This window comes from Mercenaria mercenaria, chromosome 2 (genome assembly GCF_021730395.1).
Source record: "Mercenaria mercenaria strain notata chromosome 2, MADL_Memer_1, whole genome shotgun sequence".
Classification (NCBI taxonomy): domain Eukaryota; kingdom Metazoa; phylum Mollusca; class Bivalvia; order Venerida; family Veneridae; genus Mercenaria; species Mercenaria mercenaria.
Window position 1 is genome coordinate 14,071,612 of NC_069362.1, and position 117,467 is coordinate 14,189,078.

Below are 117,467 nucleotides of genomic sequence, written 5' to 3' on the forward strand. Positions count from 1 at the left end.
TGAGATATTGCTTTCATATTTTGCATACTTGTTAACCATCTTGACCCATGTCTGTAGAAAGGAGGCAACTCTGTCAAGCATTTTGACTGAATTATGGCCCCTTTTCGACTTAGAATAAATGTTAAAGTTTGCATACCATCCCAAATATTTTCAAAGTCCATTGAGATATTGCTTTCATATTTTGCATACTTGTTTACCATCATGACCCCAGTCTTTAAAAAGGAGGAGTCAACTCTATCGAGCATTTTGACTGAATTATGGCCCCTTTTTGACTTAGAATAAATGTTAAAGTTTGCGTACCACCCCAAATATTTTCAAAGTCCATTGAGATATTGCTTTCATATTTTGCATACTTGTTAACCATCTTGACCCCAGTCTGTAAAAAGGAGGCATTTCTATCAAGCATTTTGACTGAATTATGGCCCCTTTTCGACTTAGAATAAATGTTAAAGTTTGCGTACCACCCCAAATATTTTCAAAGTCCATTGAGATATTGCTTTCATGTTTTGCATACTTGTTTACCATCAAGACCCCAGTCTGTAAAAAGGAGGAGGCAACTCTATCAAGCATTTTGACTGAATAATGGCCCCATTTCGACTTAGAATAATTGTTAAAGTTTGCGTACCACCCCAAATATTTTCAAAGTCCATTGAGATATAGCTTTCATATTTTGCATACTTGTTTACCATCATGACCCCAGTCTGTAAAAAGGAGGAAGCAACTCTATCAATCATTTTGATTGAATTATGGCCCTTTTCAACTTAGAATATGCTTATTATATAAGTTTTACTCATAGCTTATATTATACTATCAAGCACTGAGAATAGTCGAGCGCGCTGTCCACTGACAGCTCTTGTTTTCTTTTTTTTTTTGCTATTGCCTCTTTGCCTCTTTTCTGTTGAGTGAAAACCAGAAATGTACATAATATAATAGGAGGGAAAAGATAAGTTGATCTCCTACCTGGATAACCTTGTCATTCTCTGCGTGGTAGGCAAGAATAACTGATCAATACTTCATTGCACTCCAGTAATTTGTGGTAGTATTCAACTGCATGCTCAGTTATTAGCAGAATAATACCTTTAGGTTGCAACGACATGGCAAATCTTAAACAACATAATTTACTTCCTAGATTGTATGGTGCTTAAATTAATGAGTCGAGCAAATGTTTGACCTGTCATGGATTTGTTTGATTCATCTTCTGAACATCTACAATCGAATCTGAATAATGTTAGATATCAACATGTAGTATCTTAATGCCTAGTAACCAGACAGAAATTTCAAAAAAGAATTAATGTAAAACAACAATCACTTAGGAACGCAAGGGGATGAAAAAAAATACTTCGGTTACCAGGATGTTTTAGTAACCTGAACGTAGATATTAAACAAGGGTAATTGCTAGGAACCACATTAATTGCTCAACTAAGCCGAGTGCCCAAGCCAGATGGTCAAGCTAGAGTTTTCAATGCACATATTTCTGTTTAAATATTTAAAAAATAAACTAGAAAAAGTCTTAAAAAATTTGAATGATAAATGAATTTAACAAAAATTCTAAGAGGACCAAGTAAGCCAATTCTGATGCTAGAAATAGTTTTTGAAAATTACCTGTCACAGCACATTATCCTGGAGTAGCCTAAATGCTGTGGAATGAAAGGTGTAGTAGAACATTTTGTTGAAACAAATGACATAAAGACCTTTAGGGTGGTCAGTAAGGTAGCGGACTCTGAATCACTTGCACCTCACTGATGTGGATTTGAAGCCTAGCTTCGGATGTAGTCTCCATGTGCCATCCAGCTGCCTTACAGAAGGTCAGTGGTTCTACCCAGATGCCTGTCCATGGTAATGTAATGCCCAGAGAGGTTCCCCATGTCCCTCTCCCATCAAAAACTGGGAAAATGCTATATGACTTGTGATGAAAGTAATGTAAAATCCCCACAATAAAGGTTGTCGATGTTAAATATTTGTTTGAAACTTTCATTACTACTTTTTCTTTTATTTATATTCACTGAATACTTTATGAATGCAAGAAAGTGGAGAAATTTTTAAAATTTGATTTTTCCAGCCACGCTCAATAATTTAAGATTAATAAGAAATATTGTAACCGTACATAGTGAAGGTAATTTTTAGAAATACAAGGTTAATTTAATAAAATTTGCCAAATATAATATGCATACACAATTCAACAGGAATTTATAGTTCTTAAAATTATGGTTATCTCCCTTCAATTCTAAAACTACCTTGCTTTTTGGAAATGAGTTGAAATGACATAGTAATTATGAGCGTCAAATTAAAAGAAATACAAAGATTTTTACATATATGATATTTCAGTTTGAAAGGAAGTTACTACAAAGTTCTGTAATATGCAATGAAACATATTTGATAGGGGTCTGGTTGTGTGTAGTGGATCTTTTTGCTACTTATATGATTTAAAACAAATGTATATACTCTTTGTTGAAATAATCAAATGAAGAAAATGTGCAAACATGTTGATGAGGTTCAATTGACCAACTTCAGTATATAACTGCCAGATGTCAGCAAGAGTTGACCCAGTCAGATGCCAATGGTGGACTGTTACAGGTTGTCCTCTACAAAAAAATAGTAAAATTGATAGAAGATCAAAAAATACCAGGAAATAAATATAACAACAAGGAATCCAAGAAAATGCAGCAAAGCGAAATAATAGCAAACTGTTTGAATGAGTCAGTTAAATTAAAGGTAATCAAATGTGCGTCTCCATTTATGCTCTCTGGCACCAGCTTAAGCAAAATTATTAGCATGGGTATTTCAACATGATCTACCAAGTTTAGTGTTTTCAGTCAGTGTATAAAGTACCAGTAAGCCAAATAAAGGCTTCCACAGTCTGTCACCAAACATATGAGCAATTGTTAGGCTTGTTACTGTCTCATCGTCACTGGACTGTATGGCAAGTCAACTAAGTTGGGAGAAGTCATTCACATCTAGAAGAGGAGTACATGATAGCCAAAACTAGAGATACTCCACTGATGTGAAAGTAAAACAAGAGGTCCAAATGGGACTCAGCCGCTCAACTGACCAAGACTGGTGAACATTCTTTAAGAAGTTCATTAAAATAAAAGTAATTTAAAGGGCTTTTCTGTTTTTGCTGTGACAATCTAAAATGCGTCGAGGACCTTATAATGGTACTGCAAATCAAGTTTGATGAAGATCAATCAAACAGTTCATGAGAAATAGTCACTTGAAGGCATTTCTATTTTTATATCTAGATGCCTATAAAAGGAGCCAAGTGCTCCTAATTGAGAAAAGTTTTGAGAGGACCTTATAAAAATAATGATGCTACAAATCAAGTTGATAAAGATCTATTAAGCAGTTAATGAAAGTCATTTGAAGGTATTTCTTTTTTTACCTCTAGTGGCCCCTAAAAGGGGCCAATTCCCACTGCTAGAATAAATTTGGGAGAGGACCTTAAAATGATGCTACAGACCAACTTTGATGAAGATCTATTCATCAGTTTATGAGAAGAAGTCTTTAAAAGGCATTTCTGTTCTTAGCTCCAGTGGTCACTAAAAGGAGCTTAGTGCCCCTATTTGAACAATTTTGGGTGATGCTTTAGACCAAGTTCGATGAAAGTCCATCAAGTGGTTCATGAGAAGAAGTCTTTCAAAGATTTGTTTTCTATTTTTAGCTCTTGTGGCCTACAACGGGACAAGCTAAACCTTTTGAACAACTCTGAAAGAGGCCATTGTCGATATTTTCTGACCAAATTTGGTGAACATGAATAAGAACAACAGAGATAGAAGTGAAGTTCTTACAGATGTACTTTCAGAAAAGATAGACGCAATGGATCTTGCCACAAAGGGCGTCTAGCTATTTGCACTAAATAAAAAAAAACGCCCCCTTTCATATAAGTAGAGTATTTGTGATATTCCGTTTATTTTAAATGGCATGCCTGATTTTCAGTGATTCTGAAAATGGCAATAAATGCTTTTACGTTAAACAACTGTGAGAAGTGGTAACACAACATTCACAGTCATGTCATCAGCAAATTACAACATGAAGAACGTGTCTACTTCATAGATATGTAACGTTTGTAACACTGAATCGCACTCAAATTCTGTAGATGGTAACTAACTTTGCAGCCCAGGTTCATAATAGGGAAGCGACGGCCACATTATCCCCAAGAAACCTTGGAAATATCCTGCATGGAAATCACACAAGTCACTTCGTGCCATAAGAATAAACTTTCAAGTTTTGAAAAGCATTGTCTCTGACAGGAAGGTGATATTTACAACGCGAATATGCGTCTTCTGTGAGGAGGACTAAGAAATTCGTTGTATGTATACCTGTCAAGACCAGCAAGAGGCTGCAACAATCTTTGTTAAACTTTGATGTCAACATTTTGAAATTCTTCATACTATCTGTCTTTTACTGACCACAGTTTTATGCCCCAAGCATTCCAAGCCAATGTGAAATTGGCCAAAATGTCCAAACAGCAACCCGAGGTCCAAAGATCCGAGGTCTCTTCCTCACAGAAACCCCTCGTTAGTACTCAGATGCAAGCTTAGCCTAGAAGTAGAGTATGAAACTACAAGGCGCTGTCCCCGTTGCCCTCCCATGCCAGAAAAGTGTAAAACCAACAAGAAGAACAATAAGGCTAATTTGTACACCAATTGCAGGATGTTAAATTATGTGAACTGTTTTCAGTGTATGCATCCTCTATATGATAGACAAACAAATTCCGTACCCGCTCAATGCATTCCAGTCTCTGGACGATGACGCCACAACATGGCGACTAATCAGGCGAAACAGCTCATTCAAAAAGACTACATGATCAGGCAGCATTAAGGACACAAAACTTTACAAGCAGCTTAAATCTTCATGTCAAAGAATCATTTACATAGCATCCAATATGTGTATAACATAATAAGTACAGATACTAAAGTTCCAGATATAGATGAAAGAGAAAAGGCAAGAAGCATTAGGTGTCTCCCCACAACAGATTAATGATCGTATTACAGCGATTCGCAGCAATGCTCGGGCGAAATGCAAGTCAATCTTCAATGAAGAAAATCTAAATACGTCACTAATAAGGGCCCTAGTACACACACTTCTACGTAAGACTTAGCCTGGTGTAGACAAACTTTCAAAGAACCTTCAACTCCACAAGGCCACTTGTACAGATTCCATCCCTGTGCGACTACTTGCTGAATTATCAAGATAGATCTTTCCTGCATTTACTTATATTTACCAGACCTCCTTTAAACTTTTTTGAAATCCCACTTTGTTGAAGACCAAAATTATTGGAGTGTGGTCAACGCCGTTCAACGAGACGACTGACGACAAGTCAAAATTTGGTAGAGATAAAAACAAATCAAAGCCTTGAAAGGACTGACAGCCAGTGCTTATTGAGTGATATTTCAACCGATACACCTGAAGAATCAACATTTCATTGTGCATAGACCGGTCATGACTTGAACAACGTTTGTAGAGGTCCACTAGACAATGCTACATGCCAGCTATCTAAGCTCTGTGCATTGTGGTTCAAGACAAGAAGATTCTAAAGGTTTTCCCTATACAACTCTATAGGGTGGGGCCACTTTCAACCCTAACCATAAACCCTAACCCTAAACCCTAACCATAGAGCGGAGTGATTCCGAATATAAAGAATAAATATGGGACTATTTTTTACACGTCCAGAACATTTGTGTGATACGGTCACATAGAAATAGAAGGAAAACTCAAACGACTGGTAGTTGATTTAGAGCTATAGTCAGTTGCTAAAGCACTAGTTAAAAACAGGAGTGGAGTTAGAAAAGTTGTCATGTATAGTTCTTATCCGGTGTTCAACAAACTTGGTCACAATGTTTATGGGCAGAATATCTTTGATATATTCGGTAACAAACCAGTCGTATATTCCCAGTTACTTTTGAGATATGGTGTTAAATTACTCAAAATTGCGAAAACTGACAGTGTCCACTCGAGCAGTTCTTATGGTCAGAGACCACCAATTCAAAAAAGTACAGGGAACTTACTGGGAATGAGGTAAGTGTATACCTGGGAATAAGGTAACGTCTGTGCGTTCTGATTGGTCAGTCGTGTAAACAAACCCAGGAAGTGATTATTTTTTCAAAATTGATATTTTTTCACTGCATTTACAGTATTTTATCATACATTTTGACAAAATTTGCTACATTTTATGTGTATTGAAAAAAAGTTTTATCAAACGAATTTCTCCCGCCATGTCAATAATGTAAACCGGGGGTCATCTCATTCACACGAAAATTGCTTAAATAAAGTATCTCTATTCATATGTTTTCCGTCCGATATTTTGGTAGAACTAAGATAGTTCTTGAAAAACTTGTAATTAGATATACATGTTTCGATGTATGGAAGGCCGTACACGCCATAATGTTACAATGTAAGTCTATGGGAAAACAATTGGTGGTCTCTAACCTTATCCAGTGTTTAACAAATTCAGTGAAAAAGAGAATGGAACTTTAATAACTTAAGCAATTCTTACCCGATGTCCACCAAAGTCATTCAAAAATTAATGGACATATCAACTTGGTCAAGTTCGAAAACGATATGGTTTGCCCTTGTTGCTTTGGAATTATACTCCTTGAATGAGTAAAAATGACAACTAGTCTGCTTGATAAGTAAAGTATTTTGAAAGTCAAAACTGATCCGCCGTGACGGATGTTTATTGTGACAGTTTGCCGCTCCTGTTTAAATAGCTTTCTATTTCATTTTGATACTACTATAAAATCCTTTTTGTCCTACATACTTCAGGTGACACTTTTTTCCGGTTTGTTGAGATCAAATCTAAGTTCGACTATCTTCCATCAATAAAGGTTAATGAGAGAGTTGAAACGTGACTTAAGGTCTATGATCCTCCGCTGAGTGGGTTAGACTTGTCGAGAAGTTTTAAGCCAAAGGCTGTGAGTAGCTGAAACATATTTCGATCTTCTCAGATCGTTCAGCACGACTTTAATGTTATGCTGTTGGTACTGTTTAGTTTTTCAGCTTTAATATTTCGTTTTCGGTAGTTCCGATACTCCCGCGTTCATGGCTTTGGGTATTGTTTAATCACCATTTGGATATGATGCCTGTTTTTTTTTTAATTTTGTCTTTTGACAGATTCTGTGATATGCAGATTCGGTAACCTCAGATCCCCTTTCTAAATTTCCAATTTGTTTAGTTCTGCCCATTGTTTTCTCGTTCAGGGCAAATACGAATACACATTAATGTATCATTGAAGGTTTAGGTTCCATGTGCACCGCCGTATGAACACATCTGCGTATGTTTCTAAATTGTTTTTGGTACTTGTAAAATGTATAAATGTACCCGAGGCGTGGACGGTAGCATGCATTTCTTCTAGCATGCATTCGCAAAGTTACTGAATACTTCCTAATGTACAGTAGTAATATATATGTCTTGTATAATGATAGTTTGCTGTTGTATATATATTTACATATGTATCTGTATAATATTGTCTTGATGTACATTACCATAATGTCTTGTGTGATGATTACAATAAAATATGATTAAACTAAATTTCTTCTACCGTCCGTGAACAGGCTCATTCTTCTACCGTCCGTGAACAGGCTCAATCAATAAAATCTGTAAAAAAAATCCTTTGGAAGCATAGGATGCAAACAAACAGAGTAATAGCAGACTCGGTTTGATTGAGTCTGTTCATGAGAGGTAATGAAATGTGCAACACCTCTCACGCCCCTAGCACCGTCTTAAGCGGAACTCTATTACACATATATTGAATGGACTCCATGATCCCAGAAAATATAGCAACACTGAATCCAAGTACGGAAATACTTCATTACACCCGTAATGAAGTATTTCGACCCCCATAGAATAATGACCCCCGGTCATTATTCTATAGAAAAAGTGACCCCCCGGTCATAGTATTATGACCTCCAGATCATAGTACTTTGACTCCCCCACGTGAAGTAAACTGAACCTCACGAAGAATATATTGACTCCCATAAAAAAACGAGCCCCAGTCATTTGGTCAAATTTAGTGATAACTCATGTATCTAAGGCCTAATTGCTGCATTTTATGCCCCCACTCGGGGGAGGGGGGCATATAGATTTGCCCTTGTCCGTCCGTCCGTCCGTCCTTCCGTTTGACCATTAGCCCCAGATACCATCACTTGACACAGAAATCAGAGCATTCCGCAACGGGAAAAGGGATTCTATTTCTAGACGCTGTATCTTGGTGTATACATTTTTTTCAGGAAAATAACAATTCACAATACGTTCACAAAACACACCAGTGTCAATAATCCCTGCAAACTTCGGTATGAAGTAATTCATCAGAAGAAAACTGCACAAGAAACTGCTAGCATAGAACTTAGTATTAATAGAAGTTGCAATACTTAGCAGTGACAGTAAAGTACGGTAGCGGCAACAATAGAAAGTAGTAGTAGTAGTAGTAGTGGCAGTGGCAGTGGCAGTGGCAGCAGCAGCAGCAGCAGCAGCAGCAGCAGAGAAATAAGTGACAGCAACAACAGCAGCAGGAGAAGAAGAGGTAGATGTACAAGACGTATTAGTGGAAGCAGGTATAGTAGTATCAGTAGTAGCAGTGGTAGTAGTAGTAGTAGAAGTAGTTGTAGTAGTAGTAGAAGAAGAAGAAGAAGTACATGTAGTAATAGCAATAGAAGTAGCGGCACAGTAGTAGTAGTACAATCAAAATGTTAACCATTGGCAATGGAGGGTATTAGAGTTGTAGATCTAGTAAAATTGTCCGTTAGGTTTGGTGGGGGACACTTTTTAATAGATATTATCGTCGAAAGTCTTTTTAGGAGCCAGTGTTTTACACGGAAAGAGTAACTTTTTTAAATAGAATAATGTCCGGGAATCGATATTGTATGAGAGTTCGAATGTAGTAATTTCGGCAGTGAGTATTTTACATGGAAGGAGTCACTTTTTCTATAGAATAATAACCGGGGTGGTTATTCTATGAGATTCGAAGGGAGTCATCTTTAGGGAGTCAGTATTTTACTTGGAGGGGTCAGTTTTTCTATAGAATAATGACCGGGGGGTCGTTATTCTATAGAGTTTTCAAAGGGAGTAAGTTTTTTTATAAGGGAGTCAATATTTTACAGGAAAGGAGTCACATTTTCCATAGAATAATGACCGGGGGTCGTTATTCAATGGGGGTCGAAATACTTCATTACACCGGCACACGGCACTTAAACCCAGCTTGCAACGTTTCATTTTTGTCGTGTTGAGCGACCTGTGAAGTCTCCACTTTTTTCTATTTTACCACCTTTTCATTGTTTTTCAACTACTACACATATTTTCAATCTTATTTAGTGTACAAACGCCAGCCTTGTAAAAGTAAAATACAGTATAGTGGTTCCAATGATTACACCGTTTAAATAGAGTTCACTTCCCTTACTAAAGAAAATAAAGCGGGAAAATTCAAAGGCATGTTTATATTTTAATTTTAGTTTTTAAACTGCAGTATGTCGCGCGGTACAAATTGGTAGGAACACTGTTTGTAAGGCAGCCACTTAGCTTAGCCAGAAGAGCACCCATCCTGTGCTAGGGTCTCTGGTTCGAGCCCCAGCAGGGTTTTTTTTTCAGAATTTTTTTTTAATCATACAGTTTTCACCAAAAATTGACTTTACATCAGGTTTTTATTCCACTTTACCCAAATAACAAGCTATTTTTCCCAAACCACAGGCCTGGGCCCCTTCTCCTGGTAAACAAAAACCCTGCCCATAACTGAGTGACACATATAGTTACCTATATGCCGACAGATTTTTTGGCATTGCTGGGTCGAATATCCTGCCATTTTTTCCAGCTTTCCTGAAGTCTGTTAATTAATCAAGATTTTTAAAAAATCTATTTCAGACAACTAACTGAGTCCTGTGCTTGTGTTTCGTGTATAAAATGAGACATATATTCTATGAAAACTTGTGTATTTCTTTCTTAAATACATGTACCCCACTTCAGAATATTTTAATATTGGGTATATGAATTGGGTCACCCTTAATCAAATCTAAATACGCAGAAACTAACATGAAATTTCCTAGTTATTTCAAAGGAATGCATGTTACTAATCTGTATCAGTTGCATCACTTAACATGAATTTATGGTGAATTAAGAAAAAAAAATATAAAAAGACAGTTAAACATGTTGTTAATATAAAGTTTTAAATCATAGGATTACATCCTCATTGAAATTAATCTCATCAGACAAATTAAAAGCTTAACTGAAAGAAATTTTAGTGTTGAAAATAACTGAATAACTAATTTGAAACGTCAGAAATACTTATGTCAAAATTGAAGATAAAAGCTAATAGAATACCCAGTCACAAAACTTTCTGATGTTTAGGTTTGGTTGACTTAACGACATTAAGTCATGGTGATTGACCTTTTTATTAAAAATAATAACTTTAAAAAAGTATTGTGCATTTAGTAATTTTCTTTTTAGGGTTTATGCATTTCTGACAATAGTAGGAAAGGTCATAAACAGGCATATCCTCTTTTTGTATTCCCTCGCATTCCAGGTTGTCACAAAGGACATACATACCATTTTCAAGTATTCTACATGTACAAAATAGCTTTAGGTACAAGGTGTATGTAACAGCACTTGTATGCTCAAGCCTGTGGGATCCCCTATGTTTTGGAGTTCTGTTGACAATCTGAATGAAATTACCATTATGCCGATTGACAACATTTAAAAACTCCAAATCCCGTATGTGTGGAAATCTCTTTAGAAGAATCATTATCTATTATCCTATCATTCATTCACTCAGTTGGCAAATAAAGATTTTTATGCCCCCGAAGGGAGGCATAAAGTTTTTGAACCGTCTGTCGGTCCGTCGGTCTGTCAGTCTGTAGGTCTGTCAGTCTGTCCGCAATTTTCGTGTCCGGTCCATATCTTTGTCATCAATGGATGGATTTTCAAATAACTTGGCATGAATGTGTACCACAGTAAGACGACGTGTCGCGCCCAAGACCCAGGTCCGTAGCTCAAAGGTCAAGGTCACACTTAGACATTAAAGGATAGTGCATTGATGGGCGTGTCCGGTCCATATCTTTGTCATCCAAGGATGGATTTTCAAATAACTTGGCATGAATTTGTACCACAGTAAGACGATGTGTCGCGCGCAAGACCCAGGTCCGTAGCTCAAAGGTCAAGGTCACACTTAGACGTTAAAGGATAGTGCATTGATGGGCGTGTCCGGTCCATATCTTTGTCATCCATGGATGGATTTTCAAATAACTTGGCATGAATGTTTACCACAATAAGACGACGTGTCGTGCGCAAGACCCAGGTCCGTAGTTCAAAGGTCAAGGTCACACTTAGACGTTAAAGGTCATTTTTCATGATAGTGCATTGATGGGCGTGTCCGGTCCATATCTTTGTCATTCATGCATGGATTTTAAAATAACTACGCATGAATGTGTGACACAGTAAGACGACGTGTCGCGCGCAAGACCCAGCTCCGTAGGTCAAAGGTCCTAAACTCTAACATCGGCCATAACTATTCATTCAAAGTGCCATTGGGGGCATGTGTCATCCTATGGAGACAGCTCTTGTTTTCTTTATATTTATTCCTTAAGTTTTCTAGCCAGTCTGGTCCACTGTCACAGAGGTGTATGTTTCACTGTGAGTTGAAAAGTATTTGTTAAAATGCTCTGAAATTTAATTTCAGGTTCTTTTTAAAACATCTTGAATGAATTTTCTCCAAACACTTCAAAATACTGCTGTACTTTTGTTGACCTTTAATTGTAAAAGTATCTGATGAATTTTAAACAGTAGCAAGTTATGCACACATGAACCCAAGATAAGTAGCAGATTTATTTTGACAGGTGTGACCATGTGAGACCTACACTGATTGCCAAACCATTCTCCCAACTAGATTATGACACAGAAAGCAGGTGTGTGAATATTGTGGAGATGAAAAGGACATCTTGTTTTGTTGTTTGTAGACATTTATTATATCCAATTCAAATTGTGTTGCAAAATAAACTAGAATCTCTTTGAACTGGTGTTTTCATTGGATTTATTTCTATTGCTTTTTAATGAGAAACATCAGTTCTGAATTGACGGTAGAGATATTTCATCACTGTAGATGTGGAGTGCTGTAACTGAAACAACCATTGTATTCAGTTTTCAGCTGGTGTACAGAGAGTACAATTTATACTGTGATATCATTTAATTTTTATTTTCACCAAAGCAGCTATTTAGTGGTGAAATTAATGAATGAGAATTTTTGTTTGGTTGTTGGGGATTTAATTTCACGGATTGATGCAACCACGAAATCTACAAAAATTAGTCCCCCACAGATATTAATGCTTTCACAGTATATCATTTTAAAGAATAATTCAGTCAGCCCCTTGATTATAAGTTTGTCTTACTGCTGGACAGTTTTAAACTTGTTTTCAGTAACTTTAACTAGGAACAAAACTCGGCACAGACATTTGAACAAATATAATGACAAACATAATCTGTTTGAGATTATCTCACTGAGTGCATCATACGATTTGTGGGCGGAGTTATGGAATCACCTGATTTAGATTAGGAGAGCGTTTTTACTAGCTCATTCAACATTTTGTTCCAATACACGCTAATCCCTCACTGTAGAATTCGGTTAAGGCCAATATTGCTAGGTACATGGTGACGCAATGTTTACTACAAACTATGAATGAAAAAAGTTAGGCTGATTGAACATAATTGAAATAATCAAATACTTGAAAATGTTATATAATGGTGCATGAGCTATGCTCAGCTGGCAGTTTAAAGCATAATAGCAGCTGTTTATTATTATGTAGATATGTCTATTTCTCATCAGAAGTGAAAATTTTAAGTTTTCTGAATTTAAATGTAATTTCCCTGATATAGATCTACCTTTTTATGTACTGGATTTGTTTTTCAAAAAGACATTTTTAATCTTTTTTTTTTTTTACATTGTAGTGTAACTGTGGAGGGCTAGTGCTAACAGTAAAACTATAAAGGTAAGGCTTTTACTATTTGCATTAGAATTATAAAAGTCAACAAGATTTTAATTGTTTTAATCATTGATTTCTCATTTTGTATGAAAGTGCATGCTGCAAATGAAGAGTGTTGAACTGTAGACATAGTGCAAACAAGTCTGTCTAAATAAATTAGAAATAAAGTGAGATTAGCCTGAAGTACTTCAAATGTTTAACTTTTTCTTTTAAATATTTATGGGTTTTATTCAGACGAAAAAATGTTTCTAAAATTAAATTCATAATAATTATTAATAATTATTCATTAATAATTCACAGAAAAGTCTGATTGCTTATACAGTGATCTATACAAACAGTTTTCAATACACAATATATTAATACAATTGACATTAATAATATTTTTCAAGTATCATGTTTGCATTTACCTTGTCAGAAAAGTTCAGTGCACATCAAACATGATTTTGACAATATCAAGCATTTCAATCATTACGAAAGTTTTAATTTTCAGTCCTGTCCATTTTTTTTTATGAAACTTAGTAATTTTTTATAAATTTGTGGATAGTAACGAATGTTAATATTGTAAGTAGTGATAATTGGTGTTTATATTCTGTTTCAAATATTTTAAAGAACTTGATCATAATTGATGTTCATTTTAACAAATTATTTGAACCTTAAATTTTGTGTATAGTTTTGTATCACACTAACTGTTAAGATCTTCAGGAATGATAAGACATTAAGGGTGTAATGCGTAATTAACTGTATTGAAAAATTAATGGCGAGTATCATATATCTATTGTAGTTTTTGGAAAGACGAACCAATATTGTAATTACATTTATAGTACTGATAAAATATTTTCTTACTGAATTTTGAGAACCTTGAAGAACTTCAATAGAAAACAATTTCATTTGATTTGCTTTCTGTGCTATATAACCTAAAATAATTATAAAACATTCTCATTTGATCACAGTATGTGGTATTTGTCCAAAGGTAATATTAAAGGTCCATTACTAAGGGAAAGTGAGTTGGCAATTTTTTTCATAGCCAGTGCATAGACTTCTGCAAGACACTAAATAATGAAGATTGGCATGTCAAAATTTACAGAAGGTCTTTGGAACTCAAAGAAATGTATGTGTATTATGTTGAAATTTCAATGAATCGACAGAATGACCCCCCAGGTCTTTTTAACTTTCTTCATACTTCATAGAAAAATAATTGTACATATACTGCGATTTATTTCGAATTTCTACATACCAACTTTCATTTTCCAATAAAATGAAATAGTTTCTGTGCTTTTTAAAAGAAATTAAAATGTTCACTTTTCTTAGTATTGGACCTTTAAGGAAACCAGTTAAAGAGTTTTGCAAGTTCTTTTAATATTTAGCAAAAGACGTGTTGGAAAAATGCCATGTTATTGTTTGGCTATGCATATGCTTAATTACATAAGTTATCAATTAAGACAAAATATGCCTTTAAGTTTTCTTAATTTTAACATACCACTCTCCCCCAATTTAGTCCAGTTATATGCTCAATAAAGGTTCTGTTTTGTCATCATTATTTTCTGCCTGAATGTTTACAACTATTGCTGCAAGTGAAATATTAAAATAGCATTGAATGACAAGACACCTTTACGCCATGTAGGTAGCCTCGGGTAGAAGATAAAGGACTAGGTGAGATAAATACTGCTTATAGATGTGAAAAACTTTGCTGACTGTCACCACATCATTTTGTTTGCTCTTTACAGTTGATGACAGTAGATTATAGCCTATGATAACAGGCTCGCCACTGGGTATCATCATTTGACACAGACAAGGAGTTTAGTGCTTACTGTTGCACCCGTGAAGATAATCATCTGATTGAAATACAAGTAGGTAATTGCTGGAGAATATTTATGTGTTTGAAATGCTTTTTTGATATTTTTGATTTATTTGTAGATACATGTGATGTATCTATAGATACAGTAGCTGATAAAGATGTATGAAGTGTTTAAAGTCGTGTGATGATGTGATAACAGGTTTGATTGGCGTTTTATTCAAAGTTTACAGACGGCAGGTTTATTTTTTGTTCTAATTGAAACAGAGCTGTTTTGTTTTCTGTTTGCTTGTAGAAATCTACAGTAAATAAACTGAGTGAATCCAAATTTAGAGCAGTAATGATATCTTACCTGCATGTTATCGTATTTGTTTATTTTCTTATATGCATTTTATTTCAATGGGTCCACTGTATCAAAGTGAAAAAGAATATGAATTATTAGCCTGGCTTGCTGGCTGCATGGCCATTTTTTTTAAGTACTGCAAACCTTTTATAAGTAAATTTTAAGCCTCTTAAATAGCACATTTTATCTGATGACAGAACAATACCTATGTTCGTAGCCAGAGGAAATTTAAAAAAAATGGCAATACCGAAACAACCTGCTGGATGTACTTCCACTGTTAAAGAAGAAATTTATGAGAAATATAACGGAATAAACATACGAATAAACATAGGGATGGGAGCCAGTTTAATGAATTATACTAATGCTTTATATATAAATATTAATGTGAAAATAGCATTTATATCAATTTCATAGAAATATTAAGTTGATTCCATCATAAACTTTGTGACAACAAAAGGATGCACATTGCATGTGACTCTCGTGTGAGTAAAATGTGTACAATATGGTTAAAACATTGAAAAGGCATGAACTAGAAATAATTGTTTTTTATTTCACAGATACAATCGATACAGCTTTTACTTTTGAGAACACATAATGAGAACACAAAATTTTAAACTTTTTATTAGCTCGGCCACAAATGAAAATATTGCATTTAATGTTCTTTCATCTTGCAATAAAACAAACAAAATATTGTCAATAGTCCAGTATGAGGAAAAGGCTAGTCATGATTTGATTTATTTGAAAATGAAAAACATATGTTTTGCATGATTTTTCAGATTTATTAATAGAACTATTCTGTAAAAAAACATGTGGAATTAATGCTAAGCTAATTATAGTTGATTTTCAAGATTCAGATAAAATAGAAAATCCAAAGCCATGCTCTATCAAGATTTCAGCAGAAGCCGCAAGATTCGCAATGACTGATTTATAAATATCTTACTAATCTTTTCTTCTCAATATTTTAAAAGTTGAATCCTGTATCTTTTCATTGAGTTTTCAGCATAACATGGGATTCTTTTTATCTCTTATTTCTCAAGAAGGTCTGGGTGTATTAACATTCAATTGCTATGTTGAACTTTCTCATGGACTTCAGATCTGTAATGTACAAAGCATCTTTCATCCCCAGTAGCTTGACCAAACATGACCCTTTGATAGTGAAATATAATCCAGTAGACATTATAACCCATTAGAGAGCCTGGTGTTTGGATAAAAGGCCAGTAAAGACCTCATTATTGATATAGCATGTGCTACTGGTATCAAAACACAAGATGCATTTTCAGTGTAAAATAGATTGGCAGGGGTTGTGATGAGTTTTCAAGGCATAACAAGGATCAGCTGTCTAGTTTAGGGCCTTTGTTGTTCCTGCCTAGAGTTGTTTGAGATATGGGGCATGAGGTGTCAATTGATCAGTGATACCTGATGCCCACATATCTTTTTGGAAAATTTGTCAATCATTTTTTTCTCATCCATTTACCACTGATATCTATCTTGATTTTCTACAGATTTGACTGACAGAATGAAAAACTAAGTAATGGGAAGTCATTATTTTATATTGAATTACCATTTTTCTGCTCTCACACCAGATGCTTTAATTTGTAGAATGGAAGACCTTTTTCTTTTTCAGCAAGGTGAAGAGTTTATGCTGAAGAGTTGACAGTGAAAAGTTGATATTGAAAAAGTTTGACCCTGTCCAAAACATGTACATTTTATACTGATCAGGTTGCACACCAGAATGTGAAAGAGATTTTTGACAAGACATTAAAAACTTTTAATATTGTAGTCCTAGAGAATCTTTTTTGTTTTTCAAAAATCATTTCACTTATACATTCTGACCGTCTTTCTTGGCTCTGATTAGCTATGTTTTGAGAAGAAAAGGGACAAACCAACTAGATAATCTTTCTTTTTTTTCAATCATATCTCTTACTGTATATATTCTGGCTATCTTAGCTCTGATTAGCTATGTTTTGAGAAGAAAAGGGACATAATAACACAAAATTTGAGTAGCCTCAGGAGTTATCTCCTATGAACAAATAATATGGTCTGAACACAGACTAAATACCTTGGTGTAAAAACAAAATGTTATTACATACGATAAATGAAATTAAAGTATCTTTTTCAAAGCAGACATTTTAAACAATAATAAAGAAAAAGGTTTAGTTCCTGTTCTTCTGCATCCTGGTACATTGTCGTAAACAAATCTCTGCAGATATAAAAATCAGCTGTTTTGTTTATCTCTGGATTATCCTTGAGGATTAAGCATGATCATAGCTGACAACTTCATAATTTCATCTCCAAGGTAGGCTTGAAAATAGGGATGTTGCAAAAACAATATCATTATGGAAGTTTATTTGGATTGAAAAATGAAGAAAGGATTGCAAATGATGGGTAGCTATTTCCAATAAGGGAATGTTGGGCAGAAAATATTCGGCCAGCGTCAAAAACCCAGTGTATTCATTTTTTACTAAAAGCCTTTTTCAGTCGTTTAGAAGTTTCAACTTTAAAAATGTGCAAAAAAAATAGTTTGGAGCCTTTAATTTCTTTATTCTGAAAAAAGGTTTTTTTCATCTCCTGAAAAATGATGAAATGAACACACAGGGTCTTTGAGGTATTCTGACGAAAATGTTCTTGTTGGCTGTTCATAATGACCCCTGTCTTACACAGCCATAAAACTACTTTCTTTTAATTTAAGTCTTTAAGCAACTTCCAGGATTATGCTGAAAGCACCCAATTTCAATATCCAAAACTCTTTCTGCATTTTTGTGACTTACTGCTACTGGTTGTTTGTTTGGAATTGTGAATTAAATACCAAAAGTGATAGAACAAGAACTTATCATATAAATAGTAACATTATGAAGATGTTAAAGTCTGTTTGCTAAGCAAGCGATCAAGACTATATAGCTTCTAATTAGAAAATTTACAAAGATGCAATTTTGCATATTTAACAAAGAACAGACATGGTTATACAGGGCCAGTATATTACAGGTTGTACTGTATGGGGTAACACACAATATACCATTGTTGTCATCATCTCACCTTTTGAACTTAATTGTAATTGTTGGTCACCATTGAGCTGTGGTGCTGAGGTGGATTTGATTACTCATTTTGATATACCTTTAACAATGGTGTGACCAGTCTGATATACATGTCAATACTATAGTTGATTGTTTATTCAGGTACAGTTTTTGCATGAGAAATTTCGTTATGGACAAGCTGCAAACATACAAAGTTGTTGTTACATGGGATGGGAAGTACCAGGATTGATCTTCTTTGTAGAAGATATATTATACCAGATCATATAGCGCATTTTTCACGATAAGCATGTTCAAAGGTGCTTTACATGGCGCCATAGTAGAAGATACATTTTGACGTGTCAGACATGTTGTATGTAACAAATAGACCGTCTAATATAAATCTATCAGTAATTGATTCAGGCAAATACTTAAATACTTTTTGATGCTTTTAGAATAAGGATTATTGAGGTTTTACTACTGGTGTTATTTGATAGATGTAATGTTGAGATATCTATTGAGATATAAATCATATCTTGATGTAAAACTGACATTAATTTTAAATTATTATCTCATTATGTGAAGTATTGGATGAAATTTTTTCCAATGAAGTTAAAAAGGTAATTGTGCATGAATTTTTGTATTTATTGCTTTGAAAAGAGATATAATGTAGAAATAATTTTATATATTTAGATAGTAAAGCTTCTGTATATCTCACTCAGGATCCAATTTGTCAGTTAGTCAGCAGGACATTCTTTCTGTCAAGTTGTCTATTGAACTGGACAGCTTATCTGACAGATATTCATTCTATCAACTCATCTTCTAAACTGGACAGCTTATCTTCTTGACATTCATTCTAAAAGGTTACTAGTGTCTGCTGAACTGGACGGCCTATCTTCTTGACATTCATATTAAAAGGTAACTAGTGTCTACTGAATTCTTGACATTCATTCTAAAAGGTTACTAGTGTCTACTGAACTGGACGGCTTATCTTCTTGACTTTCATTCTAAAAGGTTACTGGTGTCTACTGAACTGGACGGCTTATCTTCTTGACATTCATTCTAAAAGGTTACTGGTGTTTACTGAACTGGACGGCTTATCTTCTTGACATTCATTCTAAAAGGTTAAATAGTATCTACTGAACTGGACGGCTTATCTTCTGACATTCATTCTAAAAGGTTACTAGTATCTACTGAACTGGACAGCTTATCTTCTTGATATTCTTTCTAAAAGGTTACTTAGTGTCTACTGAACTGGACGCCTATCTTCTTGACATTCATTCTTGACATTCATTCTAAAAGGTTACTAGTGTCTACTGAACTGGATGGCCCATCTTCTTGACATTCTAAAAGGTTACTAGTGTCTACAGAACTGCATGGCCGATCTTCATGACATTCATTCTAAAAGGTTACTGGTGTCTACTGAACTGGATGGCCCATCTGCTTGACATTCATTCTAAAAGGTTACTGGTGTCTACTGAACTGGATGGCGTATCTCCTTGACATTCATTCTAAAAGGTTTCTGGTGTCTACTGAACTGGACGGCTTATCTTGACATTCATTCTAAAAGGTTACTGGTGTCTACTGAACTGGACGGCCCATCTTCTTTACATTCATTCTAAAAGGTTACTGGTGTCTACTGAACTGGACGGCCCATCTTCTTTACATTCATTCTAAAAGGTTACTGGTGTCTACTGAACTGGATGGCTTATCTTCTTGACATTCATTCTAAAAGGTAACTGGTGTCTACTGAACTGGACGGCCCATCTTCTTTACATTCATTCTAAAAGGTTACTGGTGTCTACTGAACTGGACGGCCCATCTTCTTGACATTCATTCTAAAAGGTTACTAGTGTCTACTGAACTGGACGGCCCACTTTCTTTACATTCATTCTAAAAGGTTACTATAGTGTCTACTGAACTGGACGGCTTATCTTCTTGACATTCATTCTAAAAGGTTACCAGTGTCTACTGAACTGACGGCTTATCTTCTTGACATTCATTCTAAAGGTTACTATAGTGTCTACTGAACTGGACGGCTTATCTTCTTGACATTCATTTTAACAGGTTACTGGTGTCTACTGAACTGGACGGCTTATCTTCTTGACATTCATTCTAAAAGGTTACTATAGTGTCTACTGAAAATGGACGGCTTTTCTTCTTGACATTCATTCTAAAAGGTTAATGGTGTCTACTGAACTGGACGGCCCATCTGCTTGACATTCATTCTAAAAGGTTACTGTGTCTACTGAACTGGACGGCCCATCTTCTTTACATTCATTCTAAAAGGTTACTGGTGTCTACTGAACTGGATGGCTTATCTTCTTGACATTCATTCTAAAGGTTACTGGTGTCTACTGAACTGGACGGCCCATCTTCTTTACATTCATTCTAAAGGTTACTGGTGTCTACTGAACTGGACGGCCCATCTTCTTGACATTCATTCTAAAAGGTTACTAGTGTCTACTGAAACTGGACGGCCCACTTTCTTTACATTCATCTAAAAGGTTACTATAGTGTCTACTGAACTGGACGGCTTATCTTCTTGACATTCATTCTAAAAGGTTACTAGTGTCTACTGAACTGACGGCTTATCTTCTTGACATTCATTCTGAAAGGTTACTATAGTGTCTACTGAACTGGACGGCTTATCTTCTTGACATTCATTCTAAAAGGTTACTAGTGTCTACTGAACTGACGGCTTATCTTCTTGACATTCATTCTGAAAGGTTACTATAGTGTCTACTGAACTGGACGGCTTATCTTCTTGACATTCATTTTAAAAGGTTACTGGTGTCTACTGAACTGGACGGCTTATCTTCTTGACATTTATTCTAAAAGGTTACTATAGTGTCTACTGAACTGGACGGCTTATCTTCTTGACATTCATTCTAAAAAGTTAATGGTGTCTACTGAACTGGACGGCCCATCTGCTTGACATTCATTGTAAAAGGCTACTAGTGTCTACTGAACTGGACGGCTTATCTTCTTGACATTCATTCTAAAAGGTTACTATAGTGTCTACTGAACTGGATGGCCTATCTTCTTGACATTCATTCTAAAAGGTTACTGGTGTCTACTGATCTGGACGGCTTATCTTCTTGACATTCATTCTAAAAGGTTACTAGTGTCTACTGAACTGGACAGCTTATCTTCTTGACATTCATTCTTAAAGGTTACTAGTTTCTACTGTACTGGACGGCCCATCTGCTTGACATTCATTCTAAAAGGTTACTAGTGTCTACTGAACTGGACGGCTTATCTTCTTGACATTCATTCTAAAAGGTTACTAGTATCTACTGAACTGGAAGGCCCGTCTTGACATTCATTCTAAAAGGTTACTAGTATCTACTGAACTGGACGGCCTATCTTCTTGACATTCATTCTAAAAGGTTACTAGTATTTACTGAACTGGACGGCTTATCTTCTTGACATTCATTCTAAAAGGTTACTAGTGTCTGCTGAACTGGACGGCTTATCTTCTTGACATTCATTCTAAAAGGTTACTAGTGTCTGCTGAACTGGACGGCTTATCTTCTTGACATTCATTCTAAAAGGTTACTAGTGTCTGCTGAACTGGACGGCTTATCTTCTTGACATTCATTCTAAAAGGTTACTAGTGTCTGCTGAACTGGACGGCCTATCTTCTTGACATTCATTCTAAATGTTACTAGTGTCTGCTGAACTGGACGGCCTATCTTCTTGACATTCATTCTTAAAAGGTTTACTAGTGTCTGCTGAACTGGACGGCCTATCTTCTTGACATTCATTCTAAAAGGTTACTAGTGTCTGCTGAACTGGACGGCCTATCTTCTTGACATTCATTCTAAAATGTTACTAGTGTCTGCTGAACTGGACGGCCTATCTTCTTGACATTCATTCTAAAATGTTACTAGTGTCTGCTGAACTGGACGGCTTATCTTCTTGACATTCATTCTAAAAGGTTACTAGTGTCTGCTGAACTGGACGGCTTATCTTCTTGACATTCATTCTAAAAGGTTACTTGTATCTGCTGAACTGACGGCTTATCTTCTTGACATTCATTCTAAAATGTTACTAGTGTCTGCTGAACTGGACGGCCTATCTTCTGACATCATTCTAAAAGGTTACTTGTATCTACTGAACTGGACGGCCTATATCTTTTTGACATTCATTCTAAAAGGTTACTAGTGTCTGCTGAACTGGACGGCTTATCTTCTTGACATTCATTTTAAAAGGTTACTGGTTTCTACTGAACTGGACAGCTTCTTGGCATTTCATTCTAGGAACTGGTATACTAATGGACAGCTTTGTTTATCTACTGAACTGGTCAATCTGTCTGTCTAGACATTCCTTGTTTTGACCTACATGGTCAATTCTTCATTGGCATTGTAGTTTGCTATATATACTTTGTGTGAGTATGAAAAACTGTTAATAATGATATAATGCTCTTCTATTGCTCTTAAAAATCTACTCACCCATAATTATGTTCGTGAAAAAATTGTTGTAGTTTTGCAACTTTGTTGAAGTTGATTTTGCTAGCATTACAGCAGTCTGACGTTTATACCAGTTAACCATCCTTTCATGCTAACACCTTACAGCTGTGTACACAAGATTATGGAATATAGTACTGAAAAATCAAAGGCAGATTCTTCTAACTAGAAAATATCATAATTAGCGAAATAACTTTTTATTTCCAGGTAATTGATACAAACTTCAGGAAGTAGAAGAGATATTGCAAGCAATTAATTATATGTATCTAACAAGTTTGTTAATCCTGTTTCATCATCTGGTATTTTTTGCTGAAGAAAATGTTTTTATACATTATACTGGATTATCCCAGTTACATGTACAGCATTTAATTTTCTGTGAAAAATCTCGGGCTTCCGTCGCAGAGTGGTTTAAAGGTCGCTTGACTTCAACATTTGCCCTTCATCGATGTGGGTTTGAGCCTGACACTCTAACTTCATGTGAGGCTTAAATGTGAAAAAATCTGCATACTGTATTTTACAGTTTCTCCCAGTTCCTCTTGTTTTTTTTCCTGACCATGCATTTTACTGACAATTTGTCTTTCTGTGGTTTTAAAACAAATTTGATATCGACCTTTTTCAGCAATTTAGTTCACAAAAACAAGAAGGATTTTTAATCATTAAAAATAGTGAAATATAAATGCCACTATGTGTGAACTTTAATTAATAACCTTGTCATCTGTATTGTCAGACATGTAAAAACTGAAATGACATTATTATTAGCTACCTTTATAGGCAACTATAGCATTACATCTGTTATATGATTTAATTATTGTAATGTTATCATTAAAAAGGTTATTGTGAAATACCAAGGTGAATTGCCCTAACAAAAGATTAGTTTTAATTTGTCTTACATCTTGAATTTCATAATTATGAAAGCTGTTTTTTATTATGGCAGTAATGCATGTTATAGGTTATGACATACCCCAGCACTTGTGACAGGAGATATGTCATATTTTATGGGTGCATTATATCAAGTAATTATATTTTTAAGGCAGTATTGGATGGGTTTTTAGCTCGACTATTCATAGAATAGTAGAGCTATTGGACTCGCCCATGCGTCGGCGTCCGCGTCCGTGTCGGCGTCTGCGTCCCGATTTGGTTAAGGTTTTGTATGTAAGCTGGTATCTCAGTAACCACTTGTGGGAATGGATTGAAACTTCACACACTTATTCACTGTGATAAACTGACTTACATTGCACAGGTTCCATAACTCTATTTTGCTTTTTTACAAAATTATGCCCCTTTTTCGACTTAGAAATTTTTGGTTAAGGTTTTGTATGTAAGCTGGTATCTCAGTACTTACTAATGGGAATGGTTTGAAACTTCACATACTTGTTCACTGTCATGATCTGACATGCACTGTGAAGGTCCCATAACTCTACTCTCTTTTTTCAAAATTATGCCCCTTTTTCGACTTAGCAGTTTTAAGTTAAATTTTTGTATACGTAATCTGATATCTCAGTATCCACTAATTGGAATGGATTGAAACTTCACACACTTGTTCACTGTCATGATCTAACATACACTGTGAAGGTCCCATAACTCTACTTTGCATTTTTACAAAATTATGCCCCTTTTTCGACTTAGCAGTTTTTGGTTAAGTTTTTGTATGTAAGCTGGTATCTCAGTATCCACAAACTGGAAAGGATTGAAACTTCACACACTTGTTCACTGTCATGATATGACATGCAGTACAGAGGTTCAATACCTCTACTTTGCATTTTTTCAAAATTATGCCCCTTTTTCAACTTTTGTATTCATTCAGTTGACAAGGCTGTTGAATAGTCGAGCGTTGCTGTCCTCCGACAGCTCTTGTTAATTAACCTGTAGCCTGCTAAATTTCTAAAAATGGACTGGTCTATCATTCAATTTGAGCAGTACTATTTATAATTCAAAGGAGTGTTTACTGACTGAATAGCATACAGTGCAGACCATGATAGCCGTGCAGGCTGATCTTGGTCTACACTGGTTGCAAAGGCAGAATTACTTGCTGGCGGCTAAAGGCTAATGTCAAGGTTTACAGAGATCATCAATAGTTATATTTTTAACCATACATTATAACTGCTTCTTGAGTTTTTGAAGTATATATTTCATTAATAATTTACATTAGAAATTTGCAGTTTTGAAAGTCGTTCTTTCTTCCTGCCAAGCAGATGGTTTTTTTTTTATCAAATGGTCATTTTGGTTATTACTTTTCAATAAAGATGCAAGAGTCTAATGTTCTCACAGAAATGAATGGTTTCAAAAAATGTTTACAGGAAGTGTATACCTATTTACATTTACTGCTGGAAACATTGATAATTTAATTTTTGATTTTTAGCTCATCTGATTTTTTGAAAAAAAAAGATGAGTTATTTTCATCACTTGATCGGCGTCGGCGTCAGCATCGGCGTTGCCTGGTTAAGTTTTATGTTTAGGTCAGCTTTTCTCCTAAACTATCAAAGCTATTGCTTTGAAACTTGCAACACTTGTTCACCATCAATAGCTGACCATGCACAGCAAGAAACACAACTCCATCCTGCTTTTTGCAAGAATTATGGCCCCTTTTGGACTTAGAAAATATCAGATTTATTGGTTAAGTTTTATGTTCAGGTAAACTTTTCTCATAAACTATCAAAGCTATTGCTTTCAAACTTGCAACACTTGTTCGCCATCATAAGCTTACCGTGTACATTTAAGAAACATAACTCTGTCCTGCTTTTTGCAAGAATTATTGCCCTTCTTGGACTTAGAATATCAGATTTCTTGGTTAAGTTTTATGTTTAGGTCAGGTTTTCTCATAAACTATCAAAGCTATTGAACTTGCAACACTTGTTCACCATCATAAGCTGACCCTGTACAGCAGAAAACATAACTCTGTCCTGCTTTTTGCAAGAATTATGGCCCCATTTGGACTTAGAAAATATCAGATTTATTGGTTAAGTTTTATGTTTAGGTAAACATTTCTCCTGAACTATCAAAGCTATTGCTTTGAAACTTGCAACTGTTGTTCACCATCATAAGCTGACTCTGTACATCAAGAAACATAACTCCATCCTGCTTTTTGCAAGAATTATGACCCTTTTTGGACTTAGAAAATCATGGGTAGGACAATTTTTCTATTATACAAAAAAATCAGATGAGCGTCAGCACCCGCAAGGCGGTGCTCTTGTTTAAAAGTCCTTTAACAGGCAGTCCTACAAAATTCTGCAAGCTTGCAAGCAAAAAATCTTATCTGTTTACATGACTCAGTTCCTACCACATGTTAAGTAAAATATATGTTTAGTTTCTAAATTTATGATTAGCTTTTTTACCCATTCTATGTATTTTGGACTGGTTAAAAGTGCCATAATTCAAACACAGTTTTCATTAGATTTAATGGATTACCGAAGTGTCAAACTTACAACTGGTGTGACTGCATACATTTTAATTTATCCCAGTTACCTAAATCCAGGTACCGATAAGGCACAACAATCTATTGTTGAAACAGATTTGTAACGTTTTGTGACAACGACAGAGCAGATTTTAATGTTCTTGAAAAAAGCATTACAACTGATACCGTAGCTCTATTCTGTTTATTCAGAGCTTGCCTATATAAAGGATTATTTGCATAAGCTTTTTCCTAATAAATTTATCTCTTTCTTAATTCACATCTGCTGTTTTATGAATGAAATGTTTGGAGCCGAGTTTTATCTCCTGCACAGTTCAGTTCTAGGTTTTAAGGCCAAGAGTGTCAGAGGGTTCAATTTTTTTTTTCCAGTTTACTATTTATCTTATTACTGTATCAGTTTGCTTCAAGGTAATGTCATGTCGCATTAATAAGCACTTTTACAAGGACTTTTTTATGTCTTTAGATAGGATAAATTCCCATTTTTCCATTTCTAAACATATATAGATAAAAAAAAGCACTAGAATGTATTACATATTTTCTGACAGGCTTAGTCCTAGAGTTGGGCATCAGAACTTGAAGGACAAAAAAAACACTTTAAGAGACTGGAAATATAGTTTTTAATGGATGTCTTACTGTCTTTCAAGATTTACATTTGTTGTACTTGACAAACTTTTCAACCTCTTCCATGCTCTTCATTAAGTAATCTGTGTAGTTATCTTGTAGAGGTTTAAAATATTCAGTCTTTCAGCTCTCTATCTGTTCTTCGAATAAAAATTCAAATCAGTGAAGATAAAAGATTAAAACTGAAGTAAACAAAATTAACATGGTTAGTTGAATTTAAATTCAAATCAGTGAAGATAAAAGATTAAAATTGATGTAAACAAAATTAACATAGTTTAATAGTTTACGCAGACTTTGACATTCAAATCTTCTTCAGTTTCAAATCAGAGAATTGACACTTCATTTTGTCGAAAATAGCCCATTTCTAGAAAATCTTAGTATAAAAATTTAACAATAACTGTTTATGATGAGAATGAAAATAATTCAGTTGTGTGTTTCCATTAAAATGAATAAAGCTTTTGGACCAGTGTCCTAAAACCTCTTAACTGATAAAATCAGTTTGGCCATTCATAAAAGGGGTCATGCTGTGAAGTCACTTAGATATAAAGCTATAAATTGGTCAGTCCAAATTGGCCGAACCTTGGTCAATAATCCTACACTTATCTAAATGGACATAAATAGGTAAATTACATACAAAGCTAGAGCCAAAACTTGATAATATTGCTAATAAACAGACTGGAGCAAACATGAAGATAGAAATATTCTTCAGATGAGTACAATGGTATACTATACAATTCTTTTTTATTCCATATGTTTTTTAGTTCTGTGTTGTTTTAATGAATGTTTGGATTTATTGTTGGATTATGGGTACAATGTGTCTCTCCTTAGAAGTTTAGTACTAAGGTTTAAAGGTGGAGAAGTGGTTGGAGTTCATTAATAGGTCAGTTTAGGAATTACAAGTGCTAGGGTATACAATATGTTCTAAATCTGGATGTATGATTTATATGAATTCATCAGTTATACAGATTGTGGATACATGGGTGATGTGTATAGTACATGAAATAAAACATCTGTTCAGGATGTAGGAGCTAGTAAACATACAGGAGGAATTCTTTAAATTTGTTCTTTAGTGATAAAATATAAGATTCTTCCATTGGTTGTAGGTGCAGGTAGGAATTTCCGGCCTTGAGAGTAACTGTATAGGTGGTAACAAGGCTCTGCCGAGTAACCGTGTAAACAGTTACCCGAGAGCCGGATATTCCCATCTGCAGCTACAGCCAGTGATAGAATCTTTTTCTTGCATACCATATTCAAGAAATAATGATAAAAATAAAATCAATCGAACGGCTTTCTTTTTAGAACTATTTCTTATAGCAGCATATTGCAACAAAGCGCTGGAAACCAACGTCTGTAAACAGGAAAGACGTCATGATGTTTCAAAGACATATAACAATGTTTAGTTCCAGTTTTGTTTTATCAGTTGCAGCGTAACATTAGGAATATTAATTTTGATAAAGTAATGTTTTTTGAATCGAGAAATATACTACCAAGAACAAAGAAGTGCAAGGTATTTGATTTTTATTCCGTTTTTAGCTCGACTATTCGAAGAATAGTCTAGCTATTCTACTCACCCTGGCGTCGGCGTCGGCGTCGGCGTCACACCTTGGTTAAGTTTTTGCATGCAAGTACATACAGCTATCATGTAAAGGCATATAGCTTTGAAACTTATTTATTCTTTTTCTAGGTCAATTACCAACCTCACTGGGTCAAGTTCCATAACTCTAACATGTATTTTGAGCAAATTATGCCCCCTTTTGGACTTAGAAAATTCTGGTTAAAGTTTTACATGCAAGTTACTATCTCCAAAACTAATGCAGATATTGAATTGAAACTTCACATGTGTCTTCGGGGTTATAAAACTAGTTGATAGCACCAAGTCCCATAACTCTGACCTTTATTTTGGCCAAATTATGCCCCCTTTTGGACTTAGAAAATTCTGGTTAAAGTTTTGCGTGCAAGTACATACAGCTATTACTAAAAGGCATATAGATTTGAAACTTATTTTTTTTTTCTAGATCAATTACCTACCTCACTGGGTCAAGTCCCATAACTCTGACATGTATTTTGGCCAAATTATGCCCCCTTTTGGACTTAGAAAATTCTGGTTAAAGTTTTGCGTGCAAGTACATACAGCTGTTACTAAAAGGCATATAGATTTGAAACTTATTTTTTCTTTTTCTAGATCAATTACCTACCTCACTGGGTCAAGTCCCATAACTCTGACATGTATTTTGGGCAAATTATGCCCCCTTTTGGACTTAGAAAATCCTGGTTAAAGTTTTACATGCAAGTTACTATCTCCAAAACTACTACAGATATTAAATTGAAACTTCACATGTGTCTTCGGGGTTATAAAACTAGTTGATAGAATCAAGTCCCATAACTCTGACATGTATTTTGGGCAAATTATTCCCCCTTTTGGACTTAGAAATCCTGGTTAAAGTTTTGCGTGCAAGTACATACAGCTATTACCAAAAGGCATATAGCTTTGAAACTTATTTATTCTTTTTCTAGGTCAATTACCAACCTCTCTGTTTCAAGTTCCATAACTCTTAACATGTATTTTGAGCAAATTATGCCCCCTTTTGGACTTAGAAAATTCTGATTAAAGTTTTGCATGCAAGTTACTATCCCAAAACTAATGCAGATATTGAATTGAAACTTAACATGTTTCTTCGGGGTTATAATACTAGTTGATAGCATCAAGTCCCATAACTCTGATATGCATTTTGGTCAAATTATGTCCCCTTTTGAACTTAAAACTCTTTAGATATTTAACATTTTGGGTAATAATTTCCTGCTTCTGTGACAATATTTCGAATAGTCGAGCTTGGCTGTCTTATGGACAGCTCTTGTTTGAAATAAAATATAAATTACTACATAAATCTTCAACATTATAAAAATTATGTAGTTTGTAATACGTCATTTACAGCATGAGAGTCCCAGGGTGTAAGATGAATTTTTTCCAGCACCGGTAAAAATACCGAAAATCCCAGTCTGGTATGCAAGTAAAGAATACCTTTTCAGTGTAAATAACATACAGCATACCATACCAGGCCAAATGCTCTCATTTGATTTTCAAAGATGGGGACAATGTTAAGGTTTCGCTGGAGGCCTTGAGAAACAAAAATCAAACAACACTAAATCATAGAAAGAAATAGTTGTTTGACATGAAAATTGAACAGCATGTAAAACATGTATATTACTTTACGAAACAAGTGTCAGTATACTGATATAAACATTGAATTCCGGAAAAGGGCTGCCTAAAGGGGCTTCACTTCCGGACAGTTAAACGCCTTTAAAAACTCACCATTTTCAAAGAATTGTTACACATGTTTGTTTTGATGCATTTGCAATAGCGTGCGAGTGGTGAAATTTCACGTAACAAGGTGGAACATAGTTTTCAGCAACTGTTTATCTTTTTTAGCTCGACTATTCGAAGAATAGTCTAGCTATTCTACTCACCCTGGCGTCGGCGTCGGCGTCGGCGTCGGCGTCACACCTTGGTTAAGTTTTTGCATGCAAGTACATACAGCTATCATTTAAAGGCATATAGCTTTGAAACTTATTTATTCTTTTTCTAGGTCAATTACCTACCTCTCTGGGTCAAGTCCCATAACTCTGACATGTATTTTGAGCAAATTATGCCCCCTTTTGGACTTAGAAAATTTTGGTTAAAGTTTTACATGCAAGTTACTATCTCCAAAACTAATGCAGATATTGAATTGAAACTTCACATGTGTCTTCGGGGTTATAAAACTAGTTGATAGCACCAAGTCCCATAACTCTGACCTTCATTTTGGCCAAATTATGCCCCCTTTTGGACTTAGAAAATTCTGGTTAAAGTTTTGCGTGCAAGTACATACAATTCTGGTTAAAGTTTTGCGTGCAAGTACATACAGCTATTACTAAAAGGCATATAGATTTGAAACTTATTTTTTCTTTTTCTAGATCAATTACCTACCTCACTGGGTCAAGTCCCATAACTCTGACATGTATTTTGAGCAAATTATGCCCCCTTTTGGACTTAGAAAATTCTGGTTAAAGTTTTACATGCAAGTTACTATCTCCAAAACTAATGCAGATATTGAATTGAAACTTCACATGTGTCTTTGGGGTTATAAAACTAGTTGATAGCACCAAGTCCCATAACTCTGACCTTCATTTTGGCCAAATTATGCCCCCTTTTGGACTTAGAAAATTCTGGTTAAAGTTTTGCGTGGAAGTACATACAGCTATTACTAAAAGGCATATAGATTTGAAACTTATTTTTTCTTTTTCTAGATCAATTACCTACCTCACTGGGTCAAGCCCCATAACTCTGACATGTATTTTGGCCAAATTATGCCCCCTTTTGGACTTAGAAAATTCTGGTTAAAGTTTTGCGTGCAAGTACATACAGCTATTACTAAAAGGCATATAGATTTGAAACTTATTTTTTCTTTTTCTAGGTCAATTACCTACCTCACTGGGTCAAGTCCCATAACTCTGACACGTATTTTGGGCAAATTATACCCCCTTTTGGACTTAGAAAATTCTGGTTAAAGTTTTACATGCAAGTAACTATCTCCAAAACTACTACAGATATTAAATTGAAACTTCACATATGTCTTCGGGGTTATAAAACTAGTTGATAGCACCAAGTCCCATAACTCTGACATGTATTTTGGGCAGATTATGCCCCCTTTTGGACTTAGAAAATCCTGGTTAAAGTTTTGCGTGCAAGTACATACAGCTATTACCAAAAGGCATATAGCTTTGAAACTTATTTATTCTTTTTCAAGGTCAATTACCAACCTCACTGGGTCAAGTTCCATAACTCTTAACATGTATTTTGAGCAAATTATGCCCCCTTTTGGACTTAGAAAATTCTGGTTAAAGTTTAACATGCAAGTTACTATCCCCAAAACTAATGCAGATATTGAATTGAAACTAAACATGTTTCTTCGGGTTATAAAACTAGTTGATAACATCAAGTCCCATAACTCTGATATGTATTTTAGTCAAATTATGTCCCCTTTCGAACTTAAAACTCTTTTGATATTTAACATTTTGGGTAATAATTTCCTGCTTCTGTGACAATATTTCGAATAGTCGAGCTTGGCTGTCTTACGGACAGCTCTTGTTTCTTTACAAATGGCATTCATTTTCAAAGGGAGACAACTTTTTCTCAAAGATTACTTAAAATAATCGGAAAAAGTTGTTTCCTTTTGAAAATGAATGCCATTTGTACTTAAAATAATCGGGAACAGTTGTCTGCCTTTGAAAATGAATGCCATATGTAAAGAAATAATGATAAACAATTGCTGGAAACTGTGTTCCACCTTGTTATGCGAAATTTCACCACTCGCACGCTATTGCAAATGCATCAAAACGAACATGTGTAACTGTTCTTTGAAAATGGTGAGTTTTTAAAGGCGTTTAACTGTCCGGAAGTGGAGCCCCTTTAGGCAGCCCTTTTCCGGAATTCAATGTTTATATCAGTATACTGACAATTGTTTCGTAAAGTAATATACATGTTTTACATGCTGTTTATTTTTCATGTCAAACAACTCTTTCTTTCTATGATTTGGTGTTGTTTGATTTTTGTTTCTCAAGGCCTCCATCGAAACCTTAAGAAAATTAAGTTAACTCGATTAAATGTATTAACTGCATCTTATTTTAAACAGTGTGCTCTTTTTGAATTATAAGTGAATGTTCAGATAGGAGTTCTTTGAGGGGAAATAATTTCAGAAGAACTAAACAAGAGAGAAATTATGATGTCTTTGAAGTTTGTCATACCCTGTACAGTGGATCCTTATGGTCGGCATTAAATATCTCGCATTGAGTGTACGCACGCATTGAATGTACACTATTAAACATATGTTAAACCTAACCCTAGCCTTTTGGGGGAAGGGGTCCACAGCCCTCAGGCGGGGGAATTTTCGCGTCATTTTAGCCAAAAGGGGGGATTTTCATTGCCTTCAAAGAATAACATACTATGTAAGAACTATAACATGTATAACTCTCATTACACTAAAGTTGTTTCTTTTTGTCAACATACTACTGGTAACTGCAATTAAATCATGTCAAGGTCAGCTTTTCAGGGGACAAGCTATACTGTTATTAATGAAACTTCGACAAACTTTATCTAAAACAAGTACATTTATCATTACACATTTTTTTAATCAATTTATATTTTAGTTGTCTAAAAGTGGGTGGGGTTTGGTGCCTTTGCATTTTATTATCAAAAATGCTTCAAAATAAGGGCTGCTTTTGCAACAGTGATCATATTTTTCTTAAATGCAGACTTTCAAATGGCTTTTTATTTAGATTGTACTAAAAAATCTTGTAAGAAATGATGAAAATGTCCGAAAATCACGGTCGCGAAAACGAGTGACAAATATGGAAAACGAAAGTAAACATTTAAAATTCTTGATGAAATACCTGTTTTAAATTTCTTTTTTTACCATACCTATTCAATACTTACAATTTCTGCTTATTAAAGCATTTAATTTATTTGGACCAAACAAAGCCTCGGCAATGATAATAAATTTTCTATAGACCGTAACGGTTGACCGGCTCACGTAATCGTTCAAGCAAACAAAATAATGATTTCAATTATCCAATTTGTGCAAAGACGATAATCTAAAGCTGCATTGTTTATCGATTAATTTTTACACATTGATCAGTAAACACCTTTGATAATGACTGGGATTATTGTACTAAATATAAACCGCGAGATGACCACGTGTCAATCGGCGCGTGGCGTGATTGACATCTGTTAGCAGCTAATTAACATATGACGCTCCGCCTACTGCCATACTTCCGCGTATGATGGCAAACAATATTGAAATTGACTGTGATTTTGATTGACAAGGGGCAGAACTTTCGAACTCGAGACGCATCAAACAAAATTTCCGCGAGTCAACCCGACGCACAGAGCATATTTTGTGCGGGTCAAATACGAGTTTTTCTCGATTTTCGCGGATCAAAAACCCGGGACCTCGGGTCAACCGAATGCCCAGTAAGGGGGAATTTTTTCTCATGAGGGGGAAAAAAGGATACTATTTTGGCGGGGGAAGCAGCCGATATTCGGCGGCAAAAACAGCCGATCGAGGGCCCTGATGTTGTACACTCAATACGCGCGTACATCCAATAGGGGTGATTTAATGTTGGCGGGATCCTTACAAAACTAAAGGCAATTTGAATAGTTACATTATAGGAACAGGTAATTAACAATACAAATTCTTTGCAATATAGTAAATATATCTAGCAGTAAAATAAACAGTTCAGTCAGTCAAGATCCAGTCTTAACATTGTAAAACAATAGGATATGTTTCTATTTTGAACTTGATAAAAACTGCAAATTGAACCAGTACCAAAGAATGCAATTTTGTAGGAAACTGTTGAACAGAATCTACATTGATACAACTGCACCAGCTAGCGCTATCAAGAACAATCAGATACTCAGTGATTTATGTAGAATTTTATCTTCCTAGTTAATACAAGAATCTGTCAATTGTTATGTTGATTCTTGCGGAAACTGTATAAGTTCATTGGCTCAGACTGTATAGTTTCAAAAGTTTCCAATAGAAAAATTATGTTTTGCCAGGAATCATATCAATTATAATACTGTAAAGATAATAGTAATAATGTCTATTATTATCTTAATTGATAAAAATATTTCCTGGAAACGGTCAATCTTTGATTAATATACTACCAGAGTTAATGTGTTTAATGTGCTCATCACCCCATATATCTCTAAATTGCAGTGACAAAATGCATTTTCTGATTTCCCCCAGGTTTTGTCCAGTGACATTTTTTTGTTCTTTATCCTGTTGTAAGACACATTTAACATTTGGTTATGTGCCATGTATGCAGTGAAAACAAATGGAAGCAATTATTAAAAATATTATATAGAAAAAAAGTCTGTTTAACAGCTAATCATGACGAGAACATAAAACTGTTGTACCTACTTCTTTCCTTATGTATCCATGTCATTTAAGGATTTAAGGAGCCTCCATGGCCAAGTGGTTAAGGTTGCTGACTTCGATTGACTTGCCCCTAACGGATGTGGGTTCGAGCCTCACTTGGGGCATTGAACTCTTCTTGTGAGAAAGCCATGCAGCTGTTTTATGGAAGGTCGATGGTTCTACCCAGGTTTCTGCCCGTAAAGAAATAAAGCACAGAGGGGCACCTGGGGTCTTCCTCCACCATCAAAACTGGAAAGTCGCCATATGACCTATAATTGTGTCAGTGCGACATTAAACCCAACAAAAACAATAACAAATGTCATTTATTTTCTACAGTTACAACAAATTTCCGATTCAAAAATTAAAGATATTTTACACATTTTAGTTGCTGTCTTCAAGTTTTTGTTGATGTCTGCACCTCTTTTTGTCTTAAATTTAGTATTCTGTGCAACGTCGGTCCTTAGTTTGGGATGGATGTAGGGATAACACATGTTTTTTCGTGTTATAACCTCTGCAGAATCCCCTGGGCTCCCAGAGGGATTCTTAAGATGTTATAAGAAAAAAAGAACATGCGCTTACTCTATTCTAGCATAAAACATATAAAAACCAAGTAAATTAATATAATTGTCCCTCAACGTCATTAAATGTCCATGAAATGTGCTGTAAAGTGTATGTTATTTTTTCATGTTGACGTCATTTCCTTTTGAATTATCCCTTTTAGGGCCGTAATACTTATACCCTTTGCCACGGAATGCACGTATATAAAAAGGTGTTTTAACAGCATGTGAGCACGAGAATCTCTCTGTTAACACACGTTTTCTCCCCTGAAAAGTGACAATGACAGCAGTTTTATGCTAGAATATAATAAAGTTTGATTTTTCTCAAACTCTGCTTCTAAAGTTTGATAGAGATATTAAAAGGAAGGAAAGGCGTTTCTAGATATGCAGTTTTCATTTTAGCAACTGTTTGGGTGACATAACATTGTGGCTGTTAGTGCAGAAAGAACAGGTGAATTCACCTTTAATTTAGATTTTAAACATTTCATTAAATTAATTGTCAGATTTCATTGGAGATACTCATTTGCTGACAGACATGTCAGCTCTGACTTTTTTCAGAATAGGAGATGAATCTCATTATAAAACAGTTGCATTAGTTTGTGTAAATATTTAGATTATCCACCCCTTGTAAAAAATCTGTTAAAATTTTGACAGCTGTTTTGCTTGAGACTGTATGGCTGCTTTTGTAAATCCTGATTTTCAGAATAATTCTTATAAAACATGTAAAGGAACTGTAAACAGGTTTTAAAAAGTGGCAAATAGTAGTTATGTCTCCCCATAGGTGGGGGAAACATTGTTTTTGCCTTCGCAGTCTATCTATCCGTCCGTCCGCATTAAGCTTGTCGGCCTTTCACAAGTCAAACTGCTGGCCGGATTTCGACGAAACTTCACAGGAGTGATCAGTACCAAGCCTAGTTGTGCATATTGCCAACACGTTGTGCTTCGCTGCACAAAATGACCGCTAGAGCTAAAGATAGAAAAATCTTGTCCGACTTTCACAGGTCAAACTGCTGGCTGGATTTCGCCGAAACTTCACAGGAGTGATCAGTACCAACCCTAGTTGTGCATAGCGCTGGCACGTTTCGCTTTGCTGCACAAAATGGCCACCAGAGCTAAAACTACAAAAAAACCTGTTCTGGCTTTCACAGGTCAAACTGCTGGACAGATTTTGTCTTCCATCCTTAGAATACATGGAGGGAGTGGGTGGGGGGAGACATGTTCTTTGTGATAAAAACACCTTCAAGTTTTAGTATATTTTAGTTTGTCATATGAATAAAAAAATATAAGAAAATGCAACATCGCTGCGGATGTTTGCATGGATCCTATGGCACTGGTCAGTTGAATAGGTATCTGACAGCATGATATGAAAGCTCAGTTAAGAGTGTTTTCCGGACTGGTCGAATTGAAATCTAAATTTGAAGAACTTAAATGATCACTTTATTTAGAGCAATTTGACTTTAAATATTCCTCATCAGATTTATTTTTATGCCCCCGAAGGGAGGCATATAGTTTTTAAACCGTCTGTCGGTCTGTCGGTCTGTCAGTCTGTCCGCAATTTTCGTGTCCGGTCCATATCTTTGTCATCGATGGATGGATTTTCAAATAACTTGGCATGAATGTGTACCACAGTAAGACGACCTGTCGCGCGAAAGACCCAGGTCCGTAGCTCAAAGGTCAAGGTCACACTTAGACGTTAAAGGTCATTTTTCATGATAGTTGGGCGTGTCCGGTCCATATCTTTGTCATCCATGGATGGATTTTCAAATAACTTGGCATGAATGTGTACCACAGTAAGACGACGTGTCGCGTGCAAGACCCAGGTCCGTAGCTCAAAGGTCAAGGTCACACTTAGACGTTAAAGGTCATTTTTCATGATAGTGCATCCATGTCCGGTCCATATCTTTGTCATCCATGGATGGATTTTCAAATAACTTGGCATAAATGTGTACCACAGTAAGACGACGTGTCATGCGCAAGACCCAGGTCCGTAGCTCAAAGGTCAAGGTCAGACTTAGACGTTAAAGGTCATATTTCAACATAGTGCATTGATGGGCATGTCCGGTCCATATCTTTGTCATTCATGCTTGGATTTTAAAAATATTGGGCATGGATGTGTACCACAGTAAGACGACGTGTCACGCGCAAGACCCAGGTCCGTAGGTCAAAGGTCCTAAACTCTAACATTGGCCATAACTATTCATTCAAAGTGCCATCGGGGGCATGTGTCATCCTATGGAGACAGCTCTTGTTTTAAAACTTTTTTGACCTCAAAATTATTCAAAGCAAACAAGAGATTTCCTTTGCTTTACTGCAAATTATTTTTGAGAGAATATCAAAGTTCCTAATCTCTTGATTTAGCTAATCTTGACGTCAGGCTGCACTATATAGTTTTTTTTTAGAGAAGTGCTGCAATTATATGAATTATGATAAAAGGAAAAAAAAATTGCAAAACAGTTGATGTTTTTTGTTAAGTTTGAAGTGCTGATTTTGCATTGACTATTTTGTTACTTTTATCTCCTTTGGACTAGCTGACAGTGATAGAACTTCAGCATATGTCTATACAGAAAATAATTAATTCACACCGTTTGTACAAGATTTCTTTAATCTTTCTGCTGTAGTTGCAGAAAAAAAATACTGCCTCATTCTGTATTCCAGGAAGTGCTTGATTGAGCAGTATATAAGATTGATTGTTTATTATAGAAATGTAAAAATATTGATTATGGCTCATCAATAAGAAACTTATTGTTTTATTGGCTGAATTTAATAAATTTATAAACAATAAAGTGATCAGCTTGTCTAACTAGAATGTGTGTGATTCTCTCCTATTTAAAACCATCTAGGGTGGCCATGTTAGAAGATCATTCCAGAAATATCATTAAAATAGTTTAATAATAATAAACAATTCTTTCACCTAACATGCCAGGTACTTAATTAACATGCCAGGTTTAACATTTAAAACAATAGAATATACTTCCATTTTGAATGCAAATTGAACCAGTACCAAAGAATGCAGTTTTGTAAGAATCTGCATCATTGCAACAGCACAAACTGACACTATCATGAACAGTGATTTATGCAGAAATAAACCTTTACTTTTATCTTCAAGGTTAATAGAAGAATTCTGTCAAATGTATTATTGTGGAAACTGTTTGCTAAAATTACTGGCTACTGGTTTATTTCAAAAGTCTCTATACATTTGTCAGATAGAAACATTATGTTTTGCCAGGAATTGTCTAAATTATAATACCTCGAAGTTAATAATGTCAATATTATCATGATTGATGCTGGAACTGGCCAAGATTTGATAAACTGCGCCAGTGTTCATTAACAAATTGAGCAGATAATTATATCATTATGTTTTTTTTATAGTAATGTGCAAAACCACACTGTCTTTCAAAACAAACAAAAGTACGCATCTTCTAAATTTTTCTCTTTTTTCTCTTCACCTTTTTGAAAACTGAAATATGTATGTATGCAAATGCTAAAATATTGGATAAGCTATCCCATGGTAAAGGCATAAAATACTGTGAAATCATTTTTATTTGCGTAGGACGAATTTTCGAGTATTTCGCGCTAGGACTGATGCGCGAATTTAAGACCGTGCTATTATTAATCCATTTAGTACATAGTTATCCAAATTCATTTCCTGTCCGAAATATATGTATGTTGTATGTTATGGGACTCGTGTATTTCAGTTTTTCTGAAAACGTCATAATCGATCTGCAGTTAACTTAAGGTTGTCTTGATTGGAACTTATTTGTTTTTGCAAAAACGGAATGTGAAGTCTGATTAAATTAATAATTTTAACTGATTAATTGGCTATTCTTTACGAATGCTTCAATTACTTACTGAACGCTAGAAATATATCGTTTCATCGGATTCATGTGGATAAATTTGCAACTACTTGCTGAAAACAGGCTTTTACTGATACAACTTTCAACAACACTGGTTATGTTACTAGTAACTGTCCGCTGTTTCATATCTGAAATGCGGTTGAAAAAACAGCGTTAACTTAAAAACACTTATCAAAGCTTGCACAGTTCTCAGAGTAATTCAGTGGGAAAATATCAATAAATCATCCTAAATGGCCATAAAAATACCAGTAAATGTAAATGTACATGCATGATAAGAAAACATGTAAACAGTTAATCACATTTTAATTTATTTTTCTGTGCGTATTTTATTCCATAGTCTGTCATGACAATAAACATGCATAAATATCGACATGGTGTGATTTATGAGAAATGCATGAACTTTAAAAACTGTCAAGCTTACTAAAATAGATGTATATGTTTCAGTTACATGAGTCTATACGGTTTTTTACACATCATCATTACATCAGCAAGTGAAACATTTGAGCCGTGCCATGGGAAAACCAACATAGTGGGTATGCGACCAGCATGGATCCAGACCAGCCTGCGCATCCGCGCAGTCTGGTCAGGCTCCATGTTGTTCGCTAACAGTTTCTCCAATTCCAATAAGCTTTAAAAGCGAACAGCATGGAGCCTGACCAGACTGCGCGGATGCGCAGGCTGGTCTGGATCCATGCTGGTCGCAAACCCACTATGTTGATTTTCTCATGGCACGGCTCATTTACAGTTTACTAGTACTGAACGACATTTCAATGTACATTATTACAACAGTCCAGCCTTAGCGAAACCTCTCGCAATGACATCACGTTTAAGTTCCATTACAGCGTGAGTTGCTATCAACCACCTTGCATGAACAGGTTTCAGCACAGATGTCTAGTGTCCACACAAGAGTTCTCACTGGTTTCATGGCCAACCATTCCAGAACTGGTTTCGTGTACCTGTCATGAAACTTTGACTTAAGAATGTCCTTATATTCCTTGTTCACGGATAAATCCAACGGCTGAAGTTTGTCTGTGCACACGGCGGGAACGAATAGCGGTGTAATGTTGTTATCCTTCAACAACTGTATAAGTTGCTGGGAACATTGAGCTCTGAATACATCAACAGCCATCTGATCACACTGTGACAGCTGAAGAGAATCGCACACACTGTTCATGTACGGTAAAATTATCTTCTGCACTTATCTCAACATACTTTCTTCATTTGACCAGTGCAATTCAGTGTATGTCACGTCCCAGTCTGCAGGAAATTCCACACCCTTCGGTAAGCAACGGTCGTTTTTTTCCAGCGTAGATGACTTGTAGAGGTAACATCAAACCACTCTTGGTGACGGCAAGTAGAACTGTTATCTGCCTCTTATTATCTAACCCACTTATTGTCACTTGCTGTGAACCTCTCTCCTTCGAGAGCCCGCCCGCTTAGCTCAGTAGGGAGAGCATTGGTCTACGAATCGTGAGTTTGATCCCCGGGCGGGGCGTATGTTCTCCATGACGATTTGATAAAAGATATTGTGTCTGAAATCATTCGTCCTCCACCTGTGATAATTCATGTGGGGAAGTTGGCAGTTACTTGCGGAGAACAGGTTTGTACTGGTATAGAATCCAGGAACAGTGGTTAGGTTAACTGCCCGCCGTTACATGACTGAAATACTGTTGGAAAACAGCATTCAACCCAAAACAAACAAACTCGCTTCCATCGTCCACTCACCCCCAGGTACCACTCCAGGTACCATCTGACAGCCGGTCTGGTCCCAGTTGATCACCAAATTATGCGGAACACTATGCTCAGTTACCACGTTAGACACTTTTTTAACATACTCGGTTTTAATTTCCTCGAAATCCGTTGGTAGCTTTTTGACATCTTTTGTCCGGCGTCTCTTAACGAATCCCATACGTCTAAGAATGGAACGCGCAAGATCGTCGGTGATTTTGATATGTCCACCATACTGCTCAAATTTATGTTTCCCGTGCTTAGTCACAATTGCATCTGCACTGGCTTTTAATATCCTTACATTTATGACACCCCCTCAATGCGTACTTTACGGATCCAGTTCTGCACTTCCTTGTCGAGGTCACCTAGCATCGTTAAAGCTCCCCTGGGTGAATGTGGTAAACTAGTGACGTCAGTCCCACACATTTTTTTAATTTTCAAGTAAGAATCACATATTCCACGGACTGTCAACTTGTTAACTTTAGAACCTAGGTCTGTGCTATATTTTCTGCTTGCCTTCATGACACCATTTTCAATAGCGTAACGAGCAATTTTGGCATGTGTTTCGACGTCATAGCGACTGTATTCACCGCCTTTCCTTTTCCGTGTTGTAGATATGGCAACTTCTGCAGCATCGTTGGCGGCCTGAAAAATATAACAAAAATAAATTTAGTTTTTGGTAACAATTATCGATAACCCATAATTTTGATAATTAATATTCAATCTTTGAAACATAAAATCGGCCTGTAAAGAAAAATATTCATTTTTATAACGTTCGGATATGCATGTCATGTAAAACCTGCATTTCAAATTTTTATAACACTACTCTTCATAATTTCTATAGATTGGCTTGTTTTGAACTTTATCCAACGATTTAAATTTTATAAAAATCATAAATTTCAAGTTGTCTCATTGCGTGATTGAAGTTTACGGCACCAATACGAATGCAATATTGTACCCGAAGATTAAAGTTGAAAAAATTACCTGCAGACTTAATGCTTCTTTTACAATTGAGGCGTCAGCGGGATCAGGAAGTGCTGGTTCTGACGGCGGACAGGTGGCAACTTTGCCATTTTCAACCATTGAAGAATACTAGTCATACCGTCAACAATAGATAGTTATGTCTTAATATTATAAAAGATATAACGTATTTTCTTGGAGAAAAGATGAGAATGATGAAAATTGTTTCTGATCAATTTTATATATCCTCCTGAATGTTACAAGGATTATTTGCACATGCCATTGTTGTTTTAGAGTAATTGGACAGGCGCCATTCATAATAAAGTCTTCAAACACCTCTTTTATTCTAACTGACCCTTTGATTCTCTTGTCACACTTTGCCTAACCATAGTGTCAGTTAACAACAATTATCAGTTGGACTGTCATATTGTTTATTTAACAAGGCCATGAAATGGGCTCTAATTGACAGGCGATACATGGTAATGCCACATACGGTACTAGCGATTTCAACAGAAAAAAAGATTCTTTTTAAATTTTATTTTTTTCTTTCTAAAATTGAAAAAGCGAATTAAAGCCCACACGAAACAGTCTTTTTTCACGTTGGCGTGAAATTTCATGCCAGCGAATTTAAATGATTTCACAGTAGTCATGCAAGAAAAAGATGTACTGTGATCAGCCAGAATTGCTAAGCGTAAAAGATTATGTATCTGCAATAAAAAATAAATGTGCATAATTTAATGTGTTTACTTTGTTATGTCAAATAATAATTTTGTTCAGTTATGTGTATAATTATTATGACTGTGTAAAAATAGTATCCAAAAACAAAAGAAATGAATATTTCTGGTTGTCTTCCCCAAAATATTGTATGTGACAGTTTTGTCCTACTCCAACAATTAATACCATCAACATATCACTAGTTTTTAGATTTCCCAAGGCATTGTCCACTGACATTTTGTTTGTTATTCAGTTGTAAATATTAATGAATCATTATTAGATAGATCATTGCCATGTATGTCATAATGTGTGGACATTACAAAATTCTGGCCTAGAAGCAAGATCAGATGTCAGGGATAGCAGAAAATATCTGAATCACATCTATGAGATATATAGCCTGTTGAATCACCTTACCATATGTATCTACTTCATTTATTTTATCCATTACCCTGCTAAATTTCTAAAACGAACTGGTCCAGCATTCAGTTTTTGGCAGTACCACTTATTATTCAAAGGTGTGATCACTGAAAATTTATTGACTGAATAGCAACCAGTGCATGGATGTGCAGGCTGATTTTGGTCTGCACTGGTTGCAAAGGCATAACCAGTTGCCGCCAGCAGGCTAAAGGTTATACAAAGACAGTACTTTACACTTCAGAGATGCAATTGAAAACGGTGATTTTTCGTTACCCAATTTTAATAGGGAATTGTTCCTGTCGATCCCTCTATGGTAACATGTGATATACCAAATGAGATATATCAAAATAAAAAATATGGCTTTCCAGCACTTGCACAGAGCACTTCGGATGTTTTGGAAGAATATCTTTTTCCTTGTGCCTAATAAGCGTCCACATAACTTGTCCGAACGGCAGCGTCTTGCACACAAAACCACTACAAATTGTTTGACAATATTCCTGCGTGGAGGTTGTAAATTGACAGGGAATCGATCCTACGCGAAGCAACAAAAATCGGGATAGATCCCTCTACGGTTACATGCGATATACCGAATGAGATATTTACTATCAAATTAAAAAAATGTGTCTAGACAGTTCTTTTCAAATGTTACTGGATGAGTTGATGTCGGATTGATTCCCGATTGAGGCAGTGCCTTATTTCATATTAATTGCTGTCCGCAACATTTTAACTTCCAGTTTGCATGGTACTGGTCCATACTTTTCAAATGATGGTCATAATAAAATTTGAGTTCCCTCATACACTTCTTGGGATGGAATATATGTAATAAACTTTGATTTTTCTAGAACACTTCTTATAAAGTTTGATGGAGATATTAAAAGGAAGGAAAGGTGTCTTTGATAATTATACATCTTTCTCTCAGCAACTGTTTGGGTTGTGGCTGTTAGTGCAGGAAAAACAGGTGAATAGTGAACTAGATTCCTTTTAATTTAGACTTTAAACATTTCATTGAATTAATTAATTGTCAGATAATTCATTTGAGATACTCACTTGCTGATAGGTATACCAGCACTGATTTTTATACAGAACAGGAGATGTATATCATTAAACCAGTAAATATTTAGATTATCCACCTTTGTAAAAAGTCTTATAACTTTGACAGATGTTATGTTTGAGACTGTTTGGCTGCTTTTTGTAAATCCTGTTTCCAGAACAATTCAGCATGATTGTTGTTTACTGGTAAATATGTCTTCTTTTTCTTGACTGCAACACATCTTTTATAAATCATTGATATAATAGGCACACTGACTGGTTTCCTGAGGTACTTCCTGGATTTAAAGGGATAATGCATGTTTTTAACTCACCTGTCACATAGTGACAAGGTGAGCTTTTGTGATCGTGCGTCGTCCGTCCGTCTGTCCATGCGTAAACTTTTGCTTGTGACCACTCTAGAGATCACATTTTTCATTGGATCTTTATGAAAGTTGGTCAGAATGTTCACCTTGATGATATCTAGGTCAAGTTCGAAACTGGGTCATGTGCGGTCAAAAAATAGGTCAGTAGGTCTAAAAATAGAAAAACCTTGTGACCTCTCTTAGAGGCCATATATTTCACAAGATCTTCATGAAAATTGGTCAGAATGTTCACCTTGATGATATCTAGGTCAAGTTTGAATGGGTCACGTGCGGTCAAAAACTAGGTCAGTAGGTCAAATAATAGAAAAACCTTGTGACCTCTCTAAAGGCCATATTTTTCGTGGGATCTGTATGAAAGTTGGTCTGAATGTTGATCTTGATGATATCTAGGTCAAGTTCGAAACTTTGTTACGTGCGGTCAAAAACTAGGTCAGTAGGTCTAAAAATAGAAAAATCTTGTGACCTCTCTAGAGGCCATACTTGTGAATGGATATTCATAACAATTGGTCAGAATGTTCATCTTGATGATATCTAGATCAAGTTCGAAAGTGGGTCACGTGTCGTCAAAAAGTAGGTCAGTAGGTCAAATAATGAAAAAACCTTGTGACCTCTCTAGAGGTCATATTTTTTATGGGATCTGTATGAAAGTTGGTCTGAATGTTTATCTTGATGATATATAGGTCAGGCTTGAAACTGGGTTAACTGCGATCAAAAACTAGGTCAGTAGGTCTTAAAATAGAAAAACCTTGTGACCTCTCTAGAGGCCTTACCCTTGAATGGATCTTCATGAAGATTTGTCGGAATGTTCACCTTGATGATATCTAGGTCAGATTTGAAACTGGGTCACGTGCCGTCAAAAACTAGGTCAGTTGGTCAAATAATAAAAAATCCTTGTGACCTCTCTAGAGGCTATACTTTTCATGGGATCTGTATGAAAGTTGGTCTGAATGTTTATCTTGATGATATATAGGTCAGGTTTGAAACTGGGTCAACTGCGGTCAAAAACTAGGTCATTAGGTCTAAAATTTGAAAAATCTTTTGACCTCTCTAGAGGCCATATTTTTCAATGGATCTTCATGAAAATTGGTCAGAATTTTTATCTTGATGATACTAGGTCAAGTTCAAAACTGGGTCACATGAGCTCAAAAACTAGGTCACTTTGTCAAATAATAGAAAAAACGACGTCATACTCAAAACTGGGTCCTGTGGGAACAGGTGAGCGATTCAGGACCATCATGGTCCTCTTGTTTGTTTTATAATATCTGAAGAATCTGAAGATATTTGTTGGTGCAAGAGCCATATTCTGCAGTTGTTCTAGCATAATACTTGTAAAAAGCTAAAAATTGAATACATTGTCCATCAATGTCATTAAATGTCGTGAAATGTAAGGGAATATTAGCATTGTTTGATCATGCTGAAGTCATTTCCTTATGGGACCATATTATGCTTATGCTTTGCCATGGAACGGTCATAAGTAAGAAGAAACACTGATGACATAAAATGTTCATTTCATAAAAGATAGCATAAGATATACTGGCAAAATGAACTGGCAAAATTTAATGACAATTTCAGTCCCAATATTTCAGTTTGCTATAAGAAGTGCAGTATTGCTGTTGAAGTTTTGGACAAATCCTGTACCAAGGTCAGTTGAATAGGTTTCTGACAACATAATATGTAACGTTTTCTGGACTGGCAAGGGCCCATGATCTTAGAAAATGGAATTGCAGGTCAACACTTGCATAATCATCCTTATTTATCCAGACTTGAAGAACTTAAATGATTGCTTGAATAGAAGCATTTGGACTTTATTATAATTCAAAATATATTCCTCATCTCTTAAGATCTGAGAAAGTAAACCAGAGACTTTTGCTAAATATAGATATTAAGAAAAAAACTCATTATTTTTGGGATGTACTTCTGATACGTCAAAACTGCTTTCTTTTCTGACTTGGCTAATCTTGGTATCAGGCTAGACTGTGTGTTTATTATAAGCTGTAGTGTTGAAGTTTAAGATTTAATTTTAAAATTAAAAAACTGGCCAGCCATAAAAATCATGTTTTTTAGCTCACCTGTCACAAAGTGACAAGGTGAGCTTTTGTGATCGCGCGGTGTCCGTCGTCCGTGCGTCCATCTGTGCATCCGTAAACTTTTCCTTGTGACATCTCTAGAGGTCACATTTTTCATGGGATCTTTATGAAAATGGGTCAGAATGTTCATCTTGGTAAATTCTAGGTCAAGTTCGAAACTGAGTCACCTGACTTCAAAAACTAGGTCAGTAGGTCAAAAACTAGGTCAGTAGGTCTGAAAATAGAAAAACCTTGTGACCTCTCTAGAGGCCATATATTTCATGAAATCTTCATGAAAATTGGTCAGAATGTTAACCTTGATGATATCTAGGTCAAGTTCGAAAGTGGGTCACGTGCCCTCAAAAACTAGGTCAGAAGGTCTAATAATAGAAAAACCTTGTGACCTCTCTAGAGGCCATATTTTCTATGGGATCTATATGAAAGTTGGTCTGAATGTTCATCTTGATGATATCTAGGTCAAGTTCGAAAGTGGGTCATGCGCCTTCAAAAACTAGGTCAGTAGGTCAAATAATAGAAAAACCTTGTGACCTCTCTAAAGGCCATATTTTTCAATGGATCTTCATGAAAGTTGGTCTGAATGTTCATCTTGATAATATCTAGGTCAAGTTCGAAACAGGGTCATGTGCGGTCAAAAACTAGGTCAGTAGGTCTAAAAATATAAAAACCTTGTGACCTCTCTAGAGGCCATACTTGTGAATGGATCTCCATAAAAATTGGTCAGAATGTTCATCTTGATGATATCTAGGTCAAGTTCGAAAGTGGGTCAAGTGCCTTCAAAAAGTAGGTCAGTAGGTCAAATAATGAAAAAACGTTGTGACCTCTCTAGAGGCCATATTTTTCATGGGATCTGTATGAAAGTTGGTCTGAATGTTTATTTTGATGATATCTAGGTCAGGTTTGAAACTGGTATCAACTGCGATCAAAAACTATGTCAGTAGGTCTTGAAATAGAAAAACCTTGTGACCTCTCTAGAAGCCATACCCTTGAATGGATCTTCATGAAAATTGGTCAGAATGTTCACCTTGATGATATCTAGATCAAGTTTGAAACTGGGTTATGTGCCTTAAAAAATTAGGTCAATAGGTCAAATAATAGAAAAACCTTGTGACCTCTCTAGAGACCATATTTTTCAATGGATCTTCATGAAAATTGGTCAGAATTTTTATCTTGATAATATCTAGGTCAAGTTCAAAACTGGGTCACATGAGCTCAAAAACTAGATCACTATGTCAAATAATAGAAAAAACGACGCCATACTCAAAACTGGATCATGTGGGAAGAGGTGAGCGATTCAGGACCATCATTGTCCTCTTGTTATGAGTTTAAAGTGTTTTTTCCCCTATAGATTGGCTGACAGTGATATAATTTCAGCATTATGTCTTAGTAGAGGGAATGACTAATTTAAACTGTTTGTACAGGGTTTCTTTAATCTTTCTGTAGTAGTTGCATAAATTTGCTGCCTCATTCTGTATCCTGGGAAGTGCTTGATTGAGCAGTATATAAGATTGAGTGTTTATTACAAGTTAGGTAAAAAAGATTGATTTAGTCTTATCAATTACCTTATAATTGATCAAAGTTACTGTTTTTTATGGACTAAATGTAATAAAAAATGACATTTCGTAACCTTATTTGATAGGTATATTTAAGTTGAACTTAAGAATTATTTATTAAAGTTATCTATTCTTGAACATTAGCTAAACTGCTCGAAATAGAGTTCATAAAGAATTGAAATTTACAAGTACTCCCTATTATTTGAATGTTGTTTAAAGACTGAAAACAGATGTTTGTTTTTTTAATTTGAACAACCAAAAATAGAAAAAAAATGGTCCTATTTTAGATAATAATTTTATTTCAACCATTTGTTCCAGATCTGTTGTGAGTTTACTAAATCTGATCAGTCAAGTTGGCTACCAGGGAAAAGATTAGGACTTGAACACAGATTTTTCACCAGTTACATCATGCTGGCCTACCACTGAATTTGCCTTAGCTCAGAATAAACCAAACAGAGGCTTAGAGATTTGTGAGTGGTCTTGAAACTTTCAGGGTGTGGTCACATATATGGAAGTGGTATAGAGTCACCTCTGTTGGGATTTAAACCAACAACCTTTTATTTGAATGGCTGTATGCATATCTCTTGTACCACAGATTTCATGGTGGTCTTTCATCAGAAGGAATGGTGTACAGCATCACTGCCTGTATGCTTTAAAGATGAAAAGCAGTTTGTAGACAAAGAAAGCATTAAAGGCTTACAAGTTTTTATCATTATTTTAATATGTTATGATTTATAGGCAGTCAAAATGATGAATGCTAAAGTCCGTAACTTTATGTAATGAAGGGGCATAAAAACCTGATTCTGAATTACCGTGTAAAATGCGTTCAAAGGTTACCTGCTAACTGAAAATGCAATAAAATTGTCATAATATCTTATCAAACAAAAACTTACAAGCATTTTGTACTAAAATGTTCCTTTCTTACCATGTAGTTAACTGACGAATCTTAATTGTTTAGTAATTTTTTTTTGGCATATAGAATGGTGATATTAAGGAGCTAGTGTTTGACTCCTGGAACATGCATTACTGAATTCAGTCAAAAGATCTTATGTTGTTGTTTTTTTTTAAAGAAAATGTAATGTGTGTGTGTACTGTTTGCATTATGGAGTAAAACATTTTATAGCATTAAAAATATCCACAGATTCTGACTGCAACCACGAAAAAGAAGTAAGTTGTTGTTTTTTTATATACGGTATCTAAAATTAGTTTTTTTTTTTTTATAATAACATTTTTTAATATTTTGGAGGAGATAGAAATGGAAGCAGTCTAGGGCTAGGGCTAAAAACCTGAGTTTTCAGACCAGTCTCAAAACTCTAGCATCTGAACACATTTTTGAAATTGACCAATATTGGCAAGGCAACAGTCAAAGGCTGGTCTCGGGTCTTGGACCCTGCACAGTCTTGTTACCTTTGCTATCAGCAGATTATATCATAATCTTTATACTTCTTTGATCTATTCGCTGAACTATGATTAATAGGTTTCACATAATCTATATTAGTGTAGGGGATACACACTGGATTTCAAGCTGAATTAAACTGTACACATACAAAATGCTCACCAAATCCAAATTTTAGCAGGTCACAATTCCATCCTTTTTCTTTCGATCTCTTAAATGAAGTTAACAAAGGCTTTGATGCTCATAATGTTTATGCTGTTTTATTCATGTTTATAATCTGTCAATTTGTATTACAAACCAGATAAAAGGGAAAGGCCTAATTGATTGAGGTCATGTTAATTGATATAGTATAATGTAGAGAGGAGACAGCTGCATTATTTCATAACTTTCCTATCTGCTCTATCACCCAGAAAATGTTCATCTATGATTGTTTATGACTCTTAGTGGTTGTAGTAGCCAGAGAGCAGGGAAAGGGCATTAGTTAAAGATAGCTCCATGTGTCTGCTGGGCTTGAATAAAAGATAGATAACCTTTATTCAATAGTGATCAGAAAATGGTGAGAGGTTAATTGTTTATATAAAAGATCATGATAAAACAGTGCACAGTGTGCTGTAGGAAGTTCATGAACTGTTTTATGTCTGCTGGACTACTGGCAACATAGAGGAAATTGTGTGGTAAGTGGGTTTAAATGTCTTTAAATGTTTTGGGTAGTATCACAAATTTACACTTCTGTTTATCCATAGAATTTGTGCATATGCAATAATCATCAGAATACATTACTGCTCATGCAAGCTAAATGTCAGTACAAAAATTATTCATGTTTCCTGACTTTTTCAGCAGAAGTGTAAAATGCAATAAGAGTAATTTCTGTTGGTCTCTGAGGTGTCTATTGGATTACTAACAAAATGTCAGATAAAAAAAGCTCCTTTACTGGGCTAACAAAATTAATGTTTTCTATAAAAGACATTTATAATTCATCGGTAATGAGCATGTTATGCTTTTATATACAGTTTCTCTTTTATTACAAATATTTCAATATATGATAAATTTGGAGTTGGAAAAAATGTTGCAATGATAAAAATGGAAGAAAGTGTTTTTGGACAATCAAAATAGGACATGGCAAAATTTTAAATGCCATGTTATTATTGATCTGAATGATAATTCATTTTGGAAATTCATAGATCTTGAATTCCAAGAGATCAGCAATTTACTCCGGGATGTGCATGTATGTTTTGGATGGGGCTTGAAAATGTCTTTGAGATAGCCGGAATTTTTGAGATAAATAAGCTGGAGATAATGGAGTTTCATCTGTATGCAGCAACGTATTTAAGCCTTTCATTATAGTCACTGTACACAAACTTTACAAACTGAACTATGATCATACATTCTCGCTGGGAAAAACTGTCATGTCCCTAGCAAGGCTCAAACATGCATCCCTTGGGGTGGATTGATGACAGTTATAGGCCATTTTTTTCCATCTTGCTGTTATATATATATATTGAAAGCGCTTGCAGTGAAGAATTAAAATAATTGTAAAACACAGAAGTCTACTGCTGTTTATTCCTTACAAATTGAACTTATATATATATATATATGCAGTGCCTTTTGTTCTTCTCACAAAAATCTTGAAATGTTTGTAGGGATATAAAGTCAAGAGGCTGAATGTAAAGTATCTTACAAAGGAGGATTAGAGGGTCATAAGTCAAGTGTTTGATGTTAAATGCCGGATTATAGCTGTATGTATATACACTGATAAAAGTCATTAGATTAAAGGCCTTTTGATATTACCCATTTCATCATTTTGAGATCAGATTTTTTCCTGAATGAAACAATATTTATGATAATAATTTCATATTAACACTAGTCTTACCCTGCTAGATTTCTATAATGAGCTTGTCCATATTTCAGTTTCAAAGACTATGATTCCCTTAAACTGTTAAAAGTAGTGTTTACCAAAAAGATACTGACTGAATAGCGAACAGCACAGATCATGAACAGACTGCACAGATGTACAGGCTCATCATGAGCTACGCTGGTCGCAAAGGCAGAATCAGTCGTGTCCAGCATGGTAAGGGTTAAACATGGGGTCTGTATATAATTAATTAATCATATTGTCCAAATTTCTGTCAGTTGAAGCTTCAAAATAATCTTAGCATACTGCATGATAAATTAATCAGAGTCTTAATAGCTTTGTGGCTGCCTTATTTTTTATAAACACATTGAAATTTTATAAGATATATTAATGTCTGGTTATTTCCTATTTTTGGTAATGTTTATCTAAGATATTTGTCATAGGTTTGAAAATTTGATTAACAGAATACAAAGTAGTATTGAATCCATTCTTTATTTTATCCCCCTTTAAAGATATGACAACATAAGTTTGTGTGCAACATTTGAAATAGTGTTTTTCTAGCCATGTTCTGTTTGACAGCTAACTTTATTGAATTAAAAACATCTTGTGAAACTGTAATGCTGTGCTATGTCCAAAATGATTCCCACTCTTAAGTCATAAAAACTGATCTTTAAATACAGAAAGAATACAATTAGGATGGATGTTAAAGATTAAGGATTGAAGATTATATCTAAATAGCTAGATAAAGCAGGTATGATAGCATCACAGGTCTTTAGAATGTTTTTTTTTGTGTACATGATGGTTCTAAATTTCACAATTTAAACCCATGGATAAAAACCAATGTGATTTTTATATGAACAGTGCAGATACAATAAGGTGTGGTGAATTGCTGACCCAGGTCAGGTGTCACTATGACATTGTATTGATGCACAATATCTGTATCCTCAAGTTTATCTTCCATTCCATCAAGATGTCTATCAGTGTTGGAAATATTGTTGTTTTTCATGTTTGTAAATAGACACAAATTGTTCTCAGTGGTACTCTGGTACCTCATACTGCTTTGCTTTATTTGAGGGATTAGCTTTTTTCATTCATGAAATAGAATTATTATATTTCATTGAAATATTGACAGCTGTCATGATCCATACCCCATGTGGAGGTCAGGCCTTTTACCTGTCCCTTTCTTTCAGGTAGGAAATGCTTAATTAGGGATTTACTAGGTGTAATGCATTGAAAGGGCTGTTCTGTAGCACTTGATGCATTAAAGTAGAGGCAGAGGGTGGAAAAAGTAACTTCATGGGGTGGAATTAATTCGGAACAAATTCAAGGATTTTGAATTAAAATGTAATGAATGTGTGCTGTATTGGTTTTCTTTTACACGAAAAAGGAATATTTTTCTTGGGTTATTTATCAATAATTTTACAGGTGAATATTGTGATTAACAGTGCAAAATTACAGCTATTTATCAATTAATTGAATTTTTTTTATGAAGGAAAAAATGATTTTGAAGTGGTACAAGTATTAACCGACGTCTCTTATTCTATACACTTCTATACACCTAATCACTAGTGTGAAAATATGTTTAAATAATATTTTAAGTTCAAATCCAAGGCACTTTACAATTATTCACAAGTAGGATGGGAAAATATCATTACTTTCAATTGTTTAATACTTAGAAATGTTCAACAATTTGTGGAGGCTGTATACATGTACTTGATTATGTATGTGAAAACATGCCAGGATAGTGTTGTTTTTAGTCTGTCCGCCAGTTACTTATTGAGTATGGGAAAATATTTGTATTGTCCAGATGGTGAACATTAGTCTGGGATGATAATGTCATGATGCTCCCAAAATTAGTAAATTATTTATAAGTTATTTACACTCTAAATGTCATGATCTATGGATGTATTACTATATAAAAGATAGGAGATTTTGAGTCCTGGTTTAGGTGACATGGAATTTCTTTAACAGGTACGTCAATCATATTTGTCTCAAGTATATTCTTTTCAACACATTATCAGGAAAACTTATCTAAGGTAATCTATTGTTGTTTTATTTACTAATTATTCTTTACCATTTTCTCTTTTCTTTCATTTTTAAACTATTTTTTTTATGTTATTAAAATTGGGAAACTGTAACATATATGAATAGTTAGGGATAGGCTATATACCATTTTTTTCTGATGTCCATTGTTGAAAATGCTTTTAAAATATTTCATTTATCTTAATTCTATTTTCATTGGCACAGTCTGTGCTAAAAAGCATATCATATTGAACTTTTTCATTCACAACGTTTCTGTTCACAATTTTAACCAAATTTTTATGTAAAATTTTGCCTGATCACCATCATTTAAGGTCGAAACAGTTTTAATGCACAAGTCCAGAGAAAACATGAAGCCCAACTTTAAATATTTGATATCTAAAGTAGTTTAGTGCTCTAGTTTGTGATATATGTTTGATGTATAAAGTAGGTCTGTAAGGCAGTTGCTCCACCTCTTCTGTCTGGTTAGTTCTTTTGATTTTCAATGTAGAACTCCTGCTGTGAGCTGCCTGGTGTGTTTTAATTAGAGCTTGTTTATTGTAGTTGGCTTGTTCGCCAGTTGTCAGACTTAAAACACCTGTCAAGTCTTTGATAACTCTAGGCAGTAAAGATGTAAGTAGAACAAGAAAAACAGAAATCAAAACTATCATTTACATCTTATTATATTCTTTTCACCTGCTCTTCCCACATTGTGAAACCCCTGATTTTAAATATCACATATTTGTTCTTCATATTTATTTTAAATAAAATGGTAGATCTAGTTAATGTTTGGTAATTTTCATGTTAAATATCAGACTAAAATAATAATTCTTTTGAACAAAATATGTCATAATTAATGAAAGTTTCATCTTTACTGTAAGATGGATAATATTTGTGCAACCTGACACCAGGATTCCACATGAAAAGTTTCACTCTCAACAAATTGTATAACCAATTCGCTTTACTTTAGTTTCTGAAGTTTCTTAGCCTTTAGCCTGCTAAATTTCTAAAATGAACTGGTCCATGATTCAATTTGGGCCATACCACTTATTATTCAAAGGGGTGTTCACTGAAATTTTACTGACTGAATAGCGGACAGTGCAGACCATGATTAGCCTGCACAGATGTGCAGGCTAATCTTGGTCTGCCCTGGTCGCAAAGGCAGAATAACTCGCCACCAGCAGGCTAAAGGTTAGTATTGTTAGGCTATATAGGAGTCAGTTTTGTCGTGTCCCGTCCCATCCTGAAATCTATTATCTCAGTTATTACTAAATGGATTAGATTCGAACTTAAAATAGATGTTCCACCTGATCACCCACATCATGTGACACAAGGTGCATAACTCTGACACCAATTTTTCATGAATTATGCCCCCTTTTACTTAGAATTTAAGGTTAATTTTGATGCATTTTCACTATATCTCACTTGTTTAATTTAACTTCACATTATTATTCCTCAAGACCAGAATGATGACATGTGGAATACATCACCTATGCCTGATGTTCAAAGGTCAAGGTCAATTCAAGGTCAAAGGTTAGATATTTGGTTTTTGCTCCATAACTTCTATGTGCCTGAAAGGGTTTTAATATAACTTTGGATTATTATTCTTCATGACAAGAGGATGTGTCACATACATCACCCATGCCTGATGGTCAAAGGTCAAGGTCACAATTCAAGGTCAAATATTCAGAACACTTGGGCATAGGATCCTCAAACTGGGTAGGCGGGTTAGTCATGACTGTTATATGACCCCTGTTGATTCTGCGGTCACTAGGTCAAAGGTCAGTGACCTTTGGCATTATAATAAAGTACTCAAGAACAGTTGGACCTGAGATCAGCCAAGTTGACTTGAAAAGTCCTAGAATTTCATATTGACAGATCCTAATTCATTCCTTCACTTAAAAAAACCCCAAAAAACTTCCTGTATCCAGTACCTGGTGGGGGTATTAATCACTTTCAGTGATAGCTCTAGTTTTCATAGTGCCTTGTCTCCCCTCCACCTCCCCCAACACATTTCCACCAACTTCTCCCTCCCCTCTCCCACTACCCACCACCCTTTCATCTATAAGTATGTGTATGTTTTTCTTTTCACTTCATGGGGTTTCTTTGTACAATTTCTTATTCAACCAATGCCCATCCCCAAAAAACATTCCACCCCCTTTCAGAATATGCTTTTGTTAAGCATTTATCACTTGCCGTTAGCTTCTTCGTTTGCAGCAAAGACTACTACTGAAATACCATATTCCGTTAATATATAATTTGCCTAATGTTTGTAGCCTTCTTCTTGCAAGAATTATGGCCCCTTTTGGACTTAGAAAATATCAGATTTCTTGGTTAAGTTTTGTGTTTAGGTCAGCTTTTTTCCTAAACTATCAAAGCTATTGCTTTACAGCTTGCGACACTTGTTCACCATCAAAAGCTGACTCTGTACAGCAAGAAACATAACTCCATCTTGCTTTTTGCAAGAATTATGGCCCCTTTTGGACTTAGAAAATATCAGATTTCTTGGTAAAGTTTCGCATTTAGGTCAACTTTTCTCCTTAACAGTCAAAGCTATTGCTTTAAAACTTGGAGCAGTTATTTGCCGTTAAAAGCTGACCCTGCACAGCAAGTACCGTAACTCTACATTGCTTTTTAGCTCACCTGTCACAAAGTGACAAGGTGAGCTTTTGTGATCGCGCAGCGTCCGTCGTCCGTCGGTCCGTGCGTGCGTAAACTTTTTGCTTGTGACCACTCTAGAGGTCACATTTTTCATGGGATCTTTATGAAAGTTGGTCAGAATGTTCACCTTGATGATATCTAGGTCAAGTTCGAAACTGGGTCATGTGCGGTCAAAAACTAGGTCAGTAGGTCTAAAAATAGAAAAACCTTGTAACCTCTCTAGAGGCCATATTTTTCAATGGATCTTCATGAAAATTGGTCAGAATGTTTATCTTGATGATATCTAGATCAAGTTCGAAACTGGGGCAACTGCGGTCAAAAACTAGGTCAGTAGGTCAAATAATAGAAAATCCTTGTGACCTCTCTAGAGGTCATATTTTTTATGGGATCTGCATGAAAATTAGTCAGAATGTTCGTCTTGATGATATCTAGGTCAAGTTCGAAACTGGGTCACGTCCGGTCCAAAACTAGGTCAGTAGGTCAAATAATAGAAAAACCTTGTGACCTCTGTAGAGGCCGTATTTTTCATGGGATCTGCATGAAAATTGGTCAGAATGTTGATCTTCATGATATCTAGGTCAAATTTGAAACTGGGTTGACTGCGGTCAAAAACCAGGTCAGTAAGTCAAATAATAGAAAATCCTTGTTACCTCTCTAGAGGTAATATTTTTCATGGGATCTGCATGAAAATTGGTCAGAATGTTCATCTTGATGATATCTAGGTCAAATTTGAAACTGGGTCATGTCTGGTCCAAAACTAGGTCACTAGGTCAAATAATAGAAAAACCTTGTGACCTCTGTAGAGGCCATATATTTCGTGGGATCTGCATGAAAATTAGTCAGAATGTTCATCTTGATCATATATAGGTCAAGTTCGAAACTGGGTCAACTGCGTTCCAAAACTAGGTCAGTAGGTCTGAAAATAGAAAATCCTTGTGACCTCTCTAGAGGCCATATTTTTCAATGGATCTTCATGAAAATTGGTGAGAATGTTCACCTTGATGATATCTAGGTCTTTTTTGAAACTGGGTCACGTGCGGTCCAAAACTAGGTCAGTAGGTCAAATAATAGAAAAACCTTGTGACCTCTCTAGAGGTCATATTTTTCATGGGATCTGCATGAAAATTGGTCAGAATGTTCATCTTGATGATATCTAAGTCAAGTTCGAAACTGGGTTAGTGCAATCAAAAACTAGGTCAGTAGGTCAGATAATAGAAAAACCTTGTGACCTCTGTAGAGGCCAGATTTTTCATGGGATCTGCATGAAAATTGGTCAGAATGTTCATCTTGATAATATCTAGGTCAAGATTGAAACTGGGTCACATGTGATCAAAAACTAGGTCAGTAGGTCAAATAATAGAAAAAACTTGTGACCTCTCTAGAGGCCATATTTTTCATGGGATCTTTATGAAAGTTGGTCTGAATGTTCATCTTGATGATATCTAGGTCAAATTTGAAACTGGGTCAACTGCGGTCAAAAACTAGGTCACTAGGTCTAAACATAGAAAAACCTTTTGACCTCTATAGAGGCCATATTTTTCAATGGATCTTCATGAAAACTGGTGAGAATGTTCACCTTGATGATATCTACGTCAAGTACAAAACTGGGTCACATGCCTTCAAAAACTAGTTCATTATGTCAAATAATAGAAAAACCTTGTGACCTCTCTAGAGGCCATATCTTTCAATGGATCTTCATGAAAATTGGTCAGAATTTTTATCTTGATGATATCTAGGTCAAGTTCAGAACTAGGTCACATGAGCTCTAAAACTAGGTCACTATGTCAAATAATAGAAATAACGACGTCATACTCAGTTCATGTGGGGACAGGTGAGCGATTCAGGACCATCATGGTCCTCTTGTTTCAAGAATTATGGCCCCTTTTGGACTTAGAAAATCATGGGTAGGAAAATATTTCTTTTATACAGAGACAAAAAATCAGATGAGCGTCAGCACCCGCAAGGCAGTGCTCTTGTTTTTAGCTCCCAGAACATATCTAAGAGGAACCCAATATGTATGAGGCTAAAAATATTTTTTGTTACAATGAAAAATGGAATTTTATACCTTTAATTTTATTGCTTTAAAATGTTCTCCCAACATGTTTCACTCTTTGTTGAAAAAAAAAATTGTAATTTGACCTGTTGGTGTCTAGTACTGTGTACTAATGTTGATCTTTGTGGGGTTTCAGATTGCTGTACTAACTGCTGATATATTGATTAGGGGGGAGGGGACTAGCCTATAGATCAGACATTTTTCAATAAAAGTTAAGAACTCAGTCATGCAAACTGGCCATTAAATTCTGTTATTTGTCTTTTTATGTAAATGAACAAATTAGAATTTAGGATCAAAGGGCTAAGAATTCAATGGAATTTTTTTGATTTCACTCAAAGGTAACATATTCAATTGTTTCTGTTTGAAGCAGCATCTCAAATTTACAAGGGTCAATGAACAATATTGTTCTAGGTCTTAATATAGTGGTGAAAATGAATTTTAAACAGGGCCATGGCTACAGTCTAAAGAATTAATAAAAGGAAGGATATAATAATTATGGTTGGCAAGAGTTTCATATTGCAGATATGACATGAGTAGAATGTGCTTAACAGCATATTTTTTTATTTAGAAGGTAAGAAGCTGTAAAACATGCATTGTGATAATAGATAAATCTCATTCTTACTTACATCACAGAACAAAGACAAGCATTGCTTTGATCTTACTTCTGCATGCTAATTTGTGCTGTCATTGATTGTTTTTGCATTTTTTTCCCAGTCTTCAGATTGACAATATTTTTTTTTATCCTGCCAGACAACTCTTACCATACAGTGGTCAGACTTTAGTATAAAAATAGTTACTTTAAACTGCTATCAAATACTTTTGAAATGCTTGATTCATGAAATTCTGTATGAATGATATAATCAATTTTTTTTATTTTTAGAATATTCAGCTGAAGTCATAATGTATGAAAATAGTTGCTAAGCATCTCTTATCATTCAGTTTTTCAGGATTAATATTATTTTTCTTGATTATTCATTGATATCTAATAATTGATTTTCAGGATAAATGTATTTTTATGGTTTATTGTTATTTACATTTGTTTATGATAATATAAAGGCTTCACATATTAATCATTGATTTATGGAAATCAGTCTTCACATATTAATCACTGATTTATGGAAATCCGTCTTCACATATTAATCACTGATTTATGATAATTAGTCTTCACATATTAATCACTGATTTATGGTAATAAGTCTTCACATAGTAATCATTGATTTACTGATTTATGATAATTAGTCTTCACATATTAATCACTGAATTATGGTAATAAATCTTCACATATCAATCATTGATTTTTGATAATTAGTCTTCACATCGTCATCATTGATTTATTATAATTAGTCTTCATGTATTAATCACTGATTTATGGTTATAAGTCTTCACATATTAATCATAGATTTATGGTAATCTGTTGATATCTGATCATCATCTCTGAATCTCTCATGATTAGAACAGTTTGAATGCATTAGATGCTAATCAGCCGATTAAGATGAAATTTACCATGGAGATGACTGCATGTGAGTGCAGTTTTATCAAAATAGACCAATTGAAATTTTGATCTGAATCTGCCATTATACAGATGATATCACACTGCTGTTTTTCTCAGTTTGTATATAAATGAGGCGTGCCATGAGAAAATCAACATAGTGGCATTGCGACCAGCATGGATCCAGACCAGCCTGCGCATCCGTGCAGTCTGGTCAGAATCCATGCTATTCGCTAACAGTTTCCCTAATTGAAATAGGCTTTGAAAGCGAACAGCATGGATCCTGACCAGACTGCGCAGATGCGCAGGCTGGTCTAGATCCATGCTGGTCACAAAGCCACTATGTTGGTTTTCTCATGGCGCGGCTCAAATCAGTATGTAGCCAGACATACTGAACACCAGCTCTAGACTTTATACCAGTGCAGTTTGGCTCCCACCTTCCATATCTCATCTGATATATTACTTGCAATAAATAATGCTTGTTAAAACTTTATACAAAGTTTATCATGAAGTCACATCTCTCCATTTGCAAAGAAAAGATTACCACCAGAAAAAAATATGCAAGAACAATAGATCATATAGCACAAGTGCATTAAAATAGCAACACCTTGATAATAAGTTCGAGCAAAGTATTGTAAAAAGGTACCATATATTGAAATGATGTAGATTTATGAACCTCATCAAATCTGGCTACCAACTAGATAATCTTTTGAAAAAATTAATCATTTCTCCTATATATTCTGACCAGGGTTTTCCCGGACGCAGGTTTTCTGCGTCCCTGACGCGCTTTTACTGCTTTGAACTCGCATTTTTTAGTGCCTCTGCGTCCCACTGGACCCGCAAAATCGGTCACGAAACTCCTTTGCAATGAAGCCTCCTTTGCGCAGATACCCATGTAAAATGCGCAGTTTTTTACCACCGGGACCATCACAGAATCGTGGGTGCTCATTATACACAGGTATAGACCATTTTCCAACTTCAAAACAAGTTTTGTTATCGATGTTCGCCATTTTGGTAAAGGGAAACTACTCTCCGCGCTAACTGTCACCGCTAAAATCTAAGATTACCGTTACGTTCCGTAAAAGATCGAATGGTTTATTTTTTTATTAATCAAACAACATTAATTTCATATAAATTTAAAGTATTTTGATGAAAAAATATTAATAAATCACAGAAATTATGATACTAATTAAGGATCGAGTATTATCTTTAACCGAGATAAAACTGTGAACAACATAATTGACACGAGGTGACACGTTAATTGCCGGTAATTACTGGCTATTTAATCATAACAAAAAGACTATCACACCTTTTGTAATCAGTCTGAATTGAGAAGCTCATGCCATTTTGAAAGATACCATTCCGAAATATTGAATCAACTGCTATCTAAATTAAAAAGATACAATTAAGTTCATTCGGTTTTAGGGTAAATTTTTATAGTAATAATGTCAATTTTCAAGATCAATAATTTGTGGACCCCCAAAAATTATTAGGGACCCTTAAATTAGCAGCCATGGGAGTCCATGGACTCCCAAATAAAAAACACGAGGGAAAACCCTGTTCTGACTGATCTTTCTTGGCTCTGATTTTCCAGTGATTAAAAGAAAAGGGACACAATTATACAAAGTTTTGAATAGCCTCATGAGTTTATCTCCTGTGAACAAAAACAGTCTAGAATATCCCTATTTGAATTAATTTGTTTTATATAAATGTATAATGTTTAACATTATCTATACCATGAGAAATGAAAACTAGAAATCTGGTGCAAAAAGCTTCAGGTAAAAAGTTTAGCTGAATAGGGAACTGAAAATTAAATTTTTTTTAGAACTTTGGTAGTAATAGTGTAGTAAAAAGGGAAAATATAGTTGTGTTTGAAAGAAAAGTAATTCATCAATGTAAAAGCTGTAAAAATAAAAAAATATCAGAATTTGTTACTATATTAATCAATTAATACATTTAACAAGCGGGTAAAGAAGAGGGGAAAAAAAGAGTAATTCAGTTGTCAGAGAATTCATTCAATAAAAAGTCTCATCACTTGTTTTTTTGGTTTAATATACATAAGGGAATAAAAACCAATAGTTGACAAATTCAGTATTGGGGGATAAAATCTGTCATTCCAAGTAAAAAGCAAAAGAAAGGATCTTTTTAAGTAAAAATTAATCCTTAACTTTTTCTTTGTTTCTGTCATTGATATTTTACTATATTGGTGTGGGACTATTTCTGTAAAAGTAATCATAACGAAAGGAACTTAATGTTGTGGTTCTGCAGTCGTTTGGAAAATAGATGCGAGTTCCTGATATTTCAGTTGACATCAAGGCCAGACAAAAAGTAATTGATTTCAACAGTTCTTCATAAGCAGGTAACATTCACATTATACAGAAGCCGAAGAAGTTTGTTCAGTTACATTTTCTTTACAGTGTTGAATTTTCTTTCTTTTGACACAATTAATGGCATTTCTTGTGTCAATGAATTTCTGTTTGCCAAAGATCATAATTTATTTGCTCTTTTAATTGAAATAGGTGATACAGTTTATACATTGAGGAGCCAATAAGAACCAAAAGTTCACAGGTTAATGTTAATCCTTTCAGTAAAGTCAATGGTTTGGTGTTCAATTTCAACTAGTACTGTACATTACTTTCTAGAGTTTCAAAAAGTCTGAATTTCTATCTCTTTATTTATTGAATACCAGTACTGAATGTATGGACGTGAAATTTAATCATAGGAAGAATACTCGAGGAGGATTATCGCATTTTATGCCTTTTGTGGAGAGTTTTCATCGAGAATTTCAATGTTTTTACCACATAACAGATAAAAACACTTGAACTGTGCACTCGTTTAACCTTTTTGGCAGTTTATAATATGTTATTATATCAACCAAAAATAGAATATTTCATCTTGGATGACATCTCAATTTTACTTGCTTGTCTTATTAATGTAAGTGAATTTTGTTAACTGGTTTTGGGGGATGATACTGGAACTATTTTGTACTTTGCGTTCCACCAGCTTGTTTGTCCATCAGAGCACATTTAGGGCAATAGTTTTGACACCAATGAAGGGAAATTAATGTAACTTAATGCTGTGATAGTTTGCAGTGAGAGTGTTGAACCCTAACTTTACATTATTTTTCTCATATTTCAATATCATTGATAATAACTTTAAGTCCTCGATAATAATTGATGCAATGAAAAATTGCTTACAGTGCAAGAGTGGTAACTCTACTTGAACAGTTTTAAATTTATCGCCCTTTTGTTGTTTATTGTTTATTACATTTACTCAGCCTGTGCTGATGGAATTGAATATAACTATAAGCAATGATAGCTGACAAATACAGAAGTGTTTTTTGTTTATTTGTTTCGAGTTCAGTGCTGTTTTTCATCAGTATTTCAACTAATTGTTACAACAGACAGTTAACTTAACCAGTGTTCCTGGATTTTGTACCGGTACTAATCTTTTCTCAGCAAGTAACTGCCAACTTCTCCATATAAATCAAAATGATTTAAAGGTAGAACATCTTTTACCAAATTGCAACAGAGAACATACGCCTTGCACAGGGATCAAACTCACAGCCAAGTGATTTGTAGATCTGCCCTCTCCCTATTGAGCTAAAGTAGGTGGGTTAAAACAGTAAGTATAGAGCACAAGAACTATATCTCTGTCTGGAATTATTTTAGTATTATAGCCCTTTCTGTACTGAACTTTTCACATTTTAAATACCCAAAGGGATGCATTATGTGATTGTCTAATCATCCAGTTGTTTGTGATTTGGTTCTGCTCAAAAACATAAGTATGCTTTGACCTAAGAGCCTTAGACTTTATAAACACATTGCTTATTAGCAGTAGATATTGATTTTGAGGTCAAAGATCAAGGTCATGTTGGAAATATTTCCACTTATTATCTTGAAAACTGTCACTTGCTATCCTCAAACTAAGCATGGATGTTGCTCATATGTACTGGATGACTCCTAATGATTTTGAGGTCAGTGGGTCAAAGGCCAATGGTTACTGTTAGTACAAAACACTTTGCAGCCCAATATCTTCAGAAACTCTGGACCTATGATCCTCAAAACTTAGCAGGTACATTGCTGAGCAGTGGATGATCCCTACTGCATTGGAGGTCAGTAGGTCAGAAGTCATGGTCACAGTGACTGTTAGTACAAAAACCATTTCTGTAGCGGGTTAAAGGTCAAGGCCACAGTAACTGTTAGTACAGAAACTGTTTAACGCCCGATATCTTGAGAACACCTTGACCTACAATCTGCAAAATTGACAGGCACATTGCTCATGGGCTGTGCATAACCCCTATTTATTTTAAAGCCAGTGGGTGGAAGGTCAAAGTTGACTGTAAGTACAAAAAGCTTTTCTGCTTAATACTTTTAGAACCCTTTGTTCTATATTCTCTAGCTTGTCAGACATGTATTGCTCAAGTGCAATAGATGGCCTTGTTGATTTGTGGACAGAGGGACCATGGTCAGGATCACACAGTACACAAACCATATTCTCTCATTATTTTGAAAATGATTTGACCAATGACCCTCAAACTTAGTGTGGGCAGTAGATTACCCCTTTGATTTTGAGGCCAGAGGGTCAAAAGTCAAGGTCACAGAATGATTGTTGTACAAAAACCATTTCTGTTCAATATTTTCAGAATCCCTTGACCAGTGATCCTCAGGCTTGGCAGTTACAACCCTTAGAACAAAAAGGCTATTTAGCATGGATCTGTGTTGATTTAAGATTTAGTCAAAGGTCATGGTTACTGTCATTTGATGTGATAAGATGTATGTATTATTGTTAGTGCTGGTCATCCTTCTGCCTGATTGCAATCTTGAGCATATTTTAATAATATTTATTGGAAGATCCTTCGCAAGCATAAAATGCAACCAGGCAAAATTCAGGCTTGGTTTGACTGAGTCTATTCATGAGCGGAAATGAATTGTGCAACATCCCACATCCCCCTAGCACCCGCGTTAGGGAATTTCTGTTAAAGTGAAACTGAGAGGACTTCATGATCTTATTAAAGGACCATAAGATATAACAACACATGGTCAATAACTTTGACTCCATTCAAGTGAAAAAATATTTAAAGCAGTACTTTTAGGCAAAAATGATTTCAAAAAAAGTAAAACTATGTTGTTGGTATGAATCACCTTTAGTTATAGCTTTAATCATTGGTAACTTGTACATGTTGCAATTTAGGAGCATATGAGGTAGGTGAAAAGTCGGCAGTGATTTGAGCAGATCTCCCTCAGCAGGAAAATGCAACAAGCACCCAAGAGAAAAAATAAAGAAAAAGTCAACCAGTGACAGAATAACTTACTATCAAATTTCCACACAAATACAGTCAAAGACTCGGATAATTCGAACACCACCCTTCGCTTGGACTTGGCGTCAGGTCCTGGCAAAATCCCTATGTTGTATGTTGGTCAGTGTCCTGAGCTACAATAACTTGAACACATTTTGCTGGTTCGAGAGCAAATGAAATTCGACTCTATACTGTGTTATGGGCGGTGTAAACAAATCAAATAAATTCCTCTAATTGTTTGATAATTTGTTCTGTATTATCTAGACTATTTTTGCACAGTCTCTTGGATTAGGAACCCAGCTTGATATAGATCTGTCTTAAATGAACAGAAGAGTGGGTGTAATGGGTGTAGTGCTTGTTTAAAGTGTCAAAATACTTGATTGCATGTTGAATGAATATTTACTGCCGCCCAGTTCTTACCTCAAACTGCAGATATATCTTAATCATTCTTCCAGCTAATGAGATTTTGTAATAACTGATAAAAAATAAGTGATTGGCGCTTACCTCTCTTTAGAGTAATTGAGATTCAAAGATAGGGATTAGCATTTGCATGAAGAAGAAAAAAAATGTTAAAGTTACACATAAAGCCTGCGACAATCTAGTTTAATGCCACAATTATACCTTGTGTGAATGATTTTTTTTATTACTAAAAACAGTTTGTATTCCATTGAAGAACTTTTGAGGTAAATTTAATGTTTTTCAAGACACTTAATTTTTAAGTGTAGTCGCTATAAATGATAAGAAACAGTGCAGTTAATTCAGCAATGTATGCGTGATGCATGATGGAAAACACTTCAAACTGCCTCAAACTACAGTTTTTTGTACTTTTCCGATTTTACAGTGTTTTTTGGCATTTAATGATAATCATGTTAATGTGCCTTTATAGTATGATAATAGCCTCTTAAATATAAAATATGAAAATGAAGATTTAAAGGCACTGTTATCCTCCAGATTTGGCTAAAAAATAATCTTTCTTTCAAATTGAAGGTTGGTCATATTGTGAACATTAGAATATGAACTTTTGTTTCTAAAATATTTTAAAAATTCCAAATAAAAAAAAAAAGATGACCGCGTCGGGAATTGAACCCCGTACCGCCGCGGCAATAAAGACATTTTCCTGTCGTCGTAACCAATAGCGCTGTAGCTGAAGTGGTGAATAATGACTTCAAAATATTCTCATGTGTTTCCGTAACATAAAGTTTGTCAATAATTAAGTTTTAAAGCCTTTTTAGGAAATATAACATTTATTGCAAGATATCTAAAAAAATTATTTTTTTTGTTGTTGTCGAACGATCTGGAGTCATGCCCTTAAAGTACTCAATTGAATAATAATAATAAATCAGTTGACATGGGTGGCTAATGGTTTTTATGCCCCTGCCATAAAATAGGGTCGGGGGCATATAGTGTTACCCGTGTCCGTTTGTGTGTTGGGGAAAGGGTAGTGTTCGTGTCCGGGCCATAACTTTGACATGCATGGTCCGATTTCAGAATAATTTGACACAAAATTAATGATAAGCATGGATAGACGATGTGTCCAGCGCAAAAAACATTTCCCTAGCTCAGAGGTCAAGGTCACAGTCCTTGGTTGAACTTAGCCAATTTTCACTACATATATACTGATAATGTGGTCTTTGTGTATGGTCCATAACTTTGACATGTATAGTCAGATTTTGAAATAATTTGGCACAAATGGTCAGCATGGATTGATGACATGTCATGCTGCCCAAAGGTCAAGGTCATAGACCTTGGTTGAATTTGTAAATTTTTGGATGATAATTGTATTTTAAATAGTTGTAGTCAAGAACATGCAATCTCTAAAATCCTTGTAACCATATTCTAATACAGAATAGTAATTTTCTGGTTTTACTACAACATTTTTTTTTGTAAATGAATAGGGCCAAGGGTCCTTTTTGTTTGTGAGCAGTACCATGCCTGTGACCTTTCTCATGTTGCGGGGTCATCTGTGCCTGTGACACATTTCTAGTGTTATTGAAGAATTACCAAATAAGTAATCTTAATACTGCGTTATTGTAGAGACAAGTGTCTTTTGGTCTTACGTATCTTTTTCAAATTCAGCATTGCTTTTAGAAAATAGATTTAATAACAGTTTCTGTTTAGAAGTCTGTTCTTCCTTCCAGTTTGGATTTAATCATAGTAAATTGAGTGCAGTGGTCATATATTTTGTTCATAGAAGATAACTGCTGAGGCTATTCAAATTTTGTATAGTTATGCCCCTTTTCGTCAAAGCTCAGAGGGATGTTGCAGAGATAGTTCAATCGAAAAAATAGAAATTTAGAAAAAAAATATTGTTTGAAATTAAAGAACGATTTAATTGGTAGCCAGAGTACCATCTCAGCTGAGAAGTGTTCGTGAATTGTGCCTATGTTTAAGTTTGATATGTTACAACTGCAAAAACTTGATAGAAGTTTTCATTTATTTTCAGATTTTATACTTCAAAGGACTGCAGTGAGGCTTTTGTGTTGACCTTGAGATCTGAAGTGCAGAAATATCCAATTACTAAGGTAACTAAGTTCAAACTTTCTGCAGAATTTTAATGAAAGTTTCATTCATTCTTTGATACCCATTCAGCAGGTAGGGTCTATTTGTGTGTGTTGTGTCCCCTGTTCTTAGCTGTGCTTTAAAACCGATGTTCCATGTCAGATTGAGATCAGAGGCATTTTCACTCATTTTCCGTGTCTGGTCATATAAGGAGTTATTTTGCATAAACAGTATATCATTGAGACTGGACTGATAATCGAGTTTGCTTGTAAGCTCAGGTTTCATATGACCTTTTCGTTACAGCGTATTATTTGTCAACTTTAGATTGTGACCGCCATTCATCTTGCCGATTATAAACATTAATTAGCAGAGAGGTGTGAAGACACAATAGGACAGACTTTATGATACCTATCAACTGTGCTGTTGCATAACGAAACAATGTTTATCAGTGAAATATTACACCTGGATCGAATATTGATGAAATAGATTACGATCTGTCCTTCAAAAATATTGATATAAACCAATGGTCACTGATTTTCAATATGATAATAAAAATCTGCAGCAATTTTGAACGAACTGTCTCAGTTTGGTACGACTGTTTAGAGAAGTAGTTAGTGCTGTCTTGTTTTAAGATAAAAATGTATTTTGTAGACCCAACCTAAATTCTTATGAAGATCCTTTAGTAATTTTTGGAGGCAGTCTAAAGAAAACAATCTATTACATTTTTTTTTCCCAGTGAATTGTCGAAATACTAAAGTGCAATGTATCTGGTATTTTCACAGTGAAAAATATCAGACTTAATTTTTTTTTCACCAGCAAGAACTGTGAAAGTGGGTAAATTTAGTTATAACATGAAATAAAAAGAAAATTTGTTTGTTTCACATATAAAATCGAAATATATTTCACTCGTGAACACCATGATTTACATTTTCACTTGTGGCTGTGCCACTCATGAAAATATTGCATCTGGTGTTCACATGGTGAAATATATTTCGATCTTACACGGAAACAAACAAGTATTGTCTATATTATAATTGTGACACACTGTAGTACCTTTAAAATGTATTTTTATAGACTTTTAAAATACTTTGGTGCTGTACAAAGTCAGTTGATGTCTTGTTAGTTACACTAACTGCCAACTGTCACAGTATGTTAACTCAGTATGTACTGTACTTTATTACTGTCCAAATTGAAAATGAAAGTTTTATGGTTTATTTGAGTGGAGAAATGTAAATTTAGTGGGTCCAAGGCAAATTGATATGACATAATTATGTTATATAGCTTAACTTTTGACATTGGTGAAATTTTAATAACCCATAGCTTGAATTGTATGAACAGACACTGGGCTAACAGATTATTGTATAAGTTGATAAATTATTAAGGTTTCTGGAACAATATTTATTAAATTTAAACAGCTGTTTGTGGCCGAGCTTGCTTTATAAGTGTAGTACAGAGTGGAATGATCTCAACAGAATTACTGAATCTCAGCATAGTTGCATGATCTTAACAACAGCTTGATTAAACCGAATTAAACTCGCATCATTAACATAAAAATGATCATGAGAACTTAATTTGTTGACTTAAATTCTAATTGGAATCAGTCGGAACTTAGAAATTTTAGCAGCTCAGGATTTATTTTTGGCGACGTGAGTACATTATGTTTCTTTATCTTTTTCTAGTGAAATAACTTTGCATAATACTTCTTCAGAGTGTTGCAGTTGTTAAAAAGCTGTACAATGGATGTCATTTCTGTATATTTTTTTAACTGACCATCGCTGGAGAAATTTTTGTTGATGACATTTTAGAAGAAAAGGCTAATTTACTTAAGTGATTACACTTTCCTAGTCTAAGCACCACTGTAAGTGATTTTAATACGTTAATTCATTTCAAAAATTTTGTACATGAAATTAAATATTTACGTTAAAAGTTATTTTGATGTCTGCTATAGTAATGGCATTGTAAGTGTAATCCAAAGATTTATTTGAAGCTTTTCATAACGATCTATTGGTTGTAAGTTAAGCCTCTTAATGGATAACTAATTATAGTCCTAACTACTTGTGCCAGTAATAGTGGCAAAGTGGGATCTTGGTCATATTATGTTGAAAACAGAGATATTATGTTGTTTTAAATGGTTTATAGAGCTTTGTTGATTATCTGGAAAATTGAAATGTGAGAAAATAATTATATTAAAATTAAGGTAATTATTTTTCATTTATCTTCTGTTTAAAAAAAATGTAGTTTTTAAAAGTCTGCAAGCCGTTTCCTTTTCTGTATGTGGCTGCCTGAGTGTTTGGGTTTCTTGTTTTCTTTCATGGAATATTCATTTTCTTTCTGGCATTGAATAAAATATATCAAGAAAGGTTTTTTGATGACTGTTTTATTGATAGAATTGTTAAAAAAGATTAATAAAAAAACCTAGAAGTTATTAGAATAGGGTATGTTGTTCTGGTGGGAAGTGTCAAACAGATCATTTTTGCTCCATAATTTTGAATGATCTTTTGTCACCAGACTTGGTGTGTAGCAACATTAATTGAGAGCTATATTATTTAAACTCACACTTTACTCAAACTGGAGTATCACTCAAGTGTGCTTCCTGTGGACCTTGCGGGAGTGTGAGTGAAGTTCGGATGTAATATTCATAAATCCCACTCAATCTTAACTTTAGGAAGGACAGCTAAGTAATGGTTTTACACAATGAATCTAGCAAATTACATAATAACTGTACACATATATTCAAAAGCGCTGATTGTTATTTTTGTAGATGTCTATTGCCAAGTCGAAAATTGTTATCTTATAGCTTGTCTGTATATTTGTCTGTCTGTCTGTCTGTCCATCCATTTGTTTTATAATTTGTCCGTTTGTTCAAAGTATACTTTTTAAATAAAAGTTGAAATTCATGGCAGTGATATCATGTAAGCAAAGAGAGTGTCAAGATGGCAAAAATAGTTGACTTGGCAAATTATATTACTCTTAAGGAAGCGAGAAAGTGTCAGAAGTCGTTGTTACAGAGAAATACATTATGACTATCCAAAAGATACTAATTTTTATACGCTTGAAGGGACGTATTATGTTATGACGCCGGTGTCTTGTCTGTATAGTAGTCGCAACTTGACCGCGATGGTTGACCTTCAGCTGATTATTCATATCGATTATTTCATTGGGGAAATAAAGGGTGATTAGGGTACCCATGTATATTTATATGGAATAAATATGTATGCAGTGCAGTATCAAAGTATGTATACTCAATTTGATCAGTTAAAACTTTCCAATCACTAATTCATAATTACACAATTTCATATTTCCGCTTTCTCGTGCAGCTCGTGTTTAACGTACACTCCTTTTCAATAATAGGCTGTGCCTCATTATGTATTATAATACAAAGGTCAACCATCGGGGTCAAGTTGCGTCCACTATACATCTGTCCGATAGCAATTTCGTGCCGGCACTGTAACTCTTGAACCTCTTAAAGGATTTCAAAGAAACTTTACACAAATGTTCACAACATCGAGGCAACGTGCAGAGCCTATGTTCTGGATGGCTCACTTCAAGGTCAAGGTCACACTTAGGGGTCAAAGGTCATATGACTGTTTTGTGTCCGCTCTGTGACTGTTGAACTGCTTGAAGGATTTTAAAGAAACTTGGCACAAATGTTCACCACATTGAGAGGACATGCAGAGCGCATGTTCTGGATGGCTCACTTCAAGGTCAAGGTCACACTTAGGTGTCAAAGGTCATACCTTCGGGTGTATATTGCTCCGCATTGTGGTGCTCTTGTTTATAATTTTAGCCTTTATTAAAATAGAACTAGTGAAGTAGAGAACATTCAGGGTTACACTATTGTGCTGGAAGGAAAGTCCGATAATCTGGCCAGATGTTCTACCAAAGTAGCACTATCTTATACACTAATCCTTTCAGTAAGGTAGAGAAAAAGGCACTAAGTTAGGTATTAAGACATACTTAGAAACTGAACTGACTGCGCATCATGCTCTGAATGAACTTTTCTTTGACTCTGCACAATTTTTGCTCATTAGTTTTTTTTTTATTAATTACTCACATCATGGATATATCATTTTCATCTGTAAAGCGTTAACATACATTCATATATTTTGCCATTGGCAGAGCTGACTGAGCACAAATGTTTTATTTTATGAAATTATATTTGAATGCCATTGCATAACGAAACAAGATTTAATATATTATTTTAATACATTTACACTTTAACTTAAATGCCAGAAATGTTTAATATATTATTTTAATACAGTCATTTACACTTGTAATGAATAATAAACTATAGGTAACAAGAAAGTTGCTTGAAATATATAACCAAGACAACAATAATTATATATCGACTACACAGAACAACTTTTCTAACTCCACACTTTTTTTTCCTCTGCAAAATTTTGATAGATTTAAATGAAATTTCGACACAATTGTATTATATGAAAACTTAACTTTAGTAATTAACACCCACCATAATTACTGAGTTACGCCACCCACCTAAACTTTCTCTATAAAACAGCAGCAATAGGGAGTATGGCTGTCTCTCACACTGCTTCTGATGCTAATCCCAGAGACAGTGATCAATTTCCTCAACATTTTCAAGTTTCAATTAGACAAAATAAAAGAGTATCATAATATTATTATTTAATCATAGTGAGTCATATTGACTCGATCAGATGTCTTAAAATGTGACATACACATTTTAAATAAATAACGCAAGAAAAAACCAACTGCTTCAAATGTTTTTCAACCCTTTTGGCAAGGAACTTTTGAGTCATTGGATTTAATAATAAAACAGTTGTTGCCTTTACAGTCCAGTCAGTATAAGGATTTGTCAGCCTGGGAAAAGTGATATTGAATGAGGAATATTACCCTTAGTCAATAATGCTTTTCCCAGGTCAATAAATACTCCTATTGACCTCACAAAAAGGCAATCATTGGATAATGTTAATATCTTTTTCAAATGGACTCCAAAATATGGCTGCACTAGTTTCTATTTGTTATAATATGCTGCTATACCAGAACCAAAGTTGAGAAATTTACAAGAAACACTTCCATTGAACAATCTGTCCTAAGAGATATAATTATATATACTAACTGACAGCAGATATGTCCGAGTAACACATTTATAATGCATATTTGTCAGTTGACTTTTGCTCTGAAGAATATATAAATGCTGCAAAAATAACTTAAGGGTCCACAAGGGACATATTTTCCCCTCAAATCATACCCACACGGACACAAAGTGATCACAATGTTTAATGTTAAATATTGTATTAAAACACTTAACATAATATCTGGAATGATTAGATAAGTTATTGTTTAATGTGTTATATTCAGCGACTTGGTTGTCAGCGTAAACATGCTTCACAACATATGTATATAAGCAATTCATAATCAGTCGCATATCAAAATATTTTCGTATTTTCAATCTATATAATTATGTACCATATTGTATAACTATTATAACATATTTCAACTGTAAAAATAATCTGATGATGGATCATGTACATGTGATGAAATCATATATAGAATTAGCTGGACATGTTGGCAATTGACTGTCCAAGCCTGACCACACTATGTGAGAAAACACGTGCTTATCAGAGCGTGAATTTAATGCCTCACCATGGTCCACTAGGAACGATAAGAGGGGAAATAATTGTCCTCTAATTCACTGCGTTTAACCGCAGAATATTATATTTCTTCTTACCACAATATCGCAGATGTTGTAATGTGTATGATATAGCAAGTGTGTTTTTCGCATTCTTTAAAATTTCCCCGTTTTACATCATAAAAAACGCTACAGATACACAGTTAGAGTGATCAAATTGGCAGACCAGTTGCATAGAAGGGGTGATATTTTGCAGTTCAGAGTAATTTATTTATCCGTTTTGCCAATATGAATTGTAACATTGTTTAACTGTGGCATCACAGTTTGGAAATTACCTACCACAATATTAGTAATACCGATAATCAAAATATAAGCAAACAGTGCATTTCTTTTCTAAGTTTTTTTTTCATATTTTATATCCTGTCTCAGACCATTTTGTGACTTTATACGCTCAGGTTGGCATGGGGCATGCTTATGTTAAGTTGATATTCCATTACTGTAATAACTTTTAAGTGTTGCACTGAATTAAAATAGAATTGAGTGGCATTAACTCTAATCTAATAAAATCTAAATTTACTCTTATTGTTTTTAGATAAGGAGACAAATTGAAAACAGAAACAGAAGCGAAAGTCGAACAAGGTGAAGTAGATATTGTTTTATGTAAATTTGGTACGCACAGCATGATTTGATATTCATTTTAAAATGTGTTAATCTTGGCACTTTAAAATTGATTTGTATTCTAAATAGAATTTATATGATGATACATGTTAATCAGATAAGTAGATCTTGACTTTGGAAAAGATATGTTAAGACTGTGATGACGGTCTTAATGAAATTAAATTACCAAAAATGTGCAAATAATTATAATTTTTGCTGCATAAACTCTGGCTAAAGAGGACAAAAAAATTTCAAGGGAAATAAACAGAAATTAGCAAAATGTTGATGTCAGAGCTTAAAATCACAGGATAAATAAAAAAAAACAGTTTGTAGAATAATTTGCAAGGATAGATTATTTTACAGGGTTTAAGGAAATGATTTATTGTGAAAGGTTTAACCTTTAGCCTGCTGGCGGCAAGTGATTCTGCCTTTGCGACCAGTGCATATCATGGTCAGCCTGCACATCTGTGCAGTCTGATCATGATCTGCACTGTTCACTATTCAGTCAGTAAATTTTCAGTGAACACCCCTTTGAATAATAAGTGGTACTGCCTAAATTGAATGATGGACTAGTCCGTTTTAGAAATTTAGCAGGGTAAGAGTTAAGATTGAAACAAAAAAGTGGTAAATTGATGGAAGCAGTTCCTGCTAATATCTGGACTTTTATTAGAAGCGTGCATTTCAAATTGAAAAAGTTGAAGAACTTCAAAGTCTTTATTACCCTATATTTAACATGTTCGCAATAAAAAAAATGAAAGACAATAAAAAGTAATAAAGTAATAGAAAAGTACTGGTCTGGCTCCATTGTGTATTCTATTAAAGGGATTGAGATCTTAAGTGGAAAAGTATAAGAGGGAAATGTTGTTGAATCAGGATATAAAAACGGAAAACAATAACTACAAGGTAAAGGTTTTTTTTTTACAATGTCATAAGTTTTTGGCTCATATAAATTTTGGAAAAAAAAAAAAATCTACGATATATTTTTTTTTTCATTTGATCATCGGTGCTGACTTTGGTTAAAATCTTTGTTTAGGTCCATCTTTTCTCAAAAACTATAACAACTATAGCTAACTTGTTTATCATCATTAGGTGACTATGTTAGCAAAGAACCATAACTCTGATAAACATTTTTTTATTTATTTATGACCCTTTTTGTACTTAGAAAATTTGATTTTCTTTATTTTCTTGGTTGAAATTCTTGTTTAGGTCCACTTTTTCCCCAAAACTGAAAAAGCTGCAGCATTGAAACTTTGCACTTCTCTTTATCATTATTAGATGAGTAAGTAGACCAAGAACCATGACTCTAACATGCATTTTGTTGGAATTATGGCCCTTTTTGTACTTAGACAAGTTGAATTTCTTGATTAAAACACTTTACTCGAACTCTATAAGAAAACTAACTTTGAAACTTTGCAGACTTGTTTATCATCATTGGTTGAGTATGTGGGCCAATTTTTCTGAATTATGGCTCTTTACATACTTAGAAAATTTGAATTTCTTTTTAATTTAGGTCCACTTTTCTTGTATTTTGCAAGAGCTATAGCTTTAAAACTTTGTACACTTGTTTATTAGTAGGTCAGGAACCATAACTCTCTTTTACATTTACTTAGAAATAGGGGCGTTTTTTTACTTAGAAAATCAGTATTTCTTGGTTGTTTTTTGTTTAAGTTCACTTTTCTTGAATACTTACTATAGCTTCGAAACCTAATACACTTTTTTGTCATCAGAAGGCCAAGAACCATAACTCTTTTCTTGCATATTGTCCAGCATTTAGAGACTAGTGATAGCACCCACAGGCAGTGCTCTTGTTCAAGATATAGTAATTAATACTAATATTGTTTTAGTTTGTTTTCGGTAGAAAAAGTTTGTAAAAATACTTTAAATTAAGCAAATACTGCATACATACTTGAAGACGTTAAAAGGAAGTTTTATATTAACCCAAAAGTGCTGATTTTAAGAGGGATTTTAATAAGTACTTTGACAAAGAATCACAGTCCACTTCTGTTTATAATGACCAGATCTTCATTTTATCATCCCAGGGAGAAACAATTTTATATACTTGTTTATTTATATGCAGTTACAATAGTTTCATGCTTAACTGATGATCCTTGAATGAGACAGGAAAAAGAGTTTTCAAGGCTGCTGATTACTAAGTACTGTCTGTTAAGCGCAGCCACCAACACTGATGTTTGAACTTATGTGTATGATACTTTATCCAGCGGATACATTTTGAAAGAACAAAAAGTCTTGTTTCAAAAAGGGAATGTTATATAAAGGGAGACTTTGCAAAATTATAATGTTACGGATCAAAATGAGTGGCCTTTGTGTTTGTCCAAGGATAGCCATATTGGGCCCATAGACCTTAGGCCAGTACAGCTGCTAGAGGACAAATAAGGCCAATAAGAAATAACCTGATCATTGATAATGCTGTTATTCCACTTCATATTGGCACCCTCAGTTTAACCAGTCAGGATGCTTGTATCCCATATTGGGCCTGATTTTCTGATATATTGAGTGTAACACTGACTCAAACTGTTTCACAATATATGCACAATTTATCTTATATTGTGTATAATGTTGTATAGTTGAATTATAACAAATTGTTTAATTTGCAGGAATGTTGAGAGTTCTGGGTAATCGAAGGGCACCTATACATACAGCTTTCAGGGTAAAAATGAGGGAGGAGTTACTGTGACATTGAGGATGCCAGAGTTGTTGCAAGATGTACAGAGTTGGTCAGCAGATGCCGCGGGTTCTTATCCTTCTCTTCAGCCTATCCATGATGTCCATGCTTTATGTGGCCAAGTTTGGGCTCTACATGGATGGGCAGTTCCGGCAGGAGAGAAACATTGAATTCTCCAGCAAGCAGCCAAGCGATTTAGATGCCGATATTCACAGGAAATACAAAACAGAGGTGCAGAATCTGCAAGAAAAAATCCGCATGTTGGAACATATTTTAGAAACAACAGATCGAAAAGCTCAAAATCTTTCGAACCAGATTTCACACCAATCCTTAATGATTCGGTCCTTACAGGAATTTAAGAACAGTTCAGATTTGCAAAAGCCCACATCTGACAGTGTTAATACAAATTATTCAAATTATATTCATAGTAAAGTGAAAAAGGCGGATATTTTGCATGGTGTGGCATTAAAATCAGAATATGAAATAATCCCATTCACAAAATTTACCCTTAGTAAAATCTTTTTAGTTGAACCTGGATTAGGTAAACGTGTTGTAGAGAAACCAATTGGCTACAAAAGGAAAGATATAAATGATGTGGTGACATATGCAATTAATGAAATGAATAAAAATAGAACAAAAAATGCAAGAAAATTTACTACAGAGGATTTCATAGAAGGAATGTATCGAACTGAACCAATGACTGGAACACAGTATGAACTATTTTTTCGTGAAATAGATCAGCCTCCAAAAAATGCATATAGGAAATTGACATTAATGAGACCATTCGGTCTTCTCCACAATGTTGATCATGATCAGAAAAATACATCTCAAATATGGATAAATCTTATTTTACCTCTCTCAGGAAGAATTGAAGCCTTTCGTCAGTTTATGTCTCGATTCATAAAAGTTGTAATTAATCAAGACAAACGTGTGTATTTAACAGTTGTTTATTTCGGTCAAGATGGTTTAGACACTGTTAAAGACATAATGACTACTACTGCAAAAGAACATAAATATAAACACATGAAACTTGTGACGTTAAAAGAAGAATTTTCACGAGGGAGAGGTTTACAAGTGGGTGTATTAAGTTGGAAGAGTGTAGATGTTCTCCTATTTCTATGTGACGTCGATATAGTCTTTACAGTAGATTTCTTAGAACGTTGCCGTGTCAACACAGAACCGCGTAAACGTATATATTATCCAATTGTGTTCAGTTTATATAACCCAAATGTTGTGTATAGTCTTCAGGACATGACTATTCCATCAGAGAGGGAACAACTAGTCATATCTAGAAACACTGGGTTTTGGCGAGACTTTGGGTATGGCATGACATGCCAGTACAGGTCTGATTTCAAAGCTGTTAATGGTTTTGATGAATATATCTCAGGGTGGGGTGGTGAAGATGTTTTCTTATATCAGAAATATGTTAGAACAGACTATATGGTGATACGCGCTACAGATCCAGGGCTTTTCCACTTGTGGCATGAGAAAACGTGTGATCCGAAATTAAATTCTGAACAATATCGGAGCTGTATTCGATCGAAGGCTTTAACGGAAGCTTCTCACGCTCAGCTTGGTCTGTTAGCTTTCAAAGACGAAGTGAACATTCATAAAAACCTCAGCAAAAATCAAATGGTTCCACCTATAGGTTCTATGGACGCTCCAGACAGAATGAGATCAGCAGACCAATATCCTCCAGAAGATTAGGACCAAGTTACAGCAGTAGAAATGTTCTTCTTTATTAGCTCATCTGATTTTTTAAAAAAAAGTGATGAGTTATTGTCATCACTTGATCGGCATTGGCGTCAACGTTGCCTGGTTAAGTTTTATGTTTAGGTCAGCTTTTCTTGTAAACTATCAAAACTATTGCTTTCAAACTTGCAACACTTGTTCATCATCATTAACTGACTCTGTACAGCAAGAAACATAACTCCATCCTGCTTTTTGCAAGAATTATGGGCCTTCTGGACTTAGAAAATATCAGATTTCTTGGTTAAGTTTTATGTTTAGGTCAACATTTCTCCTAAACTATTAAAGCTATTGCTTTGAAACTTGCAACTCTTGTTCATCATCAAGACCAGAATCTGTACAGCAAGAAACATAACTCCATCCTGCTTTTTGCAAGAATTATGGCCCCTTTTGGACTTAGAAAATCAGATTTCTTGGTTAAGTTTTGTGTTTAGGTCAGCTTTTCTCCTAAACTATCAAAGCTATTGCTTTACAGCTTGCAACACTTGTTCACCATCAAAAGCTGACTCTGTACAGCAAGAAACATAACTCCATCCTGCTTTTTGCAAGAATTATGGCCCCTTTTGGACTTAAAAAATATCAGATCTCTTGGTTAAGTTTTGCGTTTAGGTCAACTATTTTCCTTTATGGTCAAAGCTATTGCTTTAAAACTTGGAGCATTTAGTCACCATTAAAAGCTGACACTGCACAGCAGGTACCCTAACTTCATTGCTTTTTGCAAGAATTATGGCCCCTTTTGGACTTAGAAAATATCAGATTTCTTGGTTAAGTTTTGCGTTTAGGTCAACTTTTCTCCTTTATGGTCAAAGCTATTGCTTTAAAACTTGGAGCATTTAGTCGCCATTAAAAGCTGACACTGCACAGCAAGTACCGTAACTCTGCATTGCATTTTGCAAGAATTATGGCCCCTTATGGATTTAGAAAATCATGGGTAGGTCAATATGTTCATTTACAATTTAACTTTTATCGAAGAAAGTAGTGCCTTGCCAGTCAAAATGCATTGTTTTTGTTCCCACTTGTTTAAATGCATTCAAATATTGCAGGTTTCATAGGTACAGCCTTTGTTGGAAAAGAAAGAAAGAGTTGTTTTTTAACTTTGGGAATCTTAGCTTTGAAGTTAGGGGAAAAAAGCATACTATTTGCCATTGGGATAGGGGTCGAATTTCGGCCTAAGAAACACTGAAATATGAAAAATAATTTAAACAAATTGGCGAGAAAAAATTGGTCACAAACTTGACTTTTTGTTTATTGTTTTTTTGGAAAGGAAAAAAGTTCTTCTACAGGTATAATATGAATGTAAAATGCAAAGAAAATTAAATTCAAACAGGATTGTGGGAAAAATGTGAATTGTGAGAAGAAAAATAATATTGTGTACTGAATAACTTGCCTATTGGTAACAGTAACTAAAATAATCTGTGTTATTAGTTACATTAATTGTGTTTTAATTATTAACAGTGTTCAGAAGCACAGATTTAGAACTGTGATACAGTTCATGTCAGATCTTTTTTTTTTACTACTACAAATGTATTAACTTATTTTCTTTTTTTCATTTCCAGTTTCATACTTGGTGCTTTCATGAAACAAAATTAAGTTCAGAAAATGTAACAATTATATTTTAAATGAAACAATGTGATAGCAGTTAGGTTCATGGAGCATTATTTTCTCAGCTGTGCTTTCTGTTATTATAAACAGGAGATGTCTGATTTGTTGGAATTTAGAAAAAAAATTCAGTGTTGTGAAATGATGTTAATTACAGTTTCATAGTTTTTGGTTAAAAATGGCTATTTCTCAGGGCTATGAATTCATGGATTTCTAACCCAGAAAACTAAATGAAAAGGAATTTTATTTGTTAGATTGGATTTGATTTTGTGGACCAATGCAACTGCAAAATCCATGAAAAGTAGTACCCCAGACTTACAATGATTTCATAGCATTGAGGATCTTCAAGATGGTTTTAATTTTCATCAAATTGTATGATTTTTTTTTTCAAACCATTAGGTGAAAAGTAATGAGATATGTCTGGAGGCATGCCTTTTAACAGCATGTTGATTGCCTGTTGAGAATAATACAGGAGTTACAGTAATAAGACGATAAAGCTGCCACTGTTTCTAACACTTTTTGCCCTCATGAAATTTGCTCTGAATGTTATCAAAACCGGATATGTAGGGAGGGGGGAACAAGTCTATATTCATTAACTTACTTTTTGAATGCAGATTCTGATTTTGATTTATTTGGAATATCTGCAATTGCTTTTGGCAGCATTGTGTCTCTGCCATTTTGTATGCTATTTATGTTGTCTTAAAATCAGTATGTCAAAGAAATGCTGAAAAGTGATAGAATACTGACAATATTAAAATGTATTTTACATATACAGAAATATTCAGGGAAAACACAAAGTGCCTTAAATTAGTTTTTGTCTAGCTTTTATTATTTTATATTGAGCATTTTCATGTCCTTTTGAAAGAAGTTAATGTATATATTCTCTGTCAAATAGATACAGCAAACTATAAAGTATCAGTTGTAAAGAGACATTTGTACCTCAATATGATTTTTACCAAATTTATTTTGCTCTTGACTTCTGCAAATTTGTTTAGCATCATCTGAATAAGTAATGTAACAACCTCTGCTGTAACACATGGTGACACATGTTTTTGTTTGATGCTACAGAGTACAAAATTACAAAAAACTTCTGTTAGTATTGTGATTATTCGTTATATCTTTGAATACGAAGTGCTCAAGATGAGCTAATGTGACCGGTCATTTTCCGTTGTCAGTCATCCGTCGTCCGTCAACATTTGCCTTGTTAAAACTCTTGAGGTCGCAGTTGTGTCCCAATCTTTATGAAACTTGGTCAGAATGTTTGTTTTGATGATCTCTAGGCCAGATTTGAAACTGGGTCATGTAGGGTCAAAAATGAAGTCATTAGGCCAGATCAAAGGAACATTTTGTTAACGCTGAGTCCACAAATTAAGTTTGAAACTCGTGAGAAATGGGCAGAATGTTTGTCTTGATGACCTCTAGGTCAAGATCGAATCTGGGTCATGTGGGGCCAAAAACTAGGTCAATAGGCCAGATCAAAGGAATATCCTGTTAACACTCTATAGAGTCAACAGTTTACGTTTGAAACTCTTGAGAATTGGTCAGAATGTTTGTTTTGATGACTTCTAGGTCAAGTTTGAATCTGGGTCATGTGGGGTCAAAAACTAATCCACCCAGTCAAATCAAAGGAAAACTGTGCAGTAGGGGCTGCATTTTTGACTGGATATTTATCGTGAAATTTGATCAAAATGATCTTTTGATGAAATCTAGGTCAAAACCAAATATGGGACATCTGGTGTCAAAAAGTAGGTCACAAGGTCAAATTAAAGAAAAACCTTGTGTATGCAATAGGGGCTGCATTTTTCATTTGATTTGCATGAAACTTGGTCAGAATGTTTATTTCCATCAAATCTCATATGAGTTTTAATCTGGGTCAGGTGAGGTCAAAAACTAAGTCACCAGGTCAAATCAAAGACAAAGCTTGTCTACATTCTAGGAGCCACAGTTTTTATTCAATCTTCATAAAACTTGATCAGATTGTTTGTTGTTATAAGGTCTTGGATGATTTTTAATCTGGGTCACGTGGGGTCAAAAACTAGGTCAGTAGGTCAGATAAAAATAAAAGCATGAAACTCTTGGAGAAGTTTTAATCTGGGTCATGTGGGTCAAAAACTAGGTAACTAGGTCAAATCAAAAGAAAATCCTTGTTTACATTCAACAGGCCACATTTTTGGTCCAATCTTAATGAAAAAAAGTCAGAATATTTGTCTCCATGTAATCTTGGATTGGGTAATAATTTGATAAGGTTAGTTGAAAAACTAGGTCTCTAGGCCAAATTGAAGAATAATCTTGTTAACACTCTTAAGGCCACATTTTTGCTCCAATCTTCATGAAATTTGGTCAGAATGTTTATCACTTTAAAAAGTTGGACAAGTTTGAAACTGGGTCATGTGGTGTCAAAAACTGGGTCACTAGGTCAAACATGTTTACACTTATGTTGTGTTACTCAGGTGAGCGACCTAGGGTCATCTTAGTCCTCTTGTTAATGTTTATATCATTGTCTTTAGGAATATGTTAAATAACTTTTTGACCATTTAAATAATCTTCATTTTATGGAAGTTGACAACACTGCCATTTTTTTCCATACATAATGTCATAGATTGTAATTTATATATCTTTTTTTTGTAAACATGGTAAAAAAGAGGAAATCTTTTGATCTGTGGAGATTGATGAAAGTTTAGAAGTCCACTGTTTACTATAAATAACCTAGTCTTTACTTTTCAGTATGTCCTTGACTTTTTCAATGCAGGGTTTCTCAATTTTTTGGAAAACAAGTTTTTGCAAAATTAAGTGTTTTACAAAATAATTCAGCTGTAATGATTTACAGAATGCAATGTGCTATTTTGCTAGTCTTTTTGTATTATAGACCAGTGCCATGATTAGTGCTGGTTAAATATATGTATCATTAAAAATGTTTAGAGCTTTAAACTGTTTTCTACTAGTCTCATAGATCAGTATTTAAGGTATGTTTGCAAGTAAATGAGAGAGCTTGGAAAGCAGTGTTATAAAACTAAGTTTGGAGATTAGTTTCAAAACTAGCATTTGATTGGTTAATTTTGAGTGACCAATGAAAAAGCTGCATTTTAAGCTGTTGTCCAAACTTTGTATAATCTTGGACTTTGGCTCCAACATTCAGGTTTAGACATTTAGACGCTGTTCACAGTGTAGCTATACTGCCAGAGGAGGCGCTTTACTGGTTTATTAACATCTGTTTCAGTTCTACAAAAATGTGACAAAACAAAGTGTAAGGAAGGTCTTCAGCCAAGCAATTTATAAGTCAGAATGTTTTCGCCAGAAAGTTTTTTCTGACTTGATATGGGCTCATTTATATGTGTTTGCTACAGTATATTTGGATATATAAATGCATGTGAAAGTTATCTTGTATAAACTAAGTTTCTACCTCTTATAGTTTTATACTGTCATTATCATTTAAAATTTGTTGTATATATGTTGAAATGTTATCATAGTTCTAAATTATTGTTTTAATATAAATGGCACAAATAGTGTTTAATTTCTAGTTGCAGTTTTGTTAAGTATTAGTCATTGAAAGGAATTATTGTCATTTGCATCTAGCAGTGTTACCATGTAATGTTTTGTTTTTTGACTCCAAATATGCCATCTGATACAAAACAAAACAACAACATATACTTTATTTAAAAATTAAAAACTTGTGTCGGTGCGACGTTAAAAACAAAATAAATAAAAAAATAAAAATTAAAAACAACACAATATGGTGAATCTACTGGGCAATTGGTCTCGCTAATTTAGTAGCCTGTAGGTTTTCTTAAAAAGATGTTTTATTTGAAAATCTTTTTTCTTTTCAAGTAACTTACAGAAATCTATTTCATGTTCCGTATATATAAGAATATCCCAATTTTTGAATAGATTATTGTTGTTGCACTTACTGACTTTCAGTGCAGAAAATTGTAATGTTAATGCTGAGTAAGTGATTCTTGAGAAAAGAGCTGACGAACATGTTACTAATTAAACAATCTGCATTAAAAGTTATTTTAAACACTCTGATTTATTCATCTGCTACAGCTAAAGGGTAAAAAGTTTTGAGGGCAGTTGTTAATGTTGTTTTAGGTCAGTTTCAGGCCCAAGTGAAAAAAAAGGTAATTTCTTCCTTCAAAGTTTCTATTACTCTGTCAAAATGATGAAAACATTTAGTACAAAACTATGCAGATAATTATCAGCACATAGATTTCATATTAAGCTTATACATTTAGGATGTAATCAATGCAGCAACTCTATGTTTTGATATTTTGTCAGAAAGGGTGGTTTTAGAAGCAAGAGTGGAAATCTGCAAAAAAATGATGACATTATGATTTGCTTTGTGCATACATGCAATATGAAATATTTAAAGATACTATTGTCATTATAGCAGTGTATTAGTTTTTCATTGTACACAAAAAGTAAGTGTGGTTTCATATTTCGAAAATATTATTTTCAATTTTCAAAGCAATAAACAGGGTTTGCAAATTCATGAAAAATGGTCTTTTTCTGGAAAATTTGAAAACTGCCAATTTTGTTATTATAAATTTGGGGAATTTATCAAAAACAGCCTTAAATTTGAAAATATCTCGTTGAACATCATAGAAAATTACTAATGCAATAAATAAGCACTAAATTTACAGGTATTTTACATATTATATCAAATGGAAATACTTTGTTTCTTGTAGCATGCGTTCGATTTTTAATGGAAGGATCCTGTGTATATTAAAATATGTTAACATCTTGTTTTACAATATATTTTTTATACCAGCCGGGCATTGCTTTTTGATTTAATATGAAAACAATTTAATATTAAAGATAACACATAGAAATTAGTGCATGATTAAAGTTGTATATTACTTTTCATTTCTTTGGATGAAATTTATGTTTCTTACGAGAGTTTATAACTGCAGTACTTACACAAAAGTGTTAGTGTGTGTCAAGTATTATATATAGTATTAATTAAGTCAATAGAAGTATTAAGAAATTTAGTTTGGCCAAAGTACAGTCAAGTACTCCACAAGTACCCACTATTGTGTTTCTAGTGTTTCTGTTTTGACATGTTCAGAGGAACTTTAATTGACTGATGTTTTTTGTTTTACAATTTTGAAGCTAACAGTTTATTTGTAGTGACGTGAATTTACATAGTTTCAGTTTTGTCTGCATGTTGTGTTGTTTTGTTGCAATTAAAGAATATTACATTAAAATTTGAAACTATTTCCACAAAAGTCTCTGTGTTATTTCATTCTGTTTAGAATGGCTGATTAATAATAGTCTTGACTATTCTATGGGGCATGTAAACCACATCTGGATAAGTGGTTACAGTAAAATTTTGATAAAGTGCCCTTTAATAATAGTAAAATAAGTTAATGATGTAAATATTTGCAGCAACTGGATGAGGCCATGCATTAAATGTTACTCACATGTTGCTCTCTGCTGTTCAAAAAGTACAAGTGACCCCGAAACTATTTGTTTAAGCATATGGAAATCCCCAAGTTAGCGATCTAGAAGATGATCCTTTTGAGGCATAGAATGCAATCAAACAAAGCAATCTGTAGTGTCCGATTCGTTTATAAGAGGTTTTAGGTAATAAAATGTGCAGCACCTTCCTCACAATACCTAGCAATGAATGAAAATATACTCACATTTAGTGAACTCTATGGCCCCAAAATAACAGTTCAAGTACATAGAGACCATTTACAGCCCGCCCCAATCGCAGCCCGAGGTGATAAAATAACTGCGCAATTCACCAAGGGGAAGCAACAGCTACCAAGATAAATGCTTAAGATCACGGGAGTTACCGCCCCACCCTCCCGAACAGCGATATCTCGGGTAAACTAATCAAATTCAAGGCTTGCCTCTTGTCACTGATTCAAGGTGCTCGTCTCTTGTCATTTTGGAAAGGTGATTGATTCCTTTCATTGATGAAGAGTGCTCGTCTCTTGTCTCTGATTCAAGGTGCTCGTCTCTTGTCATTGATTCATTCTCGTCTCTTATCAATTGTGAAATGTGCTTGCCTCTTGTCACTGATTCAAAGTGCCCGTCTCTTGTCATTTTGGAAAGGTGCTTGTCTCTTTTTATAAATGAAGAGTGTTCGTCTTTTGTTTTTGGTGAAAGCTGCTCGTCCCTTGTCACTGATTCATTCTCGTCTCTTATAAATGGTGAAATGTGCTTGCCTCATGTCACTGATTCAAGGTGCTTGTCTCTTGTCAATGATTCATTCTCGTCTCTTATCAACGGTGAAATGTGCTTGCCTCTTGTCACTGATTCAAGGTGCTCGTCTCTTGTCATTTTGGAAAGGTGCTTGTCTCTTTTCATTGATGAAGAGTGCTCGTCTCTTGTCGCTGATTCAAGGTGCTCGTCTCTTGTCATTAATTTATTCTCGTCTCTTTATCAATTGTGAAATGTGCTTGCCTCTTGTCACTGATTCAAGGTGTACGTCTCTTGTCATTTTGGAAAGGTGCTTGTCTCTTTTCATTGATGAAGAGTGCTCGTCTCTTGTCACTGTTTCAAGGCGTTCGTCTCTTATCAATGGTGAAATGTACTTGCCTCTTGTCACTGATTCAAGGTGCTCGTCTTTTGTCATTTTGGAAAGGTGCTTGTCTCTTTTTATTAATGAAGAGTGCTCGTCTCTTGTTATTGGTGAAAGCTGCTCGTCCCTTGTCATTGATTCATTCTCGTCTCTTATCAATTGTGAAATGTGCTTGCCTCTTGTCACTGATTCAAGGTGCTCGTATCTTGTCATTTTGGAAAGGTGCTTGTCTCTTTTCATTGATGAAGAGTGCTCGTCTCTTGTCACTGATTCAAGGTGCTAGTCTCTTATCAGTTGTGAATTGTGCTTGCAACTTGTCACTGATTCATGGTGCTCGTCTCTTGTCATTTTGAAAAGGTGCTTAACTCATTTCATTGATGAAGAGTGCTCGTCCCTTGTCACTAATTCAAGGCGCTCGTCTCTTATCAATAGTGAAATGCGCTTCAATTGTGAATTGTGCTTGCCTCTTGTCACTGATTCAAGGTGCTCGTCTCTTGTCATTTTGAAAAGGTGCTTGTCTCTTTTCATTGATGAAGAGTGCTCGTCCCTTGTCACTGATTCAAGGCGCTCGTCTCTTATCAGTTGTGAAATGTGCTTGCCTCTAGTCACTGATTCAAGATGCTCGTCTCTTGCCATTTTGGAAAGGTGCCTGTCTCTTTTCATTGATGAAGAGTGCTCGTCCCTTGTCACTGATTCAAGGCGCTCGTCTCTTTTCAATGGCGAAATGTGCTTGCCTCTTGTCACTGATTCAAGGTGCTCGTCTCTTGTTATTGGTGGAAGCTGCTCGTCCCTTGGTTATTGATTCAATGTGCTCGTTTCGTGTCATTCATTCAAGGCGCTCGTTTCTTGTCTGTAAAGAAAAGCGTTTGTACCTATCACTGATAAAAGCTGTTTGTCTTTTGTCATTGATGAAAAGTGTTCGTCTCTTGTCACTGATGAAAGCTGCTCGTCTGTTATCATTGATTCAAGGCACTCGTCTTTTGTCATGAAGAGTTCGTCACATGTCGCCAATGATTTATGATAACTGCAAAATGATTCTGAAAAGAACAATTTTTCAAAGAAAGTTCTCGAGAATATCGTTTTGATAATTAAACTAGCTTCGATTAAACTTCTTACTTGTAAATTTTATGAAAACGGGACTAAAACCGGAAACAACCACAGTTATCGCATCTGCTGTAGAAATAAAACATTTGTAAACGCACATAATACATAGAATATTTGTGCAATGTTTGTGTCATGCCATTTTTGTATGTTTGAGGTTTCGCAGCAAGGCATATACGATCGTTTAGATGTTGCTGGCTTTGGTCCCTTTTTAATTAACCCTTACCATGCTGGTCCTTTGCGACCAGTGTAGATCATGATCAGCCGCTGCACTTTAGCACTTATCGTTTTAGTATGCATCCGTTTTAACAGTTGATGGTACTATCCAAACTGGAAGATGGACAAGTTCATTATAGAAATTTAGCATGGTAAGGGTTAAATTAGTTGTATTTTATTCAAGTAAAATATTCAGTCGAAGGTAGTTCTATTACCAGTCACTTGTTTAACGCCATGGGAGTGAAATAAAGCCAAAAAGTGTCGACGTCGTTTTTAAGGATGTAGGATCATTTTTTTCTACAGTTAAGATGACTTCATACTTAAAGAATATTAGTTTCTAAGACATTTAAAAGCAGAAAAAACACATGTCACCGCACTCATTTTTATTTAATAGGCCATTTTCTTTATCCGCTGTTTAATAATTTCTGAAATAACTAATTATTCTCTGTCAATGAGACGCATTGAGGCACGAAGTAGTTGACATTAATTAAACAACAACAAAATATCCCAATATATAGTAACGTGCTCGCGCCAGTTCTTTTAATGCCTTCATTTGTTGAACTGCCGTGTATTGTTGCAATCGTCCTGTAAACAGCATGATTTTGTCGACGCTGTGACCGTGATTTTGTTGCTGTGACCGTGATTTTGAGTGACCGTGGTTTTGTTGACGCTGTGACATTGATTTTGTTGACGCTGTGACAGTGATTTTGTTGCTGTGACCGTGATTTTGAGTGACCGTGATTTTGTCGACGCTGTGACCGTGATTTTGTTGCTGTGACCGTGATTTTGAGTGACCGTGATTTTGTCGACGCTGTGACCGTGATTTTGTTGATTTTGTTGACGCTGTGACCGTGATTTTGTTGATTTTGTTGACGCTGTGACCGTGATTATGATGACGCTGTGACACGTCTTCATATACAAGATACATTGGTCTTTAACAAATATTTCTATTATTTATGAGCGGATTCTTATCAAATATTGAACAAATGTAATTTAGTATCCAGTACGTAGTGTCGTGAAATATTATTTCTGTTTACCAACAATAAAATATTAAACTGAACAATTAAAAATCACAACTAACAAATCGAAAATTCGCAAAACGCGCAATATAATGAAGTTAAACAAAATCTTAGCTACGAGAAAAGTCACTATCATTGTAAAATCACAAACGTCCAGCGGAGTTACTATCTTGTTTGTCCTTCAACGGTCCTAACAGAATAGTTTTGCTCAACTAAAATCTCAGAAAAGTATGTATCTATTAATTAAACAAATTGATTTTAATTGTAAATTTCAAATAACGATGAATATTTCAATATAGATAAATTGTATATCCGTCTGCTTAGCTACAAAGTATTGAAGTCGTGTCTCGCAGTGATGAGCGGCTGTCACGGCTAGTTGATTTTATAATTTTCCAGTAGGTAATATGGTTTAAAAAAGTTGAAAAAGAAAACAACATTTGTTTAAATCCCGTAAGTGCAATCTACACCTATAGTTAAAACATCACATTACAGGTGGATTTACAGTTTATGGGAGCTAACAGCAGAGGTTTCCATAAAATTGATAACAATGCTAAGTTTACTGGAAGCTTAGCTTTAAGAACAGCTGTTGATACTTCGAAAGTTACAAACTATGGTTGCATAAGCTACTTTCAGTGTTTCCGGAACAATGTTTTTTTTCTTGATTTTCAGACGATGTAGATAATCATCGTTACCATTCACATGATACATCATCTTAAATAGCTACACATACGGTAACAGAAACACTTTAATTTTTCATAATATATTTATAACCTTTCAATTCGTCATTTTTACAAGGTATTTTCTGTTGTAAAAAGCCATAAAGTTTTTGAGAACTAAAAGCTTGACTTTATTTGTTGATCGATTCTTATAAAATGTATTTAGCGTGAAAGCGATATTTACATATAAAATGTTTTAAAATTACGAATTATTGAATTACTTTTTTTTAGCTAGAGTTTTACACAAAAATGTATATTTCAAATGATATCTAAAACATGCACACACAAACACCATTCCTTTGAGACCTGTAGGATGATGTACAATTTCTGTTAAAATGAAAAAATGGTCACTTGTAGCGGCGACCCACTTTTCCGGGAATCGAACTAAAGTTACGATTAATTCAAACACGATAAAACATTGATTATTTTCACTAGCGCAAATTAAAGATCATGCTGCCCTCCATGGCAGAAATAAAAGTATCTCTCAATTTAGGAAGGCAGAATATTTGTATTAAATAAAAAAGATAACGTTACAAATAATACTCAGTAGCTGACAATGTCGGCCCAAGGTAAATGAATTTGGAAGGGAAGTCAAAACTAGGACAAATTGTGTCTTTACAGTTGCCACCTGTCACGGTTGCTATGTGACGTCAACATTTACCGTGCACAAAAACAACACGTTTTTCACAGGTGAAAAGGATAAATACAATAGTTTGAACAATGACAGACGTGCTGGCTTAGCCAGGTGGATACTTCGTAAATATAACAGTAACTGACCCATTATCGCGGACATGGCCGTAATCCATGGACCACCGGCGCCATCCAGCATTTTGTTTGTTTTTTGTGCGTTTTTTTCTTCGCTTGTAATGTAAGTATTGTTGTTTTTTTTTAATTATTTCATCTGTATCTAGAAACGATGTGATCATAATAATTATATGGTTGTTATTATATTAATATTTTTAGCCTTAATGCATCCATATCCATGATGGAACATCTATTATATCGACCGTTGAAAATAAAGAATGCCTGAGGTCACAGCACTCGATCATGTGGCTACACATGTGGCTTCTCGAGTGTTCAATCTGTATGTGATAGAACAGTTTGCCACTCACACGTTGTAACCGAACTTTTCAATAACAGAATGTTCTCTCTACAAAGTTTTTACCCTCATTCCATTCTCGCAGTATTGTATCCAAACTAACCAATGCGTTCCAAATGACCATGTAATTGTTTTTTTACGGAACATTGCCTTTTCATTCATTGAGCTTGTTATTCAAAGATGAAGTCGAGAAAATCTGAAAAATTACAAAAGATTCACGAGTAATCAAAAACGTAAACTACCGAATTATTAGCATTACGTTTTAATTGAGGGTGGAGTCTTTGGTGAACTTGACATTGAATCTGTAATATTTACCAGATTGAATATCCTTCACTTAAACACATAGATTTGGAATTATTTTAGGAACGATAATTTCGTGGTTGCTTGTGGTAAAAATTTTATTCTCCGATCATTCAAAATATGTATTCATAGTTGACTAAAACTTACAAACAATTGCAACCAAGTTGACATTTTACAGGGGTACACATAAAGATATAACTTGCGATGTTTGCCAAGAGACTTAGATGGAAATGTTCGTCTTGCGATGACTATGACCTGTGTACGCCCTGTTACATGTCCGGAAAACACATCAGAAGTGAAGTGGAAAAATGATGACGGTAAATAAAGATTCGACAAGTCTGGCGTGGACCTCATTGGAAGTGAAGTGGAATATTGATGGTGGTAAGGAAAGTTACCGGGCTACTACAGACCCCGCTTCACACCCCCCCCCCCCCCACCCCTAGGGATTTTTGTTCATTATTATATTTTGAAAACTATATGTCTAAAGTGTATTTTGCAAGATGTTTGCCAATTTTAAAATTGAGATTGAAGTTGTGACAGCGATGACTTTACGTTACCTTATAATTTCCCTAAGAGTAAAGTTTATCTCAAACTCTTGATTTAATATGTGTTATAACAGTTCATACTCGAGAAGTAATAGCAAAAGGTGAAGGTAAATGGTATTATTCTATACCTATTTTATCTATCCAATCGCGAACGGTCATTTGCATGCGTCTTGAAATCTGGATTTTGAGTTTTATTTTTGTTTACAACACACAAAAACGATTCAAGGGATAACAATGCTATCTGATTTAGATATTAAAACGTTCTAATAATCAAAAACTTAAAAATACAGTAAAAAGGATCTTCAGATGTTGGAATATTTGAAAAGTCGCTAAAAGAAGCCGTTCCGGACGAAACCTAGAAATTGGTATCAGCCCTGACTATCTATTTGAATAGCTACCTCAGCATTTTTTGTTTAACGGTTAAGAAACATGGAGAAGATTATGAATGGCAGCGGACCAAAACATGTCTGCTCTATAATTCTGTTTTCGTCGGCTCTTCACCAAACTTGCTCTTTTAAGTCGAACAGTTTTCACCCGATCTTCAACAAACTTGCTGACAATGTTTGTGGGCATAATATCTCAGCCAAGTATTATTACCACCTAAATCGCCAAATGGCTGTTGTAAGGAGGTTGCACCATATACTTTTAATGATGATACGTAGAAAAAACAACATTCAATGAATTACGTATATTACGTATGAAGTGAAATAAATATAGAATAAAAAGGTTATTTAAGGTCTAACATTGTTCTGTATAATATATATTTGCACTCATACCAAGCTGGGAAAAACTAGAAAAGGTAGAAATACAATATTCAGTGAAACACTTTTAATTTAAACTATTATTATAGTAAGATAAAATAGATATAGAATAAAAAGGTTATTTAACATTGAACTGTACAATACGAGATATATTTGGACTCGTACCCAGCTGAGAAAACCATATTGAACTCGCCTAGCGTCTCGTCTAATATGGTTTTCTCAGCTGGGTACTCGTCCAAATATATCACCGTATTGTACTGAACAATGTTAAATAACCTAATATTATATACTTTATTTATCTATTCAAAGAATATAGGTATAGTTTTTCACAGCTGTAATGGTACAGTATCATAACTGTAATGTCCATTCCATACGTTACATAAAATATAAGTATTTAACTCGAATGTTCATAGATATATGTGAATTATGAATATACTATATTTCATTTAATAATTAGTAAATGTGCCTTTTACAATAGGGAATGTGTAAAACAAGATGTAACTTAATACACTGCAAACTATAGACTGTCCCCTTTACAGTCATCGTAAATATCAAACCGATATTTAAAGACCTAAAATGTAGCGTTCCTTACGTGAAGAATAAATGTATGAACATATATAATAATTTTCTGTGACGGATGTAACATACATGTTACATATGTTACCAAAACAGATATCTAAGGAATATCAGAAAGTATGACAGAAATGAAAAAAGTTTTGTACTAATATAAGCATTAAAAACTCTACATTGACATAAAGAAACGCTGTTGTTTGTAATACACATTTAATTTGGAATAATACCATACATTAAAATATCAATGCATTCAAAATGCGTAATTTAAGTTAGAATGAAGAAATAAGAGGACGTTTATTCAATAACATGCATTATTGCATGTATCGCATTAAGTTTGATGTAGGTCAAGATGACATGAATGTGTTTATCACAAAGAACTTTAAGTTCAAGTGAATAACAAGAGTTCGTACACGAAATGCCACCACATCCCTGATGCATTCAGTAACTGCACAAGGAACAGAAATATTCAGGTCATTGTGACCTTGATCTTTGATCTACTGACCTCATAATCATTATGGGTCATCTGTTGGTCATGATCAACCTCTCTATTATGTTTCGTGATCCTAGGCGCAAGCATTCTCAAGTTATTGTCCGGAAACGGTTTAACTGTTCTGGGTCACCGTGACCTTGACCTTTGACTAACTGGCTTCAAATAAAATGGGGGTCATCTGCTGTTCATGACCAACCTCCCTATTTGGTATCGTGATCCTAGGTCTAAGCGTTCTCAAGTTATCGTCCAGTAACCGTTTAACTGTTCCGTGTCATTGAGACCTTGACCTATGACCTACTGACCTCAGAATCAAAAGGAGTCCTCTGGGCGTACATTATTGCATGTAACGCATTACATTTGATGTAGGTCAAGAAGACATAAATGTGTTTATCACAATGAACTTTTAGCTCAAGTGAATAACAAGAGCTCATAGAACACGAAATCCCTCCACCTTGATGCATTCAGAAATTGTTAGGTCATTGTGACCTTGACCTTTGACCTACTGACCTCATAATCAATAGGGATCATCTATTGGTCATGATCAACCTCCCTATTATGTTTCGTGATCCTAGGCCAAAGCATTCTCAAGTTTTTAATTGGAAACGGTTTAACTGTTCTGGGTCACCGTGACCTTGACCTTTAACTTACTGGCTTCAAAATCAATAGGGTTCATGATCAACATCCCTATAACAGTTTTGTGATCTTAGGCCCAAGCGTTCTTAAGTTATCATCCAGAAACCGTTTAAGTCTTCCGGATCATTGTGACTGTGATCTACCAACCTCAAATTCAATAGGAGTCTTTTGCTGGTCATGACCAACCTCCCTAACAACTTTCATGATCTTAGGCCCAAGGGTTCTTGTGTTATTATCAGGAAACCGTTTAACTGTTCCGGGTTACTGTAAACTTGACCTTTGATATACTGACATCAAAATCAATAGGGTCATCTGTTGGTCATGATCAACCTCCATACAACGTTTTGTGATCCAAGGCACAAGCATTCTCAAGTTATTAACTGGAAACGGGTTAACTGTTCTGGGTTACTGTGTCCTTGACCTTTGATCTACTGACCTCAAAATCTATAGGGGCCTTCTGCTGGTCATGATCAACCTCTCTATTTGGTATCGTGATCTAAGGCCTAAGCATTCTCAAGTTATCGCTGGAAACCGTTTAACTGTTCCGGGTCAGTGTAAACTTGACCTTTGATATACTGACCTCAAAATCAATAGGGACCATCTGTTGGTCATGATCAACCTCCCTACTACGTTTCGTGATCCAAGGCCCAAGCATTCTTAAGTTATTGATTGGAAACGGGTTAACTGTTCTGTGTTACAGCGTCCTTGACCTTTGATCTACTGACTTCAAAATCAATAGGAGTTATTTGCTGGTCATGACCAACCTACCTAACAACTTTCATGATCCTAAGCCCAAGGGTTCTTGAGTTATTATCTGGAAACCGTTTAACTGTTCCGTGTCACTGTAAACTTGACCTTTGATATACTGACCTCAAAATCAATAGGGGTCATCTGCTGGTCATGATCAACCTCACTATTAAGTTTCGTGATCCTAGGCGCAAGCATTCTCAAGTCATTCTTGCATAAAAACTACTTTTTTCACTGGATCCGCCCATGTATAAACGGGAGAAAAATCGTGTGCAGACAAGGCAATTCACGTGCTGTTAATACATGATTTTTATTTTTGAAATGCTTTGCCAGGGACGTATGTATGTATTTATGCACAGACAGATATTTGGCATCTGCATCTTGTTTCTTCCATAATAACCTCTTCTTGTAGCATTATAGATACAATGTAATCCATAGTATGTTTAACTGTATCAGTTTCCAACCCCAAACGTACTGCCCCCATCAATGTACGCACTAGCTTCTCTTAGAGTTTACTCCCTTTACAAAGCGTCTGTTCAGTTATTGTAAATAACTGTGAATAAATAAGTATCGCGTGTAACTTGTGCTATTGTCCGTTTTTAGGTATTATATTAATGATTTTTGTTAGTAGATCTATCAGTCGGTTTGTTTTTATCTGATTGTTCGCAGAATTCATATAATAAACCTCGAAAGCTAGTCATTAGCTTCGTACTCATCCGTACTCTGTTTGTTCGTACTCAAAATAATTCGAATGTAAAGTTGTTATTCTTAAAATAATTGTGTTCCTGTTTATCAAATCTTTTAGTTATATGCAAAATTATGTGTAATGTAACGTTGGTAATAACTAAAAATAAAAATAAGATGCTCAAAAACCTTCAAATCACGCTTTTAGTAGTGTTGTTGTTATGTGTGCCCCGGTTATGGATATTTAAAACATGTTTACCGTTTCCAAGAACAACAAGAATGGTAAATAAAAAATGTACCGGAATCGTCAAGTTATCACATATGAAAACAATGCATTTAGTCATCGTGTAATGTTTTTTTTTTATGCAAGAATAGCGACAATACACGTTTTTTTTGTGTATTAACGCCTGCAGAAGCCCTTGGGATATATTTGTGACCTCGACCTTCGGTCTCGGTCACAAACAATCCCGCGGGCTTCTGCAGACGTTAATACACAAAAAAACGTGTATTATCCCTACATTGTCGTCCGGAAACGGTTTAACTGTTCTGGATTACTACGACCTTGACCTTTGATCTACTGACCTCAAAATCAATAGGGGTCATCTTTTAGTTTAGTTTAGTTTAATCATATTTTATTGTAATCATCACACAAGACATTATGGTAATGTACATCAAGACAATATTATACAGATACATATGTAAATACAAATGTATATATACAACAGCAAACTATCATTATACAAGACATATAATTATATTACTACTGTACTTTAGGAAGTATTCAGTAACTTTGCGAATGTGCGATAATACAAAAGGGTTGGACCACAAAAGGGGTCATCTGCTGGTCATGATCAACCTCCCTTTTTGGTATCGTGATCCTAGGCCTAAGCATTCTCAAGTTATCGCCGGAAACCGTTTAACTGTTCTGTGTCATTGAGACCTTGACCTTTGACCTCAAAATCATTAGGGGCCATCTGCTGGTCATGACCAACCTTCCCGTCAACTTTTATGGTCCTAGGCTCAAGTGTTTTTGAGTTACTATCCGCAAACCGTTTAACTGTTCTGAGTCACTGTGACCTTGACCTTTGGCCTACTGACCTCAAAATCAAAGGGGTCATCTGCTGGTCATAATCAACCTCCCTATTTGGTATTGTGATCCTAGGCCTAAGCGTTCTCACGTTATCGCCCGGAAACCGTTTAACTGTTCCGTGTCATTGAGACCTTAGCCATGGACCTACTGACCTCAAAATCAATATCTCGTGGTTACGACCAACCTTCCTATCAATTCTCATGATCCTAACCCAAGCATTCCTGAGTTATCATCCGGAAACGGATTGGTCTACATACCGTACCGACAGACTGGCTGATCGACCGGCTGACAGACCGACGGACATCTGCAGAACAATACACACATCCCTCCTTCTTCATAGAGTGAGGGGGTGGGGCATAAAAATCTGTTCTCTTCTGATGACGCAGGTTTTAGAAATATTAACATGGTTCCCAATGGCGGAAATAGGATTAATAAGTACTTGAATGAAATTTTTACCACATTGTGACAAGAGACTGTGTATCCTAGTTCTAGTTTAAAGGCACTATATATGAAGGTAGCTATACTTTTGATGACTATTATGGTTTCGGATTTTATTATTTCGATGTTTTTGTGCATGTTTGGTCATGTATTAAAATATACTTAAGATACTTATTTCTCATACAAAACACGTTCTGGTATTCATCTACTAGTATGGTACCGATCAGACATATTCTATTTTCAAATACAGTATTGTTCTACCTTCCCGTTTATACTTTAATTCTGTGTGTCAGAACATTTATCGTAGTAAATACAGTTCATTATTTCTTGATATTTACTTGAGTTTGGTACATTTGAAAGTTCAAAGTTGAAAAAGTTCTTTAACATTACACCTTGCTTGATTATCCGGGTCTGTTTGTCCACTCTTGTAAATATAGGTTATTAAGTTTGTATGTGGATATATGCACGAGTTCTGCAGCGGTAATATTGCGCGACTTTAGGAGCGAAAGACCGAGTGCATATATCAGCATACAAAGTTGATAACCTTTTTATTACATATCCACTATCAAATGATAAATTTATATCTAAACTATCGTTCTGTAACGAAAGACAGGAAAAACACGAACATAATTTCTCCGAAAATGCAATTAACTAATTAAACTGACGCGCATTAATATTTTCCGCGAAAATGACGTCATCTTGTTGTAGCAACGTGCACGTGGACGCCATGGACGTCACGCGATTCTTTCCATTACAACGTTAATAAAACATTCCACGGACGATATGAAAGCGTTCCACGTCATGATATGGAAAATTCTAACATGGCTCGATTTGATTTCCCAGTTAAACAAAGAAGAAAATCAAGCTCTATATATTCTGCGATAAACAACGGTTGACGCGCGGACCGGTAAGAGAGCATTATGACGTCAATTATGACGTCATATTGCCGCATGACGTTCGATACATTACTCCTCGCGTAAACGAAGTCCAGTATAAATATTTATCAAAGTATATCAATGAGCATGTCAGAATGAAAATAATCAAGGCCTTCTTGTTATTTATCGTCTAATTTACCACGGTTCATCGTTCAGATGCTTCAGTATTTAACCACTCGGGCTAACGCCCTCGTTGTTCAATTCCTACGCATCTGAACTCTGCACCGTGGTAAATCAGACGATAAACAATTCGAAGGCCTTGATTATTTGCTAAATATTGCACGATCGCGGTCCACTGAAACCCAATGGAAAATAATTTTAGGTATGTAATAACTGTTTTTATTTTCGTTCTTGTTTGAAAATTAATTAAAAAAGGAATATTTAAATTACCAACATTTTCTGCGAGCTATACGACTAAAAAGGCCATATAAGAAAACGCATCGTGTGTTTATCTGATTTTGGACATGTCATGGATTTGTAGTGAAGCAGGAAAAATATCAAAATTTTCTGTGCGTTTTTTTTAATAAGTAATATAAATATTTAAACACATGCCGACTTTCAAAGATAGTCATACTGAAATGGCTCCATTGCAATATTCACAATATATGCTTGCTTCTCTCCTTGACAAATTTTACCCTACATATGGCATCTTTTTGCAGAGGTTTATTGAGTGGTTCTACCTAGGTGTCGGAATATTTTCTAAAAGGGCACCTAGTTTCGTTTTCCATTATCGAAAGCTAAAATTATCTGCATTGTGTCCATGCGACTTGAATCCAACAAAACAAAAAATAAAAAATAAACGCGAGGAAGCTGTTAGTAGATAGTGCCAATTGCCTTTCATCCCTGTGGCTTCGTGATTTCATGTGAGGAAGCTATCCAGCTGACTTGTGGAAGTCGATGCCACCAATGGCTTATGAGGCGCTTAAAATGTTTCTTGTGATGAAAGATATGTTTGAATGAAATATAATAAATCCAAATTAAGAAAATTGTCTTTTATATTCTATAATCGTTTCGTATATTTATGATATTTTGGTGCATTGAGGAAATGCAGTGATATATCGAAGGGTGAGAGCGAAACAGTATTCTTTACTTCTGACAGTTGCCATGCTTGAAATGTGTTCTATTATTCTATTACAGCTTTCATATTTTTTTTATTTTCTCAAGTTTTTTAAGCGGCGATACTTGGCACTGACCGTACATTGACGATTGTATGCCAGGCGACTTGGATTTGCCTTGATTTTCATCATGTGGTTTTCGGGTTAGAGCTCTGTAGGACGTAGGACCACATTCGTAACAGATCGCATTTGTAACAGGTGTTACAAATGCAATCGCATATGTAACAGGTGTTACAAATGAGATCGCATATGTAACAGAAATCAAGCACATATGTAACAACTTTTGAGACGAATGTGATCGATGCCGATTTTTGATGTGACATCTGATCACATTTGTTACATGTCATTTTCAATCGGAAAAAAAAGACCAAAAAAGTACATTTTTACATCTGAAACACATTTGTAACATGTTTTAGCTCACTTGTACGAAGTGACAAAGTAAGCTATTTTGATCATTCTTTGTACGACGTCCGTCGTCCGACCGTCCGTTCGTTCACATTTTTCTTGTGAATACGATAGAGACAACATTTATTATTTGATTTGACGAAACTTGCACAGAACTTGTATATATATCTATGATATCTCGGTTCCTTTCAAAAACAAGCAATATTACCTTATTCGTCTTGGAGTTATGGCTCCTGAAATGGCAATAATTACAGATTTTAGCCTTGTGAACGCGATAGAAACCACTTTGTTTTGTTTATTTTGACTAAACTTGCACACAACTTATATATCTATAAGATCTCGGTTTCTTTCAAAAACAACCGTATTGCACCATTTGACTTGGAGTTACGGCCCCTGAATTGGCAAAAAATGCTGATTTTATCCTTGTCAACACAATTATTATTTGATTTTCATTAAACTTAAATAGGATCTCACTTCCTTTTAATTAAAACAGCCATATCGCCCAATTTGCCTCGGAGTTATGGCTGAAGTGGCAAAATTTGCTTATTTTAGTCTTGTGAACACAATAGAGACCATATTTATTACTTCATTTTGACCAAACTTGTACAGAAGTTATATCTCTATAACATCTTGGTTCCTTGCCCAAACCAGCTATATAGTACCATTTGTCCTGGAGTTATGGCCCCTAAAATGACAAAATTTGCTGATTTTAGCATTGTGAACATGACAGAGATCACATTTTTATTTGATTTTGACCAAACTTGCATTGAAGTTATATATCATATAGATCTTGCTTTTTTCCTCGAAAAGTAGCCATAACACGCTATTTGTCTTAGAGTTATGGCCCCTAAAATCGCAAAAATCGCAGATTTAATAACATGTATAAAGTAATATTACTCGTGTGAGTGATAGTGGGCAATGACGACACTCTTGTTCATTAGCGGGATATTTCCGGTCAAGGACAAGAACCTATATATAACTGCACGAACGCACAAACTGCGCTATTTCACGGCGGTATTATAATAAAAAAAGGCCTATTACCTCACAGGCAGGCTCAGTCGGGTGAGGGTAATTGAAAAATAAGGTGTATTTTCTTAAAATCTCATAGACATTAGTTCGCAGCACAAGATCGGGCCCTCCTAGACGTATGGCTAACGTTGTATATAATTTGTCCAAGGACATGTCAACTTCCTGTTTGTCATTCAACTTGAAACAGCTCTGGATGACGAAAGATAGCTACAAATGTATGTCGCCACCGGGTTCGAACCAGTGACCTGAGCATGTGGGTCTACATTTTAAGCTATTCGAGGTAACAGTAGAAGTAGCTGAAGTTGTAATCATATTATAGTGGTAGTGGCAGTGGATGCAGAAATGATAATAAAAATTGAGCCACGTCACGGGAAAATTGGCATTCGGACATTTTCGTGAATTTCCGGAAAGTGTATATTTAGGTTGACTTGTGCATTTATGCATCTGAATTAGGATCAGAAAATTTCATATTCAGGTAAAATAAGCCTTCTTGGAAATAACAGCGAACGGTGTGGGCCCTGATCAGACTGCGCGGATGCGCAGGCTGATCTGGGCCCACACTGGTCACAAAGCCTCGAAGATTCCCGAAGGCCCATTTTCTCATCATGCGGCTCAAATAATCTTATAACGTCATTGTGATGGTGATTATGGCAGTCATTTAATGATGTTGCGACGACAACCAACTGGCTGAACATTTTCAGTATAAAACTCAACATGATACATATGTGCTTCTCGTGTCAATCCCCATGTTGGACGAACACATTCGTAACACATTTTACCTGTTACGAATGCGATCGCATACGTACGAAATCTGTTACAAATGCGATCTGTTACGAATGTGGTCCTACAGTAAGCTCTCTCATTTTGCCCTTATTCCGTCTTATGTTTAATGTGATGTTTCATCTTCAAATAACTGGATTAGATTATTCTGACATGTCTCAAAATGGTTTCTTTTTTTCATTCGCTTGCTTTCTTTACCGTGGGGTTTTAAAACCCTGTCAAAAGTAACAGGGAATACAAATTTAGCTACTGTATATTAAAAAATTTGAACTTGAATAATTATTATTAAATATCTTTAAAATGTTATCCAATTGATAAAATGACTCCTAAATTACGTAACAAAATATTATTTCAAAATGTTGAGTATGCATTTTTGAAACGGATATCATTCTTTTCTTTTTTTTCAGATTTTCTGGGTTTGCACAAAGTTAAATTTTTGGGTATAGAAAAAACCCTTTTTGTATTTTTTAACTTTTGAAAAAAATTTATTTTATCATTACTTTTGTCTCCAAAAATTTAAATGATTTATCAAAACGTAATGTAAAAAATACAAAAAAATTGTAAGATGAATAATATTGTTTTTTTTAAAATTTTAAAAAAATCGCTGCTAAAAACTGGAAAAAAACCCCCAAAAAATCCCTGGGTTAATATTTTTTTTTAAAAAAGTTTGAATAATATATTAAACTTTTTCCATTTTAAACATGTTAGCTCATTTTTGTCATGTTTTATTCTCCATAAATAAATGTCATAAAATAATCCAAAAGTCGAAAGACAGAGGAAAGACAGGGCCCCATCGTGTTAAAATTTTTGATTTTTGCTAATTTAGCTTCAAAAGGTAAAATATTAGATTCTGTTCTTAAATTTTTAAGCAAAATGAAGAAAAGGGAAAACAAACAAATTTAAACCGTTCAAAAAAATATTTTGTTACCCTTTTTGGAAAAATTCAACAAACCTCTTTCTTGTGCGCTTTTTTCACGTGCCTGACGTCATAAGGGTCTTTTAAACCGTCGTCGAGTAATAAACGAAATGACTTACAGTTTGTAACTAAACCTTTGCAAGCAATTGTGTATTTAAACAAAAAATTAAATTCATTATGAAAACGCTTTTTCTAAAATTTAAAAATGTCCCCCCATTTCTTTTCAATTAAGAAAATTGGGGGGGATTGTTTAAAGGGCCGACTTTTTTAATCTCAATTTAAAAAATGGCAAAAAAGGGGCAAATTTTCATGCCAAACTGTCATAAAACAATTTTTACGTTTTCTCCCAACCCCGGGGTGGGGTGGGGGGGGGGGGGGGGAAAAGTGGGTAAGATTTCGCCTAGTATGGGGGGACTATATGCAGTGACGTGTGGACCCCATAGAAGGGGATAATGATGGCGGTAAGAAAAGTGTGACGAAAATATTGGACCCCCTAAAATGAAGTGGAAATATTTAGGGGGTAACCCAAGTTGCGTCGGAAAGTGGAGAATGATACGTTATTTAAAGATTGGCGTTAGCATGGACCTCAAGGGAATGGAATAATTTATGTTTTAGTAAGTAAATTTGGGATAAAAAAAACATGGACTTCAAGATGTTTTAAAGTAAATGAGCGGGGAAAACTCATTTAAAATTTGGAGAAAGAGGCGGTGATTATTGTTTGTAAAAGTTTATTTCTTTATATGGGGAAAATTTTGTTTTTTTCTAAAGTGATGTTTTTTGATTTTTTTAACCGTTTTGTACGAAAAACAGACGTTTTGAACGAAAAAGTATAAAATTAAATTTTGGGAAAAATTTGTTTAATCTGTAAAATTAGAATCATCGTTCACCTTTTTTTTGTTAGCTGATTTTTACCAAAATGTTTTTTCAAATCTCAAGTTCTTAAACATGCACCACATACTAACCATTCCCTTTGAGCCCTGTGGATGATGTACAATTTCTGTTAAAATGAAGAAATATTCACTTGAAGCAACCCAGCTTCCCGTGAATCGATCACGGAAGAAATAAAAGTATCTCTCAATTTCGGAGGCCAGAATAAAATTAACATTAATTAAAAAAGGGGTTTATCAGTAGTAAAAAGTGGGCCCCAAAGGAAAAATGTTTTTGGGAAGGGAAGTCAAAACAGGACAATTGTGTCTTTACGTTGCCACCTTCCGGTTGTTGTGACGTAAAAATTTCCGTGCAAAAAAACAACATTTTTTTCCGGGGAAAAAGGATAAATACAATAGTTTGAAAAATGACAGGTGTGGCTTAGCCGGTGGATACTTCGTAAATTTAACAGTAATGACCCATTATCGCGGATTTTGGCCCCGAAAACCATGGACCCCGGCGCCCACCGCATTTTTTTTGGGTTTTTTTTTGTGCGTTTTTTTTTTTCGTTTTGTAATGTAAGGTATTGTTTTTTTTTTTTTTTAATTATTTCTTTTCTGATTAAAGAAACGATGGATCTAAAATTTTGGTTGTTATTATATTAATATTTTGACCCTTTAAATGCACCCATATCGAGAATTCTATTTATCGACCGTTGAAAATAAGAATGCCTGGGGTCACAGATTCGATCATGTTACTGCACAGTGGCTTCTCGGTGTTCAATCTGTATGTGTAGAACATTTTGCATCACACTTTGAAACCGAACTTTTAAATAACAGAATGTTCTCTCTACAACGTTTTTACCCTCATTCCATTCTGGCAGTATTGTATCCAAACTAACCAATGCGTTTCAAATGACCATGTAATTGTTTTTTTACGGAACATTGCCTTTTCATTCATTGAGCTTGTTATTCAAAGATGAAGTCGAGAAAATCTTAAAAATTACAAAAGATTCACGAGTAATAAAAACGAAACTACCGAATTATTTGCATTTCGTTGAAACCCTTCACTTATAACATAGTATGGATTTTTTGGGAACGATTATCTGTAGTTGTTTTCAGTTAAAATTTATTTCCTTCATTTGATTCAAAATATGTTTCATGTTGACTAAAGTTTCAAAAATTAAACCCCAAGTTGACATTTTACAGGGGGAACATACAGATAAAACTTTAAAATATAAAACCCGGGGCAAGTTAACAAAAATGTGGAATCTAAAGTTGTGTATATTCTGGCATGAAAGTTGCGCAGTTTCGCATGGCCTCCTGGGTGGGAATGTGCGTTATTAAAATGTGGCGTCATGGTGGACCTCAAGGAAGTGGAATAATTATGGCAGTAAAATAAAGTTTGGTTAAACATGGACTTCAAAGATGATGTTTAAAGGGAAATGATGGTGGAATAGTAAATTTGGAGAAGTGATGACGATTGTTTTTTTGTGAATATTATTTCTTTCAATTTCTTTTTCTTTTTCTTTTAAAAATGAGTGTTGTTTTTTTTTGCATTTTTTTAAAAGTTTGAAAAACAGGGCGCTTGGACAGAAAAAAAAAATTTTAAAAATTGAATTTTGAAATTTTTTATAATCTGTAAAAAAATTTCGAATATCGTACACCCTTTTTTTTTTTTAGCTTGAGTTTTGCTCAAAATGTAATTTTAAATCTACAATTATCTTTAAAAAATCACAAAAGTACAACACCTTCCTTTTGGGCCTTGGTGATGTCAATTTCTGTAAAATGAAAAATATTCACTTGAAGCAACCCAGCTTCCCGTGAATCGATCACGGAAGAAATAAAAGTATCTCTCAATTTCGGAGGCCAGAATACAAATTAACATTAATTACAAAAGGTACTCGTAGCTGACAATGTCGGCCCCAAGGGGAAAAGTATTTGGAGGGAAGTAAAAAAAACAATTGTGTCTTTCAGTTGCCACCTGTCAGGTTGTAGTACGTCAACATTTACCGTGCACAAAAACAACACGTTTTTCCAGGTAAAAAAGGGTAAAAAATAGTTTGAACAATGCAGACGTGCTGGCTTAGCCGTAGTTATTTATGGGGGAGCGACCCCATTTTGACCCAACTTAATTTTTAAAACCCCCCTAAACCGACCCAAAGGACCCAATTTTAACAAATTTAAAACAAATTTTAACAAATATTGTTAAAACCTTAGTAAATAGTTTTTAAAAATAATTTTAAACACTTCTGTCAAATTTTTTCAAAATCCTGCCAAGTGGCAGCAAAAGTGACAGTGTCGCCAACTTGACAAAATTTTTGGGAGAACGTTGGCAAACACAAATTCAACCCAAACAAAAACCTGCCCTTTTTTTGCAAGTGCAGCATGTGACAATTCTGCCAACTTGACAAACTTTTCAAACTTTTGGCGATTATTTTTTTTGATAAAATGTAAAGGATTTGTTTTTTTTTCAAATTAAAAATAATTATTGTCTTTAAAAATTTTAAATACAATGTATAGAGGTTTTTCAGAATAAAATATATTGTTTAAGAAGAAAATTAACTGATAATATAAATCCCTTTTTTGTTTTTAAAAAAAAAACGGGGGAAAAATGATAAAGGCTACTTGTCATTTGTGGAAAAATGAAATCAAAGTTTGTTAAAAGTAAGGGGGTAAATTTTGATATTCACAAAACAATGTTACCCTTTATTACCTAAGAAAGGTTTAACATTCCGGATATTTTTTGTGGGCCGGAAATCCTAATAATGGACCCCCTGTCAATGAATGGATGCAGTATGTATGGGCCCTGATTTGCTATGACAGGGGTGTAAAAAAAGGGGACATGTGATAGCAAATGCTTTCCAATTTAAATAAACTAAATCAAAAAAAATTTTGGGAAAAGATTGCAAAAATTTAGTTGTAAAACCAGCCATCAAAAAGAAAAACACCTTGGGCTCGGGCAAAAAAAAAAATCAAAAAAAGGGAAAAGGGGGGAGAGTATACCCCCAAAAAAACATGGGCGTGAAAAAGCAGAAAAATTACACAAACCAATTTTAAAGAAAATTTTGAAACGAAAAAGTGATTGTTAATGATATTGATGATACTTGGGCAGCTGATTTTGTTGACATGAAGCTTTTTCCAAAAATATAATAAAGGGTAAATATTGTTAACCGTTTTGTATATTTTGTAAATATGCTTGGGTTATTCCATTTTAAAAAATAAAAGGGAAAATTTTTTTTACTGAAGATTGAAAAAAAAAATTTTGAAGGACGATTACCGAAAATTTATGGGGGAAATGAAGGAAAGAAATTTTAATAATAAAAATTTTAATATTTTTTGGGAATAAAAAAAAAATTAATATGAAACCATACTTTAAAATTTAAAGGGAAAGGGCCTGATTTTATTGAAAATTTAATAGAAGTTTAAAAAGAAAAAAGGGGAAAATTTATTTTACACAAATAATACTTATATTTATTTAATAATTTGCGGGGTATGGTTGATAAAAAATAAAAAAAAACAAAACATTTAGTATAAAAAGGGACACCAACCAAGCCAGAAAAAATTTAAAATAAAGGTACTGTTTCTTTAATTTATAGGGTGTTTTAAAAAATACCAAAGAGTAAAAAAAAAAATTTTAAAAAATTTGGGATGGGAGTTCTTTTAAAGAAAACTTAAAAGACTTTTGAAAAAAGGAAAAACACCAAACGGGACAGAGGAAATTTTTAAAATTTTTTAAAATTTTAAAATACAAATCCCAAACTTACCTATTAAAGTTTTAAAAAATGAAAAAATTTCCCCAAAAAAGGTTCATTTTATAACAAGAACTTTTACCTACTACCCAAAAATTTTTTTGGAAAAGAAAAAGTTTTTTAGACGAGCCCAAAAAGAAAAAAAAAGTTTTAGTAAAAGGGAAAAGGTTATAGTGAAAAATTTTTAATGTTGGGTTCCGTTTAGGGGATTTTGAAAAAAAATTTAAAATTAAAAAAAAAATTTTTAAATTATAAAAATGAGTAATAAAAATCTTTTTCTAAAAATAATGGAATAGAAAAAAATAGATCAATTAATTATTCACTTAACTAAACTAGTTTGCTGCTTACGAAAAAGTTATAAATTTTTTTGGGGGGTTAAGGGTAGGATTTTTTATTACAGCATTCTTTGGTTTCGCTGCTTAGTACTTTTTCCCAAAGCTATTCCTTATTTTTTAGCATTTTGCGGGGCTTTTTCCATCAGAAATTTACCATATTTAAAAAACAGACTAAAACTTGACGACAAGAAATTTTTTTTTAAAAAACACACCCTCATAAAATAAAACAATTTAACAAAGCACGGATTGGAAAAGAAAAAAAAGAGATCCAAATAAAGTTATTCAGGATTTTTTTCCAATACTTTTTAAAAATGCAGAAAGAAAAAATTTTTTCACACCTCTTAAAATTGCACATAAAGGAATTTAAATTTTAATGGAATAAAAAGTAAAAAAGAAGAAGAACGGTTTTAAAAGGGATTATTAAAAAATTTTTTCTAAAAAGCATTTTATAAAAATTGAGAAAATTATATCAGTTAAAGGCAATATTGATCGGGAAAAAGGGACGTTTTAGTTATTATTAAAGAATAAATCCTAATTTTAATATTTTTTCCAGAACCAATTCACGAATGGCAAAATTTTAATAAACCCAAGCGAAATTCTTTTAAAACCCTTTTTTGAACTTGCTGCTCAAGAACCCCCCAAATTTTTTTCCTTTTCTTAAAAACTTTAAAAGTCATAAAAAAAGTTTTTCTGCAAAAAACATTTGATGGTTTTTCTGCCCCTTAAACTTTGTTATTTAATTTTAACAGTAACTTTTTTACAAAAAAACATCACGACAACGGTTTTAAAAAATGCCCCCCGAGTGGGCATAAAACAATTTTTTCTTAATAAAATCATTTTTAAAAAAACCTATGGAAAAAACCCAATTGAGGGATTTTTTTTTTAAAAAAACCCCGCCCCAAAGAAAAATTTTTTAAAAGACTTAAAAAAAGAAACAGAACGGAAAAAACAAATTTGGGTTTTAAAGATTATTTAGAAAACCTCCCCAAAAATTTACATGAAGAAGGGTTTTAAACCAAAAGTTTCAAGAAAGGGAAATTAAAAATTTTTAAAAGTTGATAACAATTAGAAAAAAAAGACTTTTAAAAACCCTTTTTCAAAAGATATAGAAAATAAAAACAAATTTCTCAAAACAATATAATTTCATTAGGGGCGTTTTTTTAAAAATTTTTTTTCTATGGTTTTATTATATTAAGAAGGGTTTTAAAAAGAAAGGTAAGGGTTTGAATGATTTGTCAAAAATTTTCTAGCACTTTTGGAGAAATTAAAGAAAACCAGACAAAAATTCATATAAAAAAGTTCTTAAAAGAAGAAAAGTTATTAAACCCCAAAAATTTATCAAAAGTTAGCGATGAAAATTAAAAAAACATGTCATTGATAAATTTCAAAAGGGGTTTTTGGGGGTTTTCCCATCCTTTTTTAAAAAAAAATTTATTTGAATGGGAAATTTTGGGGTTTTCTATTTTAAAGAAAAAGAAAAGCTTTTCCCTCGAGTACTAAAACCTTAGTTTTAAAAAAATTTTTGTGATTGGGCCCAACCAAAAATTTTTCGAAACAATCCTAAAAAAGTTTAAATTTTAAAGACTGTGTTTCTAAAAGAAGAAAAAAAATATAAAAAACCACTTACAAAGATCTAAGAATTTTGGTATTAAAGCTGGTTTTAAAAAAAAATGTGTTTTGAAGGGGCAAACCGGGTAAAATGTGGGAAAATCAAAATTAAAGGAAAAAATATAAATTTAAAATTTTTATTTCTTCTTTAAAAATAATTTTAAAAATTTATTTATTTTATTTTTTTTTAATTATTTTTTTTAAATTTTTTTTTTAAATTTTTTTTTGGGTTGAAGAATTTTTTTTCTAAATATAATATTTTAATGGAAAATTTAAGATCCACAAAAAAATATTTTAAAAAAATTTGAAATTAAAAAATTTAAAATAGACAAATCCAAAAAATCATTTTATTTTTAAATATAAACGCTCTTATGAAATACTTAAATCTGAACCCTTTAAAAATTTTTAAAAAGGGATAAAAATAAACGTTTTTTTAAAATAACTTTTTCAAAAAAAGGATTTTTAAAAATGATACAAAATATAAATCGCTTATTTTCAATCAAAGGCTTTAGAAAAATTTTTAACACCCAAAAGTGAAAAATTTACATCAAGCTTTTTATGAAAAAAATAAATAAAATTTGGGAATTTGGGTTTTTGAAAGGGAAATGGGTGGAGAATAGGGGTCTTTATGCTCATTAATAAAATAGATATAAGTTTTAGCCTTTTTGGGTGCTTCAAGTTATTTAGAATTTTCCAAAAAAACCCTTTTCAAAAATTTAATTTAAAGGGTTTAAAAATATAAAAAAAAAGATGATAAAGAAAGTTTTAGTTGGTGTCATTTACTTACCCAAATTTTTGTTGAAAAAAACCTCAAAATTTTTCAAAATAAAAAACATATAAAAAAATTTTTGATTATCTGGAAAATTTAAAATTTCCCCGTTACATTTAAAACCCAAAAACCTAAAAAGAAGTTTTAATGAAATTCATTTAATATATTTTTGGGAAAAGAAGGAAAAAAAGTTTTTATCCATTGTACAAATCAAAAAATCAATACGAAAAACACTGTGACATGTTCTAATTACTAATTATAAAAAAAATTATAAAAAAATGATAAAAAAATGACGATGACTGTAAGCCCCCCAAGAACTGTAGCCCCCCCTTTTGTTTGGATAAAAGAAATTTAAAAGATTAATGTTTTTAAAAAAAAACCAAAAATAAAAAAAAAAACATTTTTTTTTAAAACTGTCTACAGGGAAATTTTTTTACAAGAAAGAATATTTAAAAGAAAAAATTCCAAAATTTTTTAGCTTTTTAATGGTACCCAAGGGGGTAAAAAGCCAAAAGAGGGAAATTTTAAATACAATTTTAAAAAATTTTCATAAAGGTTTTTTTGTACCTTTTGTAATTTAGCGATTTTTAATCAATAACTAAAAAAAATTTTTTTTCTGCTTTACCACAAATGAATCTTCATTTTTCTGAACCATATCAAAATCCCAAAAGATTGTGGTTACGGCTTAAAGTTTTTTTTTGTTACGATAAATATACAAAAACCCAAACCCCGATTTTATAGAGGCCCAATGCGTTTATAAGTTTATTGAAAAAAAAGCTTTAGGAAAAGGAATATTGTAAAGAAATATTTTTAAAAAACATTTTCCCCTTAGAATGTTAAAAAATGATTCAAAACCCAATTTAAAAAAACAAAGTTTTGTCATATTTGTGAAAAAGAATATATAGAAGATTTTAAAACAAGTACGTGTTTATTGTTAAAAAAAAGGAAAAATTTAGAGGAAGTGCTCATCAGATGTAATTTAATTTTAAAAATAACACATAAAATTCCCGTTATTTTTCAAAAATTTAAGAGGTTAAGCGGGGCATTTTTTATCCAAAAAAATAGGGAAAATTTTAAAAAAAAAAAAAAGTTATTTTCCCCAAAAATATGGAAAGATATATTTGGGATTTATGATTTCTGACTTTGGGCTTATTGATTCATTCCAATTTATGTCTCAAACATTGGATAACCAGTAAAAAATATTCCAGAATTTAAATACTTATCTCAAGAATTTGATTACATTGAATTATTAAAAACAAAAGGTGTTTATCCATATTTTACATGGATTCATTAAAAATTCAAAGAAACAGAATTACCTTCTAAAGAAAGTTTATATTCAATTTTAAATAAAACTAATATTTCTGATAATGAATACAACATGCAAAAAAAATGTTTGGAATAAATTTAAAATTAAAACAATGGGAGAATATAAATGATCTATATTAAAAACTGACGTATTATTTTTAGCTGATGTATTTGAAAATTTTAAAAAACTATGTTTAGAGTACTACAAATTAGATCCTTGCCCATTATTTTAGTAGTCCTGGTTTAGCTTGGGTGCAATTTTAAAAAAATGACTGGAATCAAGTTAGATTTAAAACTGATATTGATATGTATCTTTTTATTAAAAAAAGGGACTGAGGGGAGGAATAAGTAAAATTTCAAACAGATACAGTAAAGCAAACAATAAATATATGAAAGATTATAATTCAAAAGAAGAAGCAAATACATTAGTACCTCGACGCCAAACCTTTACGGTTGGGCTATGTTCAACCTTTACCCTCTGGAAACTTTAAATTTATATCCGAAAAACAATTTAAGAAATTAATTGCAAAAGGGAAAACTAACTTTATAGTTAATGTTATCTTTAATATCCAAAAGAATTACATAAAACCCACAATGATTATCCTTTAGCTCCTGAAAAAATTATTATACCAGATCAATGGCTTTCTGATATAGTAAAAATATTAAAACAGAATTTGAAAATAGGAAAAAGTAAAGTAAAAAAAATTAGTTCCAACTTTAATGAAAAAACAAAAATTTTGTAGTTCATTATAAAAATCTTGAACTATATACACAAAATTTGGGTTAAAAGTAAAAAAAAACATAAAATATAACTTTTGACAAAGTCCTTGGTTAAAAAAGTATATTGATTTAATACTCAAAAAAGATCTAAAGCAAAAAATTCATTTGAAAAAGGACTTTTTTAAGTTAATGAACAATTCTGTATTCGGTAAAACGATGGAGAATTTTCGCAAGAGGGTTAATATTAAATAACTCATGATGAAAACATTTTATTAAAATACATACCAAACCTTTATTTGTTAGTTCAACATGTTTAACAAGAATTTGTTTTGGTATTCATAGAATAAAAGAAAGTTTGTTATTAAACAACCTTGTTAATGTTGGAATGTGCATTCTAGATTATCAAAATATTTAATGTATGATTTCATTATAATATATTTAAGGGAAAAATACGAGGATAAAATTTTAAATTATTGTTTACTGACACTGATTCATTATGTTATGAAATAAAAACCAAGATGCATATGAGGATTTTTAATAAAGGACCAAAGATTTATTTGATAATAGTGATTATAACCCAAAAAACAGAATTTTATTTTGATAATAATAAAAAAGTAATTGGAAAATTTAAAGATGAAGCTGCTAGTTTTAGTAAATTGTTGAATTTGTCGGATTAAGAAGTAAAATGTAAACATAAATTTTTAGAAAACGAAGTAAATGTTAAAAAATGTAAAGGAATTAAAAAAACTTGTTGTTAAGAAAACAATAGTTCATAAAAATTATAAAGATACTTTGTTTAATTCAACCCAAAGTAATCACACTTTTAAAGTTATTCGTTCTAATAAACACAATCTTTCCAGTTATGTTATAAATAAAACATCTTTATCATGTTATGATGATAAAAGATATATTCTTGATAATGGTATTGCTACATTAGCTTATTCTTAAATTTTGTTTGTTTGTTTGTTTGTTTTGGGTTTAACGCCGTTTTTCAACAGTATTTCAGTCATGTAACGGCGGGCAGTTAACCTAACCAGTATTCCTGGATTCTGTACCAGTACAAACCTGTTCTCCGCAAGTAACTGCCAACTTCCCCACATGAATCAGAGGTGGAGGACTAATGATTTCAGACACAATGTCGTTTATCAAATAATCACGGAGAACAAACGCCCCGCCCGAGGATCGAACTCGCGACCCCGGGAAACCGTAGACCAACGCCTTACCTATTGAGCTAAGCGGCGGGGTATTATTCTTAAAAATTTAAATTTTTAAATTAGCTCTTAAATTTAAAAATTAAAATTATAGATCATCTTTTCATATTTGTAGAGCTACGATAGTTAGCCTGTATTTGTTGTATTTCAAGGCTAGACCAGTCTGCGTTCTAATGTATTCTCAGTCTTGCCAGTTACATTACTGTTACATTACAAACATATAATATATGACAGACAAATTCTTTTGTTTTAGTAACATCTGATTCCCTTCATACAGCCTTTATACTGTAGTAGTGTAATAAAGAAACAAAAACATCTGGCCAAGCATTAGATAGAAGATAAATTGTAAGCAAAACTGACTGAATTAAAATTTATCTATTGATAATTAACACTGTGAAATCATTTACTTTCGTTATCATGAAATTTTGTGGTTCTGGCCAGACTGGCTATTTCATGGAGATAGGAATTTGAATGTTACACAAATAAATTATAAAATCAATGATTATTTTATTTCTTCGTTAAAAAATTAATTTAAGGGATTGATGCTACCAAGAAAAATCCCCCAAAATTAATTCCCCGAGATTATTAATGATTTCTCAGTAAGTCAAGTAAATGTTTAAAAATCAATTCATAATTTTAACATGCAACTAGGAATTGTACTGACAAATCACTCAATGAGTTGTATTTTCAAGTACCTTTCACTTCCCACTTGGAGTGAACAAAGCACTTTGAACAGGAGCAAATATCTTGATAAGTCAGTGATCAAATAAAATTTTTGAACCATACTGTCATGTCCTACGAACTACAAAACTTCCAAGTTTGATTTAACAAGAGCTGTCACAGGAGACAGCGCGCTCCACTATTTCTATGCTGGATAGTGGAACTGGGCACATCTGAGGAAACAAGAGCTGTCACTGGAGTGTTTAATGACTCCAATTGTGGATGAAGATATTGCACAATAGCCTGAGTCTATGTCAAAAATATCAACTTAAATAAGAGAGGTAAAGATAAAATGTATCAAAACACTATATAAGTATATCCTAAGCAAAAAGGGGCATAATTCATTAAATATTGGTGCCAGAGTTATGCAGCTTGTGTCATATAGTGTGGGTGATGATGCTGAACAACTATTTTAAGTTTGAATCAAATCCATTCAGTAATAACAGGGACAGAGTGAAAGTGCATCAAAACTTTAACCTGAAATTCTAAGTAAAAAGGGGGAATAATTCATGAAAAAATGGTGCCAGAGTTATGTACCTTGTTTCATATGATGTGGGTGATGATGTTGAACAACTATTTTAAGTATGAATCAAATCCATTCAGTAATAACAGAGATAGAGTGAAAGTGCATCAAAACTTTATCCTGAAAATCTAAGTGAAAAGGGGGGATAATTCATGAAATATTGGTGCCAGAGTTATGACCCTTATGTCAGATGATGTGGATGATGATGAGGAATAAGTATTTCAAGTTTGAAACAAATCCATTCCATCAAGTAATTACAGAGAAAAGTTGAAAAAAGAGAAAGTGCACCAAAACTTTAACCAAGGTGGGGACGCGGAAAGACGCCGACGCTGGGGCGAGCAGGATAGCTCTCCTTATACTTCGTATAGTCGAGCTAAAAATTAAATACCGAATTGCTTTAATGCTTTGCTGATCTGGTTTTAACCTTTACTGGCTTTTGCCTGCTGGTGGCATGTGATTCTGCTTTTGTGAACAGTGCAAGCCAAGATCAACCTGCACGTTTGTGCAGGCTGATTTTGGTCTGCACTATTCAGTGTTCACTTATTCAGTCAATACATTTTCGGTGAACACTCCTTTGAATAATAAATAGTACTGCCCAAATTAAATGATAGACCAGTCCATTTTAGAAATTTAGCAGGGTAAAAGGTTAATTAAGTGTTTGAGATTTCAAGCAGGGAGTCTATGATAAAGTCCATGTATAGTAAATTTACCCCAAGAGATTTTTTTGTCATGTTAACAAATGAATTAAAATATATATAAATCATCAACTGAAATGGACTTTATCAAAATTTAAACAGTCTCATCATATGAATTAACAAAACCAGTCTGCAGAATCGAAATTATTTGAATATTTCTACTGCACAGAAATTCTTTTACAGGCTATTCATGATCAATCATTAGTAAATATATGGGTAACAGGTCTGCTTCTTAATTGTGATTCAGATTCTTCTTTTCTTTAAGAAAAACAAGCCAATAATTTCTGAGAACCTCTTTTTGAAACAATTCAAGTCTCTCGGTTCCTAAATTACACTGGAGAAATCTACCCTGCATAGTGCTTAACTCAGTAGGGAGAGTGTTGGTCTATGGATTGCGGGGTTGCGAGTTTGATCTCTGGGTGGGGCGTATGTTCTCCGTGACGATTTGATAAAAGACATTGTGTCTGAAATCATTCGTCCTGATAATTCATGTGGGGAAGTTGGCAGTTACTTGCGGAAAACAGGTTTGTACTGGTACAGAATCCAGGAACACTGGTTAGGTTAACTGCCCGCCATTACATGACTGAAATACTGTTGAAAAAACGGCGTTAAACCCAAAACAAACTACCCTGCATAGTGAACTGTTATTGTGAAGCAAGTACCTACCTAGAAAACTGAGCATTCCTGTCAACCAGTCCCACAGAAACATTTTTGATCAATCTGTATCTGAAAAAATAAAATCACATTGTTAAATTTTGATTAATAGAAGTCTTACAATTTAATGCATGAAAAACAAAAGTGCCCTGAAGACCCCAGATAACCTAGTAACTAATTTGGTTTAGATTTCATCAAAACAATCATTATAAATGACCATGATTTATGTCAATCGAGACTTGTTCAATGATTTTACATAGATACCTTATTTTTTTACCCGGAGGACCCATTTGTTTAAATGATTTATAAATTCATCCTAGATTTTAAAATAGACAATTTTGGTAAAGTCTCATGAAGATCATGTAGAAAATATAGCCTCCCAAGTATTACAGGTTTTATGTATTATCTTAGTATCTGACCTTGTGACCTAGTTTTTTGCCATGGATAATCCAGTTTCAATTCTGACCTAGTTTTCATTCTGTAAAAGTTTTATAATGATCAAGCAGGAAATGCAGCTTCTAAAGTGTTCATTTTTTCCCTGTGTTTTAAACTAATGACTTAGTTTAACTTTTTGACCCCAGATGACCCAGTTTCAAAGTTGCCCAAGATTTTACTAAGTACATGTAACACATTCTGACAAAGTTTCATTAAGATTGGTCAGAAAAAACTCAATTGATGTCTGTTCTCAAAATGCAAACTTATTTCAAAACAATCGGATGCTACAATTGTGACTCAGTGGTATCAAAATTCACCTCCTCAAAAGCCCTTTAGATCCTGACAATGACAGTACAGGATATGCAAAAACTTCTGTCAAGTCTTTGGGAAAGGGTGATGGCGCACTTTGGTAGGAGAATTTTTACCTAAAAAGGGGAATTATTTTACAGAGCAGATGAAATACTGTTTGATATAAATGATATTTTTTTTATAATCTCATAATAAGTTTTGTTCCATTGTAGATTTTATGTTCAGCTAGAATTGTGTCCATAGGACATGGATGTCCCTACATACTGCATAATTTTGTATAAAGGTTATTGATCTAAGCAACTTTAAATCCATTCCTTCAAAGAGTATACAGAGTTGAATACACAAAATTTCTTCACTATACCACATATAGTGAAATTAACAAAGGACCATAACTCTGGTCAAAATGGTCACAGCCCATTCCTTATGGTCATATTCAGACAAGGTTGTGCATCTGAACAAATTGATGCACGTAAAACTAGCCCAACTGAAACAAGTGCAAATCAATTTACTTGGCAAAATCGTAAAAACTGGGTACACAATCAAGCCCACCTATTATGAGATATAAAGTGGTGGAAATAATTACATAAACGCTGACAAAGTATCTTCATGTCCAGACTGGCTTATGTATATTTATGGTAAAGATTAGGATTAAACAACTGACAAGTGAACCACAGTCTTGTCGTAAACGCCAAACTTACCCGCACCTCATGATCATTGTGCGATTGAATTTTAAAGTATCTACCAAGTTGAACTTGAATAATATTAACATTTTTAGCGAGGTAATTCAGAACATATAAAGACGAATTTTGGAAATGCTGTGTCATAAAAAGCACTTGCCCAGTCGGTCGATTATTATCAGTATACAGGAAGTTTTTTGTCTGACTTTAAATTGCCAATGAGAGCTGGCGAGTGGAATTTTACACCCCTGCGATTAGAGGAATCTGTCTTAATTAATTCCAGTCATGCAATATCTCTTTATACATTGTTAGCAAGAACTTAGATATTGTTGAAAGTTCCAAATTTTGATATGCCAAATAGGGTCATTTTACACCGATTGGCTGAAACCACTCCCTGTAGTAATCACGAGTGCGAGTGCTCTCCAAACAAACAAAAGAAAGAAATCAGAGGTTTCGTCTTGGGATTTTGACAAACCTCTGATGGAAGAGAATGGCTCAATGATCAGAGGCCGTGCGACGGGAAAAATCTGATACTAGAACAAAAAGGCAACTATAAACATGATAAAATTAGATTGAAAAACTTTATTTCTACCATTCACTGTACACAAACGACGATTCCCAAATAAGAATGTATGGTACAGGTAAAGTATAGGGATTAGAAACAACCTACTAAAATGAATTGTTTAACTTCATCATAGCCAAAACTAGAATACATATGGTCAAAGAAGTATAAAATACACAGAATGGCAACTGGCTGTAATCTCGCGTGATCTCGTGTCAGAGTGTGAATCGGCGTTATCTTAGTAAAAACAAACATCGGCGAGCATGGAGTTACAATTTGTACCTTTAAAACTACATTTAAAATACATGTTAGCTTCTGAAACAACATTAGTTTAATGTGAAATAGTCTTAAGACACAGAGTACACATTTCTTACTATCAAAAGAAGCGTGGTCATACGGTGATAATTAATTTACTGATGAATAATTGCTTTCGCATACAAAATGATGCGAGGAGAACGCGCCATGTCCGGTAAACGAGATCTCATTAGTTATCACGGGATGTTGGCGAGATTTGCTCTATACGCCTTTTAAGTTGCCTATCTATTTATTTTTATAGCTCTTTGATATGGTGAAGCATTTATATAAATAAAGGATTTGATGGATAACCAATATTTTCATTCATTCTGAAATTTGAACACCATCAAATCATAGAAAGAAAGAGTTGTATTACATGGAACTTGAACAGCATATATTATTCTTAAAAACAATTGTCAATTTACTGAAGTATGCTCGAATTTCGAAAAAAAGTATCGCAAGAAGGGGCCACACTTCTGTCTGTAAAGTTCTGGTTTATAAATTTAACTTCT

General features: G+C 34.2%; 1 protein-coding gene across 6 annotated transcripts; it reads left to right on the forward strand.

Annotated features, from left to right (window-relative positions):
- The first annotated feature begins 11,791 nt into the window (after positions 1–11,791).
- On the forward strand, positions 11,792–81,446 carry LOC123563253 (chondroitin sulfate N-acetylgalactosaminyltransferase 2-like). Of its 6 annotated transcripts, none has more exons than XM_045355943.2 (6): positions 11,792–11,885; positions 12,922–12,962; positions 14,681–14,803; positions 67,048–67,126; positions 73,307–73,353; positions 75,987–81,446. In XM_045355943.2, the coding sequence occupies exon 6, from the start codon at positions 76,094–76,096 to the stop codon at positions 77,759–77,761; it is 1,668 nt and encodes a 555-aa protein (XP_045211878.2). In that variant the 5' UTR covers positions 11,792–11,885; positions 12,922–12,962; positions 14,681–14,803; positions 67,048–67,126; positions 73,307–73,353; positions 75,987–76,093; the 3' UTR covers positions 77,762–81,446. The 6 variants fall into 6 exon arrangements, with proteins under 6 accessions (XP_045211878.2, XP_053386372.1, XP_045211881.2 ...); XM_045355946.2 differs by lacking the exon at positions 11,792–11,885 and adding an exon at positions 12,576–12,617; XM_053530397.1 differs by lacking the exon at positions 73,307–73,353.
- The last annotated feature ends 36,021 nt before the right edge of the window (positions 81,447–117,467 follow it).

Excerpts from the sequence above, each read along its gene's own strand:
- LOC123563253 (XM_045355943.2), top strand. The coding sequence starts at position 76,094 with ATGTACAGAGTTGGTCAGCAGATGCCGCGGGTTCTTATCCTTCTCTTC.